The sequence below is a fragment of the Mixophyes fleayi genome, chromosome 1 (genome assembly GCF_038048845.1).
Source record: "Mixophyes fleayi isolate aMixFle1 chromosome 1, aMixFle1.hap1, whole genome shotgun sequence".
NCBI lineage: Eukaryota > Metazoa > Chordata > Amphibia > Anura > Limnodynastidae > Mixophyes > Mixophyes fleayi.
The window spans coordinates 384,046,351-384,190,529 of record NC_134402.1 but is presented as its reverse complement, the minus strand read 5'-3'; the positions used below and the strand labels follow the sequence as shown (position 1 = coordinate 384,190,529).

The 144,179-nt window shown below is 40.7% G+C and overlaps 1 protein-coding gene across 1 annotated transcript; it reads left to right on the top strand.

Moving 5' to 3' along the window:
* The first annotated feature begins 37,301 nt into the window (after positions 1–37,301).
* Positions 37,302–133,749, top strand: FCHO2 (FCH and mu domain containing endocytic adaptor 2). The gene is made up of 26 exons (XM_075179943.1): positions 37,302–37,506; positions 60,518–60,609; positions 65,126–65,200; positions 65,300–65,441; positions 65,539–65,691; positions 66,895–66,999; positions 84,795–84,893; positions 93,944–94,040; positions 98,226–98,270; positions 98,384–98,456; positions 99,118–99,142; positions 105,031–105,093; positions 105,923–106,090; positions 106,489–106,500; positions 108,360–108,384; positions 108,486–108,525; positions 109,946–110,019; positions 115,108–115,223; positions 117,061–117,190; positions 117,942–118,053; positions 119,543–119,698; positions 120,279–120,411; positions 123,914–124,113; positions 128,851–128,915; positions 129,375–129,539; positions 130,890–133,749. The coding sequence occupies exons 1-26, from the start codon at positions 37,303–37,305 to the stop codon at positions 130,910–130,912; spliced, it is 2,592 nt and encodes an 863-aa protein (XP_075036044.1). The 5' UTR covers position 37,302; the 3' UTR covers positions 130,913–133,749.
* The last annotated feature ends 10,430 nt before the right edge of the window (positions 133,750–144,179 follow it).

The following is a 144,179-nucleotide window of genomic DNA, read 5'->3' as shown; positions in this document are numbered from 1 at the left end:
TGCCTCTTCACGGATTCCTCTGGAACAAGCAAAGTGTCTCAGTTGGATATGTCTCCAAATTTCCACATTGGGTAGACCCCATTTTTCTTGTATCTCAGCAAAGGGTATGACTCCAGACGTGTCCACATGGGTTATCCCTGCTTGGATCCAATGTTTAAAAGACTGTCTTGATAGACCGGGGGGAAAGTCTGGGTTGTCAAAAAATGCCATCAAAGCGCAGCTTTGACCATCTGGCCAGGGTAGGAGAGATAGTCGGGTGTTTAACAGTGGGAAGGGAAGACTGCCATGAAACAAGATCAATAGCTATATCTAATACATAATCTTCAATCCAAACCCACTGCCTGACCCCTCCTCCTCGTGTCCAGTCAAGAACCCTATTCAGCATAACAGCGACATAATATGTTGAAAAATGTGGCAACTGTAGACCACCATCACACTTGCGTTTATATAGTATGTCATGCTTGAAACGAGGTCTCCTACCCCTCCAAACAAAATGTCTAATGGTCGTATATAACTCATTGAACCATGAAGTGGGGACATGGATTGAGAGTGTGTGTAGGAGGTATAGAACTCTCTGGAGTAAGTTAATTTTGACAACATTAACTCTACCTATCAGTGAAAAGTCCTTCTGAAGCCAGTCCCTTAAATTGGAGCGTATAGTCGCAGTAATAGGTAGGAAGTTATCCGTATAGATCTTTGAATTATCTTTGTTTATGATCACCCCCAAATACTTAAGATGTGTGGGGTGCCAGACAAAGCGGAAAGCCGACTTCAGACCTTCAATTACGTTAGACGGAGAGGAAATATTGAGGGCCACTGACCTTGAGTAATTAATTTTAAAATGAGACAATTCTCCAAAAACACGGAATTCCGACACATCTCGGAATGGAGACAGTCGGGTTCGTGAGGATGGCAAGAAGATCATCCGCAAAGAGAGAAAGTTTAAAGTCCTCGATTTTAACCAAATTAACCTAAAATATTCCTAAATTGAACCCCCCTTCAGCGTTGCGCTCTGGGTCGCACAGCCCTAGTTATGGCCCTGACGAAAAGCCCCGCCTAAACCTTCTTCATCTTCTGTTGTGCAGTATCTCACTTGTACTTACATCCGCACTGATTCCCCCCTCTTGCCTCGCACCCTCAAGTGCCTACTTCCCCTTCCCAAACACCATGTCTCAGAAGAACAAGAAACCTACCAGCATCTCCACCACTAACTTTTTTGGGGCAAAAAGTAAAGCATGGTTAACACAAACTGATCCATCAGACACTACACCATCCTCCCCTTCCCCAGGGTCTGTCCTAGATCCTCAGATCCAGGCTGTCATAACGAACCTTCTTGAAGGAGTGAAGGTGGCTTTTAAACAAAAACTCTCAAAAGCAGTCAATGATTTCAAAGCTGAAATTGCTTCTTTGGGCATGAAACAAAAACAGACAATCTTTGCCGTTCACAGGCTATCTTTGACAGGGAACTATCCCATTTACATGAGCAGGTAGAGGCTTTGAAAGAAATGCAGGACGCTGAAAACCATTCTCGGTGCAATAATATCTGTGTTTGTAACTTACTGGAAGATGTTTCTCTGTCTGATATTCAACCTTTCCTTAAAGGCCTCTTCATGCAAGTGCTTCCATACCTAACCGAGTGCTTCATTAACCGTGCCCACCGAGCTCTCAGGTCCAGACCAGCTCATCAGGATCCTTCGTCAGCATAGCATTTGCTACCGCTGGGGCTTCCCCTTTCAACTTCAAATTTTCGTTGCTAATGCCACTCACTACATCAAAACTCTGCACCAAAGGCAGGACATTCTGGCCACAATGGACATACTTCCTGACTCTGCTCAACTTCCCATGACTCATGACTCAACAAACCACGGCCGCCCACCCCCCTGGTCCCCAAATAGTCCAGAGCCTCTCAACGCTGAGTTCGAGACACATCCCCTTTGTGAGTCAACCACTGAACCCCACACATCTTTGATTTTAACTTCACTCATCTGGGTGCTTCTTTAGCAAGCACCCTGAAATTTATAGGATAGACCCTCCGGTTCCTATCTACAGACGTTTGTTGTTTTTTGCGATTCTCTTAATGTTTTATATAGTTTTCTCATTCTTTATTACTGCAGTGTTGTTTTACATACCTTTTGCATGTTGCTTGCTCGCCTCCTTTCCCCCTCCTTCCCCCTTCCTTCCCCCCTCTTCCTAGCCTTCCCTACTCCCTTCCATCACAGGGTCCATTTTTTTACACACTGTTCCAACACATTGAGTGATTGGCCCAGAGTCAAATTATATTAGGTGGTGATTTTAACTTAGTCTTAGACTTGCTACTTGACAGATCCTCACTCTTTTCCCGAAAACTGCCCCGCTTTCTAAGGACTCCTTTGTCTTGTCTACCTTTTTAAACAGCACTCCCTAAAAGACACCTGGGGCCTCAAAAATGTCACCGTGCAGGATTACACCCATTACTCTGCCCCCCATCAGATATACTCCAGCATCGACATGCTCAATGTATCTCAAACTCTGATAGCCATAACCTTGCACACGGGCATCACCCCGTTTTCTTGGACTGATCATGTGGGAGTATATATTATTCTCGACTTCCTACACCAGTACCCACATGCTTGGATGACACTCTACTACTAAACGCTCTACCTCTTCTAATATTAAAACTGCTATCACTGACAATTTCCAAGAGAATGCTTTGCAGGAGGTTGCCCCTCATCTGGGAAGCTCACAAAGCCATCATTCGTGGTCAGTGAAACGTAAGGCCGCTCTAGAGGTCTCCCCCTTAGAGCAACACATTTCTGTCCATCTAATCCAACACAAACAAGTCCCTGTTCCCTCACTGCTGTCACAAATTGACTCCCTGAAGGGTCAACTTAATACTCTCTTGTCTCGCAGAGACACCTCCCTTTTCAAGAAACTCCAGCAACACTCTTATGACAAGGCAGACTCCTTGCTTGCAGACTTCTTGCTTGCCCAAAAGCTTAGTCAGAAGCATGCTCGAGGCCTCATTTGCAAACTTCATAGCAATTGCACTACTACAACTCTGTGACATACGATCCTATAGATATTGCGAATGAATTCAGAGACTTTTATGCCTCTTTATATAACCTTCCTGTCCCCCGCCCCAGGGGGATCTTCTATTGGAAACTCTGGAGTCATATTTAGTTAACACCCCTCTCTCACACCCCTCCCAGTCCTTGCTCTCACGCTTAAATGTGGACATTACTGATGATAAGGTAACAATGGGGATTAGATCCCTCAAGTCCTCTTCAGCCCCAAGCCCAGATGGATTCTCGGCACAATAGTAAAAGAAATTTGCAGCAGTCCTTATTCCACACTTTACGACCTTTTATAATCAAATTCTTGAGGGGGCTTCCTTCAACTCTGCCACTACACTCACCAACATTGCGGTCATTCCAAAACCTGGGAAAGCTCTTCTACAGTGTGCAAGCTACAGACCAATCTCTTTTCTCAACGTAGACCACAAACTGTACCAAAGATTTTGTCTACCAGGCTACCCCTGCATCCGGCCTTAATCCACCCACATCAGGTTGTTTTCATTCTGGGGAGGCAAGCCCCGGATAATACCAGGAGGACACTTGATCTGATACACTCCATTCATGGTGACAAATTGCCCTCTCTAATAATGGCATTGGATGTCGAAAAGGTGTTTGACTGCATCTCCTGGTCATTCATGCTTGGCGTGCTTGGTTCGATGGGCTTCTCTGGCAGGTTTCTAACAGCATCTCGGCTCTTTACAGACTCCCTTCGGTACTGTCTCGGCTAATGGCCCGATCTCCAAGCCTTTCACAATTGCTAACGGTACTCGTCAGGGATGCCCCCTTTCCCCTCTAATTTTCGCGCTTATAATTGATCCACTAGCGGCCAGAATATGCGCTAACCAATCCATCTCGGGTAGAATCTATGGAAAATAACATTGCCTTAAATGCAGATTATGTCCTCATTAGCATATCCCACCAAGTCAATAACCCCCCCCCCTTCCCCCCTCCTTTCCGAAACTAGACACGTGCAGGCACTTTTCGGGCTACAAGATCAATCCTACCAAAACTGAGACCCTAGCCTTTTATATCCCACAACCTGATAAACTAATTCTAGATCGCACATTTCCATTCACCTGGGACCTCCAAAAAATACATAAACATTTTCCTGACCTTTCTCAACTCTTCTCAACAAAGCCAACTTTTCCTACACCCTATTCCGAATGAAATCAAATTTGTCCACTTGGTCCCACCAATTTATCTCCTGGATAGGCCGCATCAATGCAGTCAAAATGAATATACATCCTAGACTATTATATCTCTTCCAAACCCTCCCTATTTGAATATGTCCCTATGTCTTCAAATTCCTCCAATATGAAACATCCAAATTTATTTGAGTGGGCAAACCTCAATGCATAGGACTCGGGGTTCTTCAGAGGTTGCTGGGGTGGAGGTCTAGGTAGCCCAAATTTTAAACGGTACTATTGTTCGGCCCAAAACGCTCAGTGTGTCCTATGGAACGGCCCTACATCTTCTAGGGTTTTAGTTCCTCTTGAGGCTGACGGTCTGGGCCTTCTCATCCTTCCCTTCTCTGGCTCCCAAGGATGCACCACCCTAAAAAAGTCCTGAACTATCTCCACTCCTCGGACTTGACCTCCAGACTATATAGTTTCTCCCCGCAACCATCCCCGGTAGTCCCTCTTTTCAATTCTCCGGAGTTCCCCTGTAGATTGCTCCCCTCCTCGTTCTGCCCTTGGGACACCCGTATCTAAACGTTATCCCTCACAGCGCCTTATCCCCCAACTTGCCGACATTCAAGCGAAAACTGGACTACCCACAAAATACTTTTATCCGTACCTACAAATTTGCAGTCTCCTCTCTAACGTCAAATCCTGCCTCACCTCTCGCCCACTCACTACCATTGAGACATTATACCTGCGCTGAGCACCAATGCCTGGTCTTATCTCCGATATCTATTCTGAGCTGACCTTCCCTTTTGCCCCTCCCCATGACCCCCATGAGGTAACATTGGAACGAGATCTGGGTGACCCTTTTTACGACAAGCACTGGGCTAAAATACGGAACAATGCTGCTTCTAGCTCAATTTGTGAACAGATAAAAGAAAATGTCTAAACTCCTGTTTCGACGGTACTTTGTCCCTACATGCCTTCATAAGATGCTGCCTGACTTCTCTGACAGATGCTGGTGTTTATGCTCTGGCTCAGGATTGTTTTTACACATATGGTGGGATTGTTTGAAATGATCTATTTTTGCCGTGAGGTCAAGTCCCTGATCGAATCCGTCATTCAAATTTCCCTCCCCCTTGAAACTTAAGTCTTCCTTCTACTCCTTGGATTCCCCCTCGGCCACCAAACATCGAAATAAATTAGCCCGCCACTATTTCTGCCGCCACTTGCCAAATTTCCTCCGACTGGAAGCAAGTTGCTTCCCCAACTATCTCCTCCGTGATTATCAAGATTTGGCAGGTCCACCGAATGGAATACATGACTAGCTTTACTCTACATCTTAACTCTTCTCTTCTCCCTTTCACTTCCTGTCTGTTCCACTTTTTCAGGACTTCTGTTTTTTTCTCCTTTTTTCACTTGATACTTAATTCTCGGAAAACTCCAGGTCTTACCTTTCTCATGTTTAAATGTAGTCTAACTACTGTCCTCTCTGTTGCAAGGAGATCTCTTTTAATTGTGCACTTTACTTTACTTACAAATATACCTGATTCCTGTTGTTTTATATTTTTGACCGTTAATAAAAATTTGTCCAAAAAAGAAAAAAAAAGGAGGTCTTGTATGTAGGAGTGAGAAGTGGATGAGGCAAGACCCAGGTCAGTAGTAGATTTTAGAGGATTTGAGGGAGAGTATTTTGAGACAAGATTTGAGATGTGTAGTGCAATAGTGTTTTTGAGGGCTTCCTAGGTGAAGGCAAGTAATTTATATTGTATTCTGAACAATATAGGGAGCCAATGTGGGAATTTGCAGAGTGGTGCAGTGGGTGTGGATCGGCAAGAGAGGAAGATTAGTCTATTCCAGTGGTTCCCAAACTTTTGCATATAACAAAGTAAAGTATAACATACGGCGCTAAACTTTTGCTCATACAAATATATACAATATAATAGAGTCCAGAGTTATCCAGAGTCCATACCATAAATTAATTCAGGAATTGATCAAATAATCCACCTAGATATATGTTCACTGAATTCTCAAGTTCTTCTCCCATATACTGAGAATAACTACCAGAACTTGTAGGGATAAAGTCCTGTTGGTATTGTTATCCTCAAAACAAAGAAAAAACATGTATCAGAATGAATCAAGTGGTATTCCCCTTATTCAGGCACACCTCATGTGTTCAATTCTAACGTAAAAGATTTTTATATAAAGTCAGAAAGGCCCCTCCACGTGATGTTTTATAGTGGGTCATGCAAGAAAATGTGACTAAAAACATGTATTCACACCATAATATTCACTTACACGATTAATGGTGTAATTCGCCACATATCATCATAACTGGTTTGTTTGTATCACATAGATATTTCTCCTGTGGATTTTCTCTCGTACAATTTTCAAGATGGAGAGATTTCAACAAAACAGGGAAGATAAAAAGGATATATAGTGTTTTATCCTTTAATACAAACAGCTACCAATATTGCAATGTAAAGTACAGATAATTAAAAAGGACAAAGTCCAATCCACAAACAGCGTATATAGATAGATGCAAGTCCGCCTACCAGAGCTCCGGAGTGCAATCAGCATGTGTTATTTCCACGGGCATATCTCCTCTCCATGGAATGAAGGTATTAGCTCTGTAAAGGTGGCACTTGTCCCCGTGTAGCCAACGCGTTTCGACCTCACCCAAATGGTCTTTATCAAGGCTTTATATAAAAATCTTTTACGTTAGAATTGAACACATGAGGTGTGCCTGAATAAGGGGAATACCACTTGATTCATTCTGATACATGTTTTTTCTTTGTTTTGAGGATAACAATACCAACAGGACTTTATCCCTACAAGTTCTGGTAGTTATTCTCAGTATATGGGAGAAGAACTTGAGAATTCAGTGAACATATATCGAGGTGGATTATTTGATCAATTCCTGGATTAATTTATGGTATGGACTCTGGATAACTCTGGACTCTATTATATTGTATATATTTGTATGAGTAAAAGTTTAGCGCCGTATGTTATATGTTATATTATAGAAACTAGGTGGATTCTATCATTAGTATAATTAGCGGCAGCTATCCTATTTAGCGCGGATGGTTTTTTTCATCTCTATACACTACCCATTTAGGTCAGGACATAAATACATATTTAGTATTTGGTCGTATGCAAAAATGCCCCTCTGCATCCAGACACTCTGCCCCCTCTCACGCTGGCCTGCGACACCCCTGTGACAGCGCCGCGGCACCCCTTGGAGCCGCGGCGCACAGTTTGGGAACCGCTGGTCTACAGCATTTAAGATGATTGAAGCTGGCATAGACCGGTTAAGGGAATGCCAGATAGGAGTAAGTTGCAGTAGTCACAGCAGGAAATCATGAAAGAATGGATAAGAGTTTTGGTTGCATCTTGGGTAACAAAATTATATATTCAAGCAATATTTCATAGGTGGAGTGACAGGATTGAGAGACTGGATGTGAGGGCAGAGTCATGTGTGACAACAAGGGAGGAGACTTGGGAGATTGTAGTGTTGTTGACTGTAAAGGAGATTTGAGGGGAGGTGGTGACTCTGGAAGGAAGATGATAAGCTCTATTTTGGACATTTTAACTTTAGGTAATGTTGGAACATATATGTGAAGATAGCAGCCAGACAGTTGGTTATATGAGAGAGGACAGAAAGGGAGAGGTCAGGGGAGGAGAGACGTAGATTTGGGTGTCGTCAGTTTAGTGATAATACTGGAGACCAAATGTTTCTGTTAAGTTATGCATATAATAACTTTGTCTTCTATCAGCCTGTTTTTAATGCTATGCTTTTACTACAGTGTTTCTGATTTCTCATGGCTGCTTTGTGTACATCTGAGAAGGTCAAATCATCTAACATTATTGGTGACATGTCCTCTCCCTAACTTGATTGTGGCTCTATCAGATAAAGGTCCCCACTTGTCCAGCCATCATTTACCAGGGATAGTGTTTCCTATGTTAGCTTCCTGGTTCTCTAACCTGTTTAACTTCCTGTGAGTTTGGGCTTTTGAGATTGGTGACTCCTGGCTCTGACTACTGGCTTGGATATTAGAGACTCTATTGGCTTTGGATAGCAATGATATCTGGTGCTTGTGTACTCCTTGTGTACTCCTTATCTATAGCACGCTACACCAGTGGCGGATCCAGGGGAGGGGGGGCGATCGCCACCCCCTAGCAGGGGCTTGCTGCCGGCAGCTGCACACTGTGCAGGTCCGTTCAGCAGTGACAGTGTGCTGCCCGGCTGCTCTGTTTGTGTTTTAAACACAATCAGAGCAGCGGGGCAGCACACTGTCACTGCCGAGCGGACCTGCACATAGTGTGCAGCCGCCGGCAGCCTTAGAAATCAGAAAGGGGGCGGGGCCTAAATCGCCCCCCCTAAAATCGCCCGGGGTAAAGCAGTTGTCTAGATTCGCCCCTGCGCTACACGTAGTCTTACCTTCACTATACTGTGTGCTTACTGGCGGTGTCTAGACTCTCATCCTTTATGCTGGGGGGGCTTTGGACCTGTCTCAGAAGTGACCACTGTATAGTAATGTGCATCCTGAATCCTACTGGTTTGGTTCAGCCTTTTAACAACGGACAGTATTATCACTGTCCTACATGCATTCCAGCTTACTGTGCCATTCTACACCATTCACCATCTGTGTCAGTGACTTATCTATACCTGAAAAAAGCAGAGAACAGAGTTGTTTTGAACCCAAACAGATAGTGGAAGTGGAGGGGTAGAGACACTGAAGGAGCGCTTCAATACGTAAGTGAGCCAGGAAAAGACTATATGAAGACCAATGGAGTGAAGGGTAAACTGAAGAAGAGGTTGATCAACAATCTCAGAAGCAAAAGAAAAGTTCAAGAGGAAGAGTATGGATAAGTGACCCTTAGACTTTGCTGTAATAAGATCATTGTTCACTGTTGAGATAAGTGTCTGGTGGGTAGGGTATGAAATAAACAGAGGAACCCTGGGTGGATATTCATTTTTATTGTTTGGGTTTTTTTACACACCAGGAAATGTATAATTACGACCTTTTGGAAAGGTATTTTTTTACTGTGTTGATGAGTGTTGAATACTTTCCTACATTATGGAGTTTATATTTGTTAATTAAATCCCTAAATAATTTAGTTTTAAATGTCTCCATTGGAATTTGTAGTTAAGTTCGAAATGTTTTCCAGTGTATGTAGTTTAAAGGGAAGGCTTCCAATTTCTGATTTTATATAGTGAGCCATAGGTGCACAATTTTTGGGATAAATTAGTGACCGTAGTTATTGGGATAGGCTGGGTATACATTGCAAGAAAATTCTAATTATACAATAGTTTATAGATTTTACCGACAGGGGGAAAAAAAGGTCCGATCAGTAAGCCGATTCATGTGTGCACACTATACCCGCTATACTCGATTACTTTCAGAACTGTGCTTTTCATCTGTCAAACCATCAGCTGCAACTCTGAGGATTCCTCCAGGAAGGTAGTCCACAGTACAATGATACTGCTCTACCCTTCAGATAGGTGCCGACCTGCCAGAAGAGTAGAAATGATATATGCAGGGGGTCACATGGTTGTTGCTACAAAATTCTGGACTAGGGGAGGACCAAAGTGTATTGTGAAATGACGTCATCACAATCAATGTCTCATCGCCCAATCCATAACATGATATCTCCATTCCCGGCTCCTTGCCGCCAGTTCATTGGAGCATTTCTACCACAGAGCTGGGCGAGTCTGAATGGAGTGACAGGGAGCCGCTGCGAGGATAGGACAAGAACAGGACAAAGATAGTTGTGAGGTGAGTGCATCCACACTGCAGAATTGGAACAACATTGTTTCACCGTTGAACGAGATTTTTAGTTCTGTTAAAAAAACTTGTTCAATGATACAAATGGCTTTGGAACGATAATCGTTCATCGTTCTAGGGTAAACACTGCTGTCTCGTTTACCATCTGTTTGGCCGATAATCAGCTGAAAACACTGTAATTTGTACCCAGCCTTAGTGATTGTCAGCAAAAGATCATCAGCAAATAATAAATCTTTGCCTTCCCTTATGTATTTGATTGATATAGCTTTGGCTGTGTATTATAACACTGTCTCTACGCATCTGCAAAATCTCATTGACATCTCTCATTTTAGCAATGGTTACTGTTGCTGGGTCTTGGTATAATTGAATGGAGTAGTTTAAAGTAGATTTGAGGCATATGGTGGCTTTCAGATCATATTTGTTATGATTGGGGATTGGTATATTTAGTTTGGGGGAAAAATCTTAACAGTAAATGAAGGTCTTACTGTTTTTGGAACATTGTGCTGCCTGGTGTCATTTCTTTGTTTGTAATAAATGTTTTCCATCTCTTTATGTAGATAATCCATATCTTCATGCAGGTATAAAATTTCCTTAGATTTTGCATCCAGTTCGCATATGAAGTTCATATTTGATGTCCCCATAGTTTTTTGTAATTCCTCTGCACACACCTGTTTTAAATAGTGGACAAGTCCATGTTGTTACCGGGCTCCAAAGCATATAAGGTAAATGTTGGCTTTCACCATGGACTCAATACGTGACCGGAAAAGAGGCCTAGCCTGTTCCGGCAGGTGAAATATTAAGTCCCCTCAGTTGTGAGTTCCCTTTTCTGCTCTCCTTTTGATTTATCCTGTAGGAAATGATGTATGATGATTAATTAAAACTGCTTATCAGAGTGGTAACATTTAGAGATGAGCGGGCTCGGATATCTGAAATCCGAGCCCACCCGAACGTTGCCGATCCGAGCCGGATCCGAGACAGATCCGGGTATTCCCGCCAATTGCAAAACTGAAACCGAGGCTCTGAGTCATAATCCCGCTGTCGGATCTCGCGACACTCGTATTCTATAAATTCCCCGCTAGCCGCCGCCATCTTCACTCGGGGATTGATCAGGGTAGAGGGAGGTTGTGTTAGGTGGTCCTCTGTCCTGCTGTATCTCGTGCTGTGCTGTGTTGTGCTGTGTTGTGCTGTGCTGTGCTGTGCTGTGTTGTGCTGTTCAGTTCTGTGCTATGCTGTGCTGTGTCCTGTTCAGTCCAGTGGTGCTGTGTCCTGTGCTCTGTCCTTCTGAGTTCAGTGGTGGTGCTGGGTCCTGTGCTGTGTCCTGTTCAGTCCAGTGGTGCTGTGTCCTGTGCTCTGTCCTTCTAAGGGCATTGTTATTTCCCCATTATTCCCAAGTTATAAAAAATTTTTAAAAAAAGTTATAAAAAAATAATAATAATAATAATTCTAAAAAAAATAAATAAAACAAAAATATCCAAAAACAATCCTGCAGTATAAGTCCATTGGTACTGCTATATTACAAAGTTCACTGATTCAGCAGTATAAGTCCAGTGGTACTGCTATATTACAAAGTTCACTGATTCAGCAGTATAAGTCCAGTGGTACTGCTATATTACAAAGTACACTGATTCAGCAGTATAAGTCCAGTGGTACTGCAATATTACAAAGTTCACTGATTCAGCAGTATACGTCCAGTGGTACTGATATATTACAAAGTTCACTGATTCAGCAGTATAAGTCCAGTGGTACTCTCCTGTGCCGCATATAATTTTTAAAGGCTTTGCCGAGTGTGTGTGGCTTAGGGGTACGCTCTCTTGTGCTACATATAATGGAAAACAAAAATTTGGAGGATAAAGTAGGGAAAGATCAAGACCCACTTCCTCCTAATGCTGAAGCTGCTGCCAATAGTCATGACATAGACGATGAAATGCCATCAACGTCGTCTGGCAAGCCCGATGCCCAATCTCCTAGTACAGGGCATGTAAAATCCAAAAAGCCCAAGTTCTCAAAAAGTAGCAAAAAGAGAAACTTAAAATCATCTGAGGAGAAACGTAAAGTTGGCAATATGCCATTTACGACAAGTAGTGGCAAGGAACGGCTTAGGCCCTGGCCCGTGTTCATGACTAGTAGTCCAGCTTCACCCAAGGATCTAAGCCCTCCTCCTCCCCCCACTACAAAAAATTTAAGAGAGTTATGCTGTCAGCAACAACAACAAAACAGCAAAAAACTCTGCCTTCTAAACAGATGACATCACAAATCCCCAAGGCGAGTCCAAGGGTGTTGGTGGTTGTGAAGCCTGACCTTCCCATCACTGTACGGGAAGAGGTGACTCCATCCAGCATTTGCAGCACACCCTCTGCATATGTTGGAAGGATCACCCACAGTGTAGATCCAGATTTGGATAATTAAGGTGTCAATGTTGTACACCGGGAGGAGGATATTGATGTAGCTGGCGCTGTGGAGGAACTTGATGATGAGGATGGTGATGTGGTTATTGCAAATGAGGCACCAGGGGGGGAAACAGCTGTTATCCATGGGATGAAAAAGCCCATCGTCATGCCTGGTCAGAAGACCAAAAAATGCACCTCTTCGGTCTGGAGTTATTTTTATCCAAATCCAGACAACCAATGTATGGCCATATGTAGCTTATGTAAAGCTCAAATAAGCAGGGGTAAGGATCTTGCCCACCTAGGGACATCCTCCCTTATACGGCACCTGAAAAACCTTCATAGTTCAGTGGTTAGTTCAGGAACTGGGCCTAGGACCGTCATCAGTACAGGGACACCTAAATCCCTTGGTCCTGTTGGATACACACCACCAACACCCTCCTCGTCAACTTCCTCCGCGATCTTCATCAGATTTAGTACTGCAGGTCATGTCACCAGCCAGACTGAGTCCTCTTCAATACGGGATTCATCCGAGGAATCCTGCAGCGGTACGCCTACTACTGCCACTGCTGCTGTTGCTGCTGTTAGTCGGTCATCTTCCCAGAGGAGAAGTCGTAAGACCGCTACGTCTTTCAAAAAACAATTGACCGTCCAACAGTCGTTTGCCATGACCACAAAATACGATAGTAGTCACCCTATTGCAAAGCGTATAACTGCGGCTGTAACTGCTATGTTGGTGTTAGACGTGCGACCGGTGTCCGCCATCAGTGGAGTGGGATTTAGAGGGTTGATGGAGGTATTGTGTCCCCGGTACCAAATCCCGTCGAGATTCCACTTCACTAGGCAGGCGATACCAAAGATGTACAGAGAAGTACGATCAAGTGTCCTCAGTGCTCTTAAAAATGCGGTTGTACCCACTGTCCACTTAACCACGGACATGTGGACAAGTGGTTCTGGGCAAACGAAGGACTATATGACTGTGACAGCCCACTGGGTAGATGCATCCCCTTCCGCAGCAACAGCAGCAGTAGCAGCATCTACACAACGTCTGCTCGTGCCAAGGCAGGCAACATTGTGTATTACAGGCTTTAATAAGAGGCACAACGCTGACAACCTATTAGAGAAAATGAGGAAAATTATTTTGCAGTGGCTTACCCCACTTAGACTGTCCTGGGGATTTGTGGTGTCAGACAACTCCAGTAACATTGTGCGGGCATTGCATATGGGCAATTTCCAGCATGTCCCATGTTTTGCCCACACCGTTAATTTGGTGGTGCAGCATTACCTCAAGAGTGACAGGGGTGTGCAGGAGATGCTTGCGGTGGCCCGCAAAATTGCTGGACACTTTCGGCATTCTGCCAGTGCCTACCACAGGCTCGAGGCACATCAAAAAAGCCTGAACCTGCCCTGCCATCACCTCAAACAAGAGGTCGTGACGCGCTGGAACTCCACCCTCTATATGCTGCAGAGGATGGAGGAGCAGCAAAAGGCCATTCAGGCCTACACCGCCACCTACGACATAGGCAAAGGAGTGGGGATGTGCCTGAGTCAAGCGCAGTGGAGACTGATTTCCGTGTTGTGCAAGGTTCTCCAGCCGTTTGAACTTGCCACACGAGAAGTCAGTTCCGACACTGCCAGCTTGAGTCAGGTGATTCCCCTGATCAGGCTGTTGCAGAAGCAGCTGGAGAAAGTGAGGGAGGAGCTGGTAAACCATTGCGATTCCACCAAGCATGTAGCTCTTGTGGATGAAGCCCTTTGTACGCTTTGCCAGGATCCGAGGGTGGTCACTATTTTAAAGGCAGAGGAATACATTCTGGCCACCGTTCTCGATCCTCGGTTTAAAGCGTATGTTTTGTCTCTGTTTCTGGCGGACACAAGTCTGCAGCGGTGCAAAGACCTGCTGGTCAGGAGATTGTCCTCTGAAGAGGACCGTGACATGCCAACAGCTCCACCCTCATTTTCTTCCACATCTGTGGCTGCGAGGAAAAAGCTCACTTTTCCTAAAAGAGCCACTGGCGGGGATGCTGATAACATCTGGTCCGGACTGAAGGACCTGCCAACCATTGCAGACATGTCTACTGTCGCTGCATTGGATGCTGTCACAATAGAAAAAATGGTGGAGGATTATTTTGCTGACACCATCCAAATAGACATGTCAGACAGTCCATATTGTTACTGGCAGGAAAAAAAGGCAGTTTGGAAGCCCCTGTACAAACTGTCTCTATTTTACCTGAGTTGTCCCCCCTCCAGTGTGTACTCGGAAAGAGTTTTTAGTGCAGCGGGGAACCTGGTCAGTGAGCGGCGAAGGAGGTTGCTTCCTCAGAAAGTTGAAAAAATGATATTCATAAAAATGAATTATCAATTCCTCAATGAAGTACAGCACTGCCCTCCAGACAGTACAGAGGGACTGTGGTTGTGGAGTCCAGCGGGGACGAATTGATAATGTGTGAGGAGGAGGAAGTACACACTGTAGGGGGAGAGGAATCAGAGGTTGAGGATGAGGACGACATCTTGCCTTAGTAGAGCCTGTTTAGTTTGTACAGGGAGAGATGAATAGCTTTTTTGGTGTGGGGGCCCAAACAAACCAATCATTTCAGCCACAGTTGTTTAGTAGGCCCTGTCGCTGAAATGATTGGTTTGTTAAAGTGTGCATGTCCTATTTCAACAACATAAGGGTGGGTGTGAGGGCCCAAGGACAATTCCATCTTGCAACTCTTTTTTTGCCATTATGTGACCATTCAACAGTCGTTTGCCATGAGCACAAAGTAAAACAAAATTAAAACAAATTCAACAAATTAAACCAAAAGTAAAATGCCCTGTCATAATCAAAAACAAGAGGTATTGATGTGCTAGAACTACTGTAGTGTTTATAAGTTATAAACACTACACTTGAAAGTTTGAGCCTTTAAATGAAAAAGTCACTCTTCATTGCACGAATATTTGCAACAGGGACAGTTTTTTTGTGAACAAAGTCAACAAATAACACTTCGACCCTGTCTGTCTTTCACATACTTGATGGGATCTCAATGATGAATGCTCTCTACCATGGTCGTCTAAAACAAGATGTATTGACGTGCTTGAACTACTGTAGTGTTTATAAGTTATAAACACTACACTTGAAAGCTTGAGCCTTTAAATGAAAAAGTCACTCTTCATTGCACGAATATTTGCAACAGGGACAGTTTTTTTGTGAACAAAGTCAACAAATAACACTTCGACCCTGTCTGTCTTTCACATACTTGATGGGATCTCAATGATGAATGCTCTCAACCATGGTCGTCTAAAACAAGAGGTATTGACGTGCTATAACTACTGTAGTTTTTATAAATTATAAACACTACACTTGAAAGTTGGAGGAGGTATTGTGGCCCCGGTACCAAATTGGGTACCGGGGCCACTCCACTATGCAGTCCAGATAGAGGCGTATCAGATATTAAACAACGTTGACTGTTGCTGCCAAATCATAAATTAATGACAATGACCTGTCATCGTCAAAAACAAGAGGTATTGACACGCTCGAACTACACCCTGTATATGCTGCAGAGGATGTAGGAGCAGGCAGCTGTGCAGTGGAATTCAGACCATTTGAAGGGTACCAAATTGTGTACCGGAACCACTGCACTATGCAGTCCAGAAAGCTACCTCGGTGAAACGTTTTGGACTAAAAACAATATTGGGAGGTGTGAGGTGTTCAGAATAGACTGGGAATTAGTGGAAATGATTGTTATTGAGGTTAATAATAGCGTAGGAGTGAACATAAACCAAAAAACTTGTTTTTAACACTTTTTATGTTATTTTCAAAATAAATCCGAATCCAAAATCTTAAATCCGAACCAAAACCTTTCGTCAGGTGTTTTGCGAAACAAATCCGAACCCAAAACCTCAAGCAAATCCGAATCTAAAACACGAGACACCAAAAGTGGCCGGTGCACATCCCTAGTAACATTGTATATCGGTTTCAGGACATCAGCTCAGTGACTACATATCCTGCTCCATTGGGTGCACCATGTAACTACTACAGGGGGCGGCAGGTGGCATTTTATTCTGTTTTATTAATATAATTTTAGAAATAGGGCCTCCAGAACTGAACACAGTACTCAAGGTGAGGTCTAACCTGTGACCAAAAAAGTGCCAATATAACCCCACTCTTCCTGCAACTATATATTGTATCTTTACCAGTACAGATTGTCTGATGTGATCAATGTGTTTCCAACGCACAAAGGGGTTTAATAGCAAATTATAACAAAGTATAACAAAATACAAGAAAGTATAACCGATGCGTGTCTTGCCTCAGGGAACCACTAAAATTCCAGTTTAAACTAACCCATTAACAAAGTATTTTTGGAAAATTAATCTTATACTAATCATAACTAGCGACTGCAGTGTGCAATTGCTTCTCCAATGATACCAAATTCCTGCTGGTGAAATGTGGATTAACATAAGACCAAACACAATACATTTCTCAGGACCTGAAACATAAATATCTTTAATGAAGGTTTACCTGTATGTAATAAATCTCTAAGTCTTAATAATAAAAGAATGTGAGTTGGAAACTTTATTAAAAGTGAATTATTAAGGAATGTAGGTGTGAACGTAAATGAATTTGCTTTGTTTACCTATGCGACTGCGTAATTAACCCTGGTATGCTGTAGTGTACTAATTGCAATTGCACGGAAACTATTACAAGCAATATTTATTAATTTAGAATGACTTCATCCAATTATTCGACTTCCACAACATCTTCCTCTAATAATTTAGAATTTTAGAAGTATAATACGTGACACCGTGGATATTCATTAATTTCGAAAAGTGTGGCACTTGGGCAATGGATTTGTTTCCAGCCAGGGCACCATATGGACTGAGTTTGTATATTCTCCCTGTGTTTGCATGGATTTCCTCTGGGTTGAGAAAACCACCCTTAGCTTAGGTGGTGCACAAGATCTGTGTCTCTCATTACATCCTCCCATTCCCGTTTACAGGACTTTTTTCGAGTTGCACCCACTCTATGAAATTCCCTCCCTCGCACAATAAGACTTTCTTTTGGTCTATAAACCTTCAAGCGTTCTCTGAAAACCCACCTCTTCCGGCAAGTTTATAATAATATTGCTCAACCATCCTCTTGACTTCACTAAGTTACCCTATACACAAATCACACAAGACCACAGCACTCTGACCCCCTAACCAACATTGCTGTGTGACTGGATCATCATCAACATCATCATCATCATCTATTTATATAGCGCCAGCAAATTCCGTAGCGCTTTACAATTGGGATCATATAGCATACTAATCACTTTTTACTTTTGCAGTCTGGCTGAACCGAAATGCAATATGTAGACTTAACCTCATGTATCCAATTCCCATTGTCCCATAGATTGTAAGCTTGCAAGCAGGGCCCTCTCACCTCTTTGTCTGTATTACCCAGTATTGTCTATTACTTTGTTTGTCCCCAATCGTAAAGCGCTACGAAATTTATTGGCACTATAGAAATAAATGTTGATGATGGTAGTTACCCTCCATGGGATTATACTCACTTGGACCAGAATATAGACAAAATATAGGTTTATTGACAGCACAAACACAATAGACAGTCCACGGGTACAATGTAAAGGGTAGTGTATATCCTCTAGCAGCATCTTGTAGTTAGCACCCCAAAGTAATAACCTCCACAGCTTCTCTGGAGTCCTCAGAGTCTTATCCTCCAGCAGTGTTACTGCTACCATTAGCTAGACAGTTCCATGTCCCCCAGTCTGGGGAACTGGTTCGCACATTCCCAGGCCTGGTATAGTTTCCTCCAGGCAGAGCTGGATTAATAATGGGCCTGATGTGGCTGCTGCCCCAGGCCACCCCACAGAATTAGGTCCATAGTGATCAGTGGCATGATTTAACTTAGCCACTGTATATCTGATTCACAATAAAATCATACTGGCTGGGAATGGACATTCTCTGTCAATCACTTTAAGTTATGAGTCATTATTGTGACTCATAACTTATGCATTGGTTGTTGGCTCGCTGACTTCATGCAGGACCATGCACCTATCTGGAAACAAGGATGCTTGGCTCCCAGCTCCCGGCAGTGTAGTGATGTCACAACGCTGTCAGTATACAGTAGCCAGGAATGTGGGACGATGGCAAAAAAGTATGAAGAAAGAAAAAGCAGAGAAGCAAGCAAGAGAAAATAAGAAGAGAAAGTAGTTATATTACTTCAGAGAGAATGGGCAGAGAAAACAGGGGGAGGGGTGGTGGAGAAAATAGGGGGGGGGAGGCAGGAGAAAATGAGGGAGAGGGGGGCAGGGGAAAATGGGGGAGAGGTGGCTGGAGAGAACAAGGAAGGGGAGAGGTGGCTGGAGAGAACAGGGAGGGGGACAAGTGGCTTGAGCAAACATGGGAGGGTAGGTGGCTTGAGAGGACATGGCGGAGAGGTGGCTGGAGAGAATAGGGGAGAAGGGTGGCTGGAGAGAACAGGGAAGGAAAGAGGTGGCTGGAGAGAACAGGGGGGGGGGAAACTGTTACAAGCCGCGGCGGCTCTGGGCACCGCCGTGACTCACTTCCGGGTCTGGATCAGCGTCCCGGCCGTCGTCATGAAGACCAGGACGTCATTTCCTCCTGGTCCCGGCCGTTGCCTAGGCAATGGTCGGGACGCTCTAAGCCGCTAGCGCCACGTCCCGGCATCTAGGCAGTCGGGCGCGTGCGCACTATTTGAATAGTAGTCCAGCTGGGCTAATCAGCCTTCCAGCAGGCCACTTCTGATTGGCCATTACTTACATAAAAGGCAGGAAGGGACAAGCCCTCCCTGCCGGTTATAGTTCCAGCTTGCTGCTACTAGCCTGCTATAGTTCTTGCTCTTGTTACTATTGGATTCAATTTATTGTTGCCGACCTTTGCCTGTTACCTGACTTCGTTTGATTGCCTGTGCCCCTAGACCCTGTTGCCTGGACTCCTACGTTGCTGATTAGCCTGTGACCTCTGACCTCGGTTCTGTTTACTAGATATTCTATCTGCTGCCGGCCCTCGACCCTTGCCTGGATTTCACTCTGCTATTTACTCCTTTACGCTATCGCTGGAATCTCCCCAGTCAGTGCACAACTCACGACCCTCAGCTGTCTGCGGCCAAGTCTGTCCCCACCACTAGGGGCTCCAGCGAAAACCAGACTTCTGAGTAGACTCTGGGTTTTGTGGTGCTGGCTGTTGGGGTTCCTTACATTATAACCGTCCTAAAAAATGTACACTAGGAGTGAGTGAATTATATCGCATTCGGTCCTATGGAACCAAGTCCGGCGCAAGTGCTGGCAGGACAAATCCAGACCTTGTCCCAAATGGTCCAGGAGCTGTCCCAGCGGCAGGCTGCCCAAGAACAGGCGTCCAGATCCTCACAAGCTGCTCAGTCCGCAGTGGTGGAACCCAAGATGCATTTACCTGACCGCTTTTCGGGAGATCGTAGGCTCTTCTGTAACTTCCGTGAAAGCTGCATGCTCTACTTCAAATTGAGACCAATCTCGTCTCGTCTCGTCTCCACAGCAGAGAGTGGGGATAACTATCTCTCTCCTACAAGGGGATCCGCAATCTTGGGCATTCAGCCTAGATTCCAACAGCCCTCATTTGCAGTTCATGGACGCCTTCTTTGAAGCACTTGGTTTGATTTACGATGACCCGGACCGAGGGGCTACTGCCGAAGCACAGCTTCGATCTTTATCGCAAGGGCAACGTTCCGCTGAAGAATATTGTTCCAACTTCAGGCGTTGGTCTTCAGACTGGAATGACCCAGCTCTTCGTAGTCAATTCCGTCTGGGTCTCTCAGAACTAATTAAGGACTCCCTGGTCCAGTACCCTACTGCGGGATCCCTCGAAGAACTTATGCAGTTAGCTATCCGAATCGACAGGAGATACAGAGAAAGGAAGGCTGAGAAGGAAAGTTCTTCATCCTTTTCTCCTATGCTTCCGCAAACTGCTCTTATTGATCAAGTCGAGCCTATGCAACTGGGAGCATATCGACTGTCATCTGAGGAACGGACCCGGAGGCGTACTTTGGGTCTCTGCTTGTACTGTGGAGAGAAGGGCCATCTGCTCCGTTCCTGCCCCATTAAACCGGGAAAAGACCAGGCCAAGTGAACATGGAGAGTGTCCATTTAGGCCTAAAAGTCATCTCTCCAAAAAATTCTTTGCTTGTACCTGCTCAGCTCACCTTTAACGGACAAGATATTTCCGTTCCAGCCTTCCTGGACAGTGGAGCTGCCGGAAACTTTTTGGACTTGGCCCTCGCCCAGTCCTTGGGTCTCGCAGCCATTCCTCTGGAATCCGTCATCACTGTTTTTGGAGTGGATGGAAATCGTCTAGATAAGGGTGAAATACATCATCGTTCACCTCCTCTACAGTTAAAGTTGGGTGCTCTTCATTCTGAGACCATCTCTCTGTATCTAATTAATTGCCCTTCGGTTCCTTTAATCCTGGGCCACCACTGGCTTGTTCTTCACAATCCTTGTATCGACTGAACCAAGGGTGAGATCATCAAGTGGGGTCCCCGATGTTCTTCTTCATGCTTGTCTCCACCACTCAGAATGTCTCTGACCTGCCCTGAACGATTGCCTTTTCCTTACCGTGAGTTCTCTGACGTTTTTTCTAAGAAAGAAGATGTTCTTCCTCCGCAACGGGAATATGATTGTGCTATTGACCTTGTCCCTGGTTCCAGATTGCCTAAGGGAAGATTATATGCCTTGTCTATCCCGGAGAACCAAGCCATGGAATCGTATATACCGGAGGATGCATCCTCAACGGCGCTGAGCGCGAAGGGTAAGTGCACTGCCCTCATTTACTATCGCTCAGCTTTTATATCTGGATCACCAGTTAAAGCAGACCATCTGTCTGTTTAGTCCGGTCCACGGACCTACTACATACATCATTTTTTGTTGGACTGTAACCTCCGTTTATTTGGGGATCAGCTCACAGTTATCTTTGTGGTCTACTAGTCCGGTTTACGGACCTGCTGTTTATTCCACTGACATGTATGAGCACTAGCCTATGTCGCCATATTCCGTTATCATTGCACGGGACCTTGCAAGGTCTCTGTGTCTATTATTTGTGTTTGGACATTTTCCTTTGTCTTTTCTTATCCACCTCAATAAAGACGCTCTGTAGAACAGAGGATTTATTTCCTGCACTATATTCCTCAACAGCTACTTTGCATCACCACCAACTAGGTGGATTCCACTCTCTCATGTACACAATCACATTTGAATAGTCGGCTGACTTTTACAACAGGAGATTCACTGTTGATTTTAGACTTTGTCTTTTCAAAGAATTTGCGGTTTTTTACCTATTACCTGCAGTTGCACACTATTTGGAATAGTGTTTATTGATTGATGTATACCAGACATTGCATTCCAAATAAATACAGGTACGCCGGCTGGCCTACCTGGTAAATTCCATTTTTGTTTTTCAGTTATTTGTTGGTTGCTCCCTCCCTCCTTCCCTTTCCCCTTCCCGCGCGGGGGAAACTGATTATTGCTATTTACAGGGGTTGGGACTTTTTTTCCCCACAACAATTCCCCTTGGCTGCATCCACATTCCCTTGGGAGCGCAGAATTTCCATCTCTGTTTTATATCTGTATATAAAGGAGAACCTGCAAAAAGTCTTTATTCGGCCCTCCAAATCTCCAGCCGGTGCAGGCTTCTTCTTTGTGGCTAAAAAAGATGGTGGGCTTAGGCCTTGTATCGACTACAGAGGGTTAAAATAACCATTAAAAACACTTATCCTTTGCCACTTATCTCAGCCATCTAAGATCAACTAAAAGGAGCCAAAATTTACTCCAAGATTAACCTGCGGGGGGCCTACAATCTGATACGTATCCGAAGTGGCGACGAATGGAAGACCGCTTTTAATACTCAAACGGGCCATTATGAATACCTTGTTATGCCCTTCGGCCTCAGCAACGCCCCAGCTGTTTTCCAAGACTTAATCAATGATGTCCTACGCGAATTCTTGGGTTCCTTTGTGGTGGTCTATTTAGATGACATATTGATTTATTCCCGCTCATTAGAACAACACCTGGAACATGTTCGACAAGTCCTTCTGAAGCTCCGCCATCATCATCTGTATGCGAAACTAGAAAAATGTGACTTTGAAGTCTCCCAGGTCACTTTTCTAGGATATGTCATTTCCCCTGAGGGCTTCGCCATGGATCCCACAAAAGTACAGGCCATTCTCGACTGGGTACAACCCTCTAATTTAAAGGCCATCCAAAGGTTCCTAGGATTTGCTAATTATTCCCGGAAGTTCATCAGTGCTTTTTCCGTCCTTGTCGCTATTATCACAGCTCTGACCCGTAAGGGTGCTGATCCTAAAGTCTGGCCGTCTGCTGCAGTTTCTGCCTTTGAAGCCTTGAAATGTGCTTTCGTGTCTGCCCCAGTTCTGAAGCATCCTAATCCAGACATTCCCTTTATTGTCGAAGTTGATGCTTCTGATGTAGGAGTCGGAGCTGTATTGTCTCAAAAAAATCTTAAAGACCACCGCCTTCATCCCTGTGCCTATTTTTCTCGAAAATTCTCTTCCGCGGAAGAACATTACGACGTGGGCAACCGTGAGTTACTGGCCATCAAATGGGCACTAGAGGAATGGCGCCACTTGCTTGAAGGAGCAAGTGGCTTGAGAGAACATGGGAGGATAGGTGGCTTGAGAGAACATGGGGGAGAGGTGGCTGGAGAAATGGGGGGGAGAGAGATTTGGAGAGAACAGGGAGGGAGAGGTAGGTGGAGAGAACAGGGGGGAGGGCAAGTGGCTTGAGAGAACATGGGGGGGTAATTAAATAGAAAAAGCTAATTAAATATAACTTTAAAAAATAAACCGGTAATATATTCAAAAGGCAGTGATGTATTTATTAGCAATAATAGTCTCTATTAAATGTAGGGGAAATGCGTAAGGTATTTATTTGATTCTGGTGCTCATAAGTAAATACACTATATGGACAAAAGTATTTGGCCACACCTATTAATTATTGAATTGAGGTGTTTCAATCAGACCCATTGCAGAAGTGTATAAAATCAAGCACCTAGCCATGCAGTCAACTGACCTACTGTGTACCGACCCGGCTTGTCAGTTGGCCCTTCTCCTGCTGAATCCCTGGTTTATCTGCATCAACTGTTCTACTGTGTACCGACCCGGCTTGTCAATTAACCCTTCTCCTGCCGAATCCCTGGCTTATCTGCACCAACTGATCTACTGTGTACCGACCCGGCTTGTCAGTTAACCCTTCTCCTGCTGAATCCCTGGCTTATCTGCACCAACTGATCTATTGTGTACCGACCCGGCTTGTCAGTTAACCCTTCTCCTGCTGAATCCCTGGCTTATCTGTATCAACTGATCTACTGTATACCGACCCGGCTTGTCAGTTAACCCTTCTCCTGCTGAATCCCTGGCTTATCTGCACCAACTGATCTACTGTGTACCGACCCGGCTTATCAATTAACCCTTCTCCTGCTGAGTCCCTGGCTTATCTGTATCAACTGATCTACTGTGTACCAACCCGGCTTGTCAATTAACCCTTCTCCTGCTGAGTCCCTGGCTTATCTGCACCAACTGATCTACTGTGTACCGACCCGGCTTGTCAATTAACCCTTCTCCTGCTGAATCCCTGGCTTATCTGCATCAACTGATCTACTGTGTACCGACCCGGCTTGTCAATTAACCCTTCTCCTGCTGAATCCCTGGCTTATCTGCACCAACTGATCTACTGTGTACCGACCCGGCTTGGCAATTAACCCTTCTCCTGCTGAATCCCTGGCTTATCTGCAGCAACTGATCTACTGTGTACCGACCCGGCTTGTCAATTAACCCTTCTCCTGCTGAGTCCCTGGCTTATCTGCACCAACTGATCTACTGTGTACCGACCCGGCTTGTCAATTAACCCTTCTCCTGCTGAATCCCTGGCTTATCTGCATCAACTGATCTACTGTGTACCGACCCGGCTTGTCAATTAACCCTTCTCCTGCTGAATCCCTGGCTTATCTGCACCAACTGATCTACTGTGTACCGACCCGGCTTGGCAATTAACCCTTCTCCTGCTGAATCCCTGGCTTATCTGCACCAACTGATCTACTGTGTACCGACCCGGCTTATCAATTAACCCTTCTCCTGCTGAGTCCCTGGCTTATCTGTATCAACTGATCTACTGTGTACCGACCCGGCTTGTCAATTAACCCTTCTCCTGCTGAGTCCCTGGCTTATCTGCACCAACTGATCTACTGTGTACCGACCCGGCTTGTCAATTAACCCTTCTCCTGCTGAATCCCTGGCTTATCTGCATCAACTGATCTACTGTGTACCGACCCGGCTTGTCAATTAACCCTTCTCCTGCTGAATCCCTGGCTTATCTGCACCAACTGATCTACTGTGTACCGACCCGGCTTGGCAATTAACCCTTCTCCTGCTGAATCCCTGGCTTATCTGCAGCAACTGATCTACTGTGTACCGACCCGGCTTGTCAATTAACCCTTCTCCTGCTGAGTCCCTGGCTTATCTGCACCAACTGATCTACTGTGTACCGACCCGGCTTGTCAATTAACCCTTCTCCTGCCGAATCCCTGGCTTATCTGCACCAACTGATCTACTGTGTACCGACCCGGCTTGTCAGTTAACCCTTCTCCTGCTGAATCCCTGGCTTATCTGCACCAACTGATCTATTGTGTACCGACCCGGCTTGTCAGTTAACCCTTCTCCTGCTGAATCCCTGGCTTATCTGTATCAACTGATCTACTGTATACCGACCCGGCTTGTCAGTTAACCCTTCTCCTGCTGAATCCCTGGCTTATCTGCACCAACTGATCTACTGTGTACCGACCCGGCTTATCAATTAACCCTTCTCCTGCTGAGTCCCTGGCTTATCTGTATCAACTGATCTACTGTGTACCAACCCGGCTTGTCAATTAACCCTTCTCCTGCTGAGTCCCTGGCTTATCTGCACCAACTGATCTACTGTGTACCGACCCGGCTTGTCAATTAACCCTTCTCCTGCTGAATCCCTGGCTTATCTGCATCAACTGATCTACTGTGTACCGACCCGGCTTGTCAATTAACCCTTCTCCTGCTGAATCCCTGGCTTATCTGCACCAACTGATCTACTGTGTACCGACCCGGCTTGGCAATTAACCCTTCTCCTGCTGAATCCCTGGCTTATCTGCAGCAACTGATCTACTGTGTACCGACCCGGCTTGTCAATTAACCCTTCTCCTGCTGAGTCCCTGGCTTATCTGCACCAACTGATCTACTGTGTACCGACCCGGCTTGTCAATTAACCCTTCTCCTGCTGAATCCCTGGCTTATCTGCATCAACTGATCTACTGTGTACCGACCCGGCTTGTCAATTAACCCTTCTCCTGCTGAATCCCTGGCTTATCTGCACCAACTGATCTACTGTGTACCGACCCGGCTTGGCAATTAACCCTTCTCCTGCTGAATCCCTGGCTTATCTGCACCAACTGATCTACTGTGTACCGACCCGGCTTATCAATTAACCCTTCTCCTGCTGAGTCCCTGGCTTATCTGTATCAACTGATCTACTGTGTACCGACCCGGCTTGTCAATTAACCCTTCTCCTGCTGAGTCCCTGGCTTATCTGCACCAACTGATCTACTGTGTACCGACCCGGCTTGTCAATTAACCCTTCTCCTGCTGAATCCCTGGCTTATCTGCACCAACTGATCTACTGTGTACCGACCCGGCTTGTCAATTAACCCTTCTCCTGCTGAATCCCTGGCTTATCTGCACCAACTGATCTACTGTGTACCGACCCGGCTTGGCAATTAACCCTTCTCCTGCTGAATCCCTGGCTTATCTGCAGCAACTGATCTACTGTGTACCGACCCGGTTTGTCAATTAACCCTTCTCCTGCTGAGTCCCTGGCTTATCTGCACCAACTGATCTACTGTGTACCGACCCGGCTTGTCAATTAACCCTTCTCCTGCTGAATCCCTGGTTTATCTGCATCAACTGATCTACTGTGTACCGACCCGGCTTGTCAATTAACCCTTCTCCTGCTGAATCCCTGGCTTATCTGCAGCAACTGATCTACTGTGTACCGACCCGGCTTGTCAGTTAACCCTTCTCCTGCTGAATCCCTGGCTTAACTGCATCAACTGCATATAAAACATTATTTTATATGCCATTATTTTGTTTTTCCTGATTGTACATTTACAAGTTTCTACTTTTTACCTGTTATTATTCTACTATTTATATGCCTTTATCTTGTTTTTCCTGATTTTATATTTACCAGCAACTAGTTTTACCTGTTATTATTCTTGCCTATTTCCATTGTCCTTATTACCTCTCCTTCTATTATTCTTTGCCTTCCACGCCCTATTTGGTTATTGTCCTCCATCTTGCTATTGTCTCCCTGCTTATTCTTACCTGTTATCCGCTGTCCTTATTATCTTACTGTTCTGCTATCATTCTTACCTGTCTTCATTGTCCTTATTATCTCACTGTACTGTTGTTCCATGCCCTCCACGCCCTAATTCGTTATCATCTTCCACCTTTTCATTGTCTTCCTGCCTTTGTTCTTACCTGTTTTTCACTGTCCCCACTATCTCACTGTTCTGTTACTCTCTCTCCCTACTATGCCTCCCCGCTCTCACTCCATACCCATACTCTCCCCCCGCCCTACCTCTCCCGTTCCTCCCCGCCATCCCCCGCGCGCTGCTCATCTTGCTAACCTCATCCCCATTTCCCCCCTCTCCTCTCCCCCTTTCTTCTGTGCCCTCTGGAATGCCAGATCCGTCCGCAACAAGCTGACTGCTATCCACGACCTCTTTCTATCCAACTCCTTTAACCTTCTTGCCGTTACTGAAACCTGGCTCTCCGATTCTGATACTACTTCCCCCGCTGCCCTCTCCTATGGTGGCCTCTCCTTCACCCACTCCGCCAGGCCTGGTGCCCGCCCTGGCGGTGGAGTTGGCCTCCTCCTCTCCTCCACCTGTACTTTTCGTGTCATTCCCCCTGAACCCTCCCTCTCCTTCTCCTCTTTTGAAGCTCACTCCATCCGCCTCTTCTACCCCATCCATCTCCGCGTCACTGTCATCTACCGCCCCCCTGGCCCCACCTCCCTCTTCCTTGACAACTTTGCTAGCTGGCTTCCTCACTACCTCTCCTCCGATCTCCCCTCGATCATTCTCGGTGACTTTAATATCCCCATCGACAACCCCACCTACCCTGCTTCCAGCAAACTGCTCACCCTCTCTTCCTCCCTTGGTCTCACCCAATGGACCTCCTCCTCTACCCACTGCCTTGGTCACTCCCTTGATCTTGTCTTCTCCTACCTATGTAATCTCTCTGACTTCTCCATCTCTCCCTTTCCTCTATCCGACCACCATCTCCTCTCCTTCTCTCTCTCCTCTTCTCCTGCTCCCCCCCCCTGCCCAAACCTACTCTGTCCATACGCAACCTCGATGCTCTTGACCCTGCCTCTCTGTCCTCCTCTCTCGATACCCTCCTTTCTCCCCTTTCCTCCCAGGCCTGCCCCAACCAGGCGGTCTCCCTCTACAATCACACCCTCACCTCCGCTCTGGACGCGGTCGCCCCTGCCCACTCCGTCCACCCCCGCTGCTCCAAACCCCAACCCTGGCACTCCAAATTTACCCGCTTCCTCCAAAAATGCTCCCGTTCCGCCGAACGTCACTGGAGAAAATCCCGCTCCCTGGCTGACTTCCTCCACTTTAAATTCATCCTTTCATCCTACAGCTCTGCCCTCTCACTCGCTAAACAATCTTTCTTTAAATCCCTCATCTCTTCCCAGTCCTCTAACCCCCGCTGCCTCTTTGCCACCTTCAGCACTCTCCTGGCCCCCTCCCCTCCCCCCACCCCCTCCTCCCTGACTGCCTCTGATTTCGCCTCCTTCTTCTCCTCTAAAATCGAGGCCATCCGACTTGAAATCTCCTCCTCCACTCTCTCTTCCACCCCTCCCACTCTTCTGTCCTCCCCCCCCAACCACCTTCCCCTCCACTCCTTCCGTCCCACCACCGGCGAGGAAGTCCACTCTCTCATTTTATCCTCCCCCCCCCACTACCTGCCCCCTGGATCCCATCCCCTCCCACCTTCTTCGCTCCCTTTCCCCCACCACCTGCTCCCACCTCGCTCACCTCTTTAATCTCTCCCTCTCCACTGGCATCTTCCCCTCCTCCTTCAAACATGCTCTCGTATCCCCCATTCTTAAGAAACCTAATCTCGACCCCACTTCTCTCTCGAACTATCGCCCCATATCTCTTCTCCCTTTTGCCTCCAAAATTCTTGAGAGGCTCGTCTGCAGCCGTCTCACCTCCTACCTTTCTGAATACTCCCTCCTTGATCCTCTCCAGTCTGGTTTCCGCCCCCTCCACTCCACTGAAACTGCCCTGGCTAAAGTCACCAATGACCTCCTCTCTGCAAAAGCCAGGGGCCACTTCTCCCTTCTCATCCTCCTTGACCTCTCTGCAGCCTTTGACACCGTTGACCACCCCCTCCTCCTTCACACCCTCCAGTCTTTCGGCCTCTCCGGCCCAGTCCTGTCCTGGTTCACCTCTTACCTTACTCACCGTTCCTTCTCTGTCACCACCTCTGGGTCTCTCTCCCCCCCATCCACCCTTCCAGTTGGGGTCCCTCAGGGCTCTGTTCTGGGACCCTTACTCTTCTCTCTATACACCTCCTCCCTGGGTGAACTCATCAGCTCCTTCGGCTTCAGCTACCACCTTTACGCTGACGACACTCAACTATACCTCTCCTCTCCTGATCTCTCTCCCTCCCTCCTCTCTAGGGTGTCCGCCTGCCTCTCTGCCATCTCCTCCTGGATGTCCTCTCGATTCCTCAAACTTAACCTTGCCAAAACTGAGCTCATAGTTTTTCCTCCCTCTCATACCCCATCCCCTTCTGACCTCTCCATCACTGTCGACAATACCTCTATCTCGCCTGTCCCCCAACTTCGCTGCCTTGGTGTCATCCTCGACTCCTCTCTCTCCTTTGGCCCCCACATCCTCTCTCTTGCTAAATCCTGCCGCTTCCAGCTGCGCAACATCGCTCGCATCCGGCCCTTCCTCTCCCAAGATGCCACCAAATGCCTTATCCACTCTCTGATCATCTCCCGCCTGGACTACTGCAACCTCCTCCTCACTGGCCTCCCCCACTCTCATCTCGATCCCCTTCGATCCGTCCTTAACGCTGCAGCTAGGCTTATTTTCCTCTCTCGCCGCTCCTCTTTTGTCTCCCCCCTCTACCTAGCCCTTCACTGGCTCCCATTCCCCTTCAGAATCCTCTTTAAGCTCCTCACACTCACCTACAAGGCCCTCGCCAACTCCACTGCGCCCTACATTTCCACCCTCCTCTCTATTCATGCTCCATCCCGCCCTCTCCGTTCTGCCTCTGACCGTCGCCTCTCTTCCCCCCTTATAACCTCCTCCCACGCGCGTATCCAAGACTTCGCCCGCGCTGCCCCCCTCCACTGGAACAAGCTCCCTCCCTCCATCAGAACTTCCCCTAATCTGTCCAGCTTCAAACGGGCCCTAAAAACCCACCTTTTTCTTAAAGCCTTTCTGTCTCCCACTTAACTTCCTACCTTATCTTCTGCCTCTGTCCCCCTACTCTCCCTCTCTCCCCTGCGTCTCTCTGTCTGTCCACCCCTCCCCTTAGATTGTACGCTCCTCTGAGCAGGGCCATCTCTCCTCCTGTTTCCACCACTTCTAACTCTGCTCTCCAGCTACTTAGCCCTCCTCCTGAAAGGTCCTCCACCCCACGTCCACTTTCGCTCCCTCCTCCCCCCTGGGGGTCTCCCTGTCTTCCGCGCCCCCCTTCTTGGGCCCCGTCGTTTTCGGATCCTCCCTCCCCTTTCCCCGCCCTCTCTAGCTGTGCATTGAGCGTACTGAGTTGCTGTGTTTACTGTACTGTGCTGTCTCCCATTGTATTGTGATTTTGTTTGTCTCTGTACGGCGCTGCGGATGCCTTGTAGCGCCTTATAAATAAATATTAATAATAATAATAATGCAGTCTCCATTTGCAAACATTTGTTATACAAAATGTGATGTTCTGAAGAGCTCAGTGACTTCAAGCGTGGTAGTGTGATAGGATGTGTTATGTTCTTGCCCTTAGATTTGCCCTCATTCAAGATGGCCGTGATTGCCTCATGAAGTTTTCATCTTGGATCTCTGATATGAACTTGCCCATACAATAGCCCTTATCCAAAATGGCCAGAACTGTCTCAGGAAGATTCCATCTTGGATCTCATTTCCTGTTTGGGCATAGAAAAGGCACTTCCTGTTATGCAGCCTTTGCTCGAGTATTGAGTTTGTGTCTGAATCAGATGCTTCCACAGAACCTTGCTCCCTTGTGATTTGGAATACAATTCCTTGATACAAGACATTTATCTTGATACTTTGGACTTGCTTGCTGGACATTTGAGATTTATTTCTATATCAAAATAAATCCTGTTTACTACAGCACTACCTGGCTATTGGGTTCCGTTTGTAATACCAGAAGTGTGACAGGATGCCACCTTTGCAATAAGACGGTTCGTAAAATTTCATTCCTGCAGGATATTTCATGGTCAGCTGCAAGTGATATTATTAGAAAGTGGAAGTGTTGAGGAATAACAGCAACTCAGCCACGAAGCGGAAGACCATGTAAAATCACAGAGAGGGGTCAGTGACTGTTAAGGCGCATGGTGCGTAAAAGTCGCCAACGCTCTGCTGATTCCATAGCTGAAGAGTTCCAAACTTCCACTGGCATTAATGTAAACACAAAAACTGTGTGGCGGGAGCTTAATGGAATGGATTTCCATGGCTGAGCAGCTGAATGCAAGCCTCACATCACCAAGACCAATGCCAAGCTACGGATGGAGTGGTGTAAATTACACAGACACTGGACTGTGGAGTGACGAATCACGCTTCTCTGTTTGGCAGTCAGATGGGCGAGTCTGGGTTTGGCGAATGCCGGGAAAATGTTACCTGCCTGACTGCATTATGCCAACTGTGAAGTTTGGTGGACGAGTTATAATGGTATGGGGCTGTTTTTCAGGGTTTGGGCTGGAACCCTTACCTCCAGTGAAGAGCAATCTTAATGCTTCAGCATACCAAGTTATTTTGGACAATACTATACTTCCAACTTTGTGGCAACAGTTTGGGGAAGGTCCTTTTCTATTCCAACATGACTGTGCCCCAGTGCACAAAGCAAGGACTACAAAGACATGGTTCAATGTGGAAGAACTTGACTGGTCCGCACAGAGCCCTGACCTCAACCCCAATCGAACACCTTTGGGATGAACTGGAACGAAGATTGCGAGCCAGGCCCTCTCGTCCAACATCAGTACCTGACCTCATAAATGCTCTACACTTTGAATGGGCACAAATTCCCACAGAAACACTCCAACATCTTGTGGAAAGGCTTCCAAGAAGAGTAGACACTGTTATCACTGCAAAAGGGGGACCAACTATATATTAATGTATATGTATTTAACTACAATGTCATTACAGACCCTGTTGGTATAATGGTCATGTGTCTGAATACTTTTATCCATAAAGTGTATATTTTTTATTAAATGGGAATGTTATGAATTTAATTTTTGGGCTGGAATGGGGGAATATGTCTGTTTATTAAATGGGAATGTTATTAATTTACTGGTGAAGGTGGAGGACTATGTTGGTTTATTAAATGGCAATGCTATTAATTTAATGTTAGGGCTGGTGGAGGGAGAAATAGGTCTATTAAATGGGAATATTATTAACCTACTGTTGGGGCTGCTGGTGGCGAAGGAATATTTTGGTCCATTAAATGGGAATGCTATTAATTTAATATTGAGGGTCGTGGTGGTAAATAGATCTACATAATAAATGGGAATGCTATTAATTTAACCGGCTGTAGCACCAGGTTGTCAAAGCTGTAAGAACACGTATATTTATTTTTGTTGTTTTCATGTTATGCACCCTGTTCTTTGTTCATGCTGAAAACCTAAAAACTGGCATTTTCCTGTATTATTCTTTCTTCAACACTTTATAAATAAAAACAAAGGTAGTTTTATAATCAACCATAGTTTGTATTTTTGTCCTCAATGGTCAATTAAATAGCATACCTTTACCTCCCAACTGTCCCAATGCCATCAGAATAGTGCTGATTTTAGGGAACTATGCTGATCATCAAGGAGATTGTCCGAACATGAGGGACAGTTGGGACATATTTACCACTCTACACGTTACATACATGCTGCGTGAACCAGTTAGTGGTGCACTCTTCATATATGGGAAGATGGGAGGGAGATGTTAGCTATACCCTCCATGGTGCTGGCCACGCACACACATTACTGGCCATATCTTTGGTGGGACAGCACTTCTCACAGTAGGCCCTTCATAATTTTCAGGTCCAGGCTCATAAGGTCCTTAATCTGGCATCCAGTGGCACCGCGATGCCTGGTCCATAGTCATTTGTGCTTGTGTTACGTACACCAGGATCCTCGAAGACAGAATGACCCTACTGCTCTGTGTTTATTCACACTACAAAAACTTTTCACAAATTTGTTATCGTTAACGATTTTACAAACGACTGAAGTTACAATCAGTCTGCTGATACATGCGTACACACTATACGCGATTTACCTTCAGATCTATGCTCTTCATCTAGTCCTGTAGTCGATTAGAGAATGAAAGCACAGTATTCATTTATGCAGTCATTCATTCCTGTCACACTGATTAACTGCCTTGTTATAGCTATCCATGTCATTACAAATGTCATTAGCTTCAGTGACTTTGAAATGAAATATGCAGTCTCAGAACGAACGGACGAATTATTCCATCTACAGCATTCTACATTTATTCACCGGGACATGTTCATTGCCGGCATTGGCTGAAAAGATCGTGACTCTTTACACCCTGCAGGATCGGAAGGCGGTTGGAATGAGATTATTAGTGTTGCCGACCAACCAAATGAACTTCATCGTGTAAGTGTACACAACTGCGATATCGGGCCAAACAGTTGGTTTATGGTGTTTGGCCCGATGATCGACTGAAAAACCTGTAGTGTGCACCCAGCCTTAGATGACGAGCGACAGTCATTCCAAAGCACCGACCTTAGTTTGATTTGATTGGTTAGCAGAACTATAAATCTCGTTGGAATGACATCTTTCCAATCCTGCATTGTGTATGCACTCACAAACAGGAACTCCACAGAGTTTAGAGTCATGATCCTTTCAGCCGATGGTTATGACAGTTGAAGTGCACAGATTTGATGGTAAATCTTTTAAAACATGTATAGTGTATAAGCATCAATCAGCATGTTGATCGGGACTTTTTATTTTCAGTCGTTATTAAAATCGTAGTAGAACACATTGGTTGGAAAATTCTGTAGTGTGTACCAAGCCTTAGACTCTCAGAATAGCCTCAAGCTGCATGGGTGTGATTAGCTTTCCTCTATATCAGAGCATCTTAAGTGGCCCAGAATATAATGCACAATGGCCTGACTGACAAGTAGAATAAGAAAATAAATGAATACAAAAATTTCTCATCTCATTTACATAGAGATATAGTTGAGCTCACAACATTACAGTCTCTCACTGTTATCTTTTAAAGCCTGTACTGAAATAGGGTGATCTAACATAATATAATAACACTGGCTTCTTAGTTTAGTGTTAAAATGTGACAGGGAGTTATCTTGCATATGGGAATCTCTTTGGTTAAATTAACATGACCTCTGTGGACATGTGAACAATAGCTAGCTTCCAGCTATACAATGCAATGTTGACTTAGCCTGCTAATTTACTTATCCATGTCTGGTTTCTAAAGGACAGGTAAACTCTCTATAATTAAACAATAGACCCTGACCACTCAATGCTATTAAAAGGCATGGTTAATTAATCATGCTGAAGCCTAACTTTAAAACTGATTGAGCTAAGAGTTTAGCTGAAACAAGATGGCTACTGTCGTACATTTCCAATATACACAGTATTATGGTAATAGAAAGTGCAAAATGTATAGTATAAAATGGAATAACACACAACATAATACACCGCTGGTGTATAAACTGGGCCTTGGATTAAAAAGTACATGCTGCTGGGAGAAACAGCTAATGAATAGGAATATGAGTCCAGAGAGACTCCGCTTCTCCACACCTCCCATGGCACAAAAATGTACTGGTAGATTAATTGGCTCCTGGAAAAAATGGACCCTAGTATGTGTGTGTTTGTGTGGTAAGGAATTTAGGATGAAAGCTTCAAAAGGGCAGGGAGGGATGTGAATGATTCAATATTCTCTGGTAAGCACTGCGTAATATAATGGCCCTATACAAATAAATGATATATCCACACTCATGGGCAAAAAAGTACATTTACCATAATCATGATCATAACAAAACTAAGTAATCTTTCAGGTCGGCCAACCTGGAGCCAACCAGAATTTAGCGCACTGTAAAGCGAATCCTTTGTTGCTTTGCCATCAGGAACTCTCCTCCTTTAACTATGGTCACACAGATATTACAATGTAGGTGGCCATACACTAAGGGGTATACAACCTGCACACTACTGTACCACTGAGTCATTTTCAGATCCTCCCGGTACCCACTTCAAGCTACTCTGTAGATGTTAAGCAGTTTTTCAACTTACTGTTTTTTCCCCCCAGTTTTATGAGAATTGGGAAATACCAGTAATTCCAACTTGTAATGTTATAACTGGAGTTAAAATAAAAAAAACATGGCCTGTGCCAATTTTGAGTTTGAAACCAGAAAATCCAGAATTTGAAAGGTAAGGGCCATTCAATGCTTTGAGTTCTGAATAGCCCTGAAATCTGCAGGGCACTGATGATGTACAGACACTGGGAGAAAGTTCCACTGTCAGGTTCATTCAGACCTACGAGTGATTGCTGTCCCAAGGTCTGGATGACCACGGCCTGATGTAGTGATCCTGCAGGCAACAGCAAATGTGCCCCACCTCTAGGGGCAGGCTGGGCTGAGTCGAGTCTTGCCCCCCGGGCTGAAATTTACCAGCCCTCCCCTGCCCACCTCACCAGAGAGCATCCAGTGTGCACAGTGTCCTTTGGAGGAAAAGCAGGTGCAGCAGACCTCGCTGCCCTGCCAGAGCCATCTTGACATGTTCTCTGAAAATGACTAGAATTTCATGGTTATTTTAAATACTATGCTAACAAATATTAGCTTATAAAGCCATAAATAAACTGTAGGGCTTGAATAATATAAGAGTTAATGCACCGAGCAGGTGTCAATATTGAAAAATGGATACAGATCTTTAAAACCTAATATTGTCCATGGAATTTGTTAACAAATTTCTTGTCCCAATGGAAGAAACGCAAATCTCCATTGAACAGGGACAGCCACACTTCTTCACCCTCTCAGGTATATGCTTTAGATCAGTAATGGACAAGAAGCGGCCGTCAGAGCATTCACCTGCAGCTCTCAGTCCCTTCTTGCTTTATTGTCAGATTTGCTTGTTATAACTTGTATCACTTGTTTAAATTGCCTGTTTATGTTATTATAGATAGGTGTCTTTCTTTGATTAAGGGGGGAATTAATTTCTCAGTGGTAATTTTTTTTAACACCGTGGAAAGAGATTTTAACGTGGTTTTCACTCATTCTGGAGCGCATTAACTTTACCCATTGTTCAAATCTATTTTTAACACACCGCTTTGTTTGCGAAAACGGTCCCATTGCGGACAACTCGATGACTCATTGAAAGTATAGGGAAGGAGGGAGGGAGAAGCGTTAAAAGCTATTCAATTATTTTTTAACGCAGAGAGGTAAACTGTCAAATCGGCAGTTTTATCTCGTACCTCTCATGGCTGTGCAAAAAAATTGAAAACATAAGAAAACTATTGAAATCATGTAATAATGTAAAAAAATTGAAAATGTTGTTTCTCAGTAATGTAAAAAGCATGTTTAAAAGAAAATTAATAAACACAATAATCACTAATTGATATATGTATGTACTAATATGTAATTACAAATGTGTTTTGTGACGGTATAGATAATAGTATTGTAAAAAAAATTGCTGTAAGTAGATATTATAAAATAGAAGGTTCTGTATTGCAATACAAATGTATGCCAATGCATTTTTTGTTATTCTAGATGGACGCGTTAAACCCTCCCTTCCACTCCCCTAAAAATTTGCTTATACCTATGGATAACGCACAGCGGCGGCGTTACCAGTTTTCAAATTGAATACCACGATTTTTAATGGTGTTAATTAAAAACGGACATGATTACATGTCAAATCCCACATGGATCGTTTTCATTTTTTGCATGCAATGTTAAAAAAAATTACAGCTGAGTTGAATATGCCCTTAAATGTGTTGTTTTAATGTATTACTGAATTTAAGGGTAATGTGCTGCCCTTTAAAAGCTAGAGGGACGTCCATGTGGCCTCTGAAGTGTTGCATATCACTACTATAGGCAGCATGGTGGCTAAGTGGTTAACACTTCTGCCTTACAGCACTGGGGTCATGAGTTCAATTCCTGACCATGGCCTTATCTGTGAGGAGTTTGTATGTTTTTCCTGTGTTTGCGTGGGTTTCCTCTGGGTGCTCCGGTTTCCTCCCACACTCCAAAAACATACAGACCTTAAACCATAATTACCATGGAATTCCATGATCGTGTTCTGTTTACCACGGATCTTTATGATAAGAGTTTCCACAACAGCTGCAGAGCTATACGCCTGGTTTACAATAAAATAATTGCAGTTATTTCTAGTTTTGCTGAAATGCACGGGATAGTCCCTAACTAATATCTCTGTGTAACACAGAACACAGGAATGTCCTTCCTGTTCAACAACAACGTTGAGCAATTCATATTAGTTTGCATTCCTGTTCTCATGTTTAATAAAGTTTATTAAATAAAAAAAAAAAGTGACCACTGGTCAAACCAGAAGTTTGCCACTGTAACTGACAGACGCGCGCTCTTGCATGCCTTGTCCACAAGGGGGCGCTTTAATCTCCTCACCCTCCCTCGTCCGTGCCGCGCATGCGCGCTCCATGTCCCAGGAGGGGGAGGAGGCTGTGGGTTCCCGTCTGGTTCCGTAGCTCGGAGAAGAGCCGAGAGAGAAGTCAGCGCACCGGGCCGGGGAACCGGTGGACACTGGGCCGCATTGGAGAAGACGTCCCGGAACCTTTCCCCCCCTCGTCCACTAGCAACATGGTCATGGCGTATTTCGTGGAGAATTTCTGGGTAATCTCTGATTTCCTTTCGCTTCCTGCCCGGTGTCCGGCCTCCCTTCCCCCCACCCTGCGGGCACCCCCAGCTGATGGTGCAGGATGGCTGTCTGACAGCGGCTGTACCATTGATCAGACATACGGCGGTGTATGCCCTGCATTATATCTGTCTGCTGCACAGTTCTATGCACATTGTACTTACTGTACTACCATCTGTCTATTTAATACCTGGCAGATCATCAGGCTGGACATAACCCCTCAGCTCCTTTATTTACCTGCTATTTATGTGTCATTGTACAGAGTAGTATCTATGTACATATTATGCATTGTATGACCTGTATGGATGATGAATCATTATGTATGGGTGTGTATTGTGCTCACACATCTGGTGGACTGAATGTGCAATCACCCCGTGCACATTTACCTTTGGTGGTTTACATTGTCTTATCGTTTTTGTCATCTGTTGCTCAGGTTCTGCTGTATAGTGAATTAATTCACAGACTACTCGGTTACTATAAGGTCTGTGCTGCTGGCCTCATGAGAGGACATTAGCTTGGAAGCTCCAGCCCTTGCGTGTGTCATGTGTGTCTTAGTTGTACATACGCCCTTGTTTATAATAATTATTTTTAAAAGGGATGCATTGTTTATTATTTTTTTAAGCAACTGAGCAAGGGTCATAGAGCTGTAATTCCAATATCTTTGATACTGTATTGGGCTGTCAAATTGTTCTTTTGCACATAGGAATAACATTGGATATGTTACAGTGTAGGGGAGAAACTCACTGAAACCATAATGTGTGGTGTTTTCAATACATACATACATACATACACTCCCATTGTACAACAAGTTGTATGACTGTTTATGTACATTTCTGTCAACGCCCCCATAGTTAGCTAAATACAGCAATGTTTGTTACATATGTGCATTCTCTATACACTGAGGTGATTTGATTCTAGCTTCTTAGTACAGAAGCAGGATAACTTATATTCTGCCTTTTTATTGCATTACCTCTAGCATTCTGCAGCCCTGCTATTATAAATACATGGTTAACTGTATCCAGATAACAGAATACCTACATATGTAATTAGTGTCAGTAATATAGTTTACCATTCCACTGGTAAACTGATATTTATTGGTCGTTAGGACACTTTGTAGTGCCACATTGCCTATGTGCTGCTGTTAGCAGGTATAAGAAGTAGTTTTTAAAGTAAACTTAAACATCTTATGGGCATTACTATGTACTTGAGGCATTCATATGCTTTTGTGTTTCAAACATACAATCTGCATTTTCTGACGAATGTTTCTGAAAGTGGGCAGTGCTGTGTTGTATATGTAAAGAAGATTACATTATAATGGGAGTGGTCTTTGTCTTGTTGGTTTTTTTGTTTTTGTTTTTATTTTTTTAAGTGTAAAAGTTATAGTAAAAGTGTGCTGCAGCACACATTGCTGCTAAGATAGCTGTCTAATCATAAAGAGAGTGAACAGATTTTAGACAGACTTGTAGAGCGTAATGGTAGCTTGCATGGAGTAACCATGGCTCAATTGACTAAAGCAGGCCTGGCCTACCTGTGACTCTCCAAGTGTTGTGAAACTACAAGTCCCAGCATACCCTATCAGTTGGCAAAGCCTGTAGTTTTACAACACCTGGAAAGCCACAGGTTGTCCAGACCTGAACTAGAGCTCTTCTGACATCAAAGGAAAAGCAAAACCATACAGTGCACTATCCACTACAATATATATCCACCTTTTTTGTTTTCAGGGTTTAGTTACACTTTACATAGAATAAATATTGTTTCAGTGGAGAGCTGATTGCATCACACAAAACATACTAATGCAGAACGACCACCTCAAAAATATATTTATCTCCGGTAAGATGTAGTGAGAGGATTTAGAAACCAGACAATCGTGGCAACTATGTTATATATGTTAACCATAACGCATTTATCTGTTTAACATGATTGAAAGTGTTACATTTAATTTAAAATCTTCAATTGTGGACCAAAATCTAACTTAAATATATCAATCCACTATAAAAGTGTCTGTTATGTCAGTGGTTAATGTGGAGGCAGCCGATTTGTGAGATAAACCAATATTCAGCCTGTCAATAAGATGGAAATCAATGACCTCATTGGGCACGATACATAAAGTACCTCATGTCTATGTGATGTTACTGGTTACTAGTGCATCGATAGGCTATAAAATGACTGATGAAACTATATTGGTGCACTATATAAATAAATGGTGATTATGAGCGAGACAGAGAGGTACACCTTATATTTGTTGTACACCTTGTAACTAAATGGAAGCAATCTTCACTCTTGATGCTTTAAATTGGTCAGCCTAAGAGCCAACCTCGTGGATCACTGTCCAGTTTAGTCACACAGAGCTGGGGGTAGAAGATTACTGCACACACAGGCCAATAGCAGCCAGTTATAACTGCTGCTGCTCATGGAGAGAAGTAATACCTAGCTTTGACTATAGCCAGGGCCGGTGCTAGGGTCCATGGCGCCCTAGGCATTTTTAAAAAAATCGGCGCGCCCCCCCCCCCCCCCACCGCAAAAACGGCGCCCTCCTCACGCCGTCTTTCCTTACCTCACCACCGCCGCCTCCCTGCTCCGTCTCCTCCCCTCCACTCACTGACACTAGTGACGGGATTATACGGAGCAGAGAGGCGGCGGTGGTTAGCAATAGCCTCCCCCCCCCCCCTCCCCTCCCCCGTGCATCTGAATGCTGTGCGGCGGCCGTGACAGGTATGGTCAGCGGTCGCCGCACAGTTTTTAAGTAATTTTCATTCTGGAGGGCGCCCTCCAGAGCCCGGCGCCCTAGGCAAGCGCCTAACCTTGCCTAATGGGAGCGCCGGTCCTGACTATAGCCTGGTATGCACCTTAGAAACACAGGTCGCTTTGCACGTGTGCATGTTACGGTCAACCTGAGTACACTGTGTGCACTCCTCATGGATCTATGATCCCTTTACTACATGATGTATTTACTGCATTCAGCACATGGCAGTATGAACCGATGATGCATACAAAGCTCCATGGATATGCAGCCTGTACACCAGTGTATGTACTTCAGCTGGAATGATCCTTTCCAGATTGCTAGTAAATGTAGAACTCTGGTCTCCTCAGACTGTGACATTGGGTTTATTGCCTGCTCTGAGGTCATGTGGTCAGTAGCAGACTTTCACCAGAGTGACTCTTGTTACTGAACCTTTGTTTCGTGTACACATGAAAATATGAAATTAAGTTGACATTTTTGGTACAGTTCAATACAATTTAAATAGTTTGTATTTTCATATATTGTACTGCATTTATTTTGTAGTGTACAGGTCCATTTTAACACAAAATTTAGGTGTCCCCTGTGGGTAAAGAAATAATCTACCCTAGGTGGAACCCCCACAAGAATTAAACTAGCATTAACTCATTTTTTAGGCTGTGCCTTCACTATGCGACATTCTATTCCACTAGTCACTATTTTAGATGAGTAAATCGTTTTAGCAGCAGCAGTGATTTTTATCTATTTATGTTTTGCATTATAAATGGGATTGCTTTTATATTTACCTGCTATCTCTTTCTGTGGGTGTGTGTATGTATGTGTAATATATATTTTGAATAAATGTATTGTGTGTGTGTGTGTGTGTGTGTGTGTGTGTGTGTGCGCGTGCGTGCCCCAATTGTAAAGCGCTAAATATTGGTGAAGATGTTTATAGATAGATACTGTGTGTACTCATGGATCAATGATCCCTTCACTACATGATGTATATACTTCATGCAGCACATGGCAGTATGAACTGATGATGCATACAAAGCTCCATGATAAGGATGTGTGTGTGGAAAGAGAAAAAGACAGGCTTCTTTACATTAGTGAAATGTATACATGTGATTAAAATTATTTGAGATGGCAGCCAAGGACTAATAAGACCAATGTGCAAACAATAGAAAGTCAGTCGGCGCTGACAAACAAATAATATATAAATCACTGTGTGTCAGCATATACATAAAGAATTTATAGCTATATTGGGATTAAGCTCACCTGCCAATGTCAAGGCATCATCATCATTTATTTATATAGTGCCAACATATTCCGTAGCGCTTTACAATTGGGCACAAACATAGTAAACTAATAAACAAACTGGGTAAAACCGACAAAGAGGTCAGAATGCTCTGCTCGCAAGCTTACAATCTATGGGATCTCCTGTAGGTGATTCCCTAAGCTAGTCATACAAATTTATGTTCATGGTGTCGCATTTAAAACCTTCCCTGAACTATATATATATATATATATATATATATATATATATATATATATATAATGAGAGAGAGGGGTTTCATTCTGATGTAAACCCCAATGTATATACTTCACTCATGACTTTCAAAGGATACCTCTCACTTGGGTGGTCTCCTGTGTCTTAGAGTCATCTCAGGACAGAATGAGAACTCAAGCTGCTAGCAGTCAGCGTGCACAAGACTTGTGGCTCTTCCATATTCATGCTTCTGGTGCTCCTGTTGTCAGTATGGTGGTGTGTGCTACAGAGGAGGCTGGAGCATGCCTTAATAGGCTGGTTAGGTGTTTCCTTTGTTTTGTATATATGGATTGTTAATTAAGATTAGTCATTTGGTGGGGTGGGGGGGGGGGGGGGTTGCTAAATGAATGGAACTGACAGGTCCTTGTTCAGTTTGTGAGGGTTTCCCATGTTTGTGGGTTTAGCAGTTTTTTTTTATTTTATAGCATTTCAATCTGGCAGACTATATTTTGTATTTGAATAGAATTTTGATGAAGGCTTTACATTTTGTTATTGTTTTATGTCACTGTTTAACAGTTTGCATGGACAGAGCCCCTGCTCTTATTTATGGCAGTCATCTGAAGGGATAAGGTTACAGGATATGCATGTAACAAACATTTCCCATGCATAGTGGCTTCCAACAAAATAAATTGCACTTAGTTTTACAAGATGTAAAGAAATATAGCATTGTGTCTTCAGTGCAATCAGTTGAACGCTTTTATCTTCTGCTTATCATGCTGTGAACAGAACTCAACAAATGTATGTGCAAGGAGCTTAGAAATCCTTGGGTGTGTTTCAAACCTGGGACATCCTGTGACATTCTTCTGTGGAACTATAAGTCCCAGTTAGTGGCCAGTCCAACGACAGCTGGAAAACCACAGATTCCCCCCTAGCTTTTGCTATAAGGTCTGTGGTTGAGACTGAGATATCTCTATGATTGTAGTGATGAAAGCTAGTCTAGATTGGATGAATAAACACCCTCAGAAAAGGCTGGGTGGTGTTGGTGTTCTGCTAGTCAAGGGTTATATTATATATTATATCTGCACAGCTGACATGTTAACTCCTTGAACTGGTGCTGAATATACCTATTATCACCAAAATGTCTGCCCTATAAAAACAATAAATGTTTTGTATATCTTCTTATTTGAGACTTTTTTTTACAGTGTTTAATTAAAATATTGTATTTAGTAAATATATACTAACTTAATATCATTTATATGAGTTCTTGAGGGCTAATCTTCTTGCTACAGTATACATAACAAAACATTATTGGAATGCGTGTGTTGCTGGCAACTTGGAAATAACATTAAATAATAATTATCTTTATAATTTATTTAAAGCTAAAATACCTATTTGATTGTTGTAGAAGAGGATGCATTGTGCTTTCTGACTTCCTTACATATCAGCTCTGATTATTATAATGTAAAACATTGACTGCCACTGGTGTAGCTGTGGGCCATCCAGACCTAGTTGTCATTGTATTCAGTCCAGTTCTACTCCTAGACCTCAGGGTTTCTGGGATAGTGTGCGACTGTGGTCCCTGTAATAGCACAGCCTTCTTCATCACGATTTATGACTGAAGCAGTGAAGAGTGTGGGCTGACGGGGCTGAGCGTCCGTTCACACATGCATGAACACCTGTATTTTTAAATTGGCACATTGCTGTATACACTATTTTCTTGTACTTTCTACTTTTTTGCAAAGTGTGTATCCTCCGTATATATGAAAAAGTAGCACACACTCTGTGAGGCAAACTAATCATAGTCTGGTGAGGATGAGCTTGCGTGACCGGTTATCAGTTTACAATATCAATGTATTACTTTTACATATTGTAATACATGCATGGTACAGTGGTTTAAAAAAAAAGTGTTTTTAAAATGATTTTCTTTACATTTCACATTACCTGAATGAGCTTCAAATAGATTGTAGTCTATATAAAATGTTTATACATTGAATAAAGCATTAAGTCCAGTGAGCTTCAAATCCACATAAAATTGCCTTTCAGCAAGCGCTTGTCCTTAGGATATATCATAATGGTCACTGTTTTGTACAAGTTAATAATGAATGTGCATTTTCCAGCAGATATGCACTGCAGAATATATTGCTAATTATGAAATAAATGATTATGATTATAATGAGTGCCCTCCTCCTGTTATATCCTGGCTGTTCTCAAGGTCACGGTGAGATCCCAGTGATAGCCTGTGCATATACTTGTGTAGTAGTGTTTACATGGTCCTACATACATCCTGCTCTACCAATACATATGGGCATTCATTGCATGAAAACAAAGACGTGCTTAGTAGCTACAAAATGATACTTGGGGAAGAGTATAACGGTAGAAATACAACAGTCAACTAATTGATAGTTGTGTGTGATAAAGGGTTTATGCAACTATAGAATGTCATTATGGAAGTTATCACTTTTTCTAAGCTTTTTCCCCTTATTAAGGGAACTTAAATATAAACAGCAGTATATATTAAAACACCTTGCAGGAATCTGCTCATATGGTGGAAGGGGATAAATATGCATTTCATGCTGACTTCAGTCTGTTCTGTATTCTCAACCTTTGCTGACTGGAGGCTGCCATGGTAATGTTTGTGGTAGTGGTACTGTACAGTATATTTTATAATAATGGCCATCTATGCCTCAATTTGCCTATATGTTTCTATACAAAATAAGCGCACTTGATGAGTTCTAAGGGCTGTACCTAGTAGGTATTAATGTTCCACTATCCTGTGGCAGTCACATATTGCTGTATTTTTATCACAGGACTTACTATGTGACGTAAAATGGCACAATAGCACTGTCACAAATAGCCTGTAAATTAACATCTGACAGGAAGGATCCATGGAATCATTTACCCTATAATTGCCAAGAAGCCATGAGTATTGGCACTCTTTGCAGCTGGTCTTTGTAGTCTGCACAAGTCATGTCGGACTCCTTTTGCCTCTTTTCATAAAAAGACTGTTTGTGACCACAGAAAAATGTTCAGCTGGATGATATTTTCTGTGATGATACATTCTCATTACGCCCATCACACGGTCATGTGTGATAACCTCCTGCAGTGCTGCTGATTCTGATACTTGTGCAGGAAGGTTTGCTGCCCCCTACCATGCTAAAGTAACCTAAAACTTTTCTTTTGCCGAGTAACTATGAACTGCTTCCATTGAAACACACAGGACTGCCAGCTGTACCTTTACTCGCTGGCATAAAAAAAATCATGCTTTTGCTAGGGTTTTATATTGCTAATGACACCGATATGGGGATGGAACCCATTATCCCATAACTGATTGCTTTTGTGGTGTCTGGGCATTGCCTGCTCTATGTAATGGTGTTCACTACAAGTGAACTAAAGTGGGGCCAAAGGACCAAGTGTTGGTTACCGGCACATATGATCGTTTGATATTCAGTGATGCTGGCATTTTCCTCGCCGCGCTAAAATTATTACCGTTATTACGGTAGTTTTAACCCGGCTTCGAGCAAAAAGCTGGCGTTAGAACTACCTTAATAACGGTAATTACCTGCACTACAACCGTAATATCGGTAATAATGCGCAGGCCGCGTTACTTAACAGTAAAGCGGGCAATTGAATACTACCCCCAAAGTGTGAATATAAATATCAAATATTCAAAGTTAGTATAAAAATATGAATCACAAGCTTTCTTTGAAATGGACATATCTGTAAATTGTATGGATTTTTTTGTAACCTTTATTTAAATAATTCTTGTCACCTGGTAAGATTTGTGCCTTAAAGCAATTCTCTCTCTTTGAAGTAGAACAAACCTTACCTTTGCCTATCTGTGAATAGCCAGCGTTTACCCTGCTTGGTCATGTGAAGAAATTATTTTGGTCCTTGGAATAACAAATCTGGCAGTATGTAAACTTAATGCAATGTTTTGCACATGAAATTGTTGCACCCTTAAATGTATCCTACATTAAGGTTCAGTATATAGCATGTTTTGCTAATAATTGTATCTTTCATTTTTCATTAAATGGAAACATTCTCAGTGTATTGAATAGGTATGGAGTATATGCCTCTGTCCAGCATGTTTTGGTAGTTATTGTTTCATGCCCATAAACAGCCCACTTACCAGATTTTGTCAGTGAACTCTGTCACTTCAAGTCATCTATGGCAAGTTTTTCTATTTTATTTTTTTAATTGGAAAAACAAGTTTAATTGCAGCAGCCTTTAAATTTATAATGCTGTTCAAATTTTTTAAAGGATTTTTTTCCTTTAAGACCAATAAAGCTCTTATGTGTTAATGTTGCACAAGCTGCCTAAAGTGTGCCATGTGTCTTACATACCATTAACTGCTAGTATGAGCATAATAAGATGTGTGCGCTAGCTTTAAATTTGCCGGCTGAGTACTTTTCTTTTTGTGCCCAATACAGTCATGGCCAAAAGTTTTGAGAATGACACAAGTATTGGTTTTCAGAAAGTTTGCTGCTTCAGTGTTTTTAGACCTTTTTGTCAGATGTTGCTATGTTATACTGAAGTAAAATTACAAGCATTTCACAAGTGTCAAAGGCTTTTATTGACAATTACATAAAGTTTATGCAAAGAGTCAATATTTGCAGTGTTGACCCTTTTTTTTGAAGACCTCTGCAGTTCGCCCTGGCATGCTGTCAATCAACTTCTGGGCCACATACTGACTGATGGTCGCCCATTCTTGCCTAATCAATGCTTGGAGTTTGTCAGAATTTGTGGGTTTTTGTTTGTCCACCGTCTCTTGAGGATTGACCACAAGTTCTCAATGGGATTAAGGTCTGGGGAGTTTCCTGGCCATGGACCCAAAATGTTGATGTTTTGATCCCCGAGCCACTTAGTTTACCTTTTGCCTTATGGCAAGGTGCTCCATCATACTGGAAAAGGCATTGTTCATCACCAAACTGTTCTTGGATGGTTGGCAGAAGTTGCTCTTGGACGATGTTTTGGTAACATTCTTTATTCATGGCTGTGTTCTTAGGCAATATTGTGAGTGAGCCCACTCCCTTGGCTGAGAAGCAACCCCACACGTGAATGGTCTCGGGATGCTTTACTGTTGGCATGACACAGGACTGATGGTAGCGCTCACCTTTCCTTCTCCGGACAAGTGTTTTCCAGATACCCCAAAAAATATGAACGGGGATTCATCAGAGGAAATGACTTTACCCGAGTTTTCAGCAGTCTAGTCCCTGTACCTTTTGCCGAATATCAGTCTGTCCCTGATGTTTTGCATGGAGAGAAGTGGCTTCTTTGCTGGCCTTCTTGACACCAGGCCATCCTCCAAAATTCTTCAACTCATTGTGCGTGCAGATGCACTCACACCTGCCTGCTGCCATTTCTGAGCAAGCTCAGCACTGTTTGTGCCTGATCCCGCATTTGAATCAGCTTTAGGAGACTGTCCTGGCACTTGCTGGACGTTCTTGGGCGCCCTAAAGCCTTCTTCAGAACTATTGAACCTCTCTCCTTGAAGTTCTTGATGATCCGATGAATGATTTAGGTGCAATCTTACAAGCAGCGATATCATTGCCTGTGAAGCCCTTTTTTGTGCAAAGCAATGATGACTGCACGTGTTTCCTTGCAGATAACCATGGGTAACAGAGGAAGAACAATGATTTCAAGCACCACCCTCCTTTTAAAGCTTCCAGTCTGTTATTCTAACTCCATCATCATGACAGTGATCTCCAGCCTTGTCCTCGTCAACACACTCACCTGTGTTAATGAGAGAATCACTGACCTGATGTCAGCTGGTTCTTTTGTGGCAGGGCTGAAATGCAGTGGAAATGTTGTTTTTGGGATTACCTTCATTGTCATGGCAAAGAGGAACTTTGAAATTCATCTGATCACTCCAATACATTCTGGAGTATATGTAAATTGCCATCATAAAAACTGTGCCACAGATTTTGTGAAAAATAATATTTGTCATTCTCAAAACTTTTGGCCATGACTGTACACTTTGATTTTTGCAAGATGTCTGAATATCAGGAAAACATCTAGGCATGGTAAATGCTGGTGGTGATTCGCATTGCCACCCATTATCTCCTCAGGAAATGAGACTTGGTCATGGCTTCACAGTGGATTCATCACCTACACACAACTAGTATTTCAATAGAGAACTTCTAAAAATAACACACTTTACATACCTGCAAGAAGTTAGCCATCTTTTGGAAAGCTATAAATGTTTCTGGGTATTATTGAATAAATATCCCATATAATAGCACAACCATGTGTGCTCCTGAGAATCATTCTGTGACATCATGAAGCGGCAGGAAGTATGCCAGCTTTCAGCTCATTGGCTCTGAATGATCACCTGAGATTAGTGTCACAGGATCTTCAGCTGACGTCAGTAGCTAATTTAATGAATGCCTACTAGCAGAAGAGTGAGACCAAATTGTACTGTTTAATAGGGATAGTTAAAAATAGTATTTGTTTTTAGTAGCTGTATATTGTAGTTAGGCTGTACGGCTAATGTTAGCCTTGCATGGCAGGCACACTTTGCTTTTCAAATCAGTCTCGGTCTAGTATTCAGAATCAGTGTCTATGTAGCTCCATCTCTAGAGCTCATTACAAGATCAGAATTTCTACTCATCCCTGAATAGACTGGGATGCATTCTGAGGTCTAAATCCTATAATCTTGTTATCCAATGTTACAGGTATGTTCCTTTCCAGAGATCATGCTCAGAAACAGATCTGCTTTTCCTTACTCTACATAGCAGTGTGGCTCCTCCGTTTATGCCATGGTTGTACACTTGCTGTATAATATACTGAGGAGCTTGGTAAATGTTCTCCAAATTATGTCCTGTATTAAAAATGGATTTTAACTCTTGACAAATGCATAATAATAAACTACCTGTTATTTTTTTGCAGTATGCATGCTATAATATATGAAAATGCTGCACTATATTATATAGTATTACACTGGGAGAGCTCAGTGTACATATTATTAATGGAAAGACAAATGCTATACTTACAATGATTGAAGTTCCTCATTTTTACTAGTCTCAGCAGTCACCTGATGTTCACACTGTAGTCTGCTTGCAAAGCAATTATATGGGTGGTTGTTCCCGACATACAGCGTGATACAGATGTCAAAATCATTGCTTTCCGTTTGTGTAATATTTTCAGAATGCAAAATTCCTCCCACTTCAGTGTTGACCCCTAGAAACATACACACACTGTACTAGCCATTGTTAATGCTAATGTCATCCAGCACATATAAATAAAGTGCGAATATATTGAAGCACTGTAGATAAGGAGCATTAAATGAAAGCTAATATTACCACACAAAGCTGACATACAGTATATACATACTAGAAATAAAAAATACTAGTTTTTTCCCACAGTCAACAATCGTCTCTAGAACCCCTGCAAGGGAACTTTTTTCAACCAATCTGAGATGTGTTGAGTATTTGGTCTGCTTCTGGCTTCAGACTGTTTGTAATGAAAAATACTTTTAACTGCAGGACCACAGTCGGTGGGTGGTGAAAGGAACGCCAGTGCAGGGTACGCACCGCTGCCAGGTCACCCTGCCTCTCAGAAGAGCAGATTGGGTGCTTCTTGTGAACATGCTCCGGTCCTAGGAGAATGGAACGGCATAGCCAGGCCCTCCACCAAAGCTTGCTATGCTGCCCAGAGATGCTGTGTTCTGCTCCTGAACAGTCACTATGAAGTTGGGACAAAATGGTCCTCTTTCATTCTTGGAGATATTCTTGGAGATACTTAATCATGCACAGGATTAGCTATATTGGCCTGAGCCTTTTAGCTACACATATTTAAGGCAGGCATTATGTGGGTTGAGGCAGTATTCAGTTTATCTGGTAATATTACAGAAATGTGAGATATATGCATATGAACAAGCCTGTTAAAAACTGCATAAACATTGATGTAACATTGGTACTTTAGGTGTGCAGTTGACAGTTGAGTCATTTTGGGTGCTTAGGCTTCAAGCAATCCAGGCCTGACATCTTGATACTGCTAAACATTCTTCTTAAATAAAGGCATACTAATAGTATTCCATGTAGTGTGGTGAGGTCAGCAATTCAGTGACCCCTGCATGCTTTTACCCTGTATGACATTTAGGATTGTAACTGTCCCTGTTGCCATGGAATTCTGCGTAAGAGTTGCTGACTTAATCTATTTTCAGCCACTTTCACAACTTCAGGTGTAAATTCCCTTTGACGTCAATAGAGAATTTTGCCAGCAGCCTCAGTACTTGGGACAGAATCCCATTTCTGTCATTGTAGATGTATGTAAAGCACATTAGTAAGTTAAGCTAAGATACAGCTTTGTTAAACCTGCTGTAACATTTTTTCATTGTATTAAAGCAATTGTTTTCCTTTAGAACAGTTTCAGAAATGTATTTTTCAGAATGATACAATTGTCTTATTTAATTGTTAGAGCATACGTTGGAGGCTTAGGAGCTTAAGCACACTGATCCCATATTATTTGGGTATTCCTATACTTTTGGGCTGTTCAGCACTTGAGTTGGGAGCCTGAATCACTTGTGGTTTGCTGGTTCTGACAGGTGATGGCAGTACACCTAGGCTGATGGCAATCATTTTCCAACAGACCCAATATCGATCTGATTGTTTTTATTTTTATTTTTTCTTCATTGGAGTATTATCAGGCATTACACTAATTTTGGGATTGTACACACTGATACCTGCCCGATTGCCCAACACCATCTACCTTATTGCACCGTCTGGCCCGCTTAAGACATTTCTACCTAAAAACTTTAGATTGGATATGGAATTAATTGCTGTAAAGCACATGTCTGTGTTTCACTTCCATACTGCAGACGGATAATTTATATTTATTATCAATTTATTCTCTTGGCTTTAAAAGTTCCCCTTTGGAATAAATAAACCCATCACTTATGTTTATGAAAATGTTTATTAAACATATCCATAGCCCTTTTTGAAATGAGAAGAGTAAAAGTTTAATCACTGCCTGTACATATTGTAAGAATACTAGTAGTAAGTCCATAAAGATATCTAAATGTATAGAATGGATGAAGGCATGTGGGTTAGGTCTTGAAATATTTGTGCTGGCTGTACAAGGTCACAGAGTTATTAGCACATAAAGGAACAGGATTATGTTGTGCTTTATAAGCACTTCTTCCTGCCACATAATCTGACATTAATTAGCTTTTCTCTGAGAACCACTACAAAGAAATGCACTTTTAAATTCTAGGAAAGTGTCTTCATAAAGTTGGACGGTTTAAGAATCCAGCATGTTTCCGCCAGTACATAGTGTAGTTCATTTATAAAAACTGTCCTACAGACTAGTTGAAAATGAATGGCAAAAAATGCCCTGTTACTGTTGTCCCCCAAATAGCCAGGTCTCACCTGGTCTGATTTCTGCTGTTACTTACCTTTTGTAAATGTCAAACTCTTGCCCCTTTTCACACTAAGTCAGAATGAATATTTCTCGCAAACCCTACAATATAGAATTCATTTGCAAACCAATTTTCTAAATGCCTGTAAGTTATTTTATTTTGCAGCAATAAATGTATTAATAAATGTTTTAGATCACGGGAATGCCCATGTCAGACCATCAGACCCAAGAAAACTTTGTAGCCTTTGCAGCCATGTTACTTCCTGTAATTAGAGATCAACATTTGAGTTTGACGATGGCTTTATTTAGAATTTATCTGGCCAACCATTTTTTAAAGCTTCTACTGTTTTTGTTATGAATGTCTTTGGCCTAGGCCTTACACACATGGGAATTTTTCAAAAACCAGTAAAGCCTTTTATTAACTATTAACTAATAAATATAATTACTGTGCAAAAATTTTAGGTGGGCGTGGAAAAAAATGCTGCAAAGAATGCTTTCAAAAATATAAGTGTTAATAGTTTATTCTTATCAATTACCAAAATGCAAAGTGGGTGACCAGAAGAGAAATCTAAATCAAATCAATATTTGGTATGACCACCCTTTGCCTTCAAAACAGCATCAAGGCATCGATTCTTCTAGGTACACTTGCACACAGTTTTTGAAGTATCTCCGCTTGGAGGTTGTTCCAAACATCTTGGAGAACTAACCACATATCTTCTTTTTTTTTTTTTTTTGCATCAATATATTTATTGAACATTTTCAAAGATATATGGGGTACAGAAAAAAAAGAGGGGAAGAGAAAATACAAACAAAGGAAAACACATAGGGAATCCCTGCGCAGGGGGAAAGGAATCACTCGATTAAAATAAGGCACACTATATAAACAATGTACATTTAACATTTACTGATAAAAGAAAAAGAAAAAAATTATACAGCAAGACATATCAACCTTCATTTTGACCAACCGAAGATGTTTCTACCATGGAAGGGGTATCAGGGGGTTGGAGCTAATCGACAGGCTGGGGGGATTCTATGAGGGCCGCTGGAGAATGAGCTGCTGGGAAGACGGGAGTATCTTGAGGAGCCCCAGGGCCATCTGTGATGTATTCATGCCACCTAAACCATCTCATGATGGGAGCTGATGCAGATGAGGAATAGGGTGTATCTGTTGTTTCCATCTCAAAGCTATACTGTATCTTAGAGATGATTCGGGTAGTGGTGGGGGTGCCTGAGACTTCCAGTTTTGTGCTATTGCTGCTCTAGCAGCTATCAATATATGGCCCAAGAGGTAGCGATCGTGCTTCGGAATGGAAGTCGGGTAGACATGGAGAAGAGCTAGGGCTGTAACCACAGATCTTCTGCAGATGTAAGCTTACTCAAATCCTTCTGTCTCTTCATGTAATCCCAGACAGACTCCATGATATCAAGATCAGGACTCTGTGGGGGCCATATCATCACTTCCAGGACTCCTTGTTCTTCTTTATGATGAAGATAGTTCTTAATGACATTGGCTGTATGTTTGGGGTCATTGTCCTACTGCAGAATAAATTTGGAGCCAATCAGATGATATTGCATGTTGGATAAGAACCTGCCTGTATTTCTTAGCATTGAGGACACCATTAATCTTGACCAAATCCCCAACTCCATGTGCTGAAATGCAGCCCCAAATTTGCAAGGAATCTTCACCAACTGAATAGAAAGTCAATCTAACCTTTATTAGTTTCATGTTAAAATAACCATCAAAGGCTACCAGTCCTGATAGCTACATAGTGGTAACCCATAAAATTACAGTGGGTAGAAACATATAATTTGGCGGCTGATAAGAACCGCTTGGCCCATCTAGTCTGCCCGTTTTTTGATTAACCTATGGTAACCTTAACCCCTATTTGGTCCTTTAATCTTTGTGTCTATCCCAAGCATGTTTAACTTGCTCTACTGTATAAGCCTCTAGTAACAGACGGGTTACTGGGTGCACTTAGGGGGGATTTCATGTTGTTCAGAAACCCTCTATGCTCAATTCATGAAAGATTCACTAGAATATGCCAATAATTCCTTCCAGCCATATCTTCAATATAGGAGCCATTTTAGTAGGTGCCAAGAATATAGTGTTTAATTGAATTAAGCTTCCAAAAAGTAAAGAGGGCAGACACTGGCTGGAAAGCTGCCCTTGGGAAGTTGAAGCCAGTAGCAGAACTATATGCAAACACATTGTTGTACACAAACACTGCTGTGCAGTTTTCTTTTATGTGCTCCATTTTCAGTAATCTTACGCCGCAAGTTGTTTTTTTCTCTTCCTTGGGCAATAGAGCATTTGAACCTCCCCTCCTCCCTTTAGAAGTCCCATGTTTGCCCTTGTAGATGGTATATTAGGAAGCTGCTCCTCCTCCTCCCCTACATCTTTGAGTGACTGTCTAAGCTTTCTATAAAAGTAGTAAACTTAACCAGCATGGCTGGAAAACTGGGCTGCTATGGAGTATTTTAAAGAGAAGGAATTAAGGATAAGCATAATTTGCATTTTTTTCTCTTCAGTAAATGGCAGAGAGGGCCACATAAACAAGCCTGCCACACATGCTGTAAAATCGTACAGATGATATAGACTAGGGAAAGTACTCCATACAGCTGCTTTATAAAGCCTGAGCCTTTCATGCCCATGATGTTACTTCTGCCTGTGTTGAGTTGACCCTTAGGATCTCTATCGCCTTATTCCCATTCCTCTTGTATGTGTGTACGATTACTTCCCTTGAATTTAGAAATATATGTAGAGGGGAAAGATATTAAAACGAAGACCTATATGAAACCAGTGGATGTTAATGGGTACATTTTAGCTTCTAGTCACCATCACCAGAATTGGCTTAATAATATTCCTGTTGGACAATTTAAACGTATTCGGAGGAATTGCACTGATTTAGATGTTTATGTAGAGCAGAGTGCTCGGGTGAGAGAACAATTTCAAAAACCAGTATGATCCACACTTGGTAGAGCAGGCTTTTGAAGGAGTTAGAATGATGGACAGACATAATTTACTTAAATATACAAAAGATGATATAAAAACAAAAGAATCTGATAATTGGGGACAAGATGTCCTCTTTATTTTGGGTTTTTCCAAATCAGCCAATCAGATTAACAAGATCCTCAAGTGCCATTGGCACAGTTTACAAAAAGATGATGTTCTTCAGGGGATCATACCATGACAACCTAAATTGGTATTTCGTAAAGCACCAAACCTTAACTCCAAATTGACACATAATCACTTACCTGTGAAACCAAAATCTCACACTTGGTTATCAGAATTAGTCCCCAAGCTTGGGTTTTATTATTGTGCTAATTGTATTAGTTGCGAAACATTGGATCAGAAAAACAAACTCGTATGCACATTTACATCTCGCCAAACGAAGGAGATCTTTAACTTCAATAGTCGTCTAACTTGTGACTCCCGGAATGTTATTTATTTATCAGAATGTCCTTTGAAGATCCAATATGCAGGTGACGGTCGCACAATTTATAAGCTAAAGGTACGAATTGGCGGACATATCAGGAAGGGATTCGCACTTCATAGTGTTTCCAAACATTTTTGTGAATACCATGATTGTAACCCTACAGGTTTAAAATTTATGGCCATAGCATCAGTAAAAAATAACTGGAGAGGCAGCAATTTTCTTAAGAATGTTAACAAACAGGAGGCTAGGTGGATCTATAAATTAAAAACATTAGCACCTGCTGGCCTTAATCATACTTGCCTACTAGGCTCCTGAATTTTGGAGAGTCCTCACAGACTCCCGGAAGAGTAGGCAAAGCTCCCGCGGGCTTAATCGCGTCATTAAGCTCCACCCCTTCTACTCAATGCCATGAATTTCAGCTTTTCCTAGTGGGGGCAGGGCTATGGTGACGTGACAATGTTACCACGCCCTCCTCCTGCCCCATGTCACATGACACTTCTCCCTGCGGATATTAAATCTTAAAAGTTGGCATGTATGACCTTAATGTGGATTTAGAACTGAAATCTTTTTTTATAAAGAGGTTGATCCATCTGTGTGAATTTCTAGATTGTTTAGTAGGAATAGAACTGGTATTTAATAGGAATATTTATTATTTTTCTTATATATTCATATTTTAGTCTCCATTTTATATTTTTATATGCTTATGATATGATTTAGGATGTGTGTACATTTATTATACTTTGTATGTTTTATGTACATGTATGCTATTTTATTATTTTTGAGAGAATCTTTTTTTTAATCATATTATTTAGGTTGCTAGCAGTAGCAGCTTTGTGTGACATAGTTTAGCATTTATATGCGACTTCTTTTCATGGTCCTCTTGATTAGATGATGTGGTTCATGTGTGACTAAGCAAACAAGCACATTGCAGCCCATTCGTGTAGAAATATATCTTATATATGAGTATTTAAATAAATATTTACATTTAAAATTCAAGGTGTGTTTTAGAAATATCATCTTAGTTACTGATTAGAATGTATATCATTGTTGGTGTGGATTTATAATGCCTTCATGATTGTTTTGTGATACAAATGGCATGACCTATCACGTAAGGCAAGCAATTAATGAGGGTGTATTTAATGCAGACAATCCATACTACGTTACTGTTTTTGAAAAAGTTCTGTTTACTAGAACGAAACGCGTTGAGTTGTTACATTCACCCTTCTAATCATTCAGGTGGCTTTGCGGAGCCTTGTACAATATACATGGTTGATTGTGACAGTTATGAACATTTGCTTCAATAAAGTTACTTGTGTTGGAATCGGCTGCCCCGCTTGTTAGCTTTGTGGAGAAGCTGGTTTCACGAGCGTGGCATTTTATATGTGTACCCGTCCCGCCTACTTTCGATCTGGTAGTCAGCATTGCCAGCTGACTATTTCCGACTACACAGGGATAGGAGGGACTCTCCTTATTTATGTGTAAGTAGCAGATTTCTCTTCATTTAGGGTATTCATATTGGATGCTGATTGCGGTTTTTCTTTCATTTATATATCCATACGGACCCGCTATTGTTGGACATGCTATGCATGGTGTTGGACAACCTGAGATACGCCTGGAATATAGACTTTATAGGATCGAACATAAGGACATCAGAATCGGGATACCTTGAGTATACTGTTTCTCTTCAGTCATGTTTTGCACCATTGGTTATTATATATGTTCAAGTTACATTCTTTGATTATTGATCACTGTGTTGTGTAGATTTATATGCACATGTGACTAAGTTTATTATATCTGTCATCCATACTTTTAGTGAATTGGCTGTGCGCTGTAGTATTGTTGTTTTTGTGGTATATCTAGTAGGTTGGGCATCTCCACTATTCGCAGCACTATTAACAGTGCGGTGCGCTGTTGTCATAGTTTTGTTTACGATTGCATTCCTGATCCATCTGTAAATGGCTCGTTTAGGTGGGGCAAATGCTTTCGGAGGCCCTGCAGAGAGAGTTGTTTTGTGCTTCTAAATCCTTCTGTCGTGGATAAATGTATGATAAATATATGGAAAGTGCCCTTACCAAGTCCAGTGAGTGCAGTTTTCTTTTAATCATTAGGTTGTGGATAAAAATATGGCAGTACAACCTCCTGATTAGATTATACTTTAGGCAGAAATGCAGGATTGGCTCTAAGTACCACTGTATCTGCATAGACATTTAGAGCTCCTTGTACCGCTGTGCCTGTAATTCTCCAACTCTGCAAGTAAGAGTTATCACAACCAAGAACGTGACTTTTAGTGTTATCCATTTCAAAGAAACTTCTTACAGTGGTTCAAAAGGGTTGAAGGACATGAGAAAATCCCCTGCTGATGGCTGCAAGGATCAGATTCACAAATTCCATGCAAATGTGTATGGTATGTTGAGCCTCTTCATATTTAGCACTGTGAGAAATGCTCCTGATGACTTTCTGATAAGGAAAAGTCTGGAATGTGACCTGTAGGAACTAGAGAAATTGCTTGTGCCTCTTAAGGATTACAGGTTGTTTGCAAGATTACCAATTGTATTAGGTTTGATGCAGTCCTGGATTGAACAAAGTTGTTTCCCTTGGGACACCAATGAAACATTCTTGCAACCATTCTTTATGATTGTCCACCACCCATTGATCTGTGATGGTGGACAATATTCTTGCATACTGTGCAATTATGCCCCATATTGGTGTTAATGGGGACTGATCCTGATTTTTCCTTCCTTTAGCAGACATATTCTCCCTGATGTATTGCCTCCCTGGCATAGCACTTTTCACCTCTTTGAAGTGCTGACAAAATGAGGAGTACTTAGACCCTGTATTTTGTGGTTAGATTTACCTCCAGATATAAGTGATCAATATGTGTCCAAAGAGCAGGGACCCTTCAAATGGGAGTTTGCAGCCTAAGGGCGCAATGAGAGAGCTCTCGTAACCACTGCTGCTAAAACAATAGTGTTTAAAGATGCCCAACACAAAATTGCTATATCTCTTTGCTTAGACGCAATGCTTGTATTGTCTGCTCACTTATTCTTGGACATCAGAATAAAGTGTATTTCCTCACAATCTAAGTGCCCTGGACAGATTGACAGTGGTCCAAGAAGAAATATGAAGCTGATCTGCTTTTCCTTGTTGTTGAAATGCAATTTTTTCCCATAGATGTGATAGCTAACCAAATTTTATTCTTAGCATGCTGGAGGGGAGGTGGGCCTGGATCCTTTCAGTACTTGGCTTTAGAGAATTTGTCTGCGTTTAGAATATGAGAAACAAGTTTACTGGGCCATGGTCCTAAACCAGAGATGGGGAAGCACAGGTGAGCAGATCAAGGGGAAAGTCTAAATTGAGTGCCCAAGATCCGTTTATATGAATTTGTGAGGCATTGTATGAACTTCCCTCCAGAATATTAAGATTGTAGGATAGTGCCATAAGATATGGATAGTTCCCTCTCTGCCCACAGCCCCGTCACCGTAAGGGGAAGGTAGCCGGAAATATTGTGTGCAGTCTCATGGGTACATCTTGTGTATATTTTGTATGAGTTTGTTGCACATGTTTGTATCAATTGAAGATTCCAATACTCTTTCCTATTCAAGCTCATGTCCCAGCAGGGGCCCCGCAATAGTAGATTGGAGTAATTGATAGCGATCATACTGTTGCTGTTAGAATGGTCATAACACATTCACTCATGTAGAGTAAGGTTCCTGAACAGTTGCTATCAAGGTAAGGACTGTAGCGCCTATTTGTGAATACTCCAAAATGTTGGATTATGGTATACCATATTTTTTCCGAGAGGGAGTCCAAGGATCTCCAACTCTGCCATCAATAACGTGATAAATTAACTTTGGCCCCCCAATGAGTTCCTCTAAGGATCAATACATAAAGGAGGGATACTAGGTGGGAAAGCAGACTTAGAACCAAACCAGGAGATAATGTACTTTCCCCAGACTACCTTTTTTTTTTTGTGTAGGAGAAACTGGACAGTCTATCAAAGGACGCACATCCCTGCTGAGCAACATTTTTCCATCCCTGACCACAGGCTAAGGGATATGAAAGTTACAATTTCAATAGAGAAATTCAGGATTGGAAGTAAAAGAAAATCTGGGAATTCTAACTTTTGGAAAAATGTCAAACCTTTACAGTTTTATATCGGAGGCCAGGTTTTATGGTTATTTATCATTTATATAGTCTGAACCAACAATAGTTATTAAACACAAATAAGGGTTGAGAGTCTCCACAATTAAAACAACCTGACACTTACACCTTCAGTCTCATTTCTGTTCCCCGCTAATTGCTTGTTCCACATTGCAATTTATATTTTGATGTGTTCGTCATGTTTGCATTTCAGAAGTTTGAGCCTGGAAAATTGTGTATAAATATCTCATTGAGCTTTATTTATAATATGCCAGATATAGAGAATTTAGAGCATTGAAAGCTTTCATTGATTTCCATTATAGCTGCCCATTAAACGTTTATATTTATTACTATTAATAATGCAAAACTGTCACACTCTTTTTAGTAGTAGTTATATATGAAAAACAAGTGCTCTTAGTGTCTTGGGGCTTTTTGTCAATGTATTTTGTCTCTTTAGGTTGTGAATACATGGGCACCCTCTTCAATCTATGCTCTATTGTGTTTAGTTGTGTTAATGGAGGATACCAAGTGTTTATTGATCTCTACTAAACATAAAGGATGTGCGCGCATTGTTTTCTTTCCTAAGTGAGATGGTTTATGCAAATAACAGGTGTTGGTTTTTTTTCCATCATCAATTATGAAATGTGTGCACAGATACTTCTTAATAGTGAGCTGTGATCACTGTAACTATTGCTACTTTAAACAGACTTCATGCAGCAGAACCTAGAATAAGGGAGTCTGCTAATATGTCCAAGGGGCCTATTTATTAATTAATGGGCAACAATGACAGATGACTTTTTGGATTAATTTTTCAGATAGGCTGTCTCAGCGATAACTTTACTTAGCTTTAAACTGCGGTAGTCTGTCTGTCCCTAAGGTCACACATACGCAAAGCCACTTTGTGATAATAACCGGAGGGGAGAACAGAAAGGCTGCGGTGAGGGATCCGAAGAGCCCTCTACTGCAGTTCTCTCCGGTTAGGGTAGAATGGCTGGCGTTGGTCAGCAGGCTCGAAAACTAAGCTTTTTGGAGCCTGTTAAATAGCCCCCAGACTGCAGTCCCTGTTGAAAATGATGGGGAAAGAAGTTTAATGCAAAATTTAACCTTATATAGGAGAAATCTATGATATTTTCTGCGTTCGTCTTTTGTTAGATAGAAGGTATACATAATAATAACTAAACCGTGCAGAAAAAGCCGCAAGTGCAGCACGGTGGCCTAGTGGTTAGCACTTCTGCTTCACAGCACTGGGGTCATGAGTGCGATTCCCGACCATGGTCTTATCTGTGTGGAGTTTGTATGTTCTCCCTGTGTTTGCGTGGGTTTCCTCCGGGTGCTCCGGTTTCTTCCTTCACTACAAAAACATACTAGTAGGTTAATTGGCTGCTAATCAAAATTGACCTTAATGTGTGTGTGGTGTGTGTGTATGTATGTTATGGAATTTAGACTGTAAACTCCAGTGGGGCAGGAACTGATGTGAGTGAGTTCTCTGTACATTGCTGCTGAATTAGTGGTGCTATATAAAGAACTCATGATGAAATGCTTAATCTACTATTTTAGTTCTTTGTCAGTGGTAGATAATGACACACCCTCTATTCTAGCCTTCCAACACTCAAGGATTATATCTAAATGTTCACAACTACATGTTTATTGAAATACTTTTCATTATGAAGTATTGTGTATATGCAATAAAAATGTTTTTTTATTTTTTCCATGTCATTGTTTTGTAATATAAGACATACCTTTATTATACTAGTTTCTCTTTTATTAGAAAATGTCATTGATTATTCATTTACTAGTTGTCACAACTGCATTTGTGTCGATAATATATAATGCGATGGTTTCTTCCACAGGGGGAAAAGAATAACGGCTTTGATGTGCTTTACCACAATATGAAACATGGGCAGATATCGACAAAGGAGCTGTCGGAATTTATACGGGAGAGGTATTATTCTTGGCTTATTAATGATTTATGTTTAATGCATTGCATGTGTGAGTATAGGACTTTTTTTTCTGAACATAAATACCAATAGCAATTTGGTACCCAAATATAAAAACTATATTGGTGCAGGATGCTCTGTAGACACTTTTTGATATTTGTATTCCTGATATTTACCTAGAAATGTTAGACTTTCCAACATGTGATATAGTCACAAGTTATCAGAACTTTCTTATCCACAAAGCATTGTTTAGTAATCCCCTGCTAAACTGACAATACTTTGTGGATAAAATTCATATATGTAAAGTTCGGCCATTTTTTAAACTGGCTTTTTCTCCTGCATGAAACTTGATGGACTTTTTAAGTTAAATATTATGACAAAATATCGAATATGCACAAGTTAGCTAAAAATAAATTAGTTGCATTTCCCCAGGGAGTTGTGGATATTGATACTGAGCTGCTAAGAAACCCATAGCCTGGAACAAATGTATTAGACCATCAGTCCCTTGCATCAGTGGAGTGGCAGTGTCAGCCTCCCTTTATTCCTCTGTGTAACTGGAAACAGTCCCTGCTTTGTAATTCCAGCTGTGTCCTATTTATTCCTGTATTATTACATCGGAATTGTTGGCAGTAAACAATGGTATTGACAGTTGCCATCAATTGTAATATTTAACCCTTCTCACACTGTTTTGTTTGCATTGTTTGTTGTACGGTTTATCGGGAGCACTATAGCAGTATCGGCCTCTTAGTAATAGACAAATGTAACTGTGACACACACACACACACACACACACACACACACACACACACACACACACACACACACACACTCACGTAAACAAAGCCAAAGGACTGTCAGGGGAAGGCATTACACCCTTGGATAGCTTCATCATCCGTGACCCACACCATAGAATAAGCTCTGCTATATATTTCTGGCCTGTGTACTGTATGTGTTGCTGAGTGAGACGTAGCTTGCAGTGCTGGTGTTGGATGCTGGGTGAGGAAGGCTCCAAAGATATAAGCTGCAAAAAAAAATGGCATTTCCAAATCTTCTAGGTAATCCATTGAATGCAGGGAATGTCTGTTATGCTTATTTTATCCCATCGGCACTAAAAACAGATGGCAAGGAGGACAACTTGTAAGGTAGTCGGCCGAGTTTATACATGAGCAATATTCTGCTACCAGCAGGACAGAACTTAGAGCCATTGCTGTTTCTGACTGTATCACATACCCCCTTATGATGGTAAATGTTTATCTTGTACCCTCTTTTGTTTGAATATTTTATCCTAAGTGCACCTAAAGTGTGTACATGTAAACCAAGTACCTCTAATGTATTTAAATGTCTACCAAGAAATGTGTTTGTTCTTGAAAACAAAGTAAAATGAGAATTTTTATACATTCCAACTTGATTTTATAAACCGAATATATTCTAAAGCAAATCTCCATTTATTTTGTTTCAGTGTAAGTACTCCTTGCATCTCTCTGTAGTACACATACCACATGTTGTGAAACCCTGCTTTGCCGACTGCAGTGTTTCCAGATTACTCCATTAATTCCTTTTCTATCATTTCAAACTTTTTAACCACATGTTCCAAGAACATGTAATTATTAATCAAAGTATAGTCCCAAAGCTGTGCAACTGTAGTTTTCTTTGCAAAGTTGGTCAAATTTCAATGAATGTCTGAGTGCAACGGTCAGTAAACATAAGCATGGTGTGTTTCTGCACGTTTTAATGGAGAAATACTATTTATTTTTTGAGTTTAATGTATTTGAACAAAAATATAATAAGTGATTGTGCATTGTACATGTTTGAGCACCTGTCAGCCAGTACTTAGGAACGGCCTCCAAATATCTCCTGTAGTCGGCTCAGTCTTCCTATTTTTGCTTTAGGAATTTCTCCTACTCTTCCTTGCAGAAATCTTCTGCAAGATATTGGGTTCTCTTTCATTTATTTTTAACATTATTTTTTTATTTCGGTGACTCCAAGGGGTATATTTACTAAACTGCGAGTTTGAAAGAATGGAGATGTTGCCTATGTTGCCTACAGAATCAATCAGATTCTAGCTGTCATTTTGTAGAACATACTAAATAAATGATAACTAGAATCTTATTGGTTGCTATAGGCAACATCTCCACGTTTTCATACCCACAGTTTAGTAAGTATACCCCCAAGTCAGATTTATCCACTAAGGTTAATAGCTCTATGTTAAAGGAGAACCCCAGCTAGAATAATAATTTAATATAAATCTGCTTTGCCCCTTGAAGGCTGCATGCATTGCCCATCCACGTATTGCCACCTCTACCTTAAACCTTAGAGGTTATTTTATGTAAAGGATTTAAGCATCTGTTGAAGTAATCATATCTTTTGGTGTTTGTTTTTAAAATGGGTGTCCAGCTTTGCATTGTATTAGACTCCTCTATAATCTAATAATTATTATGCATGCATTAACTCTCCCTCAAATTACCCCCACATCTCTCGGCTCCCGTGCCCCTCCAAACTTCTCGAGAGAATTGCCTACACTCGCCTCACACACTTTCTTATAGCAAACAACCTGTTGGATCCTCTTCAGTCAGGCTTTCGCTCTCAACACTCCACAGAGACTGCGCTGACCAAGGTTGTCAATGATTTGATCACAGCAAAAAGTAAAAGCCATTACTGTCTTCTAATTCTCCTGGATCTCTCTGCTGCATTTGACACTGTTGACCACTCTCTCCTCACAAAAACGCTACAATTCCTAGGTCTCGAAGGTACTGCCCTATCCTGGTTCTCATCCTTCCTATCTAATTGCTCTTTCAGTTTTAATTTCTCTGGATCCACCTCTGCTCCGCTTCCTTTATCAGTTGGAGTTTCACAAGGCTCAGTCTTAGGTCCTCTGCTGATCTCTATCTACACCACTTCTCTTGGAAAACTAATAAGCTGCATTGGATTTCAGTATCCTCTCTGTGCGGATGATACACAAATCGATTTATCCTCTCCTGATGTTTCACCATCTGTGTTGTCTCGCGTTACTGATTGTCTTTCTGCCATTTCATCTTGGATGTCTTCTCATCAACTCAAACTCAATCTTTCAAAAACTAAATTAATAATATTCCAACCCAAAAACAAAAGCTTCCTGCCTGACATTTCTATTTCTGTTGATAACATGACGATAAATCCCACCCTGCAAGCTCACTGCCAGTATCAGAATACACACATATCTCACACAAGACACTACAAAAACCTAAATTCATGCACTCATCAAGTCCTGCATCGACTATTGCAATTCCCTCCTTACTTGTCTTCCCAAAATCAGACTTGAACCCCTACAATCTTTTTTTTTTTCACGCAGCAGCTAAATCGATTTTCCTTGCAAACCGTTCTTCCTCTGCTGAGCCACTTTGTCCGTCTCTACATTGGTTGCCTGTATTTCAATGAATCAAATATAAAATTCTTCTACTAACGTACAAGGCAGTCAACAAAATTGCACTGATAAACATTTCCTCACTTGTCTCAAAATATCTCCCAACTATACACCTCCGTTCTGCACAAGATCTGTGTCTCTCTTCCACTCTCATCACATCCTCACATTCCCAGTTACAGGACTTTTTTCTGGCTGTGTGGAATTCCCACTCAATCATCATCACCATTTATTTATATAGCGCCACTAATTCCGCAGCGCTGTACAGAGAACTCATTCACATCAGTCCCTGCCCCATTGGGGCCTACAGTCTAAATTCCCTAACACACAGACTAGGGTCAATTTGTTAGCGGCCAATTAACCTACAAGTATGTTTTTGGAGTGTGGGAGGAATCCAGAGCAACCGGAGGAAACCCACGCAAACACAGGGAGAACATACAAACTCCTCACAGATAAGATCATGGTCGGGAATTGAACTCATGACCCCAGTGCTGTAAGGCAGAAGTGCTAACCACTTAGCCACCGTGCTGCCCACTCAATACTTTTACCTTTGCATTCTAGCTTGTCCAATGTGCAATATGATGTAGCAAATGCCCTTGTGTTTCAAACTCCCTTTGTCCAATAGATTGTAAGCTTGCGAGCAGGGTTCTCTTACCTCTCTGTATGTATTACCCAGTATTGTTTTATTAATGTTTGTTCCCAATTGTAAAGCGCTACGGTGCTATATAAATAAATGTTGATGATTATCTGCCCATTCCCAGCATTAAGCGTTTGCTGAATACAGTGTCTCCCTCTTCCACAGCAACCTTGAACAGAGGTCTCAGCTCCTGCCCTGGTCTGCAAAGATCGCTCCTTCCTTCACTGTGCAATGGGGGGAGGAACAGGCTGAGCATGAGTTTAACACCTGTGTCAACTTTTGCTAGGGAATAAAAAGAATGTGTAACCGATATAGACAGATATGTATGTATGTGTGTGTATATATATATATATATATATATATATATGTGTATGTATGTATTGGTTAAGGTCGTGGGGTCATATTAAAAATATGTGAAGGAGGAATACCACTTGAGGACTGACGTCCTAGTAATTCCAGCTTTTTCAACAACTACTTTCTTTTACAGATCAACAATTGAAGAAGCTTATTCCCGATCAATGACAAAACTTGCCAAGTCTGCAAGCAATTACACACAACTTGGGTATGTATGTTGTGTAGTTCTATAAGGAACAGTTTCTCCTGTTTTGCTATAGTCACCCTTTTAAAAGAGGCCAGAAAATAAATGTTTCATTTTACCTAGGACATTTGGACCAGTTTGGGATGTCTTCAAGACGTCGACAGAAAAGCTTGCTGGTTGTCATCTAGAACTTGTCAGAAAATTACAGGAATTTATTAAAGAGCTTCAGAAGTATGGGGATGAGCAACTGAAGGCTCATAAAAAGGTCTGTTTTGTGCAAGTGTGCGTGTTTTTATACTAGAAGTATTAAGAATTATTGGTACACTTCCATGGATGATTACACATTTGTTTACATTTGGCAGACAAAAGAGGATGTATCTGGAACCTTGGAGGCAGTACAGAACATTCAGAGTATTACTCAATCACTGCAGAAAGCCAAGGAACTTTACAACATCAAGTGTGTAGAGCACGAGAGGCTGAAAAAGGAGGGATCAGCCCAGAAAGAGATAGAAAAGGTAACTGATGTACTTGTTCTACATGTCAGTGAGATGATGCTGGTGTAGTGTAATGCAACTTTCAAGAGAAGGGTCATTACATTTGCTAAGTTTTCTGGGATGGGGCAACACATCAAGTTAGTTTTCAGTCTTGGTTTGCAATCTTAATACTTTTTAAAGTGTGTTTGAGTAGGGTCAAGGCACCTCTTACCATGTGGGCAGGACTAGAATAACCTGTAGCCAATTAGAGAATCAGTGTGTCCAGTTCAGCGCCGATTATCTCAGAAGATGAGTGCGCTGATCTTGTGGAAGCTGTGACCTCTTCACTCTTCTGATTGTGTTACTGAGGACGGGTTGTATGTGGCAAGGGCAGTGTCATTTGAGAAGGGGAACTTGTGCAAGCATGAAGCACAGACTGAGTGTTAGAAAGTAAAGGGAGCTCTTGTCAAACTGATTAAAGAAGGAACACACTTTGTTGGTAAGAACGTGATACTAATGCCCCTGATATAATGGAGTCTGGTGCTTTTACAACCAACAGGTTCATGAAACAATGCTGTAAACACTGTGTATACCAATTTGGATATTTTGGTGATGTCTTGTAAATGTGAAAGTTTGGACTATATGGTTTACATGACATCACCTCAAGGCTGCCACTTGTGCGTTTTTGGTTTTAAATCCACCTTTCACTAATGATTCTATAAGGTTGACAAATGGAAGTTCTCCTTGAAATGTCACTAACAGTGTTCTACATCACACACTCTTAACAAGTGATGCTTTGATAGCTCTATATGTATTACATAAATGTTACATCTGGATTGCTCTAGTGCTGCTTAGGAAGTGAAACCAAACACCTAGTACATAGCTATGGGTTACTGCACCATATTCCTGTACACCATTTATCTTAAAGATTTGTGTAAAAGGATATTTTCATGACACATTAGTTTGAGCTAATATCACCCTTCCTTTTATATCCACACCCTTGTGGGGAATGTTTAGGCACAGAAAAGGTTATGTCAGAAACAGTTGTTTGGTGCCTACTTGGGAGAGTATCTCTCATATCCTGATCCTTATGGATCTACTTCTTGGAGTGTAAACAATTAAGGGTAGACAAACCTTTATTTGTAAGGTTTGTTTGTTTAAATAAAAAAAACAAACTACATTTAAAAACAAAGCTACATATTGGGGGTGAGTTTATGATGACATTTATGATTGATTTTACTTTAGGCATCACTAAAAGCCAAAAAAGCCACAGAGAGTTATAAGGGATGTGTTGAGAAATATGCTGCTGTGAAATCGGACTTTGAACTGAAGATGGCGGAAACTGCACAGGTAAGAAATAATGCAAAATAAATAACTGGGCTGAATTTTCATCAAACTGCAAAAAAAACCAGAAGCAAATACATTTTTATGCAACATTACATTTTAGTTCCATCATGCTTTATAACTGAAATAGTTTTGTTTTTTTTTTGTTTTTTTTTTTTGCTGTGGTTTAATTTTTCTTTAAAGTATAATTACTGTTATTTAACGCATGACTACTTTGGTCAGATATTTTGACAGTTATTATTTTAATCTGTTCATACCTAGATACATAGTCACAAAATCGCTTATCATTAACCAGACATTAATGGCTATTCTGCTTGATTGCCCAATAGTACACACATGGCGGTCTCACAAGATTTATAAACCACTCACATATTCCACTGTTCTGTAGAAAAAGGGCAATCCTGCTACTGAGCAAAATTGCAAACGTGATTATGTAAGTCATATAGTACAATGTGCCCTGGACCTAAAAACTGACTTTACGGGACTTGTATGCTCCGTGCACAGCTCCAGTTTTAAGTACATTTAAATTTATACTCTCCAAGGCACAGAGAGCTGATTTTCGACATGCTCAAGTTCTCTGATATGCAGACTATATACATACACCATTTCAGCTTGAATCTGGCTTCTAGCCTGTTGATGTTTCTGTGGGGAGATGTCTGGAAGAGACCAGACTAATCTGAGGACACAGCCATGCATTGCTTAGTATCTTCAGATCTGCTTTATTTTGAGCTAAATACTTTTCTGTTATAATTCTGTAATGATATGAAATAGTTGGCATACCTCTTAGAGTGTAAAGTGTGTTGCAGTACACACATGTCTGGGACAAGCAGTACATTCATTCAGTCCTCTTCAGTGTGTCATCCCTTATTGCTTTCCTCGGCTTGTGGGAGTCTCTTAGGAATCGTCTCCTTGGTGGGGTTAAGCTGTAAAAAAATATAAATTTAGGGTGAACATATTCTAGACGTGAACTAGAAAATGTTGCATGGTATTAGTGGTACTTAATGGTGAATCTACTAAGGAACAGTGTGGATGCGACTGTTGCTCAACGATTGTGTTACTGTTCAAATAGCTTTCCGTGCTGGGAGCTTCAACTCTGTAACATTGGGTGGGTGAAGCACTTTTGAAGCAGATGAGTCTCCACTGTTCCCCAGCATATTCAATAATTGCCTCTGACAATTTTAATATTCTTTGAAGCAAATTAAATCTTAGACATTTTTGCATAAAATTGTAGCTAAGAAACGAAGGGCTTGCGGACAAAAGCGCTAAAATTATGTGTTCACCGCATGTCAACAAAGCCTAGAAAATTCTTTTTGATGCTGAAGGTGAATGGATATGTATCTACACACACTTTATGACAAGTGTGTCAACGTCGGTGTTGCTTGCAGTGTTCACAATAGTTATCACTTGGTAAAACCTAATGGAGGTCTAAAGGGATGTCTGTCAAAGCCCTAAGTGCATTGTACACTATACTGCAGTGCAACTTTCAGACATGATAATGAAGTTCCCCCGAAGAGAGGCCAACAAGTGTTTAACACCAGAGTGTCTGTAGTCAATGGCGCTCTGGGACAGGGTCAATTCGGCGTGAAGTGCAGCGATTTGCTGGAACAGTGCAGATACACAGCGCCTTGGTGTTTTTACTTACATCTCCGCTCACGTTCCCTCGCTTCCCATAGAAATACGAGGAGAGATGGAGCGGAGGTTTGTTGTTGTATTGTGCGGCATTGTGCACTGCTGGATATCAAGGTGATGTCAGGTGGCACCTTGCGGCCAATTGAATCTGTCTCTCTAAGTATTCATATCTTATAGAGCTCTATTTTTTTAAAAGTAGGGCTAGCTTTTATGGGATGGGTTAGAGGGAAGTTGTTAAGTTGTATTTGAGCCACATACATGTATGTGTATGTATATAGAATATATCTCACACACACACACATCTGACAAAATATAAGTACAAATAAACCTGAAGGACAGAATACTATACAAAAGAACAAACTTCCCAGAACTCTAAACCTCAGAATAATGTACTCTGATGCCTCAGTTATATTGGTTTCAGCAATTTGTCTGGCACTCATATATTGGGTTTCCATTTGTCCCTTTTGTTCCCCAGAACAGTTCTGCTTTTTGCCACTGGTGATCTATAATTTAGGATTATTATTTTCCCAGCATTTATATTCTGGGTGTACAGAAGCATGGGTTTTATTGCAGTGGGCACCCTAAAGACTGCACAGGTTGGCTTTTTTAGGGCTGGACGTTTGTCATATGAGTTTTTTTCCTTTTTTTTTATGCTTTTAATTTTTTTTTTTTGAAAGCCTTACCCTTGGGAGCAAATAAAGTGTACTCATAATGACTCGAGACTTGTTGTGGCCCAGGACCCAGATTGTCTTGAAGTCTGCTTTTGGAAACCCTTATCTCTTACCCATTTTAATTAAAGTTTTTCCCATTAGTTATTTCACAGCTGACTACCAGTTAGGTAGAACATTTTATTGCAACATTACTAGGACAGTACGTAATTGTACACAATTTGAAAGTAGATAATAGTTGGCAGAGCACAATAGGTTTGCAAAAATTAGATTATAGGACCTGTTATGTCTTTATTTAACTCTGTATACAGATTAAGAAACATAAATCTATACGGTAGACCCCATACAGTTATAATATGGAAGAAGAAAGTGTATCCAAAAAGTAATTGGATATATGTTGCAAAAAGTGAATTGTGTTGCAGTAACTGAAAACCAAAGATAAAACCTGTGTGGTTTTTTTTCTAACATGTGTGGCATTTTAGTGGTGCCTATTGAGGCTCTATTAATTCAGTATATTTGTCAGCTATACCTGTTTAAACTAAGCTAATAAAATGAAAATATTCTTATGAGGCACACAGGTAAAATATATTCTTGTCTTGCCACGACTTTCCACTGCAGCAATATTAAACAAACCAAAAAGCAAAACAAAAACTGTTAACATTATTATATTCCATCACAAATGGCTCTAGCTACCCATATAACTGAAATGGACAAGGGGCCTTGTAAAGGGCAAAAAGGTGAAAGGAGATACCACTGGCCTGAATTTGAAATTATGCATTTAGTATGGTGATTTTGAAAACTAGTAGACTGTAAGCTCATCAGACAAGCTCCATTGTGTGCGATAAAGGAGCAGACGGAGAGTATATTGTGATGTTCTATGTGGACAACCTCCCTCCTTATGACCTGTCCCTATTGTATCCGTATGGAAAGGGGGATGGATTGTTCATTCATCAACTGTTAGGGGAACACTTGCTTAATAGATTTGTTTGCACCAGGGTAATGTACATTTAAATTTGGAAAGTCTTTTAATCCAGTTTCTTCATGTTATATTATAGAATAGACATTCTCTCCCTTAATTTTTCAACCGTTTTTATATTCCCACAATTACTTTGATTACATTCCCTGTATAATTACATGTTTAGATTTAGCAGGAAGGAATTAGAAATGTTATTCATTAACTGAAGGCAGCGCTGACCAGTACTCTATACTTAAGATGCCAAAGTAGTTAATTTAATCTGCTCCTTTTTTGTAGCGTTCCAAAGTTAATCGGTCCCCCCACCCCCCCAAAAATGTAAATTCCATTTTTATTTGTGTAAAACCTAATTTAATTTTCGTCTGTTATTGGCGGCTTGTTTAACCCTGCCATCACTAGAGGGTTTGCTTCCCTCGAGGAATAAACTACTTTTCACATTTGTGACTTTTATATTGCTGGCGCTGTATAAATGTGTTTTTTTGCTTTGCTAGTGCGCCAAAATAGACAGATACTGAATAACAGGGGAAAGAAATACACATTACTGTGACTATTCTTATATGTAATTTCACCCAGCTAGTGCATCTCCATACCCCAAAATGTAATAGGCCAAGTATGGAAGTATCTGTGACGTAAGAAAAGGACCCAAGCACTGTGTGTGTATGTTAGTCTTCATGCTCAACATACAAACAAGTTAAATCATTTTTGTGGGTAGTGTAATTATTCTTTAATGTGTAATTACTTTTGCTTAATTATTTACTGTGGACATTACATTTTTTTAAAGGTAAATGCTTAAATTGTTATGTCAGATATTATATGGTGGCCATTCCCCTTTAAATGGAAGTACTATTTTAGTCTAGTTACTGGGATAAGCACACATTCATCTAACCAGACATAGCTGCCGATTTGGCTCGGTTCCACATAGTCATCGTCGAGTTATAGTAAATATTTAAAAACATCCGAAAACTAATTAGGCATGTAGGCGAGTAATGTATATAGCTGGAAATAAAGGTTAAGACCTTTTTTCCATTTTATTTTAAGCACAACAAATATGGGAGCCATTGTAATGTGCATGGTACAAAACGTACAGGGAAACTTACCCCCAGATGATTTCTTTTATTTGCAGAGCATGATCATTCTTTGTCTGCTGTTCTCTGCTGAAAATACAGCCCTTATGGATGCTGCATACAATTAACTTGTAAATCCTATAGACCAGTGGAGGGTAACCTGATTGCTACAATGTAGCCCTTGTAGTAGTCAGGCTGACCTGACTACTACAAGGGCTACATGTGCCTTTCAGCCTACAAAATTTCAAGAATGAAAGCAAAAAGCCAGAAAATGACTACAACATACCCACACATGGCCCCTCACTTAGTCCAAAATTGCATTGCATACCCTCAGACCCACACTAACAAGCCATCAGATCCTATTCTCCCACATGCCTCTCAGATCCCCCCACCTGCCCCTTACATGCCCATCAGGCCTCCCCCCACCTGCCCCTTACATGCCCATCATACCTCCCCCACCTGCCCCTTACATGCCCATCAGGCCTGCCCCTTACATCCCCTTTAGGCCTCCCCCCACCTGCCCCTTACATGCCCATCAGGCCTCCCCCCACCTGCCCCTTACATGCCCATCAGACCTCCCCCCACCTGCCCCTTACATGCCCATCAGACCTCCCCCCACCTGCCCTTTACATGCCCATCAGGCCTCCCCCCACCTGCCCTTTACATGCCCATCAGGCCTCCCCCCAAATGCCCATCAGGCCTCCCCCCTCCACCTGCCCCTTACATGCCCATCAGGCATCCACCCTCCACCTACCCCTTACAAGCCCATCAGCCCCCCCCCTTCCACCTGCCCCTTACATACCCATCAGGTCTCATATTTGATAGTGCAGATATGATAGTTTTGGCCCCACATACATGGTTTATTTGGTCTAGAAGTAAAGTTATTAGTTCACTTATAATGGAGGGAGCCGCACTTACTGGGATGCACCGCCAGCCCGCCTGGCATCCCCCAGCACAGTGCCCTCTCCTTTAACCTCCAAGTCTACACTCTGAACAGAGCAGGGATCGAAATAGGCACCCTGTGCCAGGGAATGGCGCATGCACATTATAGCCACAAAGGGGCCTGACGGTTGGGTAATGGGGCACTGGAAATGCCTGTCTGTCAACATTGAAAGATGGCCTATAGTTTATCCTTAGTACTGTAGCGACTTTGGTATGTTAACTGCAGCCAGAACAATGAATAACCATGATTTACATTATGAATTTGGAAAAAAATAAAGTAAATGTTTAAAAAAGTACCACTAAACCGAAAATAACAGCTTGTCAGAACGGAATCTATGGGAGACGGATTGTGATCATGGAGATATATATTCCAAGACTTCCTGTCAGTCATCCCTATGAAGCAGACAGACAAGCAGCTACTGTTGCACAAAAAGACTGACACTAGACAATCATATCTTGTACACAGCAGCATAGCAAAGATTAAAAGCATGTTACCCATACCTAGGAACTTTTACTTCTATATCTATGAATAGTATTTGTAGTTCTTAGTTGTATATATGAAATCATGGGTTTAGTGGTCTTTTCAACTTATAGTTTATTTTTGAAGTACATACTGGGTTTTAGAGCAGTTGGGGAACCTGTTACAGGAGGGTATTTTGATGTAAGACAGTAGTCAATTCACATTTTTGTCACAATGGTAAATATTGAAGGTGACATATACCTATATTTATGTAACTCTAACTCTCATGTACTCTAACATTTTTTTACAAAAACAAATCTGATTGTATAGTGATCTAATTGTTTTTCCTTTCTAACTTAATCACAGTCTGTATTTTGTAGAATAGTTTATTGTGCACTGAAACAGTTTAGGCAATTATGATTTTTTGGGAGAGATCCTGATATGTATCCACTGTTGGCAGCTGTGATGTGAACAAGTTATGAGTAACTGGTGCCTGGCACTTGTTCAGCCACGTGATGTGAATTTTAGTAGAACTCCACACCCCTGTGTGTACTTGATTTTATATGTAAAATGCCAGAAGAGATCAAATTATAGCTCTGATGCAAGCTTGGGCATCTTGAATTTCTTGTTGGGAGTTATAGTGCAACAACAGCAGAGGTACACAGTGACTTTCTACTGCTCATCAGTGCTTCTGTGCAGCTATTTAGCTACATATTAGTTATATAGGTTTCAAGGCATTACGTAATGAACAGATTGTTATGTACTGTACGCCAGCTAGATATTAAGGTGTGTTCTCATATTAAACTTGTAATATCATGGGTTGGCTTTGCCACGTTATTTCTCTTGTAGCCACTCCCACTAGCAGCAGCAGGCCAATCACAGTAATTGTTATCCCAGGGATTAAACTGCAGGATACTTCTGTCACATTTGCTGATGTCTGTGCAATTACTGTCTCACCCATCACTTATTTCCTGTAGAACTTTTCCTGTTTTTCAGGCTTTCATATATTTATTTATCTGTAATAGATTTTGTCAGTGTCCTGTATCAGCTGCTGGGTTTTGTTTTATTTTTCCTTCCTTCTGTACTAAAGATCTGAGTTTGCAGCTCCAGTGACCTGCATGGTTTTATGTCCCCCAATATTCAAAATTCAGAACACACAGACAGAGCACCGTATATATCCCCACCTCATTAGAATGACTGTTATAATGAAAAGGGGCTCTCCAGTGAAAAATATTTATTTCCCTTGCTCCCATTTATCCCCAGATTTGTTGGGCTCACAGACCTGTATTTCAGAGACTCTAATGTGCTATATTTCAAAAACATGTAATGTCTTACAGAGGCAGCTTGCAGCATGGACACACTTCTATAGTTTTCTCTCTGTACAAACCCCCGCCCCCCCTGTTTCTTTTTTCGGTTTATTTCTTTTTATTTTAGGAATACTTCCATAAAGGAAATCTTCGGATATGCACCACGAAGGTGAAAATACTTTGGTTAGTATTGACCTGACATTTCACTGCATCTCTGTTACAAAGTTTTATCCCCAACCCCAAATTTTGTTATAGAAAGCTGAAGCCCCTCCCATATTTTAAGACCTAATGGGATTTAATGCAAAAAAGTTGAGACTTCAGATATTTGAATTACTGTGACATCGATGGTCTTGCCCCAATGAATGAATCCACCAAAGCAGTACAAGTCCATTTTTGCAGAGTAAGACTACTAGCTGTCAGTCAGTCTGTGTGCAGTTATTATAGATATAACAGTTTCCTACTGTCCCAGACAGTGAATTGTTATTCTAGTCCGACTCGCAGCTGTATTACCATACAAATCGTAGCATTTGAGCAGCAGGGTGGGACTGGGCTTAATGACGCGCTCTCCATGGCCACGTCACCCACACTCTGAACCAGGATCTCACCTCTGGGAGATCTTAAATGTTGGCAAGTAGTGCATGTATGTGTGTATATATATATATATATATATAGTATGTATATAATGTGTGTATGTATATGGTCGTATTCATGCCTGTGATGGGGTAATTAGATTGTAAGCTCTGCTGAGGCACAACTGATGTAAAAGAAAAGAGATGCTCTCTAATGTACTATGTAATGTGTTGGTGCAATGTAACACAAGAAAAGGAGAGAGAATATATTTGTGTATGTTGGGATCTCTAACTTGTACTTTAGTTTTAGTGGAACGTTTAGTAGTAGGCACTGTTTTAGCATAGGGTTGTCATACATACTGCATTGTTTTGAAGACTTAATCATTAAAAGTGTTAACAAAACATTTTGCAATGTCTGTTAAGACTCCAGACCACGGAGAATTTTCCCACATAATTCAAACTAGTAGTCAAATAGAGGAGAACATTGGTAAGCTGTGATCAGTGCCAAAGGCTCAAGACATGGTCTTCAAATCTTTCAACAAGAAGTAGTATATACAGGTCTTCCAGTAAACATAGGTACATTTGTGTAATTTAATGTAAATAAGAGTAAATAAATAACACAGATGATTTTATAGTTCTGACAAAAATTTTACATTTAATCTAATCAAATTGGAATTAGCATCTGATACAAAAATAGCCACACTACTAAGACTCTCTTTGTAAGCAGACCAGAGGTATAATGCAGTATGTGTGTAATGGAATAAAAGTGATATCCTGGACAACAGTTTTAATCCGCCAGCACATTTGATTGACTGTAAGCCAGATACCATTAGAAGATTCGATAGAGACCCAACGTAGGGTGACCTCACTGGCACCCTCTTAACTCAATAAATGCTTTGTTACTGATCTTGGCAGCAATATTGTAATCTTTTGAAATCAGGAACTGAAAAACATCTCTGCAATCTCCCCCTCAGCAGGTCACATAATGTCACATAATGCCCAGAGATGCTGCAGTTCCAAGGGTCAATTAAACCATTTTACCCAGTGGTCGAAGTGGAAATTTAGGGCTCGAAGCTCTATGGATTTTGATAGGTTTCATTTACTTTAAGCCCTAATTTTAGGTGCTAATATAAAAGACATATTAAGCAATTTGTGAGAAAGCAGCATAGGACTTTTCACAAAACACATTATATATTTTTGTAGTCACAGCAGACACTTTAAACTGAATTGTTTTTCTGTTTTAATCTAATTACACCTCACTTTTCTTTTCCCGCACACGGGGCCCACAGACACATAGACCTGCCTGTGTCTTGAGGTAGATGCTGAGAGTGGTGTTGCGTAATGAAAAAAATAAGTAGTAGAACTCCTGGTTTGTTCATTCTGCTGGGGGGAGATTGTTATATAAAAGTTTGTGAGTTTCAGGTGAATTAACATCTATTTTACTATGTGTCTCTATTATTTATTGTTATGCAAATGGCGGCCATTTTGATGCATATGAAATGCACTGAGGCCTTTGTACATAGCTCGCCAGCTATGGCTTCTGAATTGGAGACAAATTTGACCAGGATCTATCAGATGTCAGTCGTGATTGGTTGAGGACTAATGATCGCACAGTCTGTGCAGTAATCAATCGACCACACTTATTGTGCCCCATGGAATCTGGTTGTGCAACCCTATCACCAAACACCTCACTCCAAGTTGGACATACTGTAGATCTGAAATGTATTTATCTGGTGCGTGTTTACACTATAGTGCCCTAAAGTATAATAATTTCTGAAGGAGAATATTTTTAACACCATTTGTCCTACCTATCCTGTTCAGATTCATCAAGGATCATTCATTACTTTTCGTTTGCTGAATGAGCTAGATGTTAACTTAGTATAGCAAATCCAACTTGGACGTATACTTCACTTAAAAATATTTAAAAGTCACGGTCCTGACTGTTTGGGGCATATTCAATTGTTAGTTTTCCGCTCCACGGAAAAACTAGTACAGTTAATACGGTAATATGTAGCTGGATTTCAGCACGCGGCTCAGGGAGCTGCGAGCTGAAATCCAGCGAGTAAATTACCGTATTAACTGTTTTTCCGTGCATGATTACCGTAATAACGGTAATCGTGCGTGGACCGCGAGGTTTCCGCCGAGAATTGAATGTGCCCCTTTGATTTTATATATCTATATATAGCTATATTATATATATATATTTATATATTTTTTTTTTTTTCAGTTTGACCTAGACTAAAAGGTTGACATTGCCTTGTGTGGACAGTTTCATGTATCCCAGCCGTCTGAGGACACCATACACTGACACTAAGCCATGGCTAGTCGAACAGGTCAACCTCTGCGTATCAGTTCAACAATTTTTATTTCTCTTTGTAGCCGTTTTCAGTTTATTGTGTAGAATTTCACAGCTATCCGTCTTGATCTCTCAGTGCGGATGGTTCAGCCATGATGCATGCGACGCAGTCATACTTTCTAGTCACCCTGCATGTTTGAACAAACGTCACCATGTGCTCCTCTACTGCTTTGACTTCCTCTATGTTCCACACTTCTAACGGATGTACTCAAGTTTGCCAATACAACAGGGTTATAAAGATGGTGCCCCGTCTGCTTGATGCATCTATGATTTTTAATTGTGAATAAGATTACATCTTGGGTCATGTGGTCTAGAGGCTTCCAAAAGCCACCGTTGATTGAGCGTCTTTACTCGGCCTGTTCTAGCTCTAGAGACTCGACTCAAGACTTTTTTTGCCAGGCTTTTCAGTTTGTTGCACCTTTTTGGTTTAGCTTACATTTCTTCATATGTCACCACAGGTATTTTCTTGCAAACGAGCCTTGGCAAGCAGTACAGTGCATGAAATCTTCAAGAACCATATTTTTCTGGTAGTTTGCATGGAATCAGAACACTGCATCCTGTTGTTGTTACCTCGGATTTGTGTCCAAAGTAGCCTCTATTCCAAAGATGCATATAAAAGAAAGCTGTTGTCCAGCACTCACAACCAAACAATATATAAAATTCACTGTGTCAGCATATACATAAAGGAGAATTTTGTGCACAATATAGCTATATTGGGGTTGAGCTCACCTGCCAGCGTCATGGCATATCCTGTAGTTGAGTCCCTAAGCTAGTGATACATATTTATATTCAGGGTGTCCCATTTATTCCAGAGATGTCACATTGCACCTTTCCTTCCAGTATTGGGAAATGTACATGCTTAGGCAACTTCAGTCTCATTGCGGGGAACATGTTCAGTACGCCGGGCTACTTTTAATACAGGTATTGTACAGGCAGTACATCTTTTTGTTACACGCTCTGGATCCATCACTTTTGTTTTTTGTAAAGTACTTGGACAGACACTGCATCATATAGTCTGTGTTTAAAACACTGTTGCTATCAGGTAGAGAATTGTGTGTAGTACAAGTCTCTGTGTTCCACTACGCCCGCAGTGGTACTTCACTGATGCTGTTGCTGATGTCTGAACCACTCTCCTCTGAAGGGTCAGAAACATACTAGTCTTCACTGCTCTCCAGGCTATAATCAGTGCCGCCACCAACGCCAATGAGAATATTCATATTTAGACCTCAGGGCTGTATCATACCCCATAGTTCCTACCTACTATTTGGCAGGAGAGGGCTGTGATTGTCTTTCTCTCTGATTCCCGTTATGTTTAGAAAGGAGAGAACGTTTCGACTCCCATTTCTTCTGGCGCACTGAGGACCCTTGTGGTTCTATGATGGGGCAGATGACACTTAATCAAATGTGGTACGTATGATGATACCAGGCTTAATGTATCGCTCTGTGCCGCACAGCAGCCTACCCGGTACCTATCCAAGGTTCAATATCACCCAAACAAATATTCAGAATGAAATAAATAGGTTTATTTTACAAAACAATAGCACCAGACAGCAATATTTAAATAACAAGCCACAACAAATAGCACTACAGTCTGGTGAAGGCAACACACAGGGTATAATGAAAATATGTCACCACCCCTGGAGTGAGCGTTCAGGACAAGTCAGTACTTCAGAGACAGATTTTCCCTTCCCTGTCACCTGGCAGAGACTGCAATCTCAACAGCAGCCTGACTTCAGCGATTGCTGTGTAGTAAATGCCAACTAGATGTTTTGGGAACTGTCTTTTAAAGGCAGAAATGGCCTTCTGAGGAGTTCAAGGACCTGTCTAATTGATCGTTTTTTTTTTTTGCCTTTTTACAGATAGCGGATGAGTTTCTTTTGATAAAATTAGGGACAGATATTTTTTCTGTGGCTATATATCAGAGTTTGTTTAAACAGGAGAGGTCACAATACCGGGACATTACATTTAAATACAAAATGTAGTCCTCTGTATTAACAAAGAACTCTATCTGTGAATCTTTTCCCTATCTTTAACACCAGACCCCCTGGTGTGATGTACATTCATACAGGAATTTGGTGGACAGTATTCCTTATGCCTAGCCTGAGACAATGGGCTAGTCTGCATGTAAGCACAAGATAAGAAAGCTATGCTGATAGACCTATTTCCACTTAAAAATACAATATATACAAGTTTAAATATGTTTTGCAAATATGGGGAATCAGATGATTTAATGAGAGAAATGAGGTGCAGACTGGTTTAGGCGAGATTAATACCTCGTTTTATCACAGTATGAGCCTGAAATTCCACTGACAGCTAGAGGTGGAGACACACATTCTCCTCCACAGCATAAATACGCACACTTTTTGTCTGACAAAAGTCACTCGTTGGGGCATGCCAGATTTTCATGCTGGATAGAAAGGTCTCTTGCATTGACTAGCATAGTCTATTTCATGGGTACTTAGTTTTGTGTTCCCACTACAGCTGAGGTACCCACAGTGTTGATGTCTAAATCCGTCCCTACATAGGAATACAAGTACACACATACAAACGTTTATTACAGCAAAAGTTGCAAGACTGCTCGCCCCCTAGTGGTTTCATTTCATAATGTTTTATACAATAAAATATGGCACACAAGTACTTTCCAATGTATATGCATCCCTTCAAATTAAATTTGATCTGCTGTGTGGTTGTGAAAACATAATTTTAACATTTAGGCCTCAGTCACACCTGCATTTTGAATGTTTTATATGGCAGAGGAGAGCAAATCTTTTTTTTTTTTTTTTTTTTTTGTTTTGTTTTGTGTGTTCAGCAGCATTGGACAGTCAGCATTTAGATCACAAGTGTACAAATTAAACATAACAAATTTTAAAACTACAAATTACAAGTACAAATCCGTATGTCAGAGGCAGAACAGAGTGGTGGACCTGGGGTGCTTCTCATGACAAGGTCGGAGAACTATGAAAGGGAGTTGCTGTTTAGGGTGAGCAGCCAGTGACGTGATATGCAGAGTGGTGCAGCAGATAAGGACTGGTGGAAGAGGAGATATTTTTTCTTTCAATATTAAAATAATTATCATAAACTCTAAACGCAGTAATCCAGGTGCTTTATTTATAATATATTTTGTAAAAAAAAAAAAAGATCCTTTAAGGCGGAAATGGAACTTGTGCCAATCATTCCTCATTCAATGGGGCTGAAAACCTTTTCCCATTTGTCTACATGTTTGAGTTGAGTGGCTGCTGTTTCCGTATCTATCAATAGGTTATATAATCTTAAAAGGAGACCCTGGACGGTAGGTTAGTAAACACAAACCTGTTTAAAATGCCAGTGGCCATACAATTTTAAGAGAAGGAGGGGAGAGAGATTAGGAAGTTTTTTTTAGTTTCGAATTCTAAAATATCATTCGATCCGAGGAGCATAATCTTTATTATAAGTCTGAAAATGAGGACCAAGTCAAGTCAAAGGCAAAGTGAAATCCCACAATGTGCCATGCAGGAAATACCCGATAATCCCACCACAACTGTAAATTGATCTTTTCTGCTCTGTTTGTTCTCGGAAAGCTTAATAGTGATTTTATATTCATCAAATTCGATGTGTTTTGATCAGTTTGGACTCAGATTCTCAATTGTGCTGAGACAAACCATTGTACTGCATGGCTGTATGGTGTAATAGTACAGCCCTAATGTCTGGCAGACCTGTGCCGCCGCTTCAAATGGTGGTTCTTAGGGTAGAAAATCTTGTTCTTGGTCACCTGCCTCCCCATATAAAGTCCAGGAAGAACTTCTGTATGTATTTTTTTTTAGGTTTTTAAAGCAGCTGTCATTGCCACTGTCTGACATGGGTAGAGCCCCTTAGGGAAGGCATTCATCTCTATCGCTATTATTTTGCCTAACCAAGATATGAATAAGAGAGGATGTTCTATTAGCTATAGAAGCTGGGGAACATTGGCTAAGTATTAGTGTTTACTAATTATATATATATATATATATATATATATATATATATATATATATATATATATATATATATATATATATATATCCCTAGGTATTTTATTCTGGCTCTTTTTGCCATTTGAAATTGCTATGATCTTTAAGGAGCTTTAGTTTGTGTTGCAGGGATGTGAATGGGGAGAGCGTCTGACTTTGCAAAATTAATTTTGGAGCCTGAGATTAAACTATGAGTTCAGAAGTTTAAATGGGTTTGAAAAGTGGTGCATGTGTGGGGGGAGGTCAATGGTGAGGAGCACGTCATTTACAGAAATCAAAATTATATTGTGTGTTAGCACTGTGGCTACCTTAATATCCAGGAAAGATCTAATCCGGGTAGCAAGAATATGTTTGAGCCTTTTGCATTTCTTTTGTTACTGACAACTGTGAAATAAGGCTTTAACTTTAAGTTTCCCTCTAAGAGCAAAGTTTTCAAACCAAAATACTATAAGCGAACTAAAGAAATCCAATAAAAGTTATATACTGTGTTATGTTGACATCTTTGAAACTATTTATAAAGCTAGGACTTGTTCGATTGCTATAGACCCCTGGATTCATAAAACAGCAAATATTAAACAATAAATGTAGGGTCTTGTAGTATTTTGTAGAGGGGTGTGTGTTTTTTTGCTTTTTTGAAACCGTAGAATTCATTAAAGACTTTAGCTATTCACAAGGCCTCGGTACAAAATTCCATGACATAAATGTAGGACCTCCTCTTCTGTGAGTTATAGGCCATGAGACACACAAGTTCTCAAGAGTTGGTTGTGGTTGAAACTCTTGTTAATAAAAAAGTCTTCATTTGAACTTCAGCACAGAAGAATTATCAAATATTAAAGTGAGACTGTTCTAATATGAGATATTATATCTGTGTTTCCTCCATATTTAATTTCTAGAGCAGAGGTGCATCCCCTCGAGAAGCGATACACACAACATCTTCAAGAAAAATAATTATTTCTATTTTTTTGTTGGAGGTTAAAACTCTTGGCCTGCGAATTGTCAAATAATCATGATTTCGGTTGTTGAGTAGGCAGTGGCAACGATGAGTGATCTCCTGCAGCAGTGGCTGAATGAGCGGGCATTGGGATGCATAACTACATAGTAGTCCCAGAGCAGTATTTGGAAATCTGTCAGTATGTAGTTTGGCCTGTGCAAGAACAAGGAGAACAGAGGAGAAACCCCAATGCTATCTAACCTAATGGTCCCTGAGGTTGGGTTATGTACACCAGCTCTATACAGCGACCTAGGATTACTGGAGCTATGTTCTGGTAGAATTGGATTGTAGATCCCTTGACTTGCACGCCTGAAAGAATTTCTCCTTTGTAGTGTAGGTTTGACATTGTATCTTGTGGAGGACTCTTTAGCCTGTGGATTTGGCTGTGGGCTCTGTCCATAGAGTACCATTGTGCAGCCTTGTATGGACCTATCTATTGTAAAAGAAGCAAGAGTTATAGGTCTAACTCTTAGGGCTCAATAGCCTCCAAAAGTCAAATCGGATTGAGTATACTTGAGGTCTTGTTCCATTGACTGCTGTTATGTCACCAATTCCTCATATTTATTTTCTAGAGACCTCATGCAGTTACCTAGAATTTCAGATCTTAACTGGCCTAGAGCTGTTTGGACATCTTGGTATATTGTGTTTTTTATTGATTTAATTTCCAATAACATTGTAGCAAAGTCTCAACTTGTTGCAGGGACATCATCTTCTTATACCAGGTTCCCTGTGCTGCAAGTTGGTGGATATAAGGCTGTTTATCAGTTCTTAAGGTCTATTTCCTCATAGAGTTGTCATAGATCTTGGTGTTTTATTTTGTCCATATTTGCCATGATTTCTTTGTACACAGACGACCGGGTAAATTTATATGAAATTATTATATATTTATTGGTGAGAGCACAGGTTCAGGTTTAAATGTGCAGGAATGTATTTTCTGAGGCATGGGTCCAAATATAGGACAGTTAACAATGGAAGACTCTTTGTGTGCATTGTTGGCCGAGAGAATAATTATAAGTAATTCATAAGTGTTGCTGGCATCCTCCTAATATCCAGACTAATGACCTGGATATTCAGGGCTTATCGGTCGTAAAATTACCAGTTCCCAGGTGCTCAGTGCTCCTCACTATGTATAAAGGCTGTGTGAGTATAAAGTATGTGGGGTAGACTAGTAATCCTGAGCTGAGGTGTCAAACCTCCATCCTCAAGGTGATCGCGCATGCACCAGTAATACTTTACCTTCTTGGTTGAAAATTTCAGTCCAGATGTCTTTTTTTTTTTTTTTTTTCTTAACAGCAAGCGTTCTTGGTTCGATTTACTTTTCTAGTGATTTCAAGGTGTTTCTTGTATGACGAGGAAACAACACTGTGAAAGCTAGGTGTCACTATAGGAGGTTTTGTCATGTACAGTTTGTGTTTTAAGGTGTGACTGTTGTATACAATGAAGCTCATTTACATGCACAAGCTATTATTCCCATAGGCACCCCTGTTTACAGGTAAGTGAATGGAGTTGCCAGCATCTGCAGGGTGCACATCTTTACAATGTAATAGGAGGATTGTGAAGCATTGTTTGCTGCGTGCACCTACTCTTGTGCTTACATACAAATACAATATTTTGTGTAGTTGGACACGATTAGTTAAATGAGAAGGAAGGAGTTGAGCAGTGTCTGTTAGGGAGGAGTTCCCTATTTTCTGAGAGGGTGCGCAGCCTTTTTCTACCCACAAAAGCGTCTGAGGTGGTAACTGGGTCTCATCCTATCATTTAGTGAGACACATTTTGCACCTTTGTAAAGAACAACACATTAACACACAAGTGACTCGTGTCAGGCCAGGTATCCACAGGCATTGATTGTGTTAACGTTTACCGCTGGTAAGAATGCAATAGAAAACACAGGTAATACTCAGCCTTCCACTGTGTGTACCTGCCGTAAATGCGTTGGATAGAGCAATATGTGATTCGTAAACTAGAACACGAGCAACCGCAGTACTGGACACGGTGACACCAGAAACGATGGTTTAATGGATGAAAGGGGAATTATGATGGAGAGGAAGGAAAGATAAGAGTTGGAGAGTTTAATGAAGGAAATGATAATAATGAGATGGAAACATGGCGATGATGAAGGTGGAGATAGATGCACAATAGGACTGAAAGCACAGATTAATGCTTTCATTTCATTTACTTAAATAACATAGTGGAGGGATTGTCAGGAACAAATAACATATTAATATACTATATATAAAGTTGTTTAATAAACATAAGCCGAAATGCATCTTCCAACATTTATACATGGTCAAGAGGTTCAGTTGTTGTTAAGACCAAGCACAGGAATGGGGAAGAAATGTGAGCTAAGGGACTGATCATAGAATGATTGTTGGTGCCAGACGGGGTATACTGATCTTCTGGGATTATCATGTTCAACATTGTCTACAGTTTATTTATTAAGGACATAGTACGCTGTGCTGCAGATAAGCTGTGAGAACACTCATAACACTTTGTTAAATACAGGGTTTTGTCTGTGTAACTGACACTTTTTTTTTTTAAACGCGTGTACAAGTCCTAAGTGCTTCAGTGTTGCTAAATTCACACTAAATTGATATTCTACACGCTTATATTTTTTTACTTTTAAAATGTGTCTCCATTGTATATACATCACTTCAACAAAGGATTCCAAGTATTGACTTATTACTTATTTTAAAGGGTTCTAGTTTCATTTTATTCTGACAAATGTCACTCAGTGCATTCCTCCTGCTTTTTGGCAACAGTACTACACAATATGCAGTATATGTTCTCCAGAATTCAGCATATGTATACTATTGTATTTCCCACTGATGGCATATTTTGCGTAACTTGTCATTTCAGAAGTTCCAAGACATTGAAGAGGCACATCTCATCCGGGTGAAAGAGATCATAGGCTGCTATTCTCATTCTGTCAGTGAGGTCCACATACAGATAGGCCAGGTAAGTTTTATATCACAGGATAAATCCAGCTGACTGTGATAACTTTCTGGATTGTGCTGTCTCTGAGGAGATTTTTGAGGATCAGGGTGCAGACACTGTCTCCTGGGGTAAACGGGGCACTTTTCTACACTGCAGTCCAATGTCCTGCTACAACTAACTTCAGCTAGTTTTATTAAAGATGAAAAACAAAATAAAACCGCAAAATAAATCCTGGCTTGTCCGGCTCTAACTAATCCATTTGGGAATACCTCTCGTAGTGTGGAAGGACTTAATGTCCAGCTCACAAGCAAATAAGTTTACTTCACTTATGAACAAATAACTGTTTTCACTCTCTATGGAGGATTCCAGCATCTTTTCCCCAGGTAATGAGAGAGACTGACTGAGCAAACTGACAGCCTTTTATACTACACCTAGGAGGTGCGACTATTAATGAGCCTGCAAAAGATCTCAAATGAGTATGATGAATGGAGGCTATCCATGTTTCTCCATTCACTCCAGGAGATCTTTTGATCCAGCTCTTACTGATTTTGCCAACGTTTCTGTATCTAATATATAAATGTCTAGTGGCGTGTGTTAGTCTGTCTGTGTGTGTGTGGAAAATATAAAACCGAGCTGCATCGCCACCTGCTGGGCAGAGTTATACACTGACCTACTAAATTGTTAGTGTGTGTGGGGAAAAAAAATTCAGAAAGGGCTGAAATTTGGTATACTAAGATGTTTTTAATTTGTTAATTGTTAAAAGTGTTTATAAAGATTTTAAAAAAATATATATATATTTTTTGAAGGAGAAGTGACAGTGGGGAGTGGTTGGTGGTTGAGGCCTGGGCTATGGCCCAAATGCATGACAAGAACCTTTTTAACACCTCAAGTAGCTTGATCTGACTAGAATGCATGAGTATCATGCACGGGTTAACTTGTGTGTGTGTGTGTGTGTGTGTATGTATATATGTGTATATATATATATATATATATATATATATATATATATATATATATATATATATATATATATATATATATATATATGTGTATATATATATATATATATATATATATATATATATATATATATATATATATATATATATATATATATATATATATATGTATATATATACTGATCAGCCACAGCATTCAAACCAGCAGAAAAAATGGGCAGGTGTAAGGAGCTGAGCGACTTTGACAAAGGCCAAATTGTAATTGCTAGATGCCTGGGTCAGAGCATCTCCAAAAAGGCAGGTCTTGTGGGGTGTTCCCAGTATGCAGTGGTTAGTACCTGTCAACCGCTGAACTGGCAACAGGGTCATGGGTGCCCAAGGCTAATTGATGTGCGTGACGAGTGAAGGCTAGCCTGTCTGGCCCAATCCTACAGAAGAGCAACTGTAGCACAAATTGCGGAAAGTTGGTACTGGCTCTGATAGAAAGGTGTCGGAACATATAGTTCATCGCAGGTTGCTGCGTATGGGGCTGTGTAGCTGCAGACCAGTTAAAGTGCCCATGCTGACCCCGGTCCACCGTCGAAAGCGCCTACAATGGGCACGTGAAGTGGTTGGCCACACGAGCTCACAGGGCCACTAACTGGTGAAGCATGTAGCGCGTAAAAGTAGTCTGTTGGTTGCAACACTCATTACCAAGTTCCAAACTGCCCGTGAAGCAAGATCAGCACATACACTGTTAGTAGAGTACTTCATGGATTTTTTCTATGGCCAAACATGCCGCATATCACCATGTTAAACATCATCTGGAGTGGTGTAAAGCACACTGCCACTGGTCTCTGGAGCAGTGGAAACTTGTTCTCTGGAGTGAGGAATCTGTCTCTAGCATCTAGCAGTATGACAGACAATTGTGGGTTTGGCACATGCCAGGAGAACGTTTCCTACCCGATTGTGTACTGCCAAGTTTAAAGTTTGGTGAAGTAGGAATAAAGGTCTGAGGCTGTTTTTCATGGTTTGACCTGAGCACCTAAGATTCCAGGATATCTTTAAGGATGCAATTACATTCTAGAGAATTGTATGCTTCCACCTTTGTGGCAACAGTTTTGGGATGGCTCATTCCTGTTCCAGTATAACAATACCCCTGTTCACGAAGAGAGGTCCATCATAAAATGGTTTCACAAGTTTGGCGTGGATGAACTTGACTAGCCTACACAGAGCCCTGACCTCAAACCCATTGAACACCATTGGTATAGATTGAAATGCCAACTGCAAGCCAGCCCTTATTGCCCAATATCAGTGGCTGAACTCAATAATGCTCTTGTGGCTGAATGATTGTGAATCTCCATTCCAAAAGCTAGTGGAAAGCCTTCTCAGAAGAGTGAAGGCTGTTATAGCAGCCGAGGGGAGTCCAGCTCCGTATTAATGTCCATGGTCTGGGAGATGGAAAGGAGTATTCAATAAATCAGAAACTGAACAAAGTCTGGAGAAAATAAGATCAAGGCAGTGGCCATTATGATGATTAGAAGAGTCTGAGAGAGAAGGTTAGAGAGTCATGTTTCTGTTGCATGAAGGTTTAGGTTGAGTGGAAGAAGTATTGGATGGAGGTAAGTTTATGATTTACAACTGTAAATTTAAAACCCCTTATTTTATGGCGACAATTAAGGAATGAAGTTAATAAGTGCTAATTAGAGGGGAGTGGAGTAGTGACAAAAATGCAGTCAGGTGAGGCTCAGGTATGGGAGAAGTAAATATTGGTTGCATACCTGGGGATGAAAATGGGAAAGCGAGACAGAGGAGCAGTATATGATATAGCTGTTGTTTAGCTGTGATTTGTCATCACTCTGTTAGTAAATCACTTGGGAAAAGTAATCACAAACTCCTCAGTCCTCCAGCGAATCTTTCCCCTAATGACTTTTTTTCACACAGCATATTTCTTATATAATAGAGGGTAAAACTGTATAAACACACATCTGATTACATTCCCTTATGTTTAGGGATGAGCGCGCTCGGATTTCTGAAATCCGAGCCCACCCGAACGTTGCGGATCCGAGTCGGATCCGAGACAGATCCGGGTATTGGCGCCAAATTCAAAAGTGAAACTGAGGCTCTGACTCATAATCCCGTTGTCGGATCTCGCGATACTCGGATCCTATAAATTCCCCGCTAGTCGCCGCCATCTTCACTCGGGCATTGATCAGGGTAGAGGGAGGGTGTGTTAGGTGGTCCTCTGTGCTGTTTAGTTCTGTGCTGTTTAGTTCTGTGCTGTTTAGTTCTGTGCTGTGCTGTGCTGTGCTGTGCTGTGCTGTGCTGTGCTGTGCTGTGCTGTGCTGTGCTGTGCTGTGCTGTGCTGTGCTGTGCTGTGCTGTGCTGTGCTGTGCTGTGCTGTGCTGTGCTGTGCTGTGCTGTATCAGTCCAGTGGTGCTGTGTGCTGTGCTCTGTCCTTCTGAGGTCAGTGGTGCTGCTGGGTCCTGTGCTCTGTCCTTCTGAGGTCAGTGGTGCTGCTGGGTCCTGTGCTGTGTCCTGTTCAGTCCAGTGGTGCTGTGTCCTGTGCTCTGTGCTTCTAAGGGCATAGTTATTTCCCCAATATTCCCCTGTGTTTAAAAAAATAAAAAAAATTTTTTTTTATAAAATACCAAAAACTACTTTAATATTTTTTAATTACCACAAAATTTTCACAACCAATCCTGCAGTATAAGCCCATTGGTACTGCAATATTACCAAGTTCACACATTCCGCAGTAAAAGTCCAGTGGTACTGCAATATTACAAAGTTTACACATTCTGCAGTATCAGTCCAGTGGTGCTGTGTCCTGTGCTCTGTCCTGCTGAGTTCCGTAGTGCTGCTGGGTCCTGTGCCGTGTCCTGTTCAGTCCAGTGGTGCTGTGTCCTGTGCTCTGTGCTTCTAAGGGCATAGTTATTTCCCCATTATTCCCAAGTTTGTAAAAAATAAAAAAAAAGTAAAAAAAAATAAAAAATTAAAAAAAAAAAAAAAATATAATAATTATAACCAAATTTGCAAAACCAATCCAGCATTATAAGTCCATTGGTACTGCAATATTACCAAGTTCACACATTCAGCAGTAAAAGTCCAGTGGTACTGCAATATTACAAAGTTTACACATTCTGCAGTATCAGTCCAGTGGTGCTGTGTCCTGTGCTCTGTCCTGCTGAGTTCCGTAGTGCTGCTGGGTCCTGTGCCGTGTCCTGTTCAGTCCAGTGGTGCTGTGTCCTGTGCTCTGTGCTTCTAAGGGCATAGTTATTTCCCCATTATTCCCAAGTTTGTAAAAAATAAAAAAAAAGTAAAAAAAAATAAAAAATTAAAAAAAAATAAATATATATAATAATTATAACCAAATTTGCAAAACCAATCCAGCATTATAAGTCCATTGGTACTGCAATATTACCAAGTTCACACATTCTGCAGTATCTTGTGCTACATATAATGGAGAGCAAAAATTTGGAGGATAAAGTAGGGAAAGATCAAGACCCACTTCCTCCTAATGCTGAAGCTGCTGCCACTAGTCATGACATAGACGATGAAATGCCATCAACGTCGTCTGGCAAGCACGATGCCCAATCTCCTAGTACAGGGCATGTAAAATCCAAAAAGCCCAAGTTCTCAAAAAACAGCAAAAAAAGAAACTTAAAATCATCTGAGGAGAAACGTAAAGTTGGCAATATGCCAATTACGACAAGTAGTGGCAAGGAACGGCTTAGGCCCTGTCCCGTGTTCATGACTAGTGGTCCAACTTCACCCAAGGATCAAAGCCCTCCTCCCCCCCCCTACAAAAAATTTAAGAGAGTTATGCTGTCAGCAACAACAACAAAACAGCAAAGAACTCTGCCTTCTAAACAGATGACATCACAAATCCCCAAGGCGAGTCCAAGGGTGTTGTTGGTTGTGAACCCTGACCTTCCCATCACTGTACGGGAAGAGGTGACTCCATCCAGCATTTGCAGCACGCCCTCTGCATATGCTGGAAGGATCACCCACAGTCCAGTTACAGATTTGGCTAATGAAGGTGTGAATGTTGTGCACTGGGAGGAGGATATTGATGTAGCTGGCGCTGAGGAGGATGTTGATGATTATGATGCAGACAGATACCAAATTGCATTTCTCAATTTCTATTTATATTCTAGATTATATAACGGCTGAAAAGTTTTCTGTTTTACTCCTAGTGGAGAGGGGATCTGATGCAGACAGATACCAAACTGCCTTTGTCCATTTCTTTGTATATTTGAATTGCTAGTTCTACAGTCTATGCAGGCTGCTTTATTTATATTCAACTACAAGTGTAGGGCGGGGGGGGGGGGGGCATAGATAGCCACCAAAGTAACGTGGTCCATTTAATTTCACTTTCTAGCTCCACAGTCTGTGCAGCCTGCTTTTTTTTATCTTCAAAGTATTTATATTTACAAGCCTTGCAATCTAAATTAACTAGAGGTAGTGACGTGGTAGAACTCCAAAAGGCAGTTTGGAAGCCCCTGTACAAACTGGCTCTATTTTTTAACTGAGTTGTCCCCCCTCCAGTGTGTACTCGGAAAGAGTTTTTAGTGCAGCGGGGAACCTGGTCAGTGAGCGGCGAAGGAGGTTGCTTCCTCACAACGTTGAAAAAATGATGTTTATAAAAATGAATAATCAATTCCTCAATGAAGTACAGCACTGCCCTCCAGACAGTACAGAGGGACTGTGGTTGTGGAGTCCAGCGGGGACGAATTGATAATGTGTGAGGAGGAGGAAGTACACACTGTAGGGGGAGAGGAATCAGAGGTTGAGGATAAGGACGACATCTTTCCTCAGTAGAGCCTGTTTAGTTTGTACAGGGAGAGATGAATTGTTTTATTGGTGTGGGGGCCCAAACAAACCAATCATTTCAGCCACAGTTGTTTGGTAGGCCCTGTCGCTGAAATGATTGGTTTGTTAAAGTGTGCATGTCCTATTTCAACAACATAAGGGTGGGTGGGAGGGCCCAAGGACAATTCCATCTTGCACCTTTTTTTTTGGCATTATGTGACCATTCAACAGTCGTTTGCCATGTTCAAAAAGTAAAAGAAAATGCCAACAAATTCAATAAATTAAATCAAAAGTTAAATGCCCTGTCATTATTTAAAACAAGAGGTTTTGACGTGCTAGAATTAGTGTAGTGTTAAGATGTTATAAACACTACACTTGGAAATTGGAGGAGGTAATGTGGCCCCGGTATCAAATTGGGTACCGGGGCCACCCCACTATGCAGTCCAGATACTTGTTTGGTGGAATTCCGACACGTGGAGGGTTTTTAAATTATATTGTGGCCTCGGTACCAAATTGTGTACCGGGGCCACCACACTACGCAGTCAAGATACTTGTTTGGTGGAATTCAGACCAGTTGAGGGTTTTATTATTATATTGTGTGGACCACTCTATCTATACCACACTACAACTCTATACCACTCTATTTCCTACTTTAATTCTATTTAATTCTATTTCCTACTTTAATTCTATTACTAATTAATTACCATAAAGAGGAACAAAAAAAACCAATTTTACCAAAAGTATAATATGACTTAGACTTACAAACACTACACTTGAAAGATCGTGCCTTTAAATGAAAAAGTCAGTCTTCATTGCACGACTATGTGCAAGTGCAACAGGGACATTTTTTTGGGTTTACAAAGTCAAACAATAACACTACGACCCTGTCTGTCTGGGGTCTCTCAATGACGAATTGTCTGTAGCATGTTTGGAGGAGGTATTGTGGCCCCGGTATCAAGTTGGGTACCGGGGCCACCCCACTACGCAGTCCAGATACTTGTTTGGTGGAATTCTGACACGTGGTGGGTGTATTTATTTTATTGTGGCCCCGGTATCAAGTTGGGTACCGGGGCCACCCCACTACGCAGTCCAGATACTTGTTTGGTGGAATTCTGACACGTGGAGGGTGTATTTATTTTATTGTGGCCCCGGTATCAAGTTGGGTACCGGGGCCACCCCACTACGCAGTCCAGATACTTGTTTGGTGGAATTCTGACACGTGGAGGGTGTATTTATTTTATTGTGGCCCCGGTACCAAATTGTGTACCGGGGCCACCACACTACGCAGTCAAGATAGATAGATGCGTATCATAGATAAAGTACATTCAGTGGTGTGGGGCAAATTGAAAAATATTCAAAATGCACTGACATTATCAAAAACAAGAGGTTGTCACACGCTAAAACTCCAACATGTATATGATGGAGAGGATGGAGGAGCAGCCGTATGTGTAGTGTAATGCAGACCTGTTGAAGGTTTTTTATATATTTTATTGTGGTGCCCAGTGCCCACTCCTCTACGCAGTCCAGGTACATTTATTGGTGCGATTCATAAAAGTTCAGGGTTTTTAATATATTGTGGTGACCCACTCCTCTACGCAGTCCAGGTACATTTATTGGTGCGAATCAAACAAGTTGATGGTTTTCTTATTATATATATTGTGGTGACCCACTCCTCTACGCAGTCCAGGTACATTTATTGGTGCGATTCATAAAAGTTCAGGGTTTTTAAGATATTGTGGTGACCCACTCCTCTACGCAGTCCAGGTACATTTATTGGTGCGATTCATAAAAGTTCAGGGTTTTTAATATATTGTGGTGACCCACTCCTCTACGCAGTCCAGGTACATTTATTGGTGCGATTCATAAAAGTTCAGGGTTTTTAAGATATTGTGGTGACCCACTCCTCTACGCAGTCCAGGTACATTTATTGGTGCGAATCATAAAAGTTCAGGGTTTTTAATATATTGTGGTGACCCACTCCTCTACGCAGTCCAGGTACATTTATTGGTGCGAATCATAAAAGTTCAGGGTTTTTAATATATTGTGGTGACCCACTCCTCTACGCAGTCCAGGTACATTTATTGGTGCGATTCATAAAAGTTCAGGGTTTTTAAGATATTGTGGTGACCCACTCCTCTACGCAGTCCAGGTACAATTATTGGTGCGAATCATAAAAGTTCAGGGTTTTTAATATATATTGTGGTGACCCACTCCTCTACGCAGTCCAGAAAGATACCTTGTTGCAACGTTTTGGACTAATAACTATATTGTGAGGTGTTCAGAATACACTGTAAATTAGTGGAAATGCTTGTTATTGAATGTTATTGAGGTTAATAATAGCCTAGGAGTGAAAATAAGCCCAAAAACTTGATTTTTAAACTTTTTATGTTTTTTTCAAAAAAAATCCGAATCCAATACCTTAAATCCGAACCGAGACCTTTCGTCAAGTGTTTTGCGAGACAAATCCGAACCTCAAAAATAACGAAAATCCGGATCCAAAACACGAGACCTCAAAAGTCGCCGGTGCACATCCCTACTTATGTTACACTTTCCTGACATTTAGTTAGTGTATATTTCTGCTTTACTTGATTTTGGGGGTGCGTTTAGATTATACACCATGGATAGATAAAGCAGGTGGCCAGTGTGTTCAAATATCGTTCGCATTCATTCTCAAACATGTAAACTGGTGGTGAAACATTATGAGCAGACACACAGGCTGGTGTTAGCTGTCTTATCTCACAGGTCCTGTGATTCTACTGATACATTACTTGTTCAGAGTTTATAAATGTCACCATATTATATCCTGGCCGTACAACATGTTCTCTAATATCTTATACCTACATTTATTATATATAGTCAGCAACAGCGTTATTATTGTGAGTTTTGCAACCTTGTATAAAGAGCCTTTTGTTTTAATTACCTCCCAGCACTGTGGCTTGCAGATCAGGGACAATGTTTTGTGGATTTAAGATAAAGTGTTAAATTAAAAAATATATAGTAGTACAATATTTATGACTTTGGAAGATGGTAAAAATCATATAATATGGTAACTTTGGTTAATAGTCCATTTTAAGAATTTCGGGTACATAGTACCAATAATCTGGCCAGTTGGGCACAAGGTTTTTGTGGCTCTTCAGCCTCTACTACATGAAATATATGGGGTCATTATATTCATGTAATCTGTTTGTAATGAAGCCTGCACACTTTGTCTTTTTTGGGTACATTAATTGGGAAGATATTTATTATGCTTTACACCATGCAATCTTAATTTCTCTATGCGAATGTAAGCAGTAGAGTGATACCTACTCTGTTTCTTTTCAGGTTCATGAAGACTTCATAAACAACATGGCAAACATCACAGTGGAAAGTTTGCTGGAAAAGTTTGCAGAGTCTAAATGCACTGGGAAAGAGAGGCCTGGTGAGTACGAGGACACGGCATTGTATATGTGGATCACTCCACAAATCTGTGTGTGACATGTAATGTTGTAATTGTGTATGTCCTGTTGGTTTAATTTCCACACAGTTTAAGTGACTGTTGAATGAGTTTGTGTCATGCCTGTGGCTGATTGATTTGGGAATAGTGTGTCGCTTCCAGCCTTTAAATGTTTTGCTGGTAGGGGGTTCTTCACTATGCCTAATCGATTTACTCCGATTAGGGGAAACACGCAAATGTCAGAACTGTGTGTGATATTGTGTTATAAGTTTAAACTTTAAAAAAAAAAAAAAAAAGTTTTATACAACAGTGGAAAGAGTTCAACAGTCCTCTAGTTTATAGAATATCTCTATGTAAACGAGGCTGTATTTTTAACCTGTTCATCTTAAAATAGATTGACTTTTGAGAAAACAGTTATGAAGTACTTGACTCTTTCATATTGTACAGATATTTTTAACCTGTACTTAGTTGGTCAGAGAGTGAAACTAGTGACTATTACTATAACGAAACAAATGAAACTCTTTGGTATTTGACTTTATCATACCTCCAACATGTCTATAAAGTGCTAGACTGCCTATTAGATATCTTCCTTCCCCCAACATTCTCACCCATGGGACAAACATAGAGTCCTGAAATCGGAACTGTTGCGCGGTATGCTTTATGCTTTGTAAGCTGGCTGTCTGTATGTAAAGTGTTTTAAAAATACACCTTTTGAATGTTGTATGTGTTTTATTCACACTAGAAATGTACTGTAAATTTGCACCTTCTAGGTGAACAGGGAAAAGTGTGAATGGCATTGTCTGTGTTTCTAAGTCTACAGGTATTAAAAATGAAAAAATAAAATAGGCATTATTGTGATTGGTGTGTCAGCTCAAGTTGCTCTGTGTGACTTATTCATTTCACTGTTGACCATTGGGATTACATTCACCAGCTGTAAGAACATGTATTAAAGGGATTAAATGTGTTGTCGCCAGTAGCAACCCATCACAAATCATTGTCTAATTTCTACTGCTTTTTTCAAAACCTATTGCTGATTGGTTCCTATGGGTTATCTGTACTTTTATTAAATAAGTCTGTCGCACAATTTGTGTATAATTATTTTGCTCTTCTCTAAAGTAACTCCAGCAGTCAATTTTATCTGTGCACCCTCTCCTCAAACTTTTTTTTTCTTCACAAAAAAAAACCCTTTTCTTTAGGGAATTTAAATACAAAAATAAACCTATAAGCAGACTAAACAGTGTAGAATACAATCTTAAGACGCCAATGAATGAAATAAACAGATGTGCAAACTGAGAAGTATTATGTGGGGGGGTATCAATTCTAGTTATATTTAAAGCGGGAGACCTAAGAGGGACTTAAGTCTGTAGCTGGGATAATGGCAGCCAGGGCCAGGAAGAGTGTGTAAGTAGTTTACTGGGAGAGTGATTTTAGGAATCCAGGAATAGCCAAGGAGCCCAGACCTGAATTTATTATGTATCCCTCTCCATGTGGGCAATATACCACATATAAGGTTTTAGAACAGATACGGAGGGAGGGTCACCAAGTCTTGGTAATCGGGCATCTAGCAGTGGAAATAATATGAGAAGCAAGCTTTGCCGAATGCTTATTCGCATCCTGAAGGGGATAGAGAAGGAACAACCATGGGTCCTTCTCAGACTTTTATGTGAGATATGTGCCCCCACCAGATCCTGCTATGTTTATTTCTTCAGGAATAAGTATTGAGGTTTGGGAACAGTGTAAACAGAAGCCATATGGAGAGGGCCATGGCTTGTTGAACCAACTTCTCTGGCAGTCCTGAATATCACTTTAAAATAGTGGTTGATAGTAAGATAGCTCTATCTGTTATGATTATTGCCGCATTCACAATTAAGTGAACAATTTTGTGTAACCGAGGGTTAGTGTAAAAGGCCTGTTTGTTGACCAGTGGATACACATAGCTCACCATTCACTTGTATATGAATATGGGTATATTGTTGGTCTATACTGGATTTTAATGCCATAGTCGTATCGGTTCTGGAGAGTTTGTACAAAATTCAGAAAAATAGCTTTATTGTGTAATCACAGAACTGACCTTTGCTGACCCAGCTGTAACATTGCAGAGCTAAGAGCAGTCATTTGTTTTGACAGCAGAATTAATTGAGGCTAAAACATTTGAAATTCCACTTGTATCAAGCTGTTCATTAGAAATTGCTCTCTGGCTTTAGTGCTGTCAGAAAAATAAAACGTCCCACTCTGATTAAATAGCAAAATGATGGCCGGTCCACTGAATTTCAAGAGAGGTTGAATAAACTTTTACTGCGGAAACGATTCCAAAGTGACACGCTGCAGGAGATGTGCACTGATATCCAGCTGGGCTGTCAACTGGCACCATGCCAGGCACGCAAAGCCTTGCCACTCACTGTGGCATGGGAAGCGCATACAAGAGATCCTCAAGTCCCCCTGTGCATAATCCTGTTACAAAATGAATGTTTTACTCCATTCATTCTAGTTCAAATACTCTAAAGAAGTGGAACTAGCTTGTAGAAGTTTTTGTTGAAGCTCATGTTTTTTTATTGGAGCGACTTACAGTGCTGCTTGCTTATTGGCCAATGAGCTTACAATCTATAGAAATATATTTATACAAAGGACTGTAATAAAACCTAACTTCCATATACACACAAATAGGCAATGTTGAGAGTTTTAGAATGTATCTTTATTTTTAATGGCACATCTTTTGGATTCCTTTGAACTCTTTTCTTCTATATTTTCTAAGCTTCTTATTGATTTGGATGATTAGTAAATTGGGGACTTATACAAAATAACATAGTAAATAATTCCAACCCCAATTTACAAAGTCATTATTTAGAGAAGATAACAAATCCTTGGCATATAAAGTCATATATTTAACATATGCAGTCAAAACAGCTGTAATTCAGACTTTTAAGATAATTAATCAGAACAATCCACAAAAAGTATACCCCCACCTGCAGCGTCTACCAAATGCAAGCTCTTGTCCTCTAACCAATTGTCCTCTTTCCAATCCAAGGCAGCCATGTGTGGATTTAAGGGCAAAAAGTCTACAAAACTAATTCTGCAGTGTAGTTCAAATGTACTTATGGGAAACATCAACAGGGCAATGTCTTACAGTCTAATGTGCACTAGAGGGCGATCAAGTATCTTTTTTTAGTTATAAAGCTTTCCCACATACATGAAAATGTAAAGATGGTTAAATGATGGTTCTTTTATAGTGGGGCATATGTAGTTTTCATTTTTAAAATTAGAGCTGCTTTATGTCTATGCCTTAAGTAGAATAAATGGTTGTAACTTTGTACATCACTAGTTTAGTTGCTTACAAGTACTTTAGGGCTCTTTACATGTTTGATACAGGCAAAGTTCAAAATCAGTGTATGCAATATATGAAATAGAAATATGCTATGAAGCTAAGACATATCTACAGTACCACGTCTGCTGCCTGTTGGTTCACATAGAATCACATATTTATAGTTGTCAGTGTGTTGCTTGTGGTAAAGGTCAGGCTAGGATTTGGAGTGATTGGTTTGGCTTGGAGGGTTAGGGTAGTGTTGGGTGTGGGATTAGTTTGGCATTTCCAAACTCTTAAGTGACTCACTGACTCTAGTCCTAAGAAATATATTTTAAAAATGTGGTTTTATTTGAAAAGAACAGGCAGCTAAGCTGGGGTGCATGCCACCTCTCTCGTGGGTATGTTTAGTAGCTGGGGTGCATGCCACCTCTCTCGTGGGTATGTTTAGTAGCTGGGGTGCATGCCACCTCTCTCGTGGGTATGTTTAGTAGCTGGGGTGCATGCCACCTCTCTCGTGGGTATGTTTAGTAGCTGGGGTGCCTGCCACCTCTCTCGTGGGTATGTTTAGTAGCTGGGGTGGATACACAGTGGGTCCACAGGGTTGGGGGGGGGGGGGGGGGGAGATGGAGGATGACACATTGGATATAGGGTCCATGTAACAGCATTGTCCTTCATACAGTATGTCTGTAATATGCAGCAATTTTTCTGTTTTTAGGCAAAATATAAAACACTTGGCCTTCAACATGCAGTGTACCCATTACGTCTTTGTACATCAGCATATGCAGACATCAGCAATTGTAGCAATTATTATTTGTGTATTCCCCCCGTAGTTATAGGTGCATGTTAACGCTGATTTTTTTTTTATCAAGGTCCTATTGAATTTGAGGAATGCAACACGGCCATTGCAGTGGAAGGTGGGTTATAATTAGTTTGTATGGTATGACTGTCAGAAAATAGCAGGACAGTTTACATTAGATACAATATTGTATGAAATGATGTGTACCTAATGTAGTTTTCATATTTCTAGGGGTAAAGCAGAAGAAAAGGAAGACATTTGGTATACCAATAATAAGCAGGAAGGACAGGGATGCAGAATCTGTGTAAGCATTATGTGTTGTTATTTGGATATAAGCTCATTGCACTTCGTCTTTGATTTTGTACTATATCTCTAGTACTCATTCAAGCCACGTACCCACTGGTTTTTGTACAATACAAGTTTAAACGTCATTATAAACGAATGTAAAAAGAATTTGACATGTGGTTATTAACTTGCGCTTTTAGTCTCTTTTACATGGTCAGAGGAGCACAAAGAAATGCCCCCGAATGCTAGTAGCATCTCAGTTGGGTATGGGGTCATTACAACCACGGGGTTTCAATTTCTAAATTGTTCTCATGTGTAGTTTTAGTATAAAAAATGCTACTACAAAGCATGTGCGTATGAGGACGTAGGAATACGTCTGGATTATTAATGCTTTAGATATTTTAGATGGACTGGGCTAGATTAGTGACTCAGCCAATTTGTTTGGACACATTTGTGTGTCTGAGCACCAGGCTTGATGTGCCAAAAATAATTTTGGGGTGCTTCAAGAATGACAAAGTCAAGGGATAATTTGATCTGTTTTTAAGTTGCAGATGAAGATAAATATTCCTATGATTTCATGTTGGTGTGTATAAAAGAAATTGTACCATAGCCAATGTGATGACCTTAAAATATAGGTTACCACTGGGTACAGGTAATGATTTGTTTTCTTCTTCCTGCAGGGAGAACGCTGATGCTGGCTCCATTGTAAGTGCTTGTTTGATTTACCTTTTACTTCCAGCACACAGCTTCATATGTATTTTCCTCTCACCAACCTTATATTTGCATGTAATTTCTGAGAATTGATGTTATTGTACATGACTATCCATATTATCCACTAGTGGGCAGACTTGACCTCCTCCCAGAATGTTCATACATGTAAGATGTGGTCATACACTATCGAGCAAAGGGGACACTGCATTAGTAATGCCAGTTCATACACCCAAAGAGATTCCTACAGCCTCGGTCATATTTGATAAACATTTTATTTCCTGTACTTTCTTTTATATACTTTAGATAATTCATCAGCAGTCAAGCTTACTTTTTCATCACCATTTAAGTAAACAATCTCTAAAAAAGTTCCTTGGTGAAACTGTATTTAAATGATTCCATACACATACAAAAAATGTTTCTATAACTTATATAACTGGCGCTGGGGAAGTTTTTCCTTTGTATGAAAATGAATGACCTTAATCAAGGACAAAATTCTGTAGACTATAGGAAGACTTCTGAGGGGGGAGGGGGGGGGGGGTAGGAGGGGTGGTGGTTTAATAACATTTCATAAGAGTCAAATAAATCGGTAGATCCCTTGGTGTAATGGCTTCTTGGCAGTACAATTAGCTACTGTATTATGCAGTTGTGTGTTATAATAAGAGGCTGATGGTTTCTGCAGAAGATGTTGTGGTTAATGTACTTGTAGCTCTGCAGCGACAGTTGTGATGTAGGTACCAGCGTGCCTTGCCAGGGGCTTGTCATGCAATGGAGTTTTATAAAGATACTGTCACTCAGCACTGTGATGTCATGTCTTGGGAGCTTGTAGGTGAAGGAACGTGTGCAGTGACCTTGAGAAGGAAGGAGGAGTCCTCCTTAGTCACCGTTTCCAAGTGTTATCGCAGAGCAGGACTGTGCACATTTACACTGTTACAGGATCTTGGGAAATGTGACATTACTATTGGAAGAGTCTATGGAACAACAGTGTGTGAAGAGACTGCAGTTTGATTACTGAGTTTTACAATTGTAGAGCACTCAGGGCTGCAGAGTTTCCCTGTCCATCCAGGCTCACGGTCTGGCTTTTTTTGCCTGGGACACAATGTGATTTGTCTGAGGTCACAAAGACCTGATGATGACATCTTGGTCTCAGAGTTTTTCTGTGTCATTGTTATATGATCTATATCCTTAACCACTGATATACTTTTTTTCTGCTTGTTTTCTCCTGTTTAAAGTTAACCTCATAGTAAGGGTAATGAGAGCTTTATCTGAGTTCTTTATTTTCCCAGCACAGTTTTTTAAAGTACTCTGTCCGATCGCTATAAACGGGTTTTGTCTAGCAGGTGTGACACAGCAGATTTCCTTCTGTGACTGTCCTTTGTCTCGTGGCGTCTCACGAAAGCTTTTGACACGTCAGAAAAACACTTAAAAAAAAATCAGTTTCAGATAGATTTTCCTTTGTGGAAAAACTTTACAGTAATATCCAGTTCTTTATAGTAAGTAGTTTTTGGCCTGAGCTGTTTGTCAGCTAAACCTAAACACTGCTTGCCGTTGCTTAACAGCTGTTCCAGCAGGAAACTTCTCAGTGTCATGCCCCCTAGGCAAAACACATATGTTTCAATAGAACATCTAAAAAAATAAAAAATTCCAATGATTAAGCGGATTGGGTAAAAAATTTCCTATGCTGTAAAACACTGATGCAAATGTTACTGACACGAAAATGCTGACAATGAAAATGCGGACAAAAAGGAAATACCTAACGATATAAACACTGGTGGAAGAAATCCCGACCGTGTGATTGCCGACAGTCACGCTGCCAGCATTAAAGCGGCAATACGGACAGGAGCTGCCGGACCCGCCACAAGTAAACAGTGTCAAAATAAATAACTGGCAAAAACAAAGCACCCACCACCCCCCCCCCCCCCCTGTCACATTATCATAATTCAGCCAGAGGAAAATCAGGGGGGGTGGGGGACAAACAGTGTGGGGTCCCCCCCAATTCTCTACCAACCAGCACTAGGCTTAGCCAGCCAGGGGTGGGTGGTACCATAGCAGGGGAACCTGCAGTAGGGCCCCCCCCCCCCACTATGGTGATAACCAACCCCAGGCTGGTCAGCACGGGTCTGGATTCTCTAGGAATTGGGATCTCCAAATAAAATGTGCGGGCCTCCCCCTCTAACCTTACCCAGCCCTATGCTGACAGTACTAGGGCTCTTCTCACACCCCTGGGGCAGTGGGTGTAGGGTAATTAAGTGTGTATAAAACACTATTTTAGTTTGTGGAACTACAAGTCACAGATGGCCTGCGGCTGGAATTAAGTCTGGGCATGGTGGCACCAGCAAACCCATGGCAGCCAGGGCAAGCTGGTACTTGGAGAACCACAAGTGCTACCATGCCCTCACACGCAGGGACCGCTGAGTCAGGTAGTCCCACAAACCATAATGTAAATAAATCACACAACACTCTTTAATATCACACCATTTTATTTAAAAAGCAAAAGCAATCCCACTTACCAACTCTGTTCTTTTTTTTCTGAATGGCCCAGTCCTGGAAGCTTCCAATCCACTGTGATATTTGCCCCAAAAAAGCTTGAACCCCAAAAAATCTTCAAAGTGTTGTACTAAAAATGAAGAAAAAAAGCCCAAAAACAGGGAATAAGATCGAAAAAAAAGTCCACACCATATTCCAAAGGAAAGGAAAACTAAGGCCGAAACCATGTTCTAAATGTGAAGGAAAAAGAGCCCAAAACCATGAAATAAAAATAGTCCATAACATATTCCAAAAAAAAGCAAAAAGCTTTCTTCCACCCTGTAGCTTTGATCCCCTAACAATCCACCCAGAACATGCATGGCAAAACAAAAACACAAAGCATTGGACACAACGCTACAGCTTGTGGCTACAGAAGCGGACCGGCACAGAGTAAAACCGTAACAGTGGGCAGGTCTATTGATGGACCTGCCTGGCTACGTCTGACTGCCTGGGGAAAACGTCCCTGACACCATTGTCACGGACCTGACCAGGACGCCGCCGTCAGGGACGCTCCAGCGGACTGAGAACTTTGAATGCTAGTGCTTTTTTTACTTGTACAACAGCTAGCATTCAAAACGCCCATTTGACACCAACACGAAACAGCCAGTACTAGCTGTTCTTCTGCTGTGAGTGTAAAGCTCTTTTTTGAACCAATCTTCCAATATCTTATTAAGGCACCAAGGTAATAAGATCATCGGGATGAACTGACTTCATGTTTAATTGCTTACATGCAATAAATAAGGCGTTAAGTCTATCTCTGCAGGGCATTATTCTGGTAGCGCAAGCTAACAGAATGAGAGATTTAAAATCCTTTATATGAGGAATCTTTGTTTACCACATTGTTTACTTACTGTGAGTGCAAGTAATTGGAGCAGACAGACGCCGCAAACGCTCTTGACTGCAAGCACAGTTGCTAGTGGGTATAGGGGTCATTGGTTCCATTCCTATACCAGTCTACATGCTGTTACGAACATAAGGGACCCAAGTAAAAGCATGTATTTTGATACCAGTGGTAAAGGTATTTTAGCCATAAGTTATTTTTTGACTAAAATAGCTTCATTTATTGCAGACGCTGTTGGATTCTATTGTGGTGCAACAGTAAATGCTTTTACTACATCATAAAATTGTACTTTATTTGCGTGCCTTATGATGCCATGATTTTATGAGACACTTTCTACATATATTACTCCTGCCCCATTTTCTTTATCACGAGACCCATCTACACCCTTACTTTCTAGTACAACCTTTCTTTTAGCGTGTCTTCAGATATATTAGGTGAAGAGTGAAATTTCTAGGAGCGTTGGTTAACTCACTACAGTCACATTACTAATGAAGAGCAGACTCGCGATAGCTGCAAGGTTCAATCGGTGAAGCAGGTCCTAATTTGGTTTGACTTACAATGTTTACTTTCTGGCTTGCTTGTTTTGGTGCTAGTGGTTAATAATTTATGAGGCACATTGAACTGGAAACATGTCATTCTGTGAGTATTGAGTGTTTTCCAAATGTGCATTACTTAAACCCTGCTTACCATGCCATACTGTGGTGTTATACAGCACTGTAGCAACATCTGTTAGTTGTGCATATAAATAAGATCTGATACAAATGAAAAGGTTTTCGATTGATCTATTTTATCCATGCAGCCGATTTCAGAGCGTGGTGAATAGGGTGATAAGGCCCCAGTGGTAGGCAGTAAAGATTAGGTTAGCTTACAGGTCGCTGCTTTTTACAATTACCTTGTCACGCTATACAGGCATTTGTTCTCAAACAAATCTAATTTTTCTATTGCTCATTTTGCATGTTGCAAAATGTCTCTCTTGTGTTTTTTATTATTATTATTTTATTATCCTTTCTTAAAGAACTACAAGCCAAACCTAAATTAGTATATATGGCCACCCTCTCAAACTAGAACACAAATGCAGGGGTTCAGGCTGTTTATCCGGTATACAGTATACCTGCGTCTATGGAGGGAGGATAAAAGGGCGTTTCAGTGCTCGGAATGCCCTTATTTTTAGAGTACGTATTGGAAGACTGCTGTAGCACCTGCTTCATGTGAGAGAGGAGGGAAAGCAGCAGACTGTGAGATGAGACGGGCAGAATCTGCTGCTAGATAACGTTTACTGAAAACATATTTCTAGAAAATAATGGGACTTGTCATTTAAATAAAAAAACATTTTTTTTTAAGGTTTTCCTTAAATATAACATTGAATGGATTGTAGGTTTTAGCTATTGAGGGAAAAGTTAATGTTTCACATTTCACAAATGTTGCTTATATTATGTTTTATGTATTGAATAAAATGCCAAATTTCCTATTGCACTTCAGTCTTCTGTGTCTTTTCAATAGTTCTCAACTAAGTCAGTGACGGCCTATAGTCCATTTAGTGCATCCCAGGATTCCTGAAACATTTTCTTATCCAGTGTTTCCCATATATGTTTGTAAATATTTTCCAAGTATCCTATTTTGCTGTCTAGACATGTTTAATAAATCTCCTTTCTGTCTTTCTGGAGGGCGGTTTATAATTGAATTTCTTTTTTTCATTTTTCTATAGTTTTACTTTAGATTCATTTGCAATGCTGGAAATTGCTATTTAAGTAGTTTAGAAGTACATTGTTATGTGGGTTCATTTTACATTGCAGTTATACTTTACTTAGACTTCTTGAGAAGATGGTCTATATAACTGCCACTACCCGTCTGTCTTGTACGGCTAAAATGCTTTAGGCATCATGTAAATTAGTTGTCGGTATGGGTTGTCCTGTGGGCTGAAAATGCTGTGACCCTAAGCTCACATGGTTGTTGTGACCCTAAGCTCACATTGTTGTACGCAGCATATCGACTTGTGTTGAAAACAGGCAGACCTCCTACAGTGTCACAAAGTGAGCGTGCTCTTGATAATACAAGTATTGGCCATACTCATTACTGAGGATGAATACTTATAGCTGACCAGGAGATGGCTAATCTTATGTAGACCGGTTTGAAGAGGTATTCAGAAGAAACCAGTTGTTACATTTACATTTGTAACTGTTGAAAGGCTAACTCCAATTTTGTGGAGTTTAATTTTGTATTGGTGGTTAAATGTAGAGAGGACTCCTTACAGCTGGCCCACCCCAAGATAGGAGGAGCCTCAGGAAAGGTAAGTGCTGTATCATACTTCTGAGTCTAGGATAGTTGAGAGTTATGTCCTGCTGATGGGCGACCCTTTAATCGCGCACGTGTTAACGGCAGGTATTTGCAAAGCGCACGTTTATCACCTAATAGAAAAAAGTGTAGTTAGCCTTTAATGTGTAGTTATGTAGGTGACAAGTCAACTTCAAAATACTTTTTGAATAAAAAAATCACCATTGGGTTTCTGTTTATCTTACAGAATCTCCCTGCAGTGGATGAGGAGGGGTATAGTATAAAGCCAGAAGATAACCGGAATTATATCCTTTACTAGCATGGATTATGTATACTATAGATGTCTGCAAAATTATTTAGTAAAGCTCACCATCATATGTGGAAGTTTTACATTACCCTGGTCCCCAACCAGACACTGCTGCTGTAAGGTCACTACAAGGTCACTGCTTGTGGATCTTGTCCTATTCTGCATATGAATGATCATTGGTGCATGTAGATATTTTCAAATAGAAACATACAATGCATATTTCTTGGGATACCATAAAATATATTATGTTTGATTGTACACATTTTAAACACAGGCAAAGGTTTCATTTATCTGATGTGTAACATGTAATGGTACAGGTTCCTTAGCCTATGTAATCAGTGTTAGGAGCATATGTAAATGAGACTTGTCTCTTTTGAACATTGTTAAGAAAATAAAGGTTACACTCACTTTTCCATGTACTTCTGATTACTGTGGACCTAGTATGACCAGTCTCCTTAATAGTCTGAGTGCTGGAGGGAATAGGATCTGATAAGAGTACAAAGAAAAGGTGCTCCTGATTAGAAGAGCTGCTTGGCCATTCAGCCAGCTATCATTGTTAGCCATACGTGAGCTCCTCTAGTGCTCAGACACGATTATAGAGGCCGCATCATTGTAAGTACCTGGGATCTTGCTGCATTGAGCAAGGCAGGGAACCGCAATGATGGACTTGGGGAAGGAGGCTACAAGGAATGTAGATGGAAGGTGCAAAACCCTTTTAAGTACATATATATTAGAATAAGTATTACTATTTAAATATTTTCTTTTATGGTACAGTTACTAAACCCTTAAATATATTGAATTTGTGCTATTCTTTAACTGCTGGACACATATCGAAGAAAATAATTATAACACATCAAGTGATTCTGAGGATGATGGACCCAAGAAATTTCACGTGGAGATCAAACCTGTGCAACCAAATAACGGATCTTATCACACTACAGCTTCTCTGGATGAACTTAAAGTGTCCATCGGGAATATCTCGCTCTCTCCAGCACCGTCTGTGAGTAATTGTATATGCTGAACATTGCTTAGTATGTGTAGTACAGCACGCCATGCGATGCTATAGAAGATCTTGTTAGATCATTATGTTTTCTGAGATACACAAGTTGAATACAAGTGATCATACCAGAGTTTTATAGATGATCAAGTATATGCTGGACTTGGAGCTGCTATTACAGCCGAACAATTCTTTTAGGGGACAGGAACCAGGGGTATAAAAATTAACTTTGAAGAGTCCCCTAAGGTTTCTAGGGAGGGACACACTTCCCCTTTCCCCTCTGACCCCTAACCTGTAGGTTACTCCATCCTCCACTGACATACTTATTTTGTGAACGTGTTTAAGTTCTGCAAATATCTAATTTAATTTTTATTTTTCCCCTCCTCTTCTCCTGCAAATAGAGACAAAGTCCGGTGAGTATAGTAAATAGTTTACAGTACAGTAGATATTCTGTGACTTATTAATACATAAACACTGTGTTTCTGTAGACATACATGTATATACTGTTAAGAAGTAAATAATGAGTCGGGCCACAAGATAATCCAACCCACATGCCCCAAATTACACTGCATAAAATAAGTAGGGAAGTCTTTAGTAAAGTGTGAAACACTAAAAAATAAAACAAATAGAAGCCAGTCCTTGTAAACATCCTGATTAATAATGCTATTTATCACTGTATACACCCACACATGCTTCTCATTAAGAAATAGGATTTATTAATTGTATAAACATTGACTGTATTGATTACATAAAATCTCATTTGACTGATTCCTCCTCCAATACTACAGATGTATTATTTGATGCTGCACAATAGAGACTGACTGGCAGTTCTGTGCATGACCAGATCCACCTATGTGTACATTAACCTCCTGCCTGTGTTCCTTTATCACTAGTTCAATTACATGTATATGTCATAGACAATCTATAAACGGAGTATAACATATGGCAGAGAGGTGATCACACTCGGTCCTCAGGAGCTACCAACAGGTCATGTTTTCAGGATTTCTTTAATCATACACAGGTGAGTTAATGTATTATTTGGGGTCAGTAATTACCTCACCTGTTTCTATAGATTGAAATCCTGAAAACATGACCTGTAGGTAGCGCTTCAGGGTTTGAGCTCCTCTGGCGCATGTGCTCTTCATAATTTAAGCAATGTAAAACGTTGTGGGATTTTTTGTATGTGGGTTATTTTTTTTTAACCCTCTCGTCTACACAAAGTTTAATCCACTTTCTGGGCTGAACTGATCCAGAGAATTTAGGTTATCAAGCAGTGATGACATGACTGATAATATGTCTTATATATACTGCTCTATGTCTTATATCTCCGTGATGATTCCAGTTAATAAGCTGACTAGGTGTAGCCTGCAAATTGGCTGTCTCTGTGGTTTGTAAGTGATGGGTAGTCATTCAATATAACCTAAATCGTAAAACAATAAGCCTTTAATCTACTATTGCACTTATATTTATTGTTTTTAAATACTGGTTATAAATGGAGAGACCCCTCCCTTCCCAACCACTACCTCAGAATGCAGCCTTATCCACTTAACATGTAAGATTAATCTTTAGCTCTACTTACCAGTTTTAATAGAAAAGCAACAGCAACCAATTACAGGACTGCTAAAACGAAATTATACATCGTCTTATAAAATAGAGCTTCTAGTAATATTTAGTGTCAAACCTCTCATGTGCTGTCCTAATATTGGAACTTTTTCATATATGTGATAAAAGAATGGTATTCGTATGTCTTTTATGTGTGGCGTTTGTATATCTCTGTGTTTGTGTGGGTTTTCTTCCATGGTCCATAAGTGTTCTGGTATGTTGTTTGGCTTGTAACAAAATGCACCCTAGTGTGAGTGGGGTGTGCGAATTTATATTGTAAGTTCCAATGTGGCAGGAACTGATGTGAATGGTTGCATATTCTCTGTACAGTGCTGTATAATATGATTGGTGCTATTTAAGTAAAGAATAATAAATATGGCTATTTCTATTTTAGGATTAGTGTTCTTTTAATCCAGCCTTTAGCCTCTACATGATCAGCACCCAATATGGCCACAGACATAGGGGTTTAAATTGGATGATAATTTGAAGATTTTCTAATCGAGTACATCGTTTGCTGTGTAATAATGTTTTGTGGTTCCTTTCACCTGTGTCCCATTGACTTGTGCCTCAACAGTTTCCAATGCAATATTTGTAACCATAGGTTTGTTATTAATCAATGTTATTGTTTTCTAAATGATTTTTAGTAAAATAACGTTTGTTTTGTCTGTAGGCACAAATGACTAGGAATACATCAAGTAAGTTAGTTTTGATCAGCCCTAACAATTGTGTGCGTTTTCCCATGGGTTTCTTATATTTTTTTGGTATAAACTACTTATTTTGTTTTTTTGCTATTTAGGTGAAGAGATGACAAAACTAAAAATGGCAGGATCTGCGGAGTAAGTTATTTTCTCCTTGCCAAACATGCTGCCAGAGTGATTTCCAAATAGAAAAGCTATCGAATCTCAGACTAAATTGAAAAGTGTGTATGTAAGAAGCTGTAGATTCTAACCCTCCGTAGATATCACCAGTATGGCTATATAATGCCTGTTCAGCTCTATAAGTATTGTGCAAATGTAGTTCCTGTATAAGAGGATATGAATGAAAGTGAGAGAAGGAAACGCTGTGTATTTTGGTGTCTTATATTTCCAGTTGCTAGGGCTCATCCACGTAAAGCAGGCCTGTCCAACCTGCGGCCCTCCAGGTGTTGTAAAACTACAAGCCCCAGCATGCTTTGCCAGTAGACAACCTGTTGATAACTGGAAGGGCATGCTGGGACTTGTAGTTTCACAACATCTGGAGGGCCGCAGGTTGGACAGGCCTGACGTAAAGCGTTCTCTCTCATTGTGTTTACTGGACATGTCCTTAGACGTAGATGGGACATCTACCTTTTAAAGTATGATGTCACCGTTCTGAATGGTGAACTCTGTAAATAGACTCACTACCACGCTCACTTAAACTAGGTAACATCCTATGACATTACTGTTTTGTACATTCTCTTCTTAAGATTTATAAATATAAATGGGGAAAAAAATAATGTAGTGTCAAAGAGAGGAAAAGTAGGTGACTGAGGGGCACTCAGAGACGATGTATGAATATGTATAGGAAATGAAATAAAATTAATTTTTTAATGATATGCCTTAAAAATTGTGTATTAACATTCCATCCTAAACCCCAAAGCTAGCGAAATATTTAAAAACAAAAAACAAAACAATAATTGTTAAAATTGCAGATCCACTGCAAACTTAGCTCAGTGAATTGATATAGATGAGTTCATATAGAAATTACACTATTAAAGAAGAATTCCCTATTATTGTTTTGTTTTTTGTTTTTAAATATTTCGCTAGCTTTGGGGTTTAGGATGGAATGTTAATACACAATTTTTAAGGCATATCATTAAAAAATTAATTTTATTTTATTTCATATACATATTCATACATCGTCTCTGAGTGCCCCTCAGTCACCTACTTTTCCTCTCTTTGACACTTCATTATAACTTTGGTGTATAGGGTGCACCGCTCAGGATGTTTTGTACCATAATTCAATCATCCTGATTGATAGGCCATAATAATTAGAGCCTATTATTAGACTTTGTTATGAAATATACCTAGTGCGGATATCTTTTCTTTTTCTTCTCCAGAAAAAAATAATGTGTCATTTAATTCCCTTTATTTTTCTGATATGTAAATTTATACGTTTGTGTGTTTTTTATTTTAAGATCGTTTTAAAAAGGATTGACTAGCAGAATCTGTTCATCTGCACAAATTGTGGCTAACTACATAAATCAGTTCATCTATTTCTCCACCTTCACCTTTTCAGCAGAGTTAACAACGATCTTCTAGCCTGGGACCCATTGTTTGGCAACTCGGTTGAGTCCTCCTCCAGTTCTACAGGTAATATTCAGTATAGCGATTTTTTTTCCACACCAGTCATAGTTTTTTTCACATTTTCAAAAAGTTTTACCTCCAGATGTATAATCTTGTTTAGATGTAAGGGCTTGTTCACATGGCCTTTTACACCAGTGTGTGGTCAAGTGAACTTAGATCAGACCACACATAATGTATTATACTGCAAGCGGAAGCATCATTTTTGAGAGGATGGTGTATTTTGTTTGACGTAAACCCCAGATGAACACAATGGCTGTTGCCTTTCTCTTTGACCCATACAGTTGCCTAAAGGCAACCTAATGAACACTATATTCTCCATGCATAGTGCATGAAGAATTGACAGGGGGATTGAATTGTCCTTCTAGGATGGGGACATCTCCTCTACCCAACAGGTGCCAGAGAGCCGTGTAGTCGGGGCTCTTGTCCTACATGCGGTCTCAACAACTTTTGACAATTGTTCAGGAATCAAGTCTAAATAATATAATGTTAACTGGGAATGTATTTAATTAATAATAGGGGTTTTGGGGAAAGGGTTCCTGCCATTCTGCTAATCAAACAGATAGGGACTGAATAGCTAAAAACAAAAACAGGTGTCCTCCAATGCACTTTATAGTAACCTCTTCTAGTTACACACAGCATGAGGCCAACCTAAAGTATCATGAAGTCAACCGTAATCATTTGTCCCAAATTAAAGCGGCAAGTAATTGATTTATTTATCTCATATACTACTTTCCTGCCATAAAGAACGAACCATGTTTGTAAAGCTGGTCACATACATGTAGTCTGGTTGCCATGCTACCAGGTAGGTAGTGGGTCAGGTTGTACAAAAACACTTGTTACAACCAGACGGCACATCTACAAGATGTATGGCCCACTTGGCATACACATGTGCAGATTGTGATCATCTGAGTTTACAGCCGCTACAGTCCACATTTAATCATTTTGGTTGGTCAGCAACATCCATATATTGTTTCTTTGGCGCTCTTTGAGTAGCTAATATACAAATTCAATGCCTTTTTAAGTTGTTGTGTAATTGGTAATAAATGTTTTGTGTTCCCACATACATCCCGATTACCTAAAATATAGATAAAGAAAGCAAAAATAAAATCCCATATTTAGCCTGTTTCTTAAATACTGTACATGTAGTGGAGTAACAATGGAAACACCTGGGTAAATGAGGGACACCTAGCATACAGAAAGCAAGGTCTACGTGGCTCATGTTTTAATTGAGCAAATGACATTCTAACATGGTCAGGGAAATAATTTTGAACTGTCCTGGTAGCCTATAATGACCAAAACAGCTCATAATGTTTCATATACAGCAGTGTCTAAGGTTATGTTCACATCAATCTCCAAGGGAAAAACAACAGCAATAAAAGGAGCAGTGTGAGGAAGCACATATCCATGATTTTGATATCCGAGCACTATTTTGAAATAACAAGAACACACAGGCAAGCAACTGCAGATCAAGTGATTGCAAGTTCCAGCCTGTGGCTCGAGCAGCCAGTTTCTGTTACCTCCACAGAGGAGGTTATTAAAGGTGAGTTGCAGTGCATAAACGGCGGATCACTTGGCACGTTTACACGTTCAGTGGTGCAAAGAATGAACTACTGAGCAGTGAAGGAGGGTGATATGTTCAGATGAATCACCCATCACCAAGTTCTCGACAGACTGACAAGTGCACTTGAGGTGCAGTTGTAAAGAATTCCACCGTCAAGAGTCCTGTAACTTCGTGGAATGTATTTTCCTGGCAGGTTACATTCATTCCCTTTGAAAGCAAATCATTATTTAATGTTATGGAGAGATCATACTCACCCTATGTTGCAGCATTTCTTTCCTGGTGTAAGAGGTGTCTTTTAGGATGACAATGCTCACATCCACAGAGCATGTGTGGTCTCTCAGTGGTTGATGTTATCCTGATGTTTTCTGTGTGTCATGGCGTCCTCAGTCACCAGATCTGAACCAAATCCAGCATTTATGGGACATTCTGCAGAGATGGCATTTTCCCCAGCACCAAGCAGGCATCAGTTGAAGGTCTTTGAGGAATGGTGCTGCATCCCTTCAGTACAATTCCTGACACTGGTAGAGTCCATGCCATGGGGCATACAGGCCTCAATGGCTGCCAATGGTGACCCAATTTGTTTTCAAACAACCTTATTTTGGTGTTTCCATTTTTTGGCCACTACATGTAGCTCCCCCCAAGATTAAAACATGGAAGTATCCAGAGCAGTTTAAATGACTATTACATGTAAATAAATGTTTTTCTCATACCCTCGTTGATAAAAAATAACCCCTCCCCCCAACTAGTTCCTGAGCTATACAGAGCTTCACTTAGGAGCCCTGCTGGAGAAGACTGTTTCTCCATAAAAAACCTGCCTTATTTTTGGACGTACATTGTTATCCACCCTCCCCATTTATTGTCTGTAGGCCAGAGGGTGGGGTAGTGGGAGCAGCACTTCAGATGTCCTCTTATGGTGTCCAGTGGAATAAATCATAGCTCCCACAACAGAGGAGTGCTGCAGCTCCAAATCTCCGCTCCCTGCTCCATCACGAACCACCGCTTTATAGGCTGGAGGGGTGTAGCCGGCTTTGTTATGGACAATCTCTCTCTCTCCAGCCGGACTTCAAAGTGTTGTGTATTGTTCCTTCTGCTTTATGAGCATTATTCTGTACTATCCAATATATAACTCTGTAAACACTTTACTAACCTGTTTAGGTCCACACTGTACCATTATGCCATACACTGGAAAAGCCAACACTTATTTTTTACATACAAATGAAAATACACAGTCTACTTTCATTGTTTGTGTTTTTCCCCTATTTTCTTTAGCTGCACTAAAGGAGCATTTTGGGTGTTCCTTTCTTTCTCCCACAGCTTTGTCCTCGAGTAGCATGTCTGAATTCTCATTTGACTTCCCACTTTCTGATCCTGGAGATGCAACACAAACTGATTTTGGTGCCAACCTTATTCATAATTTTGGCACAATGAAAACTCAGGTAGAAAACACACAGCCTCTTTTTCCACAGCCTCAAAGGCCGCGGGCATCTTTGTATGAAAACAGCAAATGCAATAGCACAAGTCGAAAGAAGCTTCAAAGATTTCATAGCGCGTTTGAGAAAGTTGACAACATGCGGTATTTCTTATCAGAAAGAACTTTGAGGAGCTATGCTTTTGAAGAAAGTATAGGCTTGTCAAATGCCAACTATTGTCTTGATGATGTATTCGTTGAAGAAAACTCAAATGCTTCTGAAAAATCTTCAAAGTCTGCATCTGTCAACTGTAGATTATCTACAGTTCGTATAAGTAATGGTATGACAAGCATGCGTTGTGTTTCTTTGTTGTGAGTTGTAGTGCCGCGGCGTGCACCCTGGTTTTAGTTCCTGCGTCTACAGGGAATCCTTTTGTATTTTTGCTGCATCCTTTTATTTTTATTTTTTTAATTATGCAGTTGATTTTGAGTTTTCATAATGTACGTGGTCACCAAATAGCTTGATGCAGAGATAATTTGTATATGTATTTTTGTTTTCTCGGTGTGTGTTTTGCATATGATCTATGCATATTTTGTGTGTTTAGTGAATTTACATAGGAATTTATGTGTGTGTATACAAATCTGTCTTGTATTACCTGTTCTGCAAATGGATGTTCTGCACTGAAACTGCATGTATTTATGTGCATGGTATGAAAGCAAATGAAATGTATTAAACCTTGATCTTGCTTTGGCACTTGTATTAAACGGTTGCATACATTATAGTTCTAGTTCATCTCTGCAATTTAAACCTGTTCATTTATGGCAGTGATAGGCAGCTTGAAACATTTTTGGGACAGCATAGTGGCCCTTTAACCTTCCAAAGAGCCACATATTAGTCTTAACCTCAGTAGTAAGTTAAAGCAATACATTATATCAAAGAAAGAGACACATATTAGTATTCATATATCAGCAGACATTTTAGACAAGTGTTACAAGAGATAACAAATGTGACCATAAACGGGGAATGAGCTGGGGGCCGCAGGTGAAGGCTCAGAGGGATGCGTGGAGTCCTAGGGCCACCTGTTGCCCGTCACTGATTTACGGAGAGGAAAGTCATAGACATTTGGCAATAAGTTAAATACTGAACTGTTTGTCCAGCCTTAAGAATTGTTTCCTGTAGTGTTCATGGCATTTTACATTTTTAAAACATCTGTTATACATATAAAATATATCTCTATATCTCTAGCTGTGGCTGCATTTAGAAACCTTTATACTGACCTGTCAAGCTTCTCTGTAAACATGTATTTTTTGTTTTCATATGTCCTCCTTTACACAGGCAGTATTGTAAACTATTAAATGTGCTTTGACACTTCCTGTAAGTAATGGGACCCTTACACACACATACACACACACACACACACACACACACACACACACACACACACACAAACAAAAACACAGCACACACATTTTATCACAAACATTCACTTTGTTTTGCATCAAGCTTAGAGTAGCTGATGCCAATTAAAATACAATGGCGTACTATGGGAACAGTTATTGAGTAAATCCGGGCATCAATGAAAGCGCTTCTAACACTCTGTTAAAGCAAGAACAAAGTACAACGTTTTATCTATGCTTTTATCTGACAATGTCCGTGTGTGTGACCTCTAATGGTTGAAGTTTGTGTTCCATGCTTTAGCTACTTGGAAATTACTATTTGAAAATGACTGAGTTACTGAGATTCATATCAGTAGTTATAAATAAGAATCCCTTGCTGTTAAGGTTGCATTTTATATAAACTTTGTTCTTTTCACCATTAGACTTTATTACAGTGCCAGTAAGTTGCACAAAATATCCCAGCAGAATAGAGACCCCAAACTGACTACAGGTAGCTGATGGGCACAGGGCTCTGCCTGCAAAGCCCCCAGTCTCCACTTTCCAAAGAGAGCGTTGCTCTTACATTCCAGTAACTAGCAGCTGAGCCAATGCTGCCATGTGTGCAAGGGAACTGTATGGGTTAGAGATCCTCGATAACACCTTTCCGTAGGGTTGACTTATGTCCTTGTTACCTTTTTATAGATTAGATAAATTAAGAGAAAACTATTAAATTGCATTTCTTTAACAGTGTCCCCTCCTGCACGACCTACTACACCACATTCTGTTGGTACAATCGTACCTCCACCAAGGCCTCTATCAAGACCAAAGCTTTCTGCTAGCAAACTCAGTGGAATAAATGAAATAGTAAGTGATTTTTCTTTGGTATCCAGTGGTAATAAATGGTCCAGTTTTGCAATCTTTCACCTTGATTATGTACCATTACATTTTCCTTATCACCATTGCTATATAAAACCATTTTAAAATGGTATAATTGAGTATCATGATTTATGTGTTTATAATGGTATAGTAGAGAATATGTACAGTAGTTTTTATGATCCACTAATTTAATAGGTGAAGTTACTTTGAAATAACTATAACATTATATATGTGATATGTTTACTTCAAGAGGAGAAGTATCTGTTTTGAAAATCTGTGTTCTCACTGTAGAACAGGTTTATAATCATCCTTCATGAAATAAACGTGCCCCATGCTTGGTCCATTTGTGGTTCTGCAGTTGTTACAGACACTCTAACATCAGGGGCGCACACAGGATTGTAAAAAAAAAAAGCAAGAGAGCTGCTACGCATGCGCTCCGTTTAGGCAGCACTGTACTATACAGCAGCCGCGGCGCTGCCAAAGAAGCGTCCGCGGCAGTTCTGTATTGTACACAACACCGCCGCGGATGCTTCTTTGACAACGCCGCGACTGCTGTATAGTATAGTGCCGCTACGTGGGGTACTTAGTGAGGGGAGGGGTTTCTGGAGACCCAGAAACCCCCCCTGCGTGCGCCACTGAACATATATGTATTCTCTGTTTTTGTGTACTGTAAAGATTAAGGAACAAAGGTATTAAAATGTTGTTCTAGGATGTTGTCTTTTTTCTGTGATGATGCCATCATAGCTGATGGCAGGACTCACCGTTAAGTACAGTACCATTGTTTTGCTTTCAAATCCTGAACTTCCATATTGGGTGCAATGTTAAGGTATGTGTGACATGATTGAAAGGGAGGGGATATGATGACATTGTGGTGAAGGCAGAGATTACAGATACAAGCCCCTAGTGCAGTGTTGGCTAACCTGTGACACTCAGGTATTGTGACACTACAAGTCCCAGCATACCCTTCCAGCAATAAGCTGCTGTATATTGGCAAAGCATGCTGGGACTTGTAGTTTCACAACACCTGGATTGTCCCAGGTTAGCCAACACTGCCCTAGGGTGTTAACATAAAACAATGTCTAGCGTATATATTCCTCTTTGCCCAGGCCCAAGTAAGCAGAGACTTGTTTGTTAGTGTCTGTTTTACATTTTTATATGTAATTCAGCTTATCAGTTGCAGCAAGCATGGCGTAACCTATTAAAAACAAACAAATGAGGGCATCATAGACCATACAAGAAATTGTATTGCAAAGTATGTGATCTGACCAATCATTAAATGCAGCGGAATTCTTATTGAGAAAAATAAAATATTTGTTTGACTAAATTTTTAATGTTTATTATTTGTATTATTACAATGATATATAAAAAAAGATTTTCAATGATCACCTTCAATAATAAAAGTAATGGAAATATAATATAAAATTGATATGTAAAAGACGTGAATAGGATCTCAATCACAAACGTATAGGAAATTGAGATGCAAAAGTCTCTAAACATACATCCAGCGCAAATCAATGGCGTAACCCATGACATAGAAGGGACAGAGTGGACTAACAGCATTGCAGCTAGTACAGCTCTGTATCTGGTATACATAGAGATTTAAAATAAAAAAAACTTTCTGCTATCACTTTAAAGACTGATGGAATTTTTCTAACTCACTACTAAACCTTTCAGTCTAAAATAAGGTACATTAATAATTGTCATTTTAGATTTCTTTAATATAGTTTAATATATGCTATTTTCTCTTTCATTAAATGCACTGGTTTTGTTTGTGTGTGTTTTACCCAGAACTTTTATAGATGAATTCTGTGTTTTTTGTTTCCAGCCCCGTCCGTTCAGCCCTCCTGTAACATCTAACACTAGTCCGCCTCCCTCAGCCTCTTTGCCTCGTGCAGAAAGCTTGTCTTCAATATCCTCATCCGCTTCAATTAGCGCAGCAAATACTCCCACTTTCGGTAAGTGCCCTGTGCACTTGTCATGTACTTATCAGGATTATCTCATCTCGCATGTGAAGCATAGACACTATGGCTTATTCCAAAGGCACAACACTAAAGCTAAAAAAAAAGCATTGCTTTGTGAGGCTGAGTAATACACTGTATTAATACAAGATAAAAATAGGACCTAATAGGATGCTGTTTGTCACATGCGTCATTCTGCAGTTTTCTTTGTTTGATTTTTTTAGTATTCATGTTATTTGAAAATGTTAATTTGATTGAACAGTAACATATTTTGATACATTTCTGCCTATTTTTCTCTTTAACTGTATCAATTTCAAATACATGTGTTCACCAAAAATTGGGGAAACATATCATCATGGAAGAAGTGGACTATTTCAGATTGACATTGTTTTACGTGATGCTTGAAAAAGGAACCTTTAAACAAAACATGAATGTATGAAACATTACATGAGTGTATGATGGCATAAGCAGGTGTAAGTGCATATACAGAATACTTTCCGTTAACCCAACACAAGCCTATTGGGAAGGCCCAACCTGAAAGTTGCATTACACATATGTAGTTTTAAGTATCTTTTAAAAGGTTTGGTGAACATATTTTAATACTTATGAAATTGTTAGGGCATTTAGATTAGTTATGATAATGCCACCTACACATTTCCTTCAAAATTATTTCCATTATTTGCCAAAGAGATTTTTTGTGCCACTAAAATCACCGTTTCTCTTATGTGGGCACGGCTCTGTGTTTTAGGTATATCCCGTGGCCCCAGCCCTGTTACTCTAGGAAGCCAGGACACACTGCCTGTTGCTGTAGCACTGTCTGAGTCTGTTAATGCCTACTTCAAAGGAGCTGACCCAGCAAAGTAAGTAATCTTCATGTTTAAGGAGCCAGTAGAGCCGCTCTTGTACATACATGTATACTAATGGCTGTATGTTACTTAGCTGCCTAGTATATATGCAGGTACTGGAGTGATTATACCTAGTTACTTGTCTCCACCATGCTCACATTTACTCCTGTGTTAGATAAAAACAGACTGACAGCCTGCTAGATTGATTTCTGTACAGCAATAAACCAGCGTGTGAGTTGGTTGATTACATGCAGGACTAGGGCCAGTGATGTCACAGTAACCGAGTCTCTGCTTTTTAACCTCACTGAGTTTCCATCCAGACACTGTCCTAAAGATGTATTTCAGCTGTCTGTAATGGACTGGGGGATATATCACTTTCTATCAGAGCTGCAGGGGATGCAAGGTTAATACTGAACAATGTATTTTCATTTCTGAAAATATTTTTTTTTCATGGTTTAATGGTCATTTAAATATATACTATTATAAAATGGACTACCTGGAAAGAGCATGAGGAATGTTTTCTGCAGAGTTTACCCGTTTTTTATATATATTTCCATTCCCCCCCGCAGTCTCTTTTACTAGGGCTCCTCTTATTGTGAAACACACAACACTCATGAGACACAGTACATGCTCTGTCCCTTAAAGCCAGGTCTTTGCTTTATTTTGGGTGTCTAATAAAGTAAAACTGTTATAGGATCCCATTCCTGTTAGTTTGGTTAGTCCTACATACATCACTAGTCTGAATTCTAGGATGATAATTATTCTAAATGACTAAAACCATGAGCTGTATGATCCCTGTCGACTTCCTTTCTGTGATGGCCATTGACCAGAGCAGATGGTGCAGAATCATAGCTTCCGATCTGCCTTAATCTGTGTGTCACATGAATGATTGGAGCATTTATTTTAATGTTAAAAGGGCAGACAAAAGGATGCAATCTTCATGTGCAACAATTCACATATCTGTGTAATAGTCCGTCTTGTTTTATACAGGTAAATATTCACCTTGAGCTATGTGTCTCAGTCCTGAACCTATATGGAGTGTAAAGGATGTTTTAAATTATGCAGTGTTAGCATTGTTGTAGTATCTGCATTTACTTCCACAACTTAGATGAATAAAACTAGTATTTGTTCATGGCAACACAAGTAGACATACTATATAAGACCTTCTATTTATTGAGCCTTGTAATTCATGTACTTTCAGATTTAAAAATGCCCAACTGCAAGATGTCATAGGAAAGGATAACAATGCCTTTTATCTTACCTTTGTTACTATGCATAAAATAGAGACGAAAAACAAAACACATGCAGTGTAACAAGCATCCTGTGAATTTGTTAGCCACCTAGTAATGGAATAGGGGACAGGATTGTTAAGAATAAATAAAAAGCAGAAGGATAGCAACTTCCCATGTATTGTTAGGGGACCATATTTGTCAGCCACAAGTCTTTCTGCTTCCAGACAATAGTCTGTTTTCAGTTGCTAAACACTTTTTCTCTTGACTTCCAGGTGTATTGTAAAGATAACTGGAGATATGACCGTGTCCTTTCCAAGTGGGATCATTAAAGTGTTCACAAGTAACCCCTCTCCAGCAGTACTTTGCTTCAGGTTAAAGAACACCAGCAAGCTTGAGCAGATTCTACCAAATACACAACTGTTATATAGGTATTTACAACAGGAGCATTCTTCTATATATAAAATGTGGTAATTTATAACCTAGTTCACAAACAATAATATAATTGATATACCATATCTGTAACCAATACATTCACAGTTGTCACACCTGCTACATATATCTCTCCTGTAAAAGGAGTGCCCCAACTACAAACTAGCCAACACAGGTTACTTACCTGGGGGCCGGTGTTTAGAATATCCCGCGGGTCTCATGACTTTCACCAGTTTCACAGGGGTAGTGTTGCTGGTCAAAATAAAAGATTTAAGTTGGCAAGTGTGAGGAGATTCCAATGATACCAGCTCAAGCAAGCAGGAGTGAGAGGGGCAGCGGCTGGTACATGAAAGATATCAGAGTACCCGCTCGATACCCTGAATGCCAAACCCCAGGTAACCTTGGGTTAGGCTATTGTTCCTTTAAAGGCACAGTCTCACAAAGTTCATTAAGATCATACTGAATCTTATTAATAATATTGACCATGGCAGTGTTAATTTCTATTTATACAGCTATGTATTTTCTCCCTTAACTATACTGTGGAATTATAGATGATCAGATAATATGTTCCATTCGCAGTGATCCGTCACAGAGCGACAACAACTGTAAAGACTTCTGGATGAATATGCAAGCAATCACTGCCTACCTCAAGAAGTCTTCTGAGCAGAACCCGTCTGCCTCATACTATAATGTAGACATCTTAAAATACCAGGTAGAGTACTTCACTGTGCTACACAAGCTTTATTGTAAGAACAGTCACATAGTATACACATGGAATTACCTTAGTGACAATGACAGTGCGTGGGAACGCTGTTTTAGCATAAATACTTATGTAAACTGCGGACCATGTAGAACTTTTGAAGGTAAAGAAAGTGGTAAGTTGAATTCCCGTTTGTTGTTTCCTTGTTGGCAATAGGGTAAACTCCTAGGTGAAATCACTTGTGCGAGGGACACCAGATGATCCCTATTAAAGTGCATTGGACGTTGCTTCTTTTTATTTTTTACAATTATTTTTGCACTGTCGTGTGAGTATAATAGGTTCTTGGTAAAGCCATTATTAGTTACCCAGATTTACTAGATACACTGAACAGCCGTATTGAAGTACCTCTACCCTTTGTCCCACGTCTGCACCTCCTTCGACAACCTTTGTATAATTTGCAACTGACTGGCACTTTGGAGGTTTGTGACTTCTTACAAATGATGATCTGATAAATTATAATTTACAGTCATTATTCCTCATTATCAAAAGCTGGAATGGCTGTAAATAAAGCAAGCCTTGCAGATGCTAAGGGTTCCTCCAGTATGTGGTCTCCCCACCAGTCTGTGACCTGTTGCTGGAGGAGAGTCCACACAGGAACGATTACAGTTTTCTGGTGAATACTGAGAAACAATGGCAATGTAGGTCATATATGAGCCTATTGGTGCCTGTCTGGCTACCTGCCCTAAAGACAGAAGTCACACAATTGCCATAGAAAAGACCAAACTATGACGTAATATCATAAAATAAAAAGTATTCTCCCTCTTTGGTATTTTTCACATTTTATTTCCTTACATCAAGAAATCAGAATGGATTTATTTGGGGATGTTTATCATTGACCAACACAAAACAAGTAAAACGAAGACTAAAAAAATTAAACTTGAAGAATCTTTCTGTGAGAATCACTGTACATTAAATAAGGTCAAATATAAATGACCAAATTATCTGATACTTTGGTTGGATTAGCTAGAAACTTTTCATCCAAAGCCGAAATGTTGTATTGTGTTCATGCAAGTAGTGTAAGGATCCTACAACTCCCTGATATATGTCCCGTGAAACTTTTTCTCTAGTTTATGCTGCTCTTATTATTTGCTTTATGTGATGCAGATCTTAACCTGTGGTTCCAGATCTTATTGTGAGAATAAGGGTAACGCGTAACCCTTGTGAAGGTTAGAGGGCCGCACATGTAGCCCTTGAAGAATGAGGTTGTCCATCACTAGCTTATGCACTGCCAATATTTTACTGCTCTCAGGCCAAAACAGTAATGTTTGTAATACAGTTACTCATTTACTTTTCTTTACAATCTGATTAAAATGATCAGATTAAAAATGATTGGATTATAAAGTGCGTCACACTTCTATATTGATGTTATGCATGATACCAGCCTTAGTCTTGAACATGTCTGTTATTCTCCAGCTTTCCAGTGGTAGCAGAACAGATGATGTCTCTTTGCAGAGCTTGTTGTCCCACTTGGTGACATGTACCCAGCAAGATGCGTTAGGTTTATATGACACTGGTAATATTCATGAAACTTGTTATGGTAATATTAGATTTCCACATATATTATGCACAAAACCTAGCAAGAAGTAAATCATTGCATCTGAGGGTTGCTGTATTTTTGTGTGATTGGAGTCTCTGATTACCAATTAAAATTATGTGACATAATTTATTTTTATATAATCGGTTTACCAGGTACTCTTGTTACACTGCTACCAGTTAAGGGGTGGGATATCAGTTCTAGGAGTTGTGTTGTAAGCAGGAAAAATGGGTAGCGTAAGGATTTGTCAAGGGCCAAATTTTGATGGCTAAACGACTGGGTCAGAGCATTTCCAAAATACAGGTCTTGTGGGGTGTTCCTGGTATGCAGTACTACATACCTACCAAAAGTGGTCAGAGAAAGGACAACCAGTGAAACGGCGACAGGGTCATGGGTGCTCAAGGCTCAGTAATGCACGTGGGGAGCGACGGCTAGTCCATCTGGTCCTTGTCTGGACGAGACAGAGCTATTTTGGTGGCACAAGTGGGACCTACACAATATTAGGCCATTGGTTTTGATGTTTTGGCTGATCAGCGTGTATTCCATGCAGAGGAAGCCGTCTCATTACATGCTGTTCAGTAAACTTTAACATATATTCATGGTAAATGAGCAAACCTAAAATAGCCTCTACCAGTTGAAGGGAAACCTATTTCAATAATTCTTTGTATTCCATGATGAAGAGTAAAACTATACACCCCACAGCAGACATATGTGAAAACTATATGTTAGGGGGCTACATATGTGATAACTATATGTGAGGGGGCTATATCTGTGAAAACTATATGTGAGGGGGCTACATATGTGATAACTATATGTGAGGGGGCTATATCTGGGAAAACTATATATGTGAGGGGGCTATATCTTGGAAAACTATATGTGAGGGGGCTATATCTGGGAAAACTATATGTGAGGGGGCTATATCTGTGAAAACTATATGTGAGGGGGCTATATCTGGGAAAACTATATGTGAGAGGCTACAGCTTTTTTCCTGCATTGCTTTAGAAATGACCCACTGTGTATTAAGTCATCATATCTAGGTTTTTCCTAAATGTTTCCCCAACCAAATTCCAATTTCTAAATCCCGCCTACATTTGTGTTGGCCCCACCTACATTTAAGTTGGCCCCGCCCACATGAGGCCACTTCAATAATTTTTTCCAGGGCCACTTTAAGTTCCCAATCCGCCCCTGGTTCTTGCCATTGTTTTGTTTTTTAATCCAACATGTACTGAACACTTCTTGCACCTTGGAGACTTTAGTTGTCTACTTTTTGCCTTATCCTCCGTGATGTCACTGATTCATAGTGAATTGTTAAGCTGACATGACTGTGATTGACCAGTATGCTTTGAACATAACTATCGGCACGCCTTTATCTAGCTCTGCACACGCTGCAGCACTGTATAGTTGAATAGGACAGTTTTCTGGGTGATAATCAGTTTGGTCATGTCTTTTCCCTGTGTGTCATACATAAACTTTAACTGAGCAAGTGATTTCATTAGACCACACTGCCCTTCTCCACAATCCAGTCTAGGATTGGCCACATAATTAAACATATTACAGTATCACTCCAATCTGGAGTTCAAAACATACAAAATACAATTTCAAGAACATTACAAGTTGAAGATTGTCTAATTAATACTGTGCTGCTCAGTTCCAGTACACGGTGAGCCATGGACACATAGCCCACAGAACTACTTCTCTGTACATGTTATTGCTTTCATATCTTTTTTTATGCTTCAGTCATTTATCGCCTTTCATCTTGGTTTATGATTGAGGTTACACAATGCTTGCTTTCCTTTATAGTTCATTGATTTTTATGAATAATTTATCTTGTTCTCGTAGATATTGGGTTTCCTTTATTCATAGCCTTTCACCTACATGTTTGTGGCTAGAAAGCATCTAACACGTGACTTCTCATTGTAGGTATCATCAAACGGGATACAGTCCACGCCTTTGAACCTCGCCACCTACTGGAAGTGTAACTCTGACACTACCGATGTAAGACTAGATTACAAATATAACCCAGAGTCTATGGCGGTACCCAGTGCATTATCTAATGTACAGGTTGTGGTTCCAGTAGACGGAAGTGTCACAAACATGCAGTCCCTTCCTACTGCAGTGTGGTGAGCAAATTCTCTGTATTCTGCTGTGAGGGTTAGCACCGAGTTGTCTTTTCACGATAGCTGGTTGTTGATGCTTCGTATGAAGTGTATTTGTTGCTACTTTAAAATAAATATTTTAAGGAAACACAATCTAATTTAAAAGAGCTTACTTATTGCGTTTGTGTGTGTGTATATATAATATATTCATTTTGTAAGTAAGCTGATATACGGCGGTGTGCCTTACCATCACTTCTACTGCCTTCATTGTAAAACTATCAAACTCCTTTCACTGACCACTTCCATGCCTCCACTTCTAAATTTCCACTTCAACCACTGTATACTGTTTTTCAGCATGTCACACTTGGCTTTTTACTTTCGTTTGCTTTGCAGCTGACCTACAAGTTGTTTTGTTATTGACTTCTATGCAAATGTCTGCTTTCACTGCCCTGCACTGGAATTAATGACAGGGAATCTCCTCTGTGTAAAGTAATATCTCAAACGAAGAGAGCAACTTTAATTTAAATCTCTTCAGTTCTTATAATTTCCCAATACTTTTTGCATAAATGTTTGGGAATTTGTTTACTTTTAGACAATATGAAATTTTGGTTTAGTAACCATGACACTAGTTTCTGATCTACAATTACCCGTTTTACCTATCCATTAAATGGTTTAGGCTCCAGCTCACTGTCTGTATAACACTCATTAGTTGATTACTGAAGTAGGATTCAATTTATATATTGTGGTGGGAAAATTTAGTGTATCATACTAAAGGAAGTAGAAAATTAAGTACAGCTATTCACTAATATTTTTTTAGAAGGAAAGAGCAGGAGATGATCTATTACTCTGCATGGGGCTTGGGAGCAATCTTTATTTGTAATAAAGCAATGCAGACATATGACAATAACATACACATGCCATGTGCGTACAGTGGTTTGACAAAATGCATCAGGTTCAATGAAAGTTAACGTCTGCAACAGCACTCTCCGTGTGTGGGAAGGTTTACTCAGCTATTCTTGGTGCACAGAACCAGATAATAGTTGAGTGCTTTGATAACATACTGACATTAATGACATGTTTCTATTCAAACTGACCAAAGAGTAGTCACGGTTTATTGTACATTGAATTTGCATCTCTTGTCTGTCTCCTTCACCTTGGTTATTGGAAATTAATATGGTATATTTCAGAGGTTGCAAATGGATCTTGTGGAGATCTGAAAAGATCCTATATTTATGCCTTAATTGTACACACTATATTCTTCTGTTCTTTTATACGCTCGTTGTACACTGACACTTTTATACACTTCTCCATAAATAACTTTGCCTTTTTCGGTTTTTTTAACATGCTAAATAACACTAAAACCTTACAATACATACTGTATCTCACTGTTACTTCACAGTATATATAGTTATAAATAACCAATACTCACAACATAGATCTCTTCCCCTCTGATTACCTCTTCTCACGCACGTATCCAAGACTTCTCCCGCGCCGCCCTCTTCATGGAACAAGCTCCCCTGCTCCATCAGAACATCCCCTAATCTGTCCTGTTTGAAACGAACATTAAAAACCCACCTTATCTTAAAAGCCTTCCAGTCACCTGCCTAACCACCCACCTGTCGGCTACCTCTCCCTCTCTTCCCTTCTTCCCCCCCCCCCCTCGATTCCGTGTCACCCATTTCTCCGTCTCACCCCTAGTGTCTGTCTGTCTTCCCCTCCCTTTAGATTGTATGCTCCTTTGAGCAGGGCTTTCTCTCGTCCTGTTTCCACCACTTTTAACTTCGCTCACCAGCTGCTCATTCCACCTCCTCTCTAACCTTATGCCCTCCGACTCCTCTCGCTTCTCTCTGCTCCTCTCAGTGGCTCTTAAACTGTCATCCGCGCTCACCCTCTTGGGCTCTAATTACCAGCCTGTACTGACTTTCCCTCATCCTTTCTCTCTAGCTGTGCTTTGAGCTCCCAGAGTTATAGTGCTTACTGTTAATTGTACTGTGCTGTTTCACCTTATTTGTCCTTGTACGGCGCTACGGATACTTTGTGGCACCCTATAAATAAAAATTAATAATAATAAAACATTGTATATATTCAAATTAAAGTATTTTACTGTTAACACAAAAAACTTTGCACTTACAGTTCATACATATATTCCAATATTGTTCCACATAAGAAATGTGGTATGGCTGTATCAATATAAAATTAACTGTTCACCTTTTAATCACTATACTATTTACCTTTATACTATCCTTACACTATTTTCTCTACACATGTATCACTAATAACATTTAATATTTATAATATTTAACTATTCCAAATAATGTATAACAAGCAATAGCTAGAGAAATAGTAAAATCAGATAGTTACATCAATATTATAAATAGTTGGAGCAATAGTTACTTTTCTATATATAAATATAGATATTACCAAATCCCTTTCTGTAGTGTAGGGAGATCCCTGCATCCTGGACCCAATGCTTTTCTGTAGTATAGTGGATTGCTCATTGTCCAGGAGCAGGCAGGGAGAGAGAGGGGGTGTCCCGGGTCTGGTTTTTATAGTCCAAACTCAGAAACTCCCAGGCTTCCCAGCAGCCTGTTGTGTGGTGATTGACCATACACACATGAACGCTGTGCGTTGGCCAGGGGCGATGTCCTCACCTCTGGCCATAAATCTCCACTGTGCGTGGCGACTTAAACTGACGGCACAGTGTCAGTGTCTGTAAATGACCTGCAATAGCCACGCACCCACTGGATCTAGAACCCCCTCTTTACAAGATCTGTTTTTAAAAGTGCCTAGATTGTGTTCAGAAAGATTATTCAAAATAAAGGAATGCACATATTTAATATCGGAATTTGTATGAATATAAGAGCTGGTTTGTTTGACCTATAGTAACAGAACATACTGAGATGGGAGGTGTGTAGCCAGAATAAACAAAATGTGGAGGCAGGTAACTACATAATAACTAAGGCTCATTTAACAATAAGAGTGAAATGTACTGGAGGGATTACCGGTATAGATAAGACTGGAGAAACATTACACGCAGGTGATAATTGTAGTTGTTAGTTCAGCCTTTCGAGGGACTTAGGGGTAGTTAAGAAATGTGTAATATCTAAATATACACAGATACAGTGTATCACTATAATATATACATATAGTTTCCTGTGGTGACATATACATTGTGCATTGTGTTGTATGCCTTTATTGTATGGACAATGAGTATAGCTAATCTTACTGTGGCCAGGCTGAAGGGTAATGATTCCATCTATTTAGACCATTTATGTCTTGCAGTCTCACTCACGGCACTGTGCTAGCTGTGACATCTCTACTCATACTTCATTGTGTGACTCTACCAATCTATACAGATTATTTACAGTGTTCTCCCCAGAAAATTTTGCCTGCTGGGTGACATTAAGAGGTAGCCAGGTGGGGGAAGTAATATTTTGGAGATTATTGCCCACACCTGCCAGGATTGGTCAGGCTGGTGGCCAGTGGTCTAACACACACACTGCTGGCTGTAGTGCTCATATAGTTCCTGTTCTAATAGGAGAAACAATGGTGTATTCTATTATAATAGGATTCTGTTGGGCTCCAAGAGCCGGGTGGCAAGTAAAAACAGCTGGGTGGAGCACCCAGGAAATGGCTGCTGGGGAAAACACTGATTTATGTCTTCCAATCCCTCCCACATCACTGTGCTAGCTGTAACATCTCTACCAATCTATACAGATCATTTATGTCTTCCAATCCCTCCCACATCACTGTGCTAGCTGTAACATCTCTACCAATCTATACAGATCATTGATGTCTTCCAATCCCTCCCACATCACTGTGCTAGCTGTAACATCTCTACCAATCTATACAGATCATTTATGTCTTCTAATCCCTCTCACATCACTGTGCTAGCTGTAACATCTCTACCAATCTATACAGAACATTGATGTCTTCCAATCCCTCCCACATCACTGTGCTAGCTGTAACATCTCTACCAATCTATACAGATCATTGATGTCTTCCAATCCCTCCCACATCACTGTGCTAGCTGTAACATCTCTACCAATCTATACAGATCATTGATGTCTTCCAATCCCTCCCACATCACTGTGCTAGCTGTAACATCTCTACCAATCTATACAGATCATTTATGTCTTCCAATCCCTCCCACATCACTGTGCTAGCTGTAACATCTCTACCAATCTATACAGATCATTGATGTCTTCCAATCCCTCCCACATCACTGTGCTAGCTGTAACATCTCTACCAATCTATACAGATCATTGATGTCTTCCAATCCCTCCCACATCACTGTGCTAGCTGTAACATCTCTACCAATCTATACAGAACATTGATGTCTTCCAATCCCTCCCACATCACTGTGCTAGCTGTAACATCTCTACCAATCTATACAGAACATTGATGTCTTCCAATCCCTCCCACATCACTGTGCTAGCTGTAACATCTCTACCAATCTATACAGAACATTGATGTCACACAATCACTCCCACAGTGTGTCAAGGTAGAGTGGCACTGCACTCCTAAGTAGATATTTAAAGAGCTTTCACTAGGAGGATGGAACAGTGTGTGCTGGATATATGCAGTTCATTATAAACACTTCAGTTATTTCAGTTATATTATACAGCTTTGTGATACATGGGTTATAGTATAAATTACATTTCAATGGTGGCTTTGCTTGCTCTTGAATTTGTTTTGACTTGCATCCAAATGATCTACAGTGAAAAATGGAAAAGTTTCAGTTAGCTATTTCTCTTCTAGGAACACTGAACAAATGAAAGCCTTCTGGAAAATATCTGTCATTTCAGAGAAGTCTGACAATGGAGGCAAGTACATAATCCACAGGCATATACAGGTTATATAGCGTTGACAGATGATGCAGTAAGAAGCATTTACAAACTTGAGTTCTTAGTGCAAAAAACGTATATGTGTGGTAGCCAGCTTGCTGTATTACATTGTGCGATCACACACACTAACTATGAATGCTGCAAGTATTACTATGTAGCATGTACATGAAATAATTCCAATGCCCTTGAACTGTATTCCAATTTTAGTTCAAAAGTAGTCCTGTGTATTTAGGAGCAACTATATTCATGACCACAACGGTTTACTCTGAACAGACGTTTTTGTTTGGAAACACATTTACAAAAAACAAATAAAAAGCAAAACATAATTTTAGTTAAGCTTCAAACCTTGCGTGAATACCAGCATAACAGACGTGGTGCTGTCTAATATACAAAAGTCAGCAAAGAGTTTTTCATGATGTTTCTTTTATACTTTCATAGGATCTGGATCACTCAGGGCAAAATTTGATCTATCAGAGGGACCTAGTAACCCCAGCACGCTGGCAGTACAGTTCATGAGTGACGGGAGCACCCTGTCTGGAGTGGACATTGAGCTGGTGGGAACAGGCTACCGCCTTTCTTTAGTGAAAAAGAGGTTTGGAACAGGTACCGTTCTTTCTTTAACAATCCATATCAAACCCTGGATGAAATCATCCATGCTAATTAAGTACCCAGTTCTACACAATATATTAATAATAAGGGGTTGTTCAGCTCCAGGGGACTTTAATTTATTGGTTTGGACAGTAATCTGACCACATTGCGGTTGACTGCCTATCAGAAACAATAGGAATATATTGATTTTGAGTGTATCTTTTTGGGAGTTTTGGGGAACCTTCTAATTTTTCCCACCCATAGCACCACCTAAGCTAGGCTGTAGAGTACAGACCGCACAGGATATTGACATTTTTCCCTGCTAATTTGACCTTACGTAAACAAAAATAACTTACACACTTTTGTAGCTTATTGTGTAAATGTTACTCTTTAAAACCTGTACACTGTTTTTTACTTATTCTAGAAAAATAACTCTGAAGAAAAATAAGCCCCCTTGTATTTATTTAGCACATGTTACCTGAAGCCATGTAAAAATCAATACATTAAAACTATCTAAAGTGGAAAAACCCTGTTAATAATGGTAAAAACTAGCAGATTTGTCATCTGGAATTGTACATTACCCCTTGAGAGAAAAATGACCAGTTTGAGAGAATCATAACATTTAGTAATTTTATTTGCATCAATATTTCACAATCCTCGTATGTCACTAGGTACATTAAGTATAGGTTAGTTAATATGTATTTAATCTGAAACTTTACTAATCTTGTAATGATTAATACATTGTTTACTGAAAACCTGTTGTTCAGTAAAGTCAACCAAGCGTTCTACCGGTTTAGTCATTGGTCTGTTGGGGGCACTAATCCATGTGGCTGTACAACTGTAATTTATGTGAGGGAAACCATACGTCTTCTCCGCCTCATATCATTAAGCTTTAATATACAGAGAAGTATGTAGTTGTCCCTTTACAGTATCTGCTTATTCACAGCGGAGGCAGCCATTTTGTGAAACTGCAGCCTATCCCTTTACTAGGGGTCAGTACCTCATGCGTGTTGGGGTCATGAAACATATCGGTAATGGCACTGCTGAAGTGATAGGCTGCACTTTCATCACTATTCATCAGCCCACAGATTGGCTGCTTCCTCTTTGTGTAGGTGACAGGAGCTTGTTAATGCTAGTATAAGATTTGACAGCATAGTTTTTTATCTGTGGTTTATTTAATATCGACTAAGGGAAGATTTTCTTGGTATGATTATTGCTTTCATTATAATGCACTCTCATAGACGACTCACTCATTCCAGTACAAAATAATAATAATTCAATTGAAAATGCATACTATCTATAACAAACACATGGTATGGCTTGTTATGTGCAAACTTTTACTAACTTCTGTTATTTTTCTTTCAGGAAAATACATGGCCGACTGTTGATTTTAATTAAATTTTTTTTTTTTTTTTTTTTTTTTTTTTTTAATCCTGGGATGCAAGCAGAAAGATCCCTGTTAATTTATCGGAAATCTTCCACATGCTGTTTTAATGATAGATATATATATATATTTTAATTCTTGACTTGTTTAGAAGGTATTTCTATATTGCTGCCAACTACAAAGCATAAGAATGCACTTTTTATGAGTCTTTTTCTGGAATATCTTTTTGACGATGTAGCACTGAAGTCTTCTGCAGTTGTGGTTAAAATTCAGCATATGTTTGTATGTGTATTTGTATAAAGGCAAGACTTTACTTAACAGCCATTTTGTATCAGAAAGTATGAACTGTTACATTTTGTGACATACAAAATCTGCAGTAGCAATCAAGTATACATATAGACAACATTTTATATACTTGTAAATAGTTGATCCAATTTTATTATTTATCATCTCCTTTATTTTGACGGGTCCTACTCTACAAGTAATTCAGGGTATGGATTCCAGCCATTCAAAGTGGACACGTCACCTACACTCTGTGGATGCAGCCATTTTGATTGATCCAATATTAATTATAAAGCAGCCTAACTCGCTATTAACATGTGACATCACTTAATCTGTGCGTTACAAGGTGAATGAATATTTGGCTGTATTCTCAATATGGCTCTCCTCACGGTTTGTCGGTGGTGAATTTACTTCAACACCGATGTACATCTTGTGATGTTGCACAAGGTAATAATTTATATTCCATCTGTTCCCTTATTTCCAAAAGGGACATGGTTTTCTATAAGAAAAAAAATAATATCTAGGATTTGTGTATTTCTCTATTAACGCAAATGGCATTTTATGGATATTTTCAAGTGCAATTACAAAAAACAAAAATAGAATAAGGCAGCAGGGCTTTTATAATGTCTGTGTCCGTGATGTCATTCTTGAAGGCGGTTATTTTGTATACATTAACATCTGTGCCTTTCCCATCCTGTTCCTGTCACCATTGTTGTTATTTAAGGTGTGACTAAAATATAAGGGCTAAGTCAATCTGATGTATGCAAACTTTGAAATGCCACATCGCAGACCTCGGTGTTCTCAAAGCCTAGTCTTGGGTATGGGGAATAGATAGCTGGCAAATACATTGCTAGAGCTGCAACAAAAGCACATATATTTAGGGGACCATGGCTAATTGTGCAATGTAATAAAAAGTAAAAATGTCTGCTATTAAAAAAACGAAACAAAAACGTACCAAATACATGGTCACCTGTACATAGAACGCGCCATTCTATTGTCTGACTAATCTTCAATCATCCATCTTTCCTCAAATAATCTAAGTAACAGAAATTCAGTTGACCGCACCAGCGCTGACACTTTGTCTACATTTTGCGTGGCTCCTCGGAAGCAACAGAACTTTCTGCCAAAAATGAAAACATTTATTAACACTAACAGAGAGAATACTTTAGGGCAGTTTGGCAAGAGGTTCATCAACCCCTAAAATAGAAGTTACACTACATGAGTTACTAATAACATGCATGCCTTCAGCTGCATATATAATGTCAATACACTGCCAGTACTCTCCGTTATCAGCCGTTTGAGACCGGCCGACTCTAGTGTCCTAGAGCCAGCTATGTACTGCAAATCTGTTGTGGATAGGAAAATATATAAATATTGTATGTAGGGGGGGAGGTTGATGTGGTCTATTCCAGTTCTGAATTTATGATCAGCCACCTTACACCTCAAGTCAGAGCTCCTGTGCGGGGCTGCATGGTAAATCTTTCATTTTATATCCAATGTAATGTAGACAATCTTGCTGAGCTGCTAGTAGCTATTTCTCGCTAACCAGGATTTTAACAGAATTGGTGATGCACGTAACACTAAAACTTGTTCTTATCCTTCAAATGTGATCATAAGACTTTTGTAGTAATCTTGAAATGAGACACACATTTGCTTATGACCCCTACACATTCTAAAATAATTCAGTAAGTAACTAATTGTCATATTTAACCAACAATCAGTACAAAGAAAACCACTCCATGGACTGTATATCCCGCAGATGTCTAACCATAATTACTCTATAACACATACAGTACATCAGTTACCAATCAAATGTCCATTACTGAGCAATAATTATGCTTATCATTTAGCCAGTGTAAGAGAGAGAAAAAAAAAATTTGATTTTAGCAATAAAACTTTGCAATATACAACAGCAATTTCTTTGTTTTTCGTTTGAAGGCCAACATGTTTCTATAATTTTCTTCTACAGGTTGAAAAGCTAATGACATTTTTGGTATCTCCATTGTAATTCGTCTTGCAGTCTGACCGGTAGCTATGTGAAGTAAAATCTTTCTAGGAGAATATAAAACAAAAATATCTAATGCTACTTAAACTTCAAAGCATAGTCGTATATACATATACATATATATATATATGTTTTAGCACTTTTAATCCTACATATTAAAAAAGAAAAAAAAAATGTATTCGTTCTAAGAGCAGGTTACAACAATATTGGAGCCATACAGATTTATATGGGCAATTTTCAATAGTGAATAAACTTTAATCTACAGGTCGATGCTGGTATCTTCCGAATGTTGTATTTAGCGAGCTGGCTCTTGCTTCTGTGCACAGTGATATCCTTGTAGCTGCCTCTTGTTTAGATTAATTTGTAAACACTGAAAGCTAAAGTACACCTGAATTTTTATGGAATGTTATTTCTTTTGATTGTAAATTAAAACAAAACAAGTATATCTTACAAAAACTGTAAATATTTTTTTTTTTTTTTTTTTCATAATGTACATTTTACAAAATATGTTGCATCTGTAATAAACATGTAATATATACATAATTTACAAACCATCCTCATTTCTGTTCTTTTTATTCTTGTGGTTCAATTCTGCAGTGTAAAAACTATTTACAGTGAAATATAAATGATCCACTCGAATGGCTGGGCAAGATGCTAGAGAATAGAAAAGCTTAGTTAGTTGAGCTACATGGTAACTATAGTAATCTGCTTAGATGCTCATTACACTTTGTTTCCACCTTTTACCTCACCCCAAGTCCATTCCCATGCTGCATATCATTTCGCAAAGGTACATGACAAACACTGGGGGGGTTTTTCTTGTATATTCAGTTGGACACAAAATATTGTATTTCTCTTCCACTTTGGTTGATAATGTTACTTAGGGGTTATAAAGGGCTCATCCTGCAGTAAGCACTTAGATTGAATGTGTGAAAACAAGTGCCCAGCACTGCTGTATATTGGAGCGGGTCTTATGCTCTGCTGGATGCCTCTTCTGCTGCCCTCGATTCTTTACTGGAATCATTCCCTGGGGATCAACTATGGATGAACAGTGATCAGGGACCTGGTGCCAATGAGTGATTCATTTGCAGCAGTTAACTGTCCCCTGTCTCTTCCGTCTGTCAGATGAGCGGGTTATTGCCATGGTGCACCCCAGCTGCCATGTCCTGCATCAGAGACAGCACAGGACCTTTGTTGATTTGGCTGCTACTAAAATATAAGCACCACATTTGGGATATACGGCAAGGGGATATGTCCCATATGGACAGCACAGAGTTTGGACTGGACAAGGAGGGGAGAGGTGCTTTCCTTTTTAGAGCTTTTGCTCAGACTGAAAAGACCACCATAAATGGCTCAGTGGTGCCAGTGGCTCCACCTCCATGGGAAAAAGCTGAGCTCTTTCTGTGTCCTCTCTATTGGGCTAAGATTATAGAGGAAATTCTCTTAATACAGGAAAAGCAAAAAATTATCTGTACTAATTCACCCTGGAATTGGAAAATGTTATACGTATTCACTTTGAAATGGGAATGTGTACGTATGTATGTGTATTTGTATGTGTGTATGTGTATATATATGTATGTGTGTATATATATATATATATATATATATATATATATATATATACACACACACACATATATACATACATTATATATATATATATATATATATATATATATATATATATATATATATATATATATTACTGTGTGTGTGTATATATTTGTATATTATAACCTCATCTGCTGGCGGACAGATTGAAAATTGAGTCTTCAAGAACTGTCAATAGCATGGAATAAGTCTAATTTCTCTCCTCCATAGACATAAAGGATTCATATATCCACGTCCCAATCTTTAAGCAGCGACACAGCCTCCTCAGGTTTGCAGTGGCGTGATTCCCATGTTCATTTCAGAGCACTGCTCCTCGGTCTGGTTATATCACCAAAGGGTATCTATTGTTCCACATCTATTTCTTGGGCTCTTCTTTGACTCCAGATGTCAGTCTTATTTATCAGAGCAGAAGATCCTAGTCATTCAGAGATAGGTGAAAGCTCTGTAAACAGTCAAACAGATATCTGTTCTCTGTTGCATAAATCTTATAAATCTTATGTTGCATGCTTCCACTCCCAGGTTTTCCACCATAATGTTCTGGCATCTCATTTGCCAACACAGTTCTTCAAACTTGTTGCAAACCCATCAGTCCCTTTGGTGGCTGAAGAAATAAAATCTCAGCAAGGATTATGCCTTCTCCAGCTGGAACTGGACTACAGATGCCAGCTTACTGTAGTGTGGAGTGGTGACTGATGCCCCGACTACGGGGACTTTAGCAGCAGCATTGAAAACTCTGCTACAAGCTCAGCCCTAGCTAAGAGCCAGACCTTGAGCACCTCTCAACTCTCTTCCATAATGGTCAGGACAGTGGTCTACAGTTAACTTCCCTTCCAGGTTTCGGTGAATCTTCTTTTGAAAGCTCCTTGTGATCTAAATGTGGACCTCGCTGCACTGCAGCTACTTGATTGTTTATATTCAGCTGTTAGATTCAAACTCCTTACTTGGAAAGTCACATTCTTACTGGTCATTGCCTCCGCAAGAAGAGTGTCTGAATTGGCTGCCCTAATTTGCAGGTCACCATTGCCTTATTTTTCATAATGACGATGCTGTCCTGAATACCAGAACATCCTTCCAGCCCAAGATAATGTCTGAATTTCACCTGAACAAAGACCCCTTTATCCCTGCTCTAGGACAGAGCTTGTCCTCGGGAGGTTAGATGTGGTCAAAGCCTTAAGAATCTGCACTACATGAACAAAAGTATTCGAACACTTGACCATTACACCAGCAGGGACTGTAATGACATTGTATTCAAATACATATACTTTAATATGGAGCTGGTCCCCCTTTTGCAGCGATAACAGCTTCCACTATTCTTGGAAGGCTTTCCACAACATGTTGGAGTGTTTGTGATAATTTGTGCCCATTCATTCTGTAGAGCATTTATGAGGTCAGGCACTGATGTTGTACGAGAAGGCCTGGCTCGTAATCTCCGTTCCAGTTCATCCCAAACGTGTTCGATGGGGTTGAGGTCAGGGCTCTGTGCGGGCCAGTCAAGTTCTTCCACACTGAACTCATTGAACCATGTCTTTGTAGTGCCTGTTTTGTGCACTAGGGCATAGTCATGTTGGAATAGAAAAGGGCCTCTCCAAACTCTTGCCACAAAGTTGGAAGCGTAGAATTGCCCAAAATGACTTTGTATGCTGAAGCATTAAGATTGCCCTTCACTGGACATAAGAGTCCTAGCCCAAACCCTGAAAAACAGCCCCATACCATTCTCTCCTCCAACAAACTTTATAGTTGGCATGACGCAGTTGGGCAGGTAATGTTCTCCTGTCATCCGCCAAACAGAAGCGTGATTCGTCACTCCACAGAACATGTTTCCTCTGCTCCACAGTCGTGTCTGTGTGCTATACACCACTCCATCCGACGCTTGGTCTTGGTGATTTGAGGCTTGCAAGCAGCTGCTCGTCCATGAAAACCCCATTTTTTTTGCTTACATTAAGTTTTGAAACTCTTCAGCTATGGAATCGGCAGGGCATTGGTGACTCTTACGCACCATGTGCCTTTGCAGTTGTTGACCCCGCGTGGTCTTCCGCTTTGTTGCTGTTGTTCCTAAACGCTTACACTTTCTAATAATATCACTTACAATTTCACGAACCACCTTATTGCAAAGGTGGCATCCTATCACAGTACCACTCTTGAAGTCACTGAGCTCTTCAGAACGACCCATTTTGTATCACAAATGTTTGCAAATGGACACTGCATGGCTAGCTGGTTGATTTTATACACCTCTGGCAACGGGTCTGACAAACTCCTTAATTAAACATTTAAACAGGTATGACCAAATACTTTTGTCCATATAGTGTATGTCAATGGAATGTCATCCTTGCGTTGGGCTGATAGCTGTCTGGCTCATTATGATATGCAGAAGGCAGTCTGGGCAGCGACTAAACAACCAATGCCAGATGGATTAAGGCTGTGATTCGGTAGGCCTATATTTAAGCAGGGAAGACAATCCCTAAAAATATACAGCCAATTCTAACAGACCGGTGCGTGCTTTTTGGGCAGCCTGGCATGAGGTCTCGGCAGAGAGCAGGTGTCAGGCGGTTACCTGGTCCTCTGTACATACTTTTACAAGATCCTACCAGTTTAATGTATTTGTATAAAAATATATTAACTTTAAACAGAAAGTTTTGCTCACAGCTGCGTCTGAGCATACCCTTCCCCAGGGGCAGCTTTGGAACGTTCCCAAGGTAGATGTGTCATAAGAAAGAGAGAGGAGGATTTTATACTTTTAAAGTGAAATCCATTTCTTGATTCCATTTGGGGGACATTGTGTTCTCTTTAACGCTCTCTTTAAGGTTGTGTTGTTCCATTTGACAGCCGCTATTCTTGTTTGGTTCTTTCATTCCTAGTCCATGGGGATTTGTTAGTAAAAGAATACGTTTGCCATTGGTGAAAAGGCAGCAAGGGGAGGAGCTTCAGTTTCCACACATTCATACTAAGGGGTCTATTTACCAAGCATTTTTCCTGTGGTAAACCCCCGAAAACAACAGTTTCCGGGGGTTTACCGTGAAATCACTATGTACCATTGAAGCATCGCAGCAGATATCTCAGATATCTGCTGCTTTGCATTTCCTATCGTTTTTCTGAGCACTCCCCATAACAGTGTATGGGAAGTGCTCAGAACCGCTATGTATTAAAGGCTAACTAGAGAAAATGTTCTCTTTTTTTACATCTGAAGCTGGCGTACATTAACATATCTGAAAACTTTCGCACTGTCCAGCTCTGCTCTGAAGAGCAGAGCTGGACAGCGCATGTGTGGAGGGATCATGTGATCCCTCCCTGTCAATCATTCTGCAGTTTGCCGGCCAGGATGTTACTGCGCATGCACCAACTATTCGGTCGGTGCATGCGCACTAACAAAAAAAGAAAAAAAAAAAAAGAGAGAAGATCACCGCAGCCTTGAAAAATGAGAAGTCTGCGATGATCAGGTGAGTCACTTCTCAGGGACAGAGAAGTTTTTTTAATACATAGCCATTACTTTTCAATCCTTATCAAGGAGATAAGGATTGAAAAGTATCAAGTCAAAAAAACGAAGGGTCATAAATAGACCCCCTGGTGCCTACTTCAGCGTGAGCGCTTTATAATAATAATCTTTTATAAGGCACCGTCTTACTACTGTAAATTAAGCGAATCAAATTACATTCAATAACATGAAACAAGGTAAAGATGGACCTGCACAAATGAGGTTACAGTTGAAGACTAGTGGGGAACACTGGATGCACAAGGTAGTGGAATAACAATCGTGGCTGCTGTGGAGAGTGTGTGTGTGGTTACTGTAATGTATCACCGTTTTCAGCCAACAATCATTGGCGCCTGACATGTCTGTGCAGCTACTGGAGGTGGAAAGTGAAGACATGAAACAGAAACCACTGTAGTAATTTTAGGAACCGATGAACATTCTATCTGAACCTCCTGCTTTGGGTTCTATCAAAGGCTTTTCCACTGCACAGGTGCTAGTGTAGTTATGTGCCAGTTTGGAGTAGCTGTGTACATGGTGTTTCTTTACGATCATTCTTGCTGCTGGAAACAGAGTCAGGAACGTTGTTACTATTGATGTTAGGAGTCAGCTGCTGTCATCAAGGAGGCTGAAAAGATTACAAAACGAGGAAATGAGATGGCAACAGCAACGACTGGGACCAGCTGCTGTACTGAGTTGGTGTCCAATAGATCTTCTAAATAATCTTGTCTTTGATGTGATGACACTTCCTAACACTGCCATACTATTTTCCACTACCTTCATACATTTTAGCCATTTAAAATTTTGTAGGAAGATGGTTTTGTGGGAGGTAGGGCACAGCCTAATGCATGCCAATTTAATCCATCTAAACCCCAAGTAGCAGTGTCGCCCATATAGAATCACAGAAATGGATTTTACACATTTTAAACACATTTCCTTTCTTTACACATTGAAGTGCTTTACAACACACATGAATGTATTTTCCATCTAGTAGTATGAAGAGAACATCCATGAATTGTTTGTTCTGTCTTTGGTTTATGGGGTAAAGTACCCGATAGTGCATAGACTGGGACACTTATTTAACGTCTCTTCTCTAGTGGCTTTCAGCAGATGGTGATGATGCATTACTGTCGTAGGAGCATTATAATCAGATCATAGATTACTTGCATATACACATTTTAGAATTGCATATGCTGAGACAATGCTCCATCTATACAATCTTCATTTATAATTTCACCAGATGTTTCCTCTGTACAAAAGTGCATAAAATGTATTAATAGCATTATATATAATCTCTGACACCAGCTATGGCCTGTATGTTAAATAAACGTTATAAAGAGTGGGTCGCTAAACCTAGCTATAGGTAATCGTGTGTAGAGAGTTTATAAATGCCACAATGGGGGGAGGGGTAAGGGAATGTTGGGGTATGATGGCACAAACTGTGTTGATTTGCCATCAAGCCCCAACCATCACCTGCTCTCCAGGGACGACTTCCCAATATTCTGGTGTCTCCTGGACATTCTGGAAGAGCAGGAACAACAAATGTTAAAGACGCTATAAATCAATCGGGATATCATTTCTTAACCCAAGAACCCAGATTTGGCTGGATCTGTGAGATTTTCTTGTCTGCTCTTCTGAGGAACTAATGGAGCAGTAATTGATGTGATCAAGATGGACTTGTGCTCCTGAGGTCACATACTAGTAACAATATAAAATAAATGTCTGATACCCTATAATGATTGGTAGAATTTAATGCCCAGAGTACTTCAAACTGCACAACTAGGTGACTAATAGCCCACAGAGAAACCAGGCACACCAAGCAGGTTTGTGGGTTTTGTTTTCTTTCTTAAGAACACTGCAGGTTTGCTATCCAGCTGTCCGTTTACTGATTGTACCATTTATATTACATTTTCTCTTGTCAGTAATTACCAAAAAAAAGGACCAGTATAAAGAGGACGGCTACATGGACTTACTATACATATCATACTAATGTGTCTGATGTTAAAATGTCCTCTTTTACTCTGTGCTATAATACTTCTAGATTGGGATATTTTCTATGGCTTAAAAGGTATTAGATACTAGCCAGTAAAGGTTCCTAAAACTGCCTGTAAAATGATTATATATCTGAAGGGGAGCAATGTTCCTCGGGGGGCATTGTCTTTAGAGGGTACATGTTTGTCTGTTTCATAGAATATTTAATATTAGAATTAAATGGTACTTTTTAATAAAAAAAAATAGATATTAAATCAGTGGAAGAAATTGCTATGTCACTAAATAAATGCACAATTTAGGAAATTTAACAGAATGATATAGATTCCACACTTACCTGCAATATGCCACCAGATATCATGGCAATGTCCAACATTGCTCATTTCTGAGTACTATTATTGTACTCGAACAATACTCCTTTTCCTGCGCATCTTTATCAGCTGAAGATAAATCGCTGGGCAGTGCCTACGCAACCATTCTGGAGGCACTCTGAAGCACAATGTGCGAAATTTTCCCCTTAGAAAACAGGAACACTGGTGAGTGAATGTTCTCAGCTGCTTTCTCCATATTACAGTTTACTTAACACTATGTGAAAATCAGTGTGATGACCCCCTCATAGCATAGATAAGTATGAAGACATGGACATTCAATGATAATGTGTTGTACCGTAGAAAGCTTTCATATATAATATATCAAAGGTATATAGCCAGCTCTAGTGGTAGATTCAATTCAGTGCAAGTTGCCTGAACATCGTAGATGCGCATATTGCCAGCTATTACGGTAAGAACTCTCTGCTCATTTTTCTGCGCACCTCTGTGAAGTAACGGAAAATGAACAGAGACTTCTTTAAAAACTATGATGCGATTTGTTTCTCGGCAGACTCTTCTGGAGACACATCGCATCACCTCACGTCGAATTAAGTCTGTCCCTAAGATTTAAAGAATTTGTCCTGACTATTGTTAAAAGGTGTTTAGTATATATATATATATATATATATATATATATATATATATATATATATATATATATATATATATATATATATATATATATATATACACACACACACACCCCCCCCCCCCCCACTCCACACAGAAAAATATACAGTAAACAGGTGTGATTCATTGCAAAGGGAGTAATCCATGGCACACACAAGTAACAGGACCTGCTGCCCTGGAAGTTCCCAGCGGCAGTGGCTTCTGTTACCTTCTGCGTTCTAAGGGAATCCCCTTCCCAGTAAGCTGCCATACCAACACCACAGTGACCATTGCAGTGAAGTGATGGTATGACCTGATGTCACACTCATCTTCCCACCATCACTACATTGCTGCAACTGCAAGTCTCACTGGTGACATTGTGGAGGAGGTTCAATCTGTAAGGGAAGTATGTGAAATGTCCCATGGCATGTGGGGAGGTCTTAGTGGAATGTGAGAGAATTTTGGAGTATATGTGGGAACTAAGGGTTTGTGGGAGTCTGAGGGTATGAGGGTACATTGTGTGGCAATTGGGGGTCTGAGTAACATGGTGGAATTTGGGGCATGTAAGATGGTTTTGGATAAGTGATGTGTACATGTCGGGGCCCCAACATTCCATAAACCAGCTGCAAGTTATAAATGCTGTAACAACTAGTAAGAGAGAAAAACAAAGTCTACCAACAGCCTCATCCTTTAACTTCCCTAATTTTGTTTCTTAATCTATCTTGTTTTCTCGCTCTCTATTTTGCTCTATTTCCTATCTTCTCAATATCTTGTCCCTCCACCTGCTGTGTTTCTACTTTTCATCTTACTCACCTCCTCCCTATCGCCTTCATTCATCCTCATCCATTTCCAAACTTACCCTTTACCCACAGACTTTATGTGAGAATAAGATTGAGGCATAAAAGACAAGAGCCCAACCACTAATGTTCATGTTGGTGAACACCACTTAAATTTCGGTCAAAGATTGTGGGGTTTTTCTCCCACATTAACTTTCTTTCACGAGCTTGTAACGACTCCCCCTCCCCCCGGCACACTTCAATATGGGGCGGCAGCATGGCTCCACACTACACAATGGCTCTATGCTCCATTGGACCCAGGGTCGAGGGGGAGGTGGGTGCCCTGTTTGATCTGCACTGGGCTCCCCCAATTTATGATGCCAACCCTGGCATGGGGCATGCATCATCGGTCATACAGTCATTCAATCACATAAAGTCCATGCAGAACTGGTACTACTATTTTCAGGAAATTTAAAACTTAGATTCTAGGGGCTGTGAGAAGATTGGATAGCTTCTAGCTTTGGCGTTTACTTGAACTCTGATCTCATGGACTTTCAATCTGCTTCAGGGACTCTGTATGTAGTGCTAACCAGGAATCCTGCATAATAGGTGGCCTTATGGATTCATCCAGAAAGGAAGATGAATACACTTTCCTACTGGTGCATATTTCCCCTGAACTGTTCAAAGTAAGATTGGGTTTGGTTGCTCTTGCAGGTTGAGCAAAGCATCATAATCGGTTTTACCAAAAGGGGAATGACATGTGGCCAGCACTGGGAAGTAATGATCTTGAGCATGTAGACATTGAATTTTTTCTGGTCATTGCCACTGGGTCGGGGACAATGACATAGTTGTCATTTTACTTTTATTACCCTAAAGGGTTTTTACCCATCTGCTTATTTTGGGGGAAGGGGACGAGGGCCAACAGACGCAGGCCTTCAATGGTCACCTGTTTATGGCCCTTTGTTACTCCTTTGTGCGTAAGAAATTTTCCAGACCAAATTTTTATACTTCTATACTGTGGGTTTGAAAAAGTGGAGATGTTGTCTATTGAAACTAGAGCTGCTCAGGCTCAGTTTCTTGAGAACTGAGCGCTCCGCTCGGTACTTTCGCACACCCTCGGAATTGAAACAAGGCAAAATGTCACCGTTACGTCGTCGAATCTTGTGAGTTTTGGATTCCATAAGTACTGCCCTCCACAGCGATCCAGCGCCATTACACAGAGGGACACAGAAGGGGTAGCACGGTTCTTGGCAGTCTCTAATGCAGTTGTGCAGCGTCATAGGTAGAAAAGAAAGAGGAGGGGTAGAAGTGTTCTTCAAAGTCTCCAGTGACATTCAGGAGAGCTCCATTGCTAATTGTCATTGCATAAATAGACATAATAGGGCTGGCAGTATTGGTCTTCTAAATCTACAGTCACATTGTACTGTGTCATATAGCTCACACACAAACAGGAGAGCTCCATTGCTAATGGTCATTGCTGAAATAGAAATAATAGGGCTGGCAGTCTTGGTCTAAATCTGCAGTCACATTGTATGGTGTTGTCTAGCTAACACACCAACAGGACAGCTCCATTGCTAATTGTCATTGCTGAAATAGAAATAATATGGTTGGCAGTGTTCTTCAAAATCTGCAGTTACATTGTAGTGTGCTATAGCTCACCCAGATATAGGAGAGGTGGAAGTGTTTGCTGAAATTAAAATAATAGGGCTGGCAGTTTTCTTAAAAGTCTACAGTGACATTTTACTGTGCCATAGCTCATACAAAAACAGGAGGGGTGGCAGTGCCCTTGTCACTCTCCAGTCACATTGTTCTTGTCACTCTCCAGTCTCAGTCATGATGATACTAATCCCTCTACCTAATGTGCTAAAGCCTATGTTCATGTGCATAGTGGTTTTAAGTCAGGGAAACCAAAATGTAAATAAAAAGCTTGTACATTTTTAAAGAAAAAACACCTCTCTAATAAAGGTGAAAGTTTACTGTAGGAAAACATAAAATTGCCAACATGCCATTCTACCCAAAATATTACCAAGCATCAGCTAGCTCCCTTCTCTCAGCTAGATCTCAGCACCTGCAATCTACACTGTCATCATATTCACCCTCATCAGTGTGTACATCATCTTCAAACAATACTAATTCATCCCCGCTGGAATCCACCATCACAGAAGTCTGTG

Coding starts and splice junctions, on each gene's coding strand:
- FCHO2 (XM_075179943.1), top strand. CDS start 37,303: ATGCGCGCTCCATGTCCCAGGAGGGGGAGGAGGCTGTGGGTTCCCGTC. Junction 115,224..117,060: donor TCAGTGGAATAAATGAAATA/GTAAGTGATTTT, acceptor TTTTGTTTCCAG/CCCCGTCCGTTCAGCCCTCC. Junction 128,916..129,374: donor AGAGAAGTCTGACAATGGAG/GCAAGTACATAA, acceptor ATACTTTCATAG/GATCTGGATCACTCAGGGCA.